This window comes from Leptosomus discolor, chromosome 1 (assembly GCF_034619465.1).
Source record: "Leptosomus discolor isolate bLepDis1 chromosome 1, bLepDis1.hap2, whole genome shotgun sequence".
NCBI classification, from domain to species: domain Eukaryota; kingdom Metazoa; phylum Chordata; class Aves; order Leptosomiformes; family Leptosomidae; genus Leptosomus; species Leptosomus discolor.
In genome coordinates, this window is record NC_141391.1 from 179,375,931 (window position 1) to 179,508,394 (window position 132,464).

Here is a 132,464-nt window from a genome sequence, read left to right on the forward strand (position 1 = left end):
TAAATACTGGGAAGACCAGCAGTGCTGTGTTAGGGACAAAGCAAGGGAGGTGTCTGACCCAAGCACAACCCGGAGGGCACAAAATGGGAGCAAATGCACTGAGTTAAACTAGCTGCAGCTTACTTGTCTTCTGCTACTGCCCAGCAAGGTACTGGGAGGGTGGTGCTGGAGATAGCTCTCAGGAGCCAGAGGAGCCCAGGGAGATGTGGGTGGAGGAGGATTGAAGAAGGCTCTGATGGTCTGTGGGTGGGAAAAAAAGAGAGCAGGCCAGTCAGATATCCAGAGTGAACACCAAACACAGCTAGGTAAGTACCAATATTGTCATATTGCTTCCATTTTTAAAGGCACACAAAGAAGCTGAATGCCCCATATAGTACAAGGAGGTTTGTCGAAGCTAGAGAAGAGGGTATGGATCCTACCATGGGGAAAGTGAAGGCAGCATCTCCATGTTCAGTGAACTTGTCCAAGAAGAGTGGCTGAAGGGAATGGTTTAGATATTAGGCATTAGGCAAATTACTTCTAATACAATTCTTAACACTATAAACTAGGTAAATCTTAACTGCTGTGCTATTTCAGATGGACAAAATCCAAAACTAATCTCATAGCGAAGCTCAACATAAAACCAATTACCACTGACTGTGAAACATAAGCACGTCTTGGAGGCCTTTGATCTTTCAGAATGGGTGACAGAAGCTTCTCCTTGCAACGTGCTTCATACTGAAATGATCTGGCTACGGTGTCATGACTCTGAACACTGGCACACGCTACAGACAATCTGACTCCAAAAAAAAGCTTAACACCTTCACACTGGGTCACTGGTTTGAGCAGTGGAAACCACCATTTTGGTCTGTTTTCACAAACTCATGTCAGAAGCTCAAAAGGAATTAGTGAATGCCTTCTTTAAATTGCATGCAGACATCACTACCAGTAGCTCCTGCATGGCAGTGTTTGAGTCTCCCAAAGGTCCTTCTGGCATCTGCAATGCACATGTCAGTGGCAACCAGAACGAAACCAAATCCCCCCCGAGTGCTCTAAGATGAACAAGAGAAGAATGGGAAAGCATCCTAATATTCTTCCTGGCAAAACTCTACCAAGGCTTAATTTTTGTTACCATTGTGTAGATTATGTCTCCAAAAGATAGGAAAAAAAAAAAGGAACGAAAAATAAAAGGTTTCTCCAAGGGTATGCATATAATTTTCATAGCAGAATAAGTCCTTGAGTCATGCAAAGGACAAAACTGTGATAAAGCTAGAATAGTATCACCACATTTTTAAGCCCTACAAGCTCTAAACATTTCATATCTAGCAACATGTATGTGCATTTTAAAAGGTAAAAATAATGAATTTGTACAGAAATAAGAATTCATACACACATATAATATATGTTTGGTTCTTGGCTGGACAAGAAAGAGGTTTGTGCATTAAATTGGAAAGCCCTATAGCACAAAATATGGTTCCAGAATGAAAACAAAAAATAATAATAAAAAAAAACTCTCTTCCAATAGATTGTATTGTCATTGTTTGTCCTTAGCTGAAAGGGATTAATGATTAATTTTAAATATTTGTCATTTGGACAGATATATGTAGCAGTCTGAGCGAGACTGAAAAGGTGATTGGATTTTGTTACTTGTGCTGTTGTTTGTTTTCTTCATGATAGTTACTTCATCTATAAACTGAACCACTTATACAAAAGCTTTTGTAGACCTTAATGACTTTATGCTTTTGAAGACTATCCATTGTACAAAGAAAGGCATCCTGAAACTGCCAGTACTGCAGATCATTGTTTTGATGATGGCAATGGTGTTGAAAACCAGTGAGATAGCTATCCACCTTCCTGAAAAAGTACATCGCTTTTACGAGCATTTCTAGAAGCAAAATAACAATAGTAATGTGGGACTCCAGCACCAAAAGGGTGGATATATAAGAACAATGTGTTTTCTTACAGAGTAACACTAAAGGATTTGGGTTTGGGGAGAACAAAGAAAGTACTCAACTCCTGACAAGATAAACATGATGTCAGAACCCAGGACAGGATACATATGGGATTGATTTCACAACAGGACAAACATCTACAATCACTGATGTTGATGAAATACTATACATACAAATATATACCAAACATCTGCGCACTGCATCAGATACTATCTTTTTCTAAATCTGGCATGTGCTTTGTCACGCACATACAGTTTTCTAGGCTGGCTGTTACAAGGACAGAAGCCGTTTACTCAAGGTGACACTGCCAGCAAACCCCTCGGGATGGATGAGAAGCGGGAGCTCTCTGAGGCCTCCTTCCCAGAAGCCTTTGATCTCAGCCGCGTGTCCCCGCTTGGCAGCAGGCAGGTACAGCGCGTGATGGCCCTGTGCCAGCCACACTGTGCGTCCGTGGCTCCTGGCAGAGAAAGCGTGTAACTCCTGGGGAGGAAAATCTGCTCTGGATGCCAGGGGAACAAAACTAAATGACTCCTGGCAGGATGTGGAGCAAGAATTTTTCACGCACAAGCAGATCTAGGTTTGCAGAGTCAGAGATTGAACAGCTGACAAGGCAAACACAACCGGGAAGAGGAGGAGGGACAGACAGACATCGAGAGATCTCCCCCCTTGCAAGCCAAACGTACTGCTTTTGGCAAAAACATGATTAAAATTTAATTACTAGGTAAGAACAATTTTAGAATCCCCAAAGGAAATTCTTGTGTTGTTCATGGCAGGAATAAAACACCAAATTAATTTTTTTCAGCATGTATATAATCCAGGCTGAGGCAGAACTAACATCTGACTTAAAATTGCTTGTAGAGCAAATCTTTGTCTTATCCTGACAGGGATCAAATATCCATGAACACACTCAGTTGTGGTATCACAAACCAACAGGATTTCTAGCAAAATAAACATAGAGAAGAGGTTTTACAGAGCTCTTTCATAAACCCGACAAGGCAGCAAACACAGAAGGGCTGCCAGTGAAGCCAACTTTGCAGCTTCACTCCAAGATGGACAGGGGGACACAATGAATTCTGAGTGGGAACATTTGGTTGCCATGATCAGCAAGCTGTTCTCCCCCACAGCCTCAGTTTCTCCTCCAGGAAGACCCAACGTAGTGTGTTTTCCATATTTTCACAGAGGACAGAACATCAGAGTAAGGCAAGTTTGCCAGCTGAGCATCTGCTTGGATAGCATCACCCAACAATCACTGCATGCTCAATAAGCCCTGGGGTGCGAGCCCTTGGGCCAAGTGCTACCACCAGCTGATTGCAAGCTCTGCACTGCTTGAATCTTCAATACCGAGCTGAATGACTAGTCAGACATCTGTTGTAACATCCTTGGTGGGTTTCCAAGCAGCGCATAGCTGAACACATCAAACACGGTAGACTAAGTGGAAGGAAGACAATCCCATCTCCCTTTTTTTTTTCTCAACCTCCACTCTTCTACTGCAAACTCAGAAATTATTGCTAGCTTACAGACTGATTTTGAGAAATATGGATGCTTTCATGCAATACTCATGAACTACAAAAAGACTAGTGAAAACTTTTGCTTCAGTCCAGTTAAAATATTATTATGAATATAGGCCGGCCTGTTGTCAATGCTAACATACTTTCTCAACACATGGGGTGGAGGGCTGGTTTTTAATGTCTTTCTTTCCCTTATCAAGAGAAACTCAAGTCTGTATAGGAGTAGTAAGCTCATCACTTTGGTGAAAACCAATGTGTGAAGGATCCAAAGAAACTAATATCTGTTATGGGTTGGGAAATTGATTGCAGCAAATTTCCATTATTGAGTTAGAGAAGAGGGTGCTTGGGAACTCTAGAAGTCTAGGAAATTAGTGCTAGTCAACTCCTCTGAAAAATGTTTTCTTCCATAATAGCACAACAAGCTTTGGTGATCTTCGTGCTGGCACCTTGAGGTGTTCAGAGATTTCAGTTCTTCATTAATGAGAACTCCCAGTCAGGACTCAGCAGAATAACAAATAAAGTAGTAGGTATTAGAAAGCAGGATATGAAAAGGCTTCTTCCACCAACTGATCATAATGGCAGCTGGTTCAAACCAAAAAACCTCCAATGCTCTTAAAAGGCACACAGACTCCCAGTAGAGCTGTACGTGCCTTCCAAACTCAGGCAAACAGGAACAAAATGTCCAGTGGCTTGATATTTCAGTAGGACGTTTCTGTAGCCTCTGTCCATTGTGGTTGAAATTTCCTAGTGAGTCTGTGATAAAATTCATAAAATTATTTTTAAAAAAATGAAAGACGGAGCCCTTTTGTTCTCCTAAGACCTTAAAAACAGACTGGAATTAATCATGCAATTACAGAATAGTTTGGGTTGGAAGACACCTTTAAAAGTCACCTAGTTTAACCCCCCATGCAGTGAGCAGGGACAGCTTTAGCTAGATCAGGGTGCTCAGAGCCCCGTCCAACCTGGCCTTGAATGCCTCAGGATGGGGCTTCTACCACCTCTCTGGGCAGCTTGTTCCAGTGTTTTGCCACCCTTATCATAAAAAATGTCTTCCTTATAGCTAGTCTAAATCTACCCTCTTTTAGTTTAAAACCATTACCCCTTGTCCTACAGCTACAGGCCTTACTAAAAAGTCTGTCCCCATCTTTCCTGTAGGCCCCCTTTAAGTACTGGAAGGCCACTGTAAGGTCTCCCTGGAGCCTTCTCCAGGCTGAACAACTCCAACTCTCTCAGCCTGTCCTCACAGGGGAGGTGCTCCATCTCCCTCATCATTTTTACAGCCTCATCTGGACCCTTTCCAACAGGTCCATGTCATTCTGTTGTCCTGGTTTGAGTTAGAACAGAACTAATTCTGTTCAGTGATTTTGTTTTCCAACTAAGCCTCATCTAAGTAACTGCACTTTCTGAAATCAACAGCATATTTTGCCAGACAGTGTCTGCTTCTAGTAGTGATAGCACTTGATATTTATAGTTAATACCAAGGAATGGTATGCAGAAAGGCTCTTGCTTATACTTGCTCCTATAGCAACCAAGGTCACTTGTACCCGAGGTTGAAGTGCTGTAAGTAAAAAGGTCATACCTGTGGGGAGCAGCAGACAGGACAGGTGACCCAAATCTGACTGACAAATTCGTCCATTCCATATACATCATACTTGGTATAAATCTAAGGGATCACAAGGGTTAAGCCCTATTCTTCAATGGCCTGTGTCCAAGGAGGACTCCACCTGTTCTTTTGTCTTCAATCCCGATCCATGTGTTCCTGAATCCAGGTCCTGAATCTGGTTCCCATCCAGCCTGGGACTTCCTCAGCGCCAACCCTGCAGCATCTGTGGCGTATTGTCATCAGGGGCATTGGGTTCAGTAGTGGTTTTGTATATATTTGCATGTATCTCATTGTTTTCTTATTTGTATTATTATCTTATCTTTTCATTTTTATTATTTTTTTAAAGGTGTTTTAGTTTTCTTTTCCAAACCTGTAAGTCTCTCTCCCTTATTCCCTCTCTCTTCCCCTTCTGGGAGGGGAGAGGGCTTAATGGAGAGCATCTGTCATTCATTAGTGGCCAGCCCAGCCTCAACCCATGATACCTGTGCTGAGGACTACAGAGCTGGATGCAGTATTGCAGGTGGGGTCTCAGCAGAACAGTGTAGAGGGGCAGAATCACCTCCCTCAACCTCCTGGCCACGCTTCTTTTGATGCAGCCCAGGATGCGATTTGCTTTCCGGGCTGCGAGCGCACATTGCCGGCTCATGTCCAGCTTTTCATTCACCAGCACCCCCAAGTCCGTCTCCACAGGGCTGCTCTCAATCCCTCCATCCCCCAGCCTGTATTGAAACTGGGGTAGTCATGGCAGTCAAATAAATCCAGGCAGCAAAGAATGGAGAAATTTTACAAGATGCTGCACACAGACGTAAGCAGGAGGGGACCAAGAAACGGAGGAGACCTCATAGTACAAAGCTACAAATATTTCACCAGGTAATGCAAGTGAAGCTGCACAACTTTGAGTTGCTTAACAGCAAAACTGGCTGCTACTGCTTCAGGCCTGAAAAAAGACTTGTGGGTCCAAACCCACATCTGTCAGATCAGTTGATACAGCTGGAAAACACAGATGATAGCTGCTCTAGCCTCCAAGCTTCACCTTGTTCACGTTTGCAGTGACCAAGCCCAACGCAGCTCTGAGAACCAGGCACGTATGCCTGCCAGAACTCCTCGGGGAGCCATAGGCCCCAGGCAATCCACACACCCCACAGCCCTGTGCCACAGATATCCCACTCCAGAGCCAAAATAGCTGCGCCAGCCCAAGGGCAGCTCTGGACCAAAGCACCGTAGCTATTTCTGAGGACCAGGCTCGAACAGCGTGCATTGGCACACCCTTCCCCAGGCGGACACCAGGCTGCTCAGCAGCAGCTCGTCTAGCTCAACCCTGCCGTCTGCGTCCTGTGCACATAAATATGCCCTTTGCAGCTGTGCAGCCCCTCCGGATGTTTCGCTGATGTATATTCCCAGGTGTACACCTCACAGAGCAGCACTGGTGCTGTGCAAGCACCATTTCTTCTGCTCATTGCAGCAGTTTTCCATTGCGCCCGCTGACCACATTGCACACTGCAAAAAAGACCACTCCCAGCACATCCTCAAGCCTCAGACGAAAGCACAGATCTTTGCCTGAGTACTTTGGCATCACCCCAGCTCCAACATGCTCGTCGAAGGGGTGCAAGAGATGGAGTGGTGCAGCTCAGATCACCAGATGTACAACTGTGTCTGAACAGCAGCGGGCCAGTATGTCAGACGTGGCAGGAGCTCACTAAACAGTCCCATTAGCCAGAAAACTAGGGCGCTCTGCCAATTAAATTATTAACCTCCAGGCATACTTAAACGCATTGAACACATTCAGCTTTTCCAGTTTTACTCCTTTTGCTACACTCAGTAACACATATGTGTCACAGCGCTATTCATTTCTAAATAGCAAAGGGCTTTATGTGGCTAAGAAAACATCTTTATATCATTTTGTAAGTGAAAAGTAGAGACTAAGTCCTGCAGAAGGTCATACAGCAAGTCAAGGGAAGAGCCAGTAGATATGGCTCCTGACACCATCCAGTGCTCTATCCATCACATCACATTTCAGCGTAGGGACATTACTGTACCTGCCATATGTCAATAAAGTTGTAGAAGTTCAAACAAAGATGCTGAGTGCGCAGGCTAAAGCATGTGGGATTTTTACCTAAGAGAACAGTGTCTTTGTTTGCAGTTCAACTACTTACATGGATGAAGTTATATGCACCTTAAAGTCTCTGTAGGCCATGCTCTTGTAAGTGTAAAGATCTTGCATTCAAAATCTGTAGGTATAAAAATAAAAAAAAGAAGAATTGTTCAGATTCCACAGTACCATTTCCCCTTCCTCTCTGCTCTGAAGCAAATGCACACTTCCATCCAATGGCACTCTGGGCTCTGTTGTGTGAGGTACGCTGCCCTGAAGGACCCCTCAAAAAGCACAGCAGGAGCACAGGACCTGCAGCTGGCCAGGCCCCAGAGGGACTGGGTCCTCCAAATACATTTATGGTCACATGTTTTTTTTGAGTTAAAGCTGAAAGAGTGACATTCTTTCATTCTTTTGGTCAAACTAATTCATTTTTATGCAAGTCAAAACTTCCGAAAGTCTCTTAATCATTTAAATCACAACCAAGGGTGTATTTTCCTGAATCTGAACAGGGAAAGTACCAATGTAAGCACGCCAGGGTAAGTTCTGCAGCATAGGAAACTCTGAAGTACACCTTCCACTAGTTTTCAATGCCCTTTGGTCCCACAAATGCTTTTGAACACTTACTCCATTAATGCACATCTTTCTTTGCAAACTCTGCGCCAAGCGGTGCTGCCTTTTGGTGTTGGGGCATGTCTGACTGCTCTCCTGATGTAATGCAAACAGAGGAGTGAAGGAGAGACAAAACTGACCTGACTTCAAACCGCGGAGCAGGGTCATTTGTATTAATCACTTCAATGTAAGAATATCAAGGAGAGGCTTATATTTTGAGAGGCTGGGGGAAGCAGAAACTACTTTTACACAGTCAGATCAAAAGCAGCAAGTAACACCAAATGTTAAAAAGCCTCTAATGCTGAAGAGATTCCCTTAATATAGTGTCTTTTGACCATCATATTTTAATTTCACACAGCTGTTAGGTGAACATCGTCTTACTCGTATGCTCTAGCACCATCTAGCTTGTGCTTAAGGTAACTAAGCTCCATTATTTTCTCCTCAAGTATGCAAATCCTTAATCTCGTCATTTCCTTTGCTTATGACTGTCTGTACTTTGGTATTGTAGTTACTTTGACATTATAATCCAAATGAAAAGTAAAAATAGCAAGTACAAAGCAGCTTCACAGGTTAAAGAGGCTTCTTCACGGAGCAATTCCTTCAGCTGCATCCTTCTCCGTCTGTTGGTTTCTCTGTTCCATCTTTTCTGGGCTTGAATCTTGTCAAAGATACATATGCGTGTTAAATATTTCTAAAGTTTACCCTTCAAATTTTGTTTGCTTAAATAAGGTTCCTTAGAGGAAGTCACTAAGAAAAACAACAAATAATGGGACAAAATAACACAACATCAATTCTTGTTCCAAAGGAAAAAACACCGAACAATATGAAAACCAGAGAAGAGTTGCTGCTCATCACGGGCAAGGCTAACGGTCCGTATTGGGAATGGGTTTGCTCACGAAGGATTGCAGTGGCACCCAGTGGCCTTCATGCCCCACAGAAGCCACCTTGCTGCACCCTCTGGCTCTCCATCTTGCAGCTGCAACCAGCAGCCAGGGCTGAGATACAGGCAAGGCAGGTGAGAAGAAAAACCTCCAGTGAACCGCTCAGAAATGTGGAAGCTGATGTTTAGTCTGGATCACCCAGGAAATTATGCAACGCGAATCCATTCAATACTTCAGCTGACATAAACTCTCCTGCCCAGATTCCCAAAAGTGAAATTCACAGTCAGCACAAATATCTGCAATTATGCAAACTGTGATAAGAACCACCCGTGGCAGATGTCAGAGGGCATCTCCTGAGGAATGAAGAGGAATGTTCCTTTTTCCCTGATACCTGACACAAATGCCAGGAGAGCCTTTGCAAGTTGGGAAGGCTCTTTAGTGATGCCTCTGCAGGGCTCATCAGCAATATTTGTGGAGACCTTGTTTACATTTTGGGGTGGGTTTCTAGGTGGCTTGCCCACTTCTCCCTGAAAAGCACCACACAGATGAACCCTCACTTATACAGCACTGGCTTACCCAGCAGCACCAAGCAGCCGAGGAAGCCAAGTTAAAAAGTCAAATTCTCCTTCTCCAGGCCACTAATGGACACACATGAATGGCAGCACCTCAGCCTCAAAGTACCCACTGCAGAGCTCCAGGAACTGCATCACTTGCTCGTGATAGTTAATGTGTATTTCTCGCACATGGAACAGCCACAGGCTTTCTGTTTGACCGGCTTAGTTATGTCCGCTGAAACAATTAAGAACAAATAAGACAAAAAGCAAGGCCTCCAGGATGAAGCAGAGCACATGTTTTGCCTGCAACACATCGCACCAGCTCTGTTATACAAATGGCCATCTCTCTGCTCAGATATGCAGCATGATTCCTGCAAATGTGAGCTTGGAAAGAGGGTAACATTTGCTCCAGAGACATGAAGAGGTGGATGTCTGACCCCCATCTGGAGTCCCATCTGGACCAGAGCAGCTTAGCACAATGCAGCATTCAGTAGAAGCAAATTCACACAGTTTTGCTCCATACGGGCTCCTGCATTTGTTGCCAAAAACACAGGCTTATCTATTGAAGAGAAAGAATTAATATTCCAGGATATGTTGAATGAGACATTTTAAAAACAAAATCTGACATGTCTACACTGAAACAGAGCAGTGCACTGACCCTGTGTCCTGGGAGTCTCCAGAGCCTGGGGATGGAGCTCTGTTGGCACTGTTAAAGAAGATGTGGGAAATGTGCTTTTCAGCACATTTTGAAATGTAAAATCTTCCCAGCGGGGAGGCAGTAATTGAGAAGAGATCTGCACAGGAGCCTCTGGAGGCATTCTCAAAATCCAGCTGAGCATGTATCTGGAGAAGAAAATTGACACAGGTCTGAATTAAACCTGTAGGAAGAGGAAGCAAAGACAAGACATGCAGGTGCCAGGATTTTATAACTCCACAATCCAGAGAAATGCTGTTAATCCAAGACGAATCATAAGGGAAGCGACCTTGGTTCTCTCTTTCCATCCTGCATAGAGCTTGTGCTTCCAGATACTCTATGCCTATACTTTGTACAGTGGCCACTATTCCTCCCTCCCCAGAAGATGAGCCAATGACTCCATGCACACAAGGGAGAACTTCACTTCTGAGATAAGCCCATTTTTGTACTAGCCTTTTTGGAGAAACATGAATTTAATCCACAGTCAGTGAGATTTCACCCAACATGTAACTGTGCCACACCACCAGCATGATGCCTGTTGTTTTGAAAAACGTTATTGGACTACAAAACTCCTTGTGAGCTTACCTGAGCTGGCTCTTTGCCACCTACTGAAAAGGTAGGCACACAGCAGAGCTTATGAAGAGGGGTTAGGAGACATCCGTAAGAGAGCAAAGGCGAGCCACTGGCTTGGAGGCTGTTTTGCAATTTGGAAGATGAAGTTTCTGTTCCTTGCTCTGCTAGGGCCCTCCTGGGTAACCTCGGGTATAGTTGACTCAGCCTCTGCTGTCACTAGCTCAGCTTGACAATTTATCACCTTGTCCCTAGTCATGGACATCTGAGCTGCCTGTCAGTCTAATTGCCATTGATGTATTGATATTTTAAGGTACACCACCACCAGTACTGGTTTGCCTTAGACATTATTCTGTTCAGGGCTGAGGCACTTTCATGTTCTGGGTATTTACCTCTTTACAACCACTGTGAGTGAAAGCTTGCAATTGCCTCAAAGGCGTAAATAATTACAACCTTTGTTGGCAAGCGTAATGTCTTTCCAGTAAGCAAAGATTATGTTGCTGTCCTCTCTGCTGTGATGCACAGGTGAATGTGCGCAACTCATTTGTTTCAGGCTTGATGCTGTTCAGTTCATCTGAGGCAAGAGCTCAAATACAAAAAATTCTTGATCTAACACTTAAGTTTAAAAGCTTCATTTTAAGGTTCCGCAAACATCCTTGGCCTTCACAAGGCAATCAAGCCCCACAAATGACTTCTGGAAATTGCCCATGCTGGGAAAATGCACAACGCTAGACACAGTTGAAATGAGTGGACTCATAAGCAGCAGCAACTGAGCAAAGTTCCACTATTTTCTAAGGAATTTGCTAAAACCCTAAATATCATATAATTTATCGATGGTGACAGTGCCTCTCACAAGTTGCTTGAATTACATTTGTAATCCAGATCATCACCAAAATGCATCAGGTATCTCTGAGGCAATGACACCACCACTTCACCACAGCTTTAGGACACCAGAGACAGGACATCAGAACTTTAGGTTTCCTTTGTCTCCTTTGCTAGTGCAGTGCGAACAGCTCTCTTCCATACACGAGGCAGAGAATGAGGCTTGCAGACCAACTGTGTGTAATGTCACTGGTGTAGGTCACATTGAACTAGTGCTCGAGTTATCTCCCTCCTGAATGAGAGCAGACAGGCCCCAAGGCCGCAGTGTCTGCCACGCAGCTCTGGCAGCCCTGGGGAAAAGCCTCAGCTCCTCTGTTACAAAGGTCCTTGGCAAAAAGGAGCTGGAGCAGGCATTGATTTGGGGATCATTCCCATTTTTGCTGTGCCAAAGCTTCAGGGAAGGACTCAACCAGTTTGGTTTGCTCGTGAATTACAAAGTGGTGACGCCACAAGTGCAGCAATGTAGGGAGCCTGGTCACAAGCAGGTGTATCTGTCTCAGCTGCAGTATAGCTTTATATTTATAGGAAAAGCCTTTAAGGCTGTCAGTCAGAAGCTTTCAACTTAATTTTGCAAACACAGTTAGTCTCCAAGGCTTGAGTCTTTTTCACAGAAGGTGATGAAAAACACAGGAACCAGGCTCAGCAGGGACAGTGTCCTTCAGAGCAATTTAGAGATCCCTGGCTAAGCGCTATGCCAGGACAAACCATTTTCAAAAACTGCATTTTCCTGCCTGCAGGTTATGATACGCTCACAGAGGCAGAAGGCTCATTACTGGCCCTAATCTAAAGCCCGTCCTTCCTAACCCAGTGTTCGCACGCCATGCCCACGCCAGCGTTTTCCTGCCCAGGGGGCCAGGTCCCTCCGAGCACTCCCACCCCTGGGCAGGGAGCTCACAGGGCCCGTGGCCAGAGCATGTGCACGGTGACAGACAGCTCGTCTACCGGCGGCGTTTGGCAACGCAGAATGATTTCACAGAGGACACTCCATCTGTCACTATGTTCTGCGGCAGAGCCTGACCTCACTATCACTAAGGAAGCCCCAGCAGATTAACATTTAATGATGCTTTCAGTTTCAGCCCTTGTAATTTTTCATCTTTTGGAGGGCAGACATAGAAGAGGAAGAAAGTCATATATTATGTACAGCATATGGGTCTTCTTCTTGCAACCATCTCCTTTAATATGCTTGACTTTGACAGGTTCAGATTTTTTTATTCTTTCTGCACTGAAAAAAAAATTCTCTACATATATTTGACTCCAGAAACAGAACATCAGCTGCTTCTTGTACAAACAGACTGCTTTTGTTTTGGTTTGTGTAACCAAGATACCTAATTCAGTTTAAATAAGTAAACACAGGGGGTATGGTTCTTGGTAGCTGTCTGAACAGAAGCAAGGAAACTAAACCTCGCCAAGACAGACGGATTCAGTGAGATCCTTCAGGTCGCTTCTTATTGTCTTGAAAAATAGATTTAACCATGTAACTTAATGCAAAAAGAAATCCTTAAGGGACAGTGAAGTGACTCAGAAAGGCAGTGTTTGCATTCTTTTTGTTAAGCAGTTTGTTCATTTTTGTATTTTCTGCTTGTGAAGCGTTCAGCTTATGCCCTGTGCTGAGGAACGTGCATGGACAAAGTGCCCCGAGGTCTGGTCTCTACGAGACCTCCTTCCTTCGTCCACGAGTAAGGACCACCAGTGCTATGTGGAGCACCAGCTGAAGTCAGTAAGACCATCGACAAGCACAGAAGCCCATTGAAGAAACGACACTACAGTATGAAATGCATGAAATATATATTTGGTGGAATGGCTGAGCCTCTGATCATTTAGGTTAGTATTTGGAGGAAACAGTGAACTGGAAGAGTGACTTGCATGAGAAAGCACAGGGGCAAAAGTGATGGCCCAGAAGGAGGGAGAAACACAAAAGTCAGCAGAGAAATCCCAAGATGCTGAACATTTCTGGAAGTTAAGGGCATGAATTTCGAACTTCGCATGCTATTTACCAAGAGATGAGGCAAATGACTGAACCTTAAAGCAGGTAGATCACAAAAGAAAGTGGTAAGACAAATGCCAAGAGGGTAATTTGAGCTGCTTTGGCCATGATGCTCTAGGGGGGAGCAAGATGGGAACACAGGAGGCTACAAGGGAAGAGCATCAACTGAATGTCACCACCAGTCAGTTCTGCAGCCAGAGCCCAGCAGCTATGTGCACAATATTAAAGAAAATGCCGGTCATGGCAAAGTCCAGTGAAAGTAAGAACTGTGCAGTCGTGAGAAGAAAAACAAGGCGATGAACCTGCCCCACCCAGTAGCCTTTTGGGGTTTGTTTTTTTGAGTAGTGCCCATAAACCTTCAGTAGCCAGCCAAGCAATGCTTACCAGCACCCTATCAGCAATGAGGTTACCACAGCAAGCTGCTAGTGCTAGTTTCTATGCCTGAAGAAATCAGAGCTTCAAAAACCATTATCAATACCTGGGAAACTGACAAAAGTAAATTGGGAAGAGGGGAAGTCAGAACTGACTTTTTTGCAACAAAGACCCTCCAAAGCAAGAAAAAGGAATTGCTTTTTGAAGATTAAAAATACAAAATCATAAAGTTGCAGAAGACTCCAAACCAGCCTAGAAACTGAGAAATGTGACTTCAAGGAAAGGGCACCCTACAAAGACTTAAGACACCCGCAAGAAGATAGAGAAAGAACAGATCCATTCACAAATGACTAATTCCCAAATAGTCAGAGCTTGTGTTCAACAGTGCAAGTCATAGCAGAGCTGGCTCATAGGAAACTTCCTTCTTCTTGGTGTCATGCAAGGCCATGGTTTTAACGCTGCAGGTACTGCACATCTTCATGGCCCATCTCTGTCCTACTCTGCTGTAGGAAAGATACCCCTGCAATGGTGAGAGACACATTGAGCTGAGGCATATCATTCCTCAGAGTGAGAGAAAAGCTTCTAGAAAACTTTGGGGCCCTGACTCTTCAACCTGCAAATCTTACAGCCCCTTGCTAAAGCTCAAAGCAGATAGCAACAGCACAGAATTCGAAAGGCAATTTATTTTGAATAGTAAAAAAGGGTGTTTGTAGCTAAGTGCAACTATGGAAATAAAACAGTAAAGCCTAAGACCAAACCAGACTCCCTGTAGCAAAATTCTGAGCTATTAGTATGCATTATTTATAATCATCCACCATCATTTTGTGCTCTCTCTGCCCCAAGTGTATGCACTGACACAGTCCCCAACAGCAACATACAATAGGAGTTCAGCGAAGACCTGTAGGCAGATCTTTCTACCAATGTAATATTTTCACTGACTACCATCCTTAAACGTAGGATCTTGGACAAAGTATAGGAGGCATAACTATAGGATATAACCACTTTAACCATCCCTAGATGCAAACATATCCAAACCCCTCAGCAAGAAAATCTGGAGTCTTAATGAACCTTGTGAGAAATCAGGAAAAGATAGATTACGCTTATTTACTGCCTCATTTTGTTAAGGAGAGATAATTGAAAAAAAAACCAAATGCTAAAGTGATTGCCTAATCATCACATCAAATTAGTTTAAAAAAATCCAATTCATCGTGATCAAATAGTTATTTGCCAAAAAAAAAAAGCAGCAACACACTGAGCACATTACTTGTTTGGAGTGAATCTCATCTAATCTGGACAAATGGCCTTTGTGCAAGAAGCTTTGCAGAACAAGAAAGATTGAGGCTGTGCCTGAGCAGCCTTTGGATCAGTTTCGGGAATCAGAGCATCCTTCCCACTGTTCAGTCACCATCCATTTGAGAACATTTCCCATCCCTTTGCTGTGCATCCCAAGGAACCTCTGACTCCTGGATCAGTGCTCCCCCTTGCAGCAATACCCTGACCCTGTCCGTTCTCCCTCTGCAACCAAGGTAAAGGCAATGAGCGTCCACATGAAGATCTTTCATGACTATGCCTCCGAAAGGCAGGATTAGGCCTATTGTCAGCAAAAGTCCTCTGTCACCCCTACCCCCTAATGACATTCTCTTTAATCTAGGTTTTCAGTGAGGAAATGTGTCAGCCAAATGCATAATGAATTATTTGTAAGTAATTTAATCTGAACAGCTTTGTTCCAAACTCATGTAAGGCTCTGTGGATATAACAAAGCATTCAGGACACAACTTATTTTAGGCATCAGCAATACGCTTTAGGCAGAAATCTCGATTTGTAAATACTGCATTCTGGCCCAGCAGATTTCCTTCCTGATAGACCATGACCACTTCTTAATTCTAGGGCAAAACCATGAAGATTAATAAAAAGCAGAAAGAGGATTTTAATCAACACAGCCAGCTGGTCTGTGGTTTAGATTATGTTGTGGAAGGCAAAGTGTAACATTAAGATTGAATGAAACATGCAAAGCACTGATTACCCCACAGAGTATCTCTACCAGCTGAATTAACATTAAACTCAGATTTGCAAATCCTGCGCTTATATTACTGCATGTAGGCAATTGCGATATATTTAATATCAACTAGAAATTAAACATCTGCCTTTAAAATAATGAGTTTTGTTTTAAATCCAGTTCATAAAAGTCACTTTCCTTTCTACCCATTACTAAGATGACCCATTTTAAATGTCATCCTTTAAAAGTATTGTAACGAGTTCCTTTTTTGGAGAGAATAAAGCAGGGCACAGGACGGCTGGAAAGCAACTAGTGAGGGAAGAGGAGAGGGAGCCTGGTCAAAGCCCAGCAGCAGAAAGATGAAGGTTTGTCCAAAACAGGGGCATGCAGTCAAAGGACGGGAGCTGTGGTCTGCAGGGGAACAGCTCTGGATGTGTGGGAGAAGGTGGATCCTCTGGGAGACCCGACCCAGGGAGGTGGCAGAGGCTGCAGCCTGGCTGCTGCTCCTGGCCGGCAGATGTAGGCTGCTGCCAGCTGTGCGGGGTGGAGGGAGAAGGGGGGAAACAAGCTGGCTGGACCCAGGCCAAGGAGCAACAAAAGGCTTGTGTGCCATCGCCACATCGCCCTGCCCCGCCGACCGCCCAGCCTGCAGAGTGTCATAGCAACCGGGGTTAAAATTGGGTCAGGATTGCCGGTGTGAAACCTGTTATGTTGAATATAGGCCTTGGGCTTGTGCTGAAAATGTTCGTCCATGTGCTATTTTGACAGAAAACATACTATTTGGGAAGCTGGAGGTGGAAGAGGAGACTATATTTATGAAGACGTCAGTGCTGTGAGTGCATGAATTTTTCTTTTTTCAACCTACACTGGACCTGGACCAGACACACTAGGACTAACTAAAGTGCCTTAACATGCCTCAAACCTCACTGCTGCTCTGGCTGTGCTCAGGAAGTCCCATGTCTGCTGAGGCTGGGCCAGGCGGGTGCCCCTCTGGGCAGCACCCACGGTGCCCCGGGCACATCAGCCAGGCTCCTGGTGCCTGCTACCGGGATGTGACCACAGCTCAGCACTCCCCAAAGCTCACATGGTAGCAAGGGGTCAAGTAAGTCAGTAGACAAAATATATGGGGACATGCTTATGCCTTGGCCTTTCCTTAGAAAGCACTGTTCTTTCAGCCAAATAATTTCGAGAGAACGGGACACCGCCGGCAGCTGCCACTCCTGGTATTATTTAGTGGTTTGCAGATGTTAATTAAAATTCCACAGGGAGCAAACACACCCATATCATATTAGAAAAGTTTAACAAATGCTACACATGCTTAAGAGCAAGGGAGGGGGTGTGGAAATGTAACAGTGAAAACTGTTTCTTCCAATCACTTAATCACCATTGTCCAGAAAAAAAAAAAATGTTCATGCTTTTTCCAGAGAAACATTTCTATAGCCTAACAAGGATTTTGAGTTGACATGCTAAGATCAAAGCATTCAAACTGAAAAGCTAAAGTTAGGTCTATACACGCCTCACTGGGCCCGGTCTTTCAAAAGTGCTGAGCACATCGTTTTCCTAAAACAAGGTCTGTTTGATTAGTCCCAAACATACGTAATCCTGACATACACGAGCGTTTCAGTGTGTTTAATACATTTACCCTTACACCACTGCTCCACTTCCAGTTCCTCTTCCCATTCAAAAAGGGAAAATACTATTAGCAAAGTTTTATTAGCGAGCAATGGAGGCATGAAGGCCTTCACCAGTGGCCCCAGGTCTACAGAGGAGTGAGACTGAATCCTAGCCTCCTTGGGTTAAAGACATTGTCCAAATCTCTGGATCTACAACTAAAACTTCTCAAGCATTCTGTTTCAAAAAGCACCAGCTCCCCTAAGAAACCTGAGAGGCATCACTCAAAATTCTTCTGTCTGGAATGAACTAAATCCTGGCTTTAAATAGAACATCAAATTTCCAAGCTGATATGATCAACCTCCTTGTTCTGCTGACTGATGATTTTTAATGTGTTGACCAATTACAATCAAATTTGATAGAGGCTCAACCATATTTTCTACAAGATTCAAGAAAATCTGAAATCAGGAAGAGAAAAAGACCCAAACTGGTGCCCATACAAAGAAACACAGGAACAATTTAATATTTCCAAGGCAGGCAAGAATCCCCTGAGTGAGGGAGCAGCCAGCTTTTCCCCATCAGTATGAGAACAGCTCAAATCAGAGCTGGTCCTGCTTTTTGCCTTGTCCAACAGGTAGGGAACATGAAAGGAAGAAAACACCATGTCGAAGAGGGATCCAGGGAAGCCAGCAGAGCAGGTGGGCTTTTTGCAGTGGCAGACTGTCAGCAACACAGGACACAAATCTGTAGGAAATTGCTTCTCTGTAACACAGTTTAGCTGGGACATTAAGTAGAATTATTCCAAGATAAAGGTAAGATCAGTAAATGATTCCTATAATGAGTCTCTGTAAGTTGTGTTCAATGCTTTTAAGTGTACTATAATGTCATATATAAAAGCATGTCTTCATATAAAGCAACGTCATAAAAAAGTTTTAAAGCACTGCAACTAGTTTATCAATTATGATTAATTTTCTGTGTATCTTGAAACTAGTTTCTATACCTACAATGAACCAATTTATTTTAAACATACTCTAGCACTCAGATCAACGAAAAGAGTAAACCTGATGTAAATCAGGTTTTCATTTTGCAGCTGGATTGTCTCAGGTTCTATGCAATGGATTTGTAATTTAAGAAGATAATGACTCCTGAGTGAGCAACTTCTCACACTGTGGGCAGAATTTAACCCACTCACAATTCTCAATGGAAGTATTTTTCTGATTCTAGAAAGCAAGTTGGGATCCTAGAAAAGTGTAGATAAGCAGGACTTGATCAAAAGCTCACCTCCATGTCTCCCTTAAGACCTGTGCCACGCAGGACACCAGACTCAGCTCAAGGATTACTAGCTTCTCATGATAGGCTCACATCATCCACCAGGTCAACACGAATAGCCTCCTCACTACCTACCAGGCCCCGTCTGAACTAAGGAGTCGCTTGAACTGACCTGCAGCCAGAGCAAAATGCCCCTTTGCTCACAGCTGTCTACAGCTTCAGCTGGGGTTGTGCCTGAAGGCTATCGGCTGTTCCAGCTGCGGGCTCACTCCCCAGAACCACTCGTTCTGCTCTTCTGCCTTGTACTTGGTTTCCATGGGGTGACCATGCAGGATTTTCCCTTTACAGCCTCTCCACTTAGTGCGCCGGGCTTTCAAGTGATCTCAGGTCCTCACTTAAAATGCTGCTGCCGCTGCTAGATCAAATTTGCTGAAAGCAGGGCTAGGTAGTTTGTGTTACAGTCAAATAAAAATGTGAATGGCCATATCCTATTCTTGGTATGAACAGCAAGGTTGAAACCCAGATCAGGTGGTACCAGATAGCCCTATTCTAACTCTAGCTCTGCCTCCTGCAATCTACAGATGTGTCTGTCACCCAGATTGGAAGTTTGCTTTGCTTCTGCTCCCTTTCAAGTTAGGGGGAAATATTCCAGTGGTGGATGTCTGGTAGTCTCTACAATTCATCCACATTGTGTCAAAAATAGGTAAGGGAAAGGGATTTTCCTGTTCCAGTTAGAATGTACATAAAACAATAATTTGTTATTCAGTATCACAAAAATTTCTTCAAATTACATTGTAACTAACACTACAAAAAAAATTGTTGCAACTTTATCACTGAGCACACAGAAATGGCAAAAAAAAAAAATCAACTGAGATGCTTGAACTTTTTAGAACTATGTTTTTCATTTGGAAAAAGTCAATTCCTTTAGTTGTTCAGACGGATAATGCTGCCAGCCATGTTTTCCCTGTGGTATTCTTCTATGGTATTCCTAGCTCAGTTGTACAGAGGAGAAGGACTGCACAAGGTAGAGAATGTCACCAATCCAGTCGTGTCAAGATGAGTTCCATCTCCCCAAACACAGGAAAGTGCAGGCTCAGTAGATACGGGAGGGAGAATCACTCCTAGAGCTTCCGTACTTCCACAACAAAATGGACCAAAACCTGGGCATGTACATCACCCACCGTGTATCTGGTGGGGCTGCGTCACGGTTTAACCCCAGTAGGCAGCTAAACACCACCAGCCACTCAATCACTCTCCCCAGTGGGTGGGAGAGAGAATCAAAAGTGAGAAAACTTGTGGGTTGAGATAAAGACCGTTTAATAGGTAAAGCAAAAGCCGCGCACGCAGGCAAAGCAAACCAAGGAATTCATTCACCCCTTCCCATTGGCAGGCAGGTGTTCAGCCATCTCCAGGACAGCAGGGCTCCATCATGCGTAACAGTTACTTGGGAAGACAAAATGCCATCACTCCAAATGTTGTCCCCTTCCTTCTTCTTCCCCCAGGTTTATATGCTGAGCATGACGCCACATGGTATGGGGTACGGAATATCCCTTTGGTCAGCTGGGGTCAGCCGTCCCAGCTGTGTTCCCTCCCAACTTCTTGTGCACCCCCAGCCTCCTCACTGGTGTGAAAGCAGAAAAGGCCTCGATGCTGTGCAGGCACCCTTCAGCAGTAACTGAATCATCTCTGTATTGTCAGCACTGTTTCCAGCACAAATCCAAAACATACCCCCATACAAGCTACTATGAAGAAAATTAACTCTATCCCAGCCAAAACCAGCACAGGCTGGCGCTCCTTGGGCTTGCTGAACCCACTGTACATGCACAGTACAGCCAGCCAGCACATGCCTGGCAATTCAAAGTATTCAGAAAAGGTTATCCAGGTTGAAGGAGAATTGAAACATTTTCTGGGATTTCCAGGTGACCAAGCACCTGGCTGACTCTCAGACAAAAGAGTCATTATGCAAACATAGGCTGAATCATTATATCGGGTATCTTCTCTTGCGCTTCGGTGAAATCCCAGGCAAATAGCAAAGTTTTTCTCTTCTAAGTAGATTAAATTTCTAGAAGGAAAACCAAGGCATGCTCAGGGATGCTCAGGGTTCTGTTACACTACTAGTATTTTCTCCTGGCCCCAAGATCCACTAACTCATTCGGTGGTAACTCCAATATAATTAGTGTCACAAAGGGACAGAAGTCACCTGATCCCCATTTAAAATGGTCAAAACACTACTGTTAATATGTCATTCCATTTAAAAAACTCTTTCAGCTCACCATCATTCGCAGCAGGAGCCTGAAGACTGTCACAGTTTTTTCAGTGCTAAGTATTTCATGTCTGCCAGGTCCTCCCTAGCTTTTGCCAAGGTGGAATTTTGTTAGCTAAAACATGTTAGAACACGGCCTTCGTACAGCAATTTGTCACCTTAAATCTGAATAAAATCTTCAAAAGTACCTTACTAAAAATGTATGACAGGAGTAAAGAATTAGTTGAAAATTCTTGAATGGGCAAAGTAACGTGTAATAAAATCACCACAAGCTTTTTCATAATGAAAATAGTTGCTATCCCACATACATCTCACCCCAGACTCTAATCACAGGAAGTGTTTCAATGACAGGAAACACTGGAGCTTACATTCTCCTACTGCAGTGCTCTGCGCCACTGAGAAGAATATTTCAACGCAGAACAGTGTGATGAAAACCAGGTGGGTCTAGAAAGGTACAATTTTTGTTCAAAATGCACATGCATTCTCATCTGTGACCAGGTGGCACTTCTTAGGAATTACCCTGAAGTACAGACCATAAGAAACTAAAGGCACAAACTTCTGATGCTTTTGGATCCAAAGTTCCAAGTCCAGTTAATCTCTGGAATATTAAAGAACATGTGGTCTACACCATAAATACTTCCCAGGAAAAAACAAAACAAAATGAAACAAAACAAACCCCTTATATGTTTAAGGTCAAAGTAGTTAGTCATTTAAGGCAAAAAAATCCACGGACATTGCAGTTTACCCCAGCTGAAGCACATTCAGCTAAAAAAAAAATCTGTGAGAAGGTCATCCTTAAAGAAATCCCAAAATAATGAAACTGCTTTCTACAAAGGCATAGAAACAAATTAAACTCTCCCATCACATCGTCAGGCAATAAATATACAATTAAGATACATCGGTGTTCACAACGACTGTAGTCAGCTTTTTTTGAGAGATTAATTTTTCTTCCTAATGTTTCCCTTTCACTGCTAAATAAAGAATTTCATTCAGACCAAGGTTGTACAAATGTAACTTTTACATTATAAATCTTTAAAAGCCTACAGTCTCTCCATTATATTTACTTCCTCTTCTCTACACAAAAAGAATGATTGTTCTAAACATACCCCGCAACACTATTTATACTGTACTTGGTTATTACATCTGTTTTTCTTCTGTCTGAGCAACTAACATGAAATTTCATTCAAATAGCTTTACCTTAAAAATGCATTTCCTACATATAAACAGAAAGATTTCTCCCATGCAAGTGTGTATCTTCATCCATCTTAGAAAGCCATGCAGGCAAGACATTATTCTTCTCAAATATTTTTGTTCTTTCATCACACTAGCACAAATCACAAACACCAAACAAAAAATGTGAATTTAGGAGTAAATAGTTCACTCCTGCTGTACAGTTTAAAAAAAAAAAAAAAGGTAGCTGAAACATATCTCATTCAAACAGCCGCAGTGTCGTTAAATCACACAATTGTAACGGTAATGATTGTTTTGCTTTCTGAAATGGAAATACTTACACCGACTGCAGAATTGACCTGTTGTTCCCTAACGTACAACACTTATTTTAGAGGGTGTTTGCACAATGCTACTTTTCTCTCTCGAAGTTTTGTTTGCTTTTGGTTTTGTTGGTGAAAAAAACCCCATAATTATATATAAATAAAGGGCAGCAGATACTAAAAGAAGGTATATGCCTGTAGGACAGAAGCAGGTCTCCTGACTGCAAATAACATTTTATTACCTTACCATCTTCTGAGGACTGGAGTGTATCCCAGCTCAGCAGAGATCCTACCCATTTGTTCTTGTCTGCTATATGTACAATATCATATAACTTCACTATGATCAATGGGATTATCTGTTTACATATCATATACTCCATTGCCTCACGTCCTTTTAGAAACAGTTCGTGGAAACGCAGAGCTATGGTTGTTGTCAAACACTTGATTTTTCTCCTTTTTTTTTTTAATTTAAAATTGAAACAAAAAAGAAAGTGCCATATAACTCAGCAAGAGGCTTAAAAAAATATCTGGGGCCATTCACGAGTCTCTTTTTCATATCAAGAGCTTCCTTGTCTTTTCCCCAAAAAACAGACTGATCAGCAACATTTTAATTACACTGCCGATAAAAATAGAAGTAGTAATCAGTAAAAAACATTCCACCAAAATAAGGATCTGTCGAGCAGCCTGCAAAACCCTGCAGAAGAAAAATAAAGGATATTCATATAGGATCTTCTCTCAGTTCAAATGCTATTTGCCTTTTGCTGTGTTGCCATTTGAAAAGGCTTACCGGTACAGCTACACGGAAATAGTATGCGCTGTCATACAATGTAGCTACAGGGAGAGTCCAAATATGCTGACGTCCCTAGATGGTAAACAAGAGAGAGAGAGATTAGATAACCCTATTTCGCATTAAATTGGAGAGAAGGATAGGCTCTGGAAATATTTCATTGACAAATGCAGTGCAAAGTAATTATGATTACAGGACTTGATAGCTATAGCCAGAGTATTTAAAGACAAAGTGCTGACTTTAAACCCTGCAAATGTGCGTTTGCTCTGATCAGCTCTGCCCAGGAACCGACAGACATCTGGCTCCCAGAAACACTCAGCTGGCTCTGAATAACTGAACTCCCTCTCTAGTTTTCCAAGCAAATCCCCCAATAAATAGGGATTGTTCTTGATGCACCCAGCGGCCTGAGAGCTTTAAGGTGTAATAGTAGCAAATGGCAATTCTGCTGATTTTGAAACAGCAACTTCAGTAGTCCTCAGAAGGCAGTGAAAGTTCCTCTATATATTCTAAAGACGTGAGTAGCACCTTCACTCAATATTTCAAAAACAGACACAGACAAGATTTCATGCTATTTTTGATTGCAGTGTCCTGCCATGTACAAACAAAATAATATATTTTGTATCTGAAATGTTTATACTACAATGAATAAAATAAAATTCAATCCTCACCTCTTTCTAATCTAATGACATGGTAACTTTTGTTTCATCAGCTTCTAGTGTCTCAACTCCTTCATCTTTCCCTCCTCCCTGCACTTTCTGACACATTCTCTCTGTTGGATATGATATGTTCACATGATACAACTTATGTGAGACTGCTGAGTCCAAATGATTGCTGTCCTGCCCTTTGGTAGGGAATAAGCCTTCCAGTCCCTAGGAAAATCCTCTTGAAAAAAACCTCTTCAACTAGGCAGCATTTCTATTCTGAGTCACATCAAACCTGAATGCTCACTGCTGCTGGACGCTAGTTAGCTTTAGTCTTTTGATGTGGACTTCAGGTTGATACAGGAAATCTCTTTGACCAGTATTGGCAGTAAGATTCAAGCGTATTTCTTCATTGAGAAACTCTCTGGGTCTGACTTAATTTCAATTCTGTTGGAATTACAGCAGACAGGTCAAAACTTGGACAATTTTGGCTTTGACAGCTTTGCAGCAGTTGCAGAGAACCCTGTAACTTTTTGCAAAGGCATTTGAAAAGTTGATCAGAAAGTCAGCTTAAGGGTGGGGGTATCCCAACTGCTCTAATTTGACAAATCACCAAAAAAGTAATTTAAAATCAATTAAGAACATATCATGTATGGCACATAGATCAGAAATCTAAAGCTAACGTTTTAACAGCTTTTATTCCCATTGAGGCAATCCAGAGAATGACATGTAAACAACTCTTGCTTTTACAATGAAGAATTTTCCCTAGAGAGATTTATTGGTAAGCTCCTGTTCACACAGAAATAAAGAGGAATACTACCACTGTTTCCAGTGAATTCAAGACTTGAAAACTGGAATTCACTACCCACAAGACAACAATGGAAAGAGTAGAGTAGATAAGAGTTTGGAGGACTGTCTCCTAAGACCCTGGGTGAAAAGTACTCCTATTCCTTAAGTATCTCTGCAGATATATAGAGTAATAGCGGTGAGTTAGGCTGAAGTAGACTCAAAACTGTCCTGGTAGAGAGTCACTAGAGAAGAATTTTATAAAATTCAGCAGAAAACTGACTCCTACAAAAACGCTGCATCTCATTATGGTCACGCCAAAGCCAGCTATGACTGGCAGACTCGAAAGCACCACTTGGATTTCTACTACCTTAATCAAGATCAGAATTGTGCAGCCATTAATTTTCTAAGACAGGTTCTAATAGACTATTTCTTTTTTCCAAGTGCCCATAAATACACTATTAACAAGGTGACTAGCTGGCATGACCTACCCTCCTTTCCACACTCCGGAGCTGAAGATCTTCATGATCTCTTTTATCTCTTCATTCATTCCTTACAAACAGTGGTATATAAGGCTACCCAGCAGAACTAGGTATTATAACCTTCAATATCTCCCTATACTCCAGAATGCATCCACACAACACTGCGTGAATTAAGAGTATTATTCAAGGGATCATGATGTCTTATCTATGAGACTCTGAAGCTTTTATGAAAAGTAAACAGACCTAATAGAAGGGAATTCTGGAGAGCAAGGGGAGGTTAAAGATAATCACAAATTATTTCAGCACTGTATGTCTTCAACCACCAAAAGGAGCAGAAAAACGAATGTTTTTTTCCTACATACAGCTCAATTTTATTTTCAGTTTTGCACGGTACCTTTAATGCAAGAGATGAAAAAACTGCCATGTGTGGGCAGTATATAAAAATGATCCCCACAAGCCAGAGTATTGCTGCAAAAATCTTACCTGTGTGGTTTCTAGGAAATCCTTCTTACTGTTTTGGCTTGAAGAATAGTGGGAGCAATAATTTCCAAATGTGACTTTGCAGAGAAATACAATTAATGGTTCTGTGGTGCTTCAAGAAGTAGAGAAAAATAAGGGTCTATCCAATTGCTCTTAAATAGGAGAATCATATATATATAAATACAAAATACATACAAGGCAAACAAATCCAAATAATTGAAATGTGGCAAAATAAAGCAGAGGAGCTTACTTCACTAGTTGAAATGAAGGAGGTAAACCTAAGCCATCAACCTCTGACCTTGCCCCATTCCCTCCCACAAATGGAGGGTGTTTTGCATTTGGAAACCTGGATGATCTTTACAGTTACTAAGAGAAATCTAAAAATGCGTATTAAACTCCCTCAAACCTCAAGCATATTCATACCAGAAGCTATTGTATATGACTTTTTAGACAAATTAATGGTCATGACACGCTTGAGTTGCATGGCTTACACCACGCATAGGCATAATATACCTGTGCCAGAGGGTACCTGGGCATCTAAACACAACATCAATTTTATGGAAGACAAACCCACAATAAGCCTTAAAACAGGGATGTATCTAAGTAACTCCCATTTGCCACTGTTCACATCCAAATATATCATTAAAAAGAAGTAAAAAATATCCTAGACTTTGTCTGGGAGAGAAGTGGTGAACAGAATTTCATTGAGAATTCTCCAACAGCAAGGACCTCATGGTCATATCTTCTCCAAACTATCCCTAGAGGGAGTTTCCAGCACTTCCTAGCTCACCAGATGGCTTTTCTCAGAAGAATATAAATAAACAAAAATGCCTGGGAAATCCAAAGGAATATGGCAATTGTTAGCAGAAAAAATGAAAACAGAAGGTGGGGAAGAAGTGGCATGAATATTTACAGTTTAGGCTGTGGGGAACAATGAAGCAACCCCCAACAAAATGTGCTTTCACAATTTTAACAAGATATTATAAGAAACATCAATTTTAAAGCATATAATTAATATACAGCAGATTCTCTGTCCTAGAGGGGCTGTTAGTAGCATGTGTTGGTTTCATTTGATTTTATTCAGCAGGCATAAAGGTTTTCCAAATTTTTGAAGTATTTACAGTATCTTACAGGAGTAATCCAAATATGTTTGGGCTTTGTTAAATGTTTTCATTTTTTTAAATTTTGTGGCTTTGTTTAGTGAAAGTATATAGAAAAGGTATATATTGAAACTTCCCCGCCCCTCAAACCACAAACCAATACCCAAAATAAATTCAGTAACTGCTTCAGTGAAAGTCTGAGTATGATGTATTAATCCCTACATAGGAGGGCTGTATTATCAGATTATAATGGCATGACCTAGAAGACAAATTTCTGTGGCTGTAGAAACAAACAGGCACTTCAGGAGTACTGTTATATTTCCTCTTATCTGATAAAGGCAGGTATTTACAAGGATAACACTGACGATCAAAAGACTGGACCTAAAGACAGTCCATAACTTCGCAGAGCCCTTTCTTGAAGAGGCTGGAGTCACAAAATGTCATCAAGCAGTGTTTGGCAGCTGTCCTGGCTATCGCTGGCCTTTCTCAGAGAAGCATCCAGAAAGAAAGGACTTGTTACTTCTAGGGGAACACAATGGATCTAGGCTTTTATTTGAGGAGAAAATATCTGCTAAGAAGAAGTCTGCTGCTTATTCCTGCTCTAAGTCACAATCTTATCCATTCCCAGAGGTTCCTGCACAAGAATCCCCTTTTACAGGCTTGGCACAACAGGCCAAAAAAAGGTGTTCTCTGGAGTTATTTATGTATGTTCCTACTAATACTTCTCTACTCAAAAAAAAAAAATCAAATCCCTAGGCCAAAGGCCACAATCTTGCTAATATATGCATACAAGTCTGCTCAAATCATTATTAGACTGAACCTTAAGATGGCTGGATTTTAATATCTGCATCAATAGGTGAAATTGTCATTGGGCTGAGACCAGTATTGGGCCTATGCTACAGCAAAGGATCTACTCAAATGAATACATTAAGAACTTAGTTGTGCATAGATTTGTCCCACTCCTCTGAATAGGGACAAATTAATGTCACAATAGAAATCAGGCAAGAATTACTATCCAAAAAATGAACCACTGTCTTATATGTATATTATCTTTAATTGTACCTACTTTATTTCCAGTGAGAGTTCTACATTCAGGGGTGTGTATTTGTTAACAGGAATAACATAGCTGTAATTTCCAGACCTGAAAAAGGTGGCATTAATACACGTAAGATTTCGAGGTAGATGGTATCTTTGCAAAAACATGGAAATTGCATCTAAAGTTAAAAAGAAAAAAATATGAAAAGGTAGAAAATACTCTTGCATGCTACAGGAAATAACTGTGAGAAGGAGCCAGCCAAGCAGCCATGCCACATTAATGGTATTTTATTCTGCCATAATAAAGAATAATAAAACAATTTACCTACTTGCACTGTAGATTTTTACTACAATAGCGATTGTCAATGGTTTGCTGAGTTTCCAAAATCTGTATGGAACTGATTGTTGTATCAATCCCTAAAAATATTAAGAATAATGTTTTATTCTTGATTATGTCCGAAATCTTAGATAAGAGCATAACAAAATTGCAGCTAACATAGCGGCATCTACACCCTTGCTTGCCACTATAGGAGTTTCTGTGGGTCTAAATTAGTGCTCAGTAAAAAGCCTCTGCTTGATTACCTTCATTCTGCCATTACAGGGGAGATAAGACTCCTGTTCAATTTACAAGGACAAATATCCTGGGCACTTAATATTGTAACATTTTCTTTTGGGCAGACATTGAAGGCTATTTTCACGGCAGTCCAAGTAGAATACATTTGTGTCAATGTTCATTCTAATGTACGAGAAGCCATGCTCATGCAAGTAACAATTAACTTCAAAAACATTATCTTTGTTGAGAGAAATAATTTGGAATGCAACAAAACTTGTTTCTAAACCTATGCGCAGGAAAACTACCTAACTAATGAATATTATAATTTCTTTATAAAGTGTTGCCAAGAACTGAAAGAGTTTTCTAATGTTCTACGTATACAATGAAGAGTATGGCCACAGTGGCGTGGCTCTTCCCCAAGGCAGATTAAACTCATGGAGAGTTAGGTGTCAAGAACCAGCATGCTAACACAGCAGCACTGCTTCTGCTTCCACGGCTGGCCTAGGAATCACTGCACTGAGCTGCATCCAGGAAAACTTATTTCTTCTGGGTACATCTACAGCATCCGATCAGTGCAGGTCCATAGCTAGGACCTGCCGCACCTCAGACCTCTAAACCAGCCTGCTTCAGTCTGAACTGCTGAGGGACCACAAACAGAAGTGGCTGAACAGGTTTAATCGCCCTGAGTGGCCCTAGGCTCACACGGCCAATGGTTTGGGAAAGGCCCAGGTGTGGAGGGGGAGTATGAGCCATCAGCAGATAGCCAGAATCCAACTGTTGCCTACAGTACCAAGCTGCTGATATTTTTAAGTCTTGCAACATGGTGTAGAAAGCACAAGGAGGTCTTGGTTCATGAGGCCCAAGCCTGCTCTTCACATCGCACTGTGAACACTGGGTTTGTGTTTCTGCTCCTCTGTTCTACAGCAACAGTTCCCTACTTTGCAGAGAAACTTGATGACTGTAGGCTGACCTGTGCTCTGATTATAAAACCTCTGTGTGGTAGTATACACTTAACTTCCAGCATGCAAATATCTACACATATGCTTAAGTGACAGAGGGAAATTTAGAATATTCGTCTCAAAGAACTAGCACAGAAGAACACTTCCCTATGACACAGCATCTCATTAGAACACATATCATAGTAATGTCTCAGAGGCCCTTTTCTGAGGTGTGTAGCCATGTAAAAAAAATCAGAAGGGGAATGATTTTTCCCAGATCATCCCACTGGGCCATACCCAGGCAACAAGCAGAACCTGTGTTCTATTCCTCACATGGCCCCAGGTAGCAACCTGCTTTAAGTGCATGCCAGTGTATAGATGTTTCATCATGCAAATATTGCCTAATCTGTAATCAAATTTTAATTAAAAACCCCCAAACCTTAAAACAGAGCATCCCCATAAACAGAAAAGACAAGGCATAATCCTGCTCATAATGAACAAATGCCAGAGCATGCCATTATAACATAAGTAATCAGCAGATACCCATCTTCATGGAAAAGAATTGATATTTTGAGTCCAGACTGGCTCTAACAGCAGTGCACAGTCATTAAAAGGGGAGTCTGAAATCAGGCCAGAAGTCTTGTGTCGAAGAACATAATTTCATCTCCACTCAGGCAGGCAGTGTCAGGATCTTAGGGCACAGATGGCCCCTTTCAGCAGCTGATGTTTTTAATCCATTAGGTCAACTAAGCCAAACCCCAAACACTTCCTTGACACTGTATCATGCATTTCCTGCACACAAATACTACACTGCTTAAGAATTTTGCTGTATAAGGGTTAGCAGTGCTGAACACCTTGTAAGATCCTGTCAAGGAAAATACCACTTGTCATTTTATTGCATTTGAAGCCAAGTCTAAGAACTCTCTAGAGAGGGCATACAGAATATCTATAAAAATCTAATGAAGGTGTAAGAATAATTTGGAATGACAAGAAAATTATAGTGAATCACAGGTATTTAATAGATTCCTAAGTGCTAATTCTCCATAATGACCATTTATAAATGAAACTTCTTTAAATTCCAGCAGCAGAATTCCAAGCCTAAAGACAGGTCTTCCAAGTTATATAAGGATACATTTCAGCAGTTTTTTAAAAAAAATATGGGACTTACAGTCATTTCCAAGATCAGGTCTTCCGTTAGATTTTTTGACTGGATCTCCTTCAGGTAGCATGTCGCTTTTGATTCCTGTGAAAGGATGTATGTACAAACGTCCCCGAGTTAGCCTGGCACAGTTGTAACAGCAAAACATTAATACAACACCAGGAGATGTTTTGTTAATGATCTCTTGGATACAGGTATGCATGACCACAAAAGAAACCTTTAAAATACAAAGCACCTCTATTCAGAAGAAGATACATACAGTCAAAAGCAGTTTGTAGATAAAAAGAAACAAGCTTTTCAAATTCTACAGGATATCTAAAACTTTTTTTTTTTAAAGTAGAGTAATAGAAAAGATTTCATCCCACACAGAATATCACCAATTGTTATAATAGAGAGACAAAGCAAAAGTCAACATCCAGTCAGGCACTTCAGCACAAATCTGATCATAAAGCTGCATCCTTCTTACCAGTGAGAAAATGGCATTAGTAAGAATAGGCATCTGCCACGCAAACATAGGCCAGAGGAATAACTTAGCTCTTTGAATGTGAGATGTAAGACACCGAGGACTGACTCAAGTGAGACACAGTACTTCAAAGAAAGAAGGATGAATCACCAAACTAAGGAAACTAATACACAGCTCTAACAGCACAATCACCATGTTCACTGGTGTCACCTCTGTAATTTCAAACATAGAACGAGGCTGGGAAATATAAGCTATCATTATCAATATTTTTTATTATTATTGTTGTTGTTATTATTATTATATTAATTTTCTCAGCACTTCTCTAGAGAAGTGAACTTTAATAGATCTTTAGAATAATCATCACATAGTACAACCTGGGGAAGGCGAAAGGCCCTTCAAGCTGATGGGAAATGGTTTAAAGCTACTCCTCTGCTTTTACACTAATTGCCAGCCAAGAATCTGTCTGGAGACACGTTACCAATAAACTGGCACCGAGAAATGTTGATCTTGCCTAAACCAACATGCTTCATCAAATACCATTTCATCTGTGAAAAAAAGGAACCATGTATTTCGAGAATTCCAAAATGCTCCATTCCTGTGTTTTCCAAAGGAAACATTCTGATTTCAAAATGACTGTTTAGAACAGAAGGCACTGTTTCATTATATAAAAAATTATTTTACAAAAGGAAGGATCAAAATGCATTATTGCACAGAGATTAAAACAAGACTGCTGGATTGACCTTACTGTATTCTTATTCATTCCAGATTTTTATTTTCATTTCAGTATTGGGAAATAAGAAAATCCAGACTTTTCTCATGCTAGCAGGTGACTGAGAGCATGGAACATCATCAATTGGAATCTAAGGGCCCAGAAGCAATGTAGTACAAAATGATCTTTGGAATTTCTATCATTTGTGTGTTTTGTTATGAATCTGTGATACTGATGCCAGTTATTCCTTGAATCCGTTTTCTATTCACTTGCTCATCACACAAATCTACCAGTTCTGCCAACTTAGGTGGTAACTGTTGCATTTAGTAGTCATCTGCTTTCCCATTTCTTTATACTGTTCCACACACCTAGAAAAGCGGCTACTGAACACAAGCAATCAGTTATACATGTACAGTAGGTCTTGAGGCAGATCTAGAGAAAAGCCTATTTGTTCCCTCATTCTTCCTTTTCATTTACAAACCAGTTGCATCTTCCTTTCACTTTGCTCTGTTTCCTCTTAATAGTCTAGATACGTTAGCAATGCATTAAGCATTCCCTGTCATTTTCACTAACAGAGCACTATTCTGTAGGAAAGCCTATGTCCCCTGGTAAAGGTAAAAGATTGCTCACTGAAAGAAAGATGTTCTCCCCATAGATAAAATACCTCAGCCATGCAAGTCTTGGCAGGAATATATATTAAATACTTTGAATTACTAACATTTAATAGATTTTTCTGCAGATGATGGAAGAATGCATTAAGCAGGTATCAGAATTCTGTATAAAAACTAGGATGGAGACAGATTTATTTCACTAAGATTTCAACTATTTAAACCGAGTCAGTAACCAGTAAAGAAATCTATTTTTACTTGGTTTTTCACTCATCATAATATTACTATTCCATTGTCCTTTAAGATGATGCAATCCAAATGAAGTGTAGAAAACTGGACCCTGATGTTATTTTCATTCATTGAGAACACCAGGAACCACCAAAAAACACCACAGCAGCCTTCAAGAAATTGTAGTGAACTTCCATTCTGTCACATACAGCAACTCTGAGGGCTTTCTCAAAGACCCACATGGGGTGTGATGATCCAATTCAGTAACAAATATATAAAAGAACAAACATGACCAGAATGTAATGAGGAAAACCATTATGTTCAGGCAAGACTCAGATAAACTCCAATAAATGTGGTATCTTTTTTTTTTCCCCTCAAGCACTTTCTGGTTTTAATTCCTCTGAGTTGTAATATTTTATAAGCAGTAAGGAAAAAAACTGCTGATGATTTCTTGTGGTGGTGGTACTTTGCTATCAATCCATTAACTACCATCTGAAGGCAATAAATGCAAATGCATGAAGTTGACCAAAATCCAGCAGCAACCCTTACCAAGCTTTTATTGTGAGAGGAGAGACACCAGGAAGAAACAACACTCTAAGAGAAAGTAAGGACAGCCCCTGGTTACCAGTGACACTTAACATGAAGGGGTGAGCAATGAGCACTAACGGCATAGAAGCAGAGAGCAGAAAAGGCCCAGATGCTGAAGGGTATTCACTCTCCTCAGTTCCACTGAAATCAATAGGCGTTCAAAGGTCCAAATCCTTCAGAGAAATCCGTTCTTAACTCAAAGAAAGGATGAGGAAAAAAAGCCACACTAGCTAGACTACATAAATGTGTGCTGAATTTTTGTTTAATAAATTTTGTCTTGCTTGCGAATGTTTTTGTTTCTACTTGAATGCTCCTAACACCCTCCTCCTCAACAAATCTGAGATGCAAGGGTTAGGAGCTACAAGGATGCACTCAGTAGCAGCCTGCACCCACAGAATTCAAGTATTGCACAGTGAAACAGTAAAAGGTCTGTTAAATATGAACTCCTAAATTAGCATTTAATTCAACTGTAATTTCAAATAGCTTTATCTTTCCACGGATCAGACTAATCAGCTGATTCTAAAATATCCACTGCTTATCTTGATTATTCCCCATATTTAACTCTTAGCTTTTTGCTCTGAAAACATTTTCCTTTTCATTTATCTTGGCTACTGCTACATTAAGCAGCTTGCTGGTTTTCCTTCTGTTTGGATTTCATATTGACATTGTTACCTTCCATCTGGGGATACATTCAGCTTCATTAAACTTGTGCAGATCTGAAATCTTTCAGTAGCTTGTGTACTGTGCTGATTTTTCACTCTTGGATCCACACTTTAATGCTATTTGGAGCATAAGACCTTGAGAAGGTAATGCTTTGTGTTTATTCTTATCTTCTCTTTCCACCTAATATCAAAAGCAGCCAGCTGGGGACAGGTTTTCATATTTCATTTTCATCCATCTACTCATTTGTAAATGAAATTAATGTCTTTTTAATTAATCAACACTCTTTCAAGCTTCAGAGCAATACAAGTCACTCAGGTATGACCTCTTGTAAGCACTGTATTGAGCTATATATGCTGCAGGGCTTATTGTAGCACTAATCACAGGAATCACAAGGACCACTCACAATGCAGCTTGCCTGCAGACAACAGCACTTTGCAGTATAAAGAATGGCCAGTGGGTGAATCCCACTGAAACAGTTCATGTGATAAGTGCCACAGCAGCTGGCAATGCCTGCCCTAGCAGAGATTTGTACTTCAGGGGCTGAACTGCATCTATCCCCAATTTCACCTCAACTTGCTAGCTGTGGCTGGTGCAAGAATTCTTCCCAAGACCAAGAAAGGAACGGTACGAATGCTGGGGTTAGTAATACTAACACTGTACTAACAAAGAAATAGTGTGGCCAGCAGGAGTAGGAAAGTGATTTTGTCCCTGTGCTCAGCACTGGTGAGACTGCACCTCGAATGCTGTGTGCAGTTTTGGGCCCCTCACTACAAGGAAGACATTGAGGTGCTGGAGTGTGTCCAGAGAAGGGCAACGAAGCTGGCGAAGGGCCTGGAGAACAGGTCTTATGAGGAATGTCTGAGGGAACTGGGGTTGTTTAGCCTGGAGAAAAGGAGGCTGAGGGGGGACCTTATCGCTCCCTACAACTACCTGAAAGGAGGCTGGTGTTGGTCTCTTCTCCCAAGTAACTACAGATAAGACAATAGTAAAGTTGCACATGGGGAGGTTTAGATTAGACATTAGGAAAATTTTCTTCACCGAAAGGGTTGTCAAGCATTGGAACAGGCTGCCCAGGGAAGTGGTTGAGTCACCATCCCTAGAGGTATTTAAAAGACGTTGTAGATGTGGTGCTTAGGGACATGGTTTAGTGGTGGGCTTGGCAGTGCTGGGTTAACAGTTGGACTCAGTGATCTTAAAGGTCTTTTCCAACCTAAACAATTCTATGACTCTAATGTTAAGGTCTGGGAAGAGGAATAAAGATTCCAACAACTCTTGTATACCTTTATGCATAAACTCTTTCTTACAAATTTTATAAAAGTTGTAAACAATACACCTACTCATATATTACACATATAACTTCTGGCAGACAATATCTGAAAGAGAATTCACTCCAGTAAAAGTAATTTATTTCATAAAGCTCTGCCTTCAAATAACATTCCTCTATGCAAAAACCCTGCCTGAATGAGCAGAGTTTAAATTCTAACTTTTATGCTTTCTGGCAGCTGAATTTCTGTCTCTGTCCACAGAAAAGATGTAGTATCACCACACTGTGACACCATTAAGCGTTTTGGGTTTTTTTACATCTGTTAATTCACCCTCCACTACCCTCAATCAACTCCTGTCCAACTGTAGCCAAAGGTTAATTAAAGGAATTAGTGACTTTCTGGTTCACATGAAATCGTATACCGTGAATGGCCAGGAAGAACAGTGACACCTGGCAAAACATCTTAGGACCAAAAATTCTTAAAGGTAACCAGGCCAGTTTTTTCAAAAACATACTGACTGCAGTGATGATTAGTTACATCACGATTTTTTAAATCCTCTGGACTAGGCTCTTTTGTAGGAAGCTAACTACCTTTAAAGATTTATGCCCTTTCCTCCCCATTCTTCATATAGTCTTTACTCAAATGGTAAATAATAGAAATTAATGTTTCAACTTACGTTTCTCCTTTGCATTGGTTTCCTCATAACTTAGAGATTTGACTTTTGTTTGATGAATTGGACAACAATAGACTTTGTCACAAGGCAAAATGTCACAGAAATTCACTTCAGGGATCCTGCTGATGGGTTGTGTGCTCTGAGAAATTATGCTTTCCCCCTGCAATGCTAAAGGAAAAAAAAAACCCACACAATCCTTACTAGTGCTGTGAATCTATTGGCATTTTATAATAGCACAGAAATTGAAAGGCTGTAATGTGTATGCAGACCAGCAGAGATACAGTACCTGCTGTAGTGGTAGAGGGAGAGAGTAGAACAGAACTTGAGGTACTGCTGATGAAGAAAAAGAAAAACAATTCCTTAAGAAATGGACATCAGAGTTGTGGACCAAAACAGATTGGTCCACAATCTATTACTAATTCCAATTCACTAACACTAATTTAACTACTTGCCTGTAAATCAGATGTTTTTCAAAATGTCCATCATGAATGCTAAGTAAATATAGGGTCGATATTGTCAAAGCACTGTAGAAAGAGAATTATTCTGTAGATTTACATCCATCTCTTATGTAACATAATATGAATAATACCTTGACAGCACCTTGTCCAAATGTAGTAATGTAAGACTTAACTACCTGATCACTTTCCCTTTAATGGGAAAAATTTTGACTGAATTTAATGGGGTTTAGATCAGATACTTGTATACAGTATTGTATTCATATACTTGTATAATTATGTATATATATATATAAATATACACTTGTATTCAACACAAAATGTGGCCAGTTTTCCATTGTAAATAGAACAACAACACCAGTTCAAAGTACTCAGCTCACAGAGAGATTGTAAGCCATAGATTTTTGGACTGGAAACAGAAAAAGGCAATCTCAAAAGTCCAGAGGATACTTTCCTTTCCACAAGTCGAAAGTCACAAGTTAAACTTTCAGAGTCACAGGACTGCCCGCCACATTGGGAACAAGTCCAGCTTCATTTCACAGAAGAGAATCACTCTGTATATCAGAAACTATACTTTGGCACAGAATGATTGCATAAAAGATGCAGAATCTCCAAGTCCAGTTTTGCACCTGCAGCATGAGCCACCACAATATATTCAAGGTGCACCATACATTGTGACATGGACGGAGATTAGTTGTGTGTGCACCACATGAGTATCTCACTTTTCTAAAACAATTGTAACTTTACAATATTACCAGGTATATTAATTTTTAATTTTAATACATTATGCTTCTTGAGTAGGAAAGGTCAGAAGAAGAAAAAAAAATTGCCATCTTCTTTCTAATGACATAAGTAGAAAGGAGAAGGGAGAAACAAGCCAACTTGTTGACAATTAACTGTTACCATAGTGCCATAATAGCAATCAAAGCTACTATGGTCACCCGGAAAATCTTCACGGAGCAAGACTCTTTCGTCTTTGACAAACAAACCTAGGAAAAAAAAATGTTTGGTTGATTTAAGTGGCTTAAGCTACTACTAGTAGATTAAGAAATACTACACTAGTCTGACTTTAAGTTAGCCTTGCTTCTTTCAGAGGAATCATACAAGTCATCCTTATATAGGTGTCATTGTCTAAAGAGAAAAACTTAAGTAATGAAAGGCTACCTAAAACTGTGAGTGCACTGCACACTGTTGGGAAGTCTGGAAACACAAACATTACACAGGAAGAAAGGATGAATAAAAATAACAGCTTCTCTTTCCTTCCTCTCATTTTTCATACTCTTGAAGTATTTCAAGATCAAATTAAGAACTCAGTAAGCAGTGGCCAGAACTAAAAGATGAGCAGCTTTCAGTATATGCTCAGACCATGTTAAACGAGGGCTGGTGTAAATACACGAGAAAGGCACGTTATAAACAATTAGGATGATCTTAGATGATGTAGCATTTGATTGTTATTATGGAATTATGGAACATTTGACCTATTATTGCCTCTTGCTCTTTGGCACTTGCAAAAGCAAGGTAAGCAAATGAGTTCATCTTAAAGAACAGGACTTAGTAGCCTAAGAAGAATGTCTTGAAAAATGTCAACATATATTCCCTAACTTCTTCAATCCCTGTGAAAAGAGGTCTCCTCTTTCTACATGGGCAAGAGGAAGTCATGCAGCAATAGCAACAACATCCTATCCAGGTCTCAACCACCTGAAAGACAGCATTATCCAGTACAAAACAGGAGATGGTAACTGCAAACCGCAATGAAGGACTCATCCAAGGAAGAAAGCTGAGGAAGAATTGCCACTGTGCAGACTTCCAAACTGAAACAATTGTTTCCGTGTAAGGCTGCACTGCACCCATGTGAGCACACCTACAGGCTCTACAATTATGTCCTCTTGGTCACTTCCTTCACACCATTACACAGCATGGATCTACTATCACACATGCAGTGTATAGGCAAGAAGTAGAAGAGTCTCAGACATATTTTCTATGTCAGTACAGCTAGTTTTAAAGCTTCTAGCATGACATTAAATAATTCTGGCTAAGGAATTTGGTTCTATATTTAGAACATGAAAAGCCTTCGCCAATATTTCAGCACTTAGAAAAACTCATTCATAGGCATATTTAATATATTTAATTTCACTCACCTTGCTGGATTTTAGGAGGACTGATTTTTTTGATGGTAAAAGACTAGTAGCTCGACTATACCTGCTGTGAGAGACAAGATCTCTTTAACACACAAATGCTTCAGCAACTAATAAATGAAAAAGAGACACTTTCAATAGGGCATTAATGTCACTTGCTTTTGCAATTTTAACATTTACAAAGAGAAAGGCAGAAGTGTCATCAGATTCATTTTCAAGAACAAAGGCCTCCAGTTAATTCATTCAGGTGAACGCTATTAAACGCTACATTTGATTTCAAAGAAAACTTGGGGAGATGGTTTAGAAACAGGAAATGCTCATCACTCCCACTGAAGCACTAATGAAGATTCTTTCTTGCAGACAAAGCGCTGCAGATTTCCCTTAGCAGCAATTCCCAAGTTCCAGGGCTGTAACTAGATGTGATATACCCGTGCTTTATGCAACTGAAGGAATTACAAAAATTACTGCAATTTAACAGCATTTCAAATATTAATTTTGTGAGTTCAAAAAATATGAGAAACTTGCAATGTTTGCACAACTTAAATTCTGGAAATGAGCTGAACTCCACTGCCAAGCAAAATCAGTTTTCACTTCTACCACAGATACCACTTTACCGATTTCTGTGCTATCAGAGAACGTCCCAGACAGAGGTACCTGACTTTGCTCTCGTTGCTGACTGTTGACTTTAAACTGCTCAACCGTTTCAGCCTGGCCAGTTTCCTATTCCACTGTTCCAATTCTTCTATTCTGACTTCAAGATTATTTGTTAGTTTACAAAGCTGCTTTACAGCACCAACGTTCTCCATAAAGATCTGATCCTGAGAAGCAAAACAACAACAAAAGCAGATACAGTATATTCATCAATCAGATGTAACAAGCAGTAATGAGCACACAATTCACGTATGTAAGGATACATTGAACAATTAAAATGCAAACACAAGTTATCTCAGTGTAAATGGAATGCACTTATGACTATAGAACCCTTTTGCTAGAGTGCAAAAATTGCTTATGTTCAATTTGCAGCAAATTGAAAATGAGGACTCGCAGAAAAATTTGAAGAATTTAAAGGGCCTTGTGGACCAAGAATTTAAATTATATTTTACCTTAATACTGTGTTGAATTTTAAACCTTAACACTGTCACAACAGGCGCCTACTGTTTGATTTGTAGTGCTGCAGCTGAACACAGATTTCAGAATCCCTTAACAAAATGTACATCTAACCATCTACCTACAGGACTGACTAACCTGGCTCAGACAAGCCAGAGTTCCTATCCATGTTGTACACAAAACATGAATCACTCAGGAATCAGTGAGACAGGGAAAGATCCAAACCAAAGGTTGAGCTGTGATGGCATAATATTTTATTCTCCGTTTCAGCCTCTGTGGCTTCTTACAGGAGTCCTATAAGTTCTAACACCATGATCAGCTCCACAACTAACACAGTTCAGACACCCTCCATTTATTCCTTATGAATATTTTACCCAGGAAAAGCTTTCTATTCTTCTACTACCTGCTTAACATCCAGGTATCAATCTGCTGCTAGAGAAGCCCTCAGTACAACCACCCAAGTAATATGTATTTTATCTATTTCTGAGCCAAAAATTATTACTGATCCACTGCAGGAGCACGGTAACAGCATATTTTCTTTGCTGTGTTTGAAAGAACAGCACTAATGTACAGCCAGACCGATGCCATTAAATCTTGGATGAAGCTATTACTGCAGTTAATGTTGCTAAGTGTTCCAGTCTCGTCAAGCCATGCAGAAGTAAGGCAAAAGCAGTTTTGTCTTTGACATAAATGCTATGCACACCTTTCTTTGAAAGGTGACTGCATTCCACAAAAACAGGCAGTATTTTGTATAAACAGAACCAGAGCACAGGTATTGGTGGTAAGTTGCAAACTTCTCCACTGCCAGAAGACCAACAGCCTGTTTAACTAAAAAGTGACTTCAGAATAACCTCCTGTGCCTAGAACGGTGAAATTATTTATACGGTCACTTGTCCTTGTATCAATGATATGTAGCAGCTGCCCTTTCCATTCTCTTCCAATCATGCATGAATCTCTTCTAGGTGACTTCAACTAGCTGAGAAAATGGCTCATCTGACAAAATGAAGGAATACTTTCTTTGAGAAAAAAAGACTGATTAGAGTTTTACTGCCTCATTGACGACAAAGTACTGAGCACAGTGCAACTGAGAAGAGAAGAAAGATTCTTGTCCCAAAATCCCAAATTTCCACACAGTTGAGACATTCCTCTAGAAAGTAGCAGAGCCTGGTTCAAATGTGTAACGCAATCCGTTAATTTTACAGAGTTTGACAGCTCCAAACAGGTAACTGACAAAGAGACACAACCAAACCAGCCAATATCCTGTTTATCTGGAACTAAACTTGGAATGTGAGATTGTAACAAAGTTCAAGGCCTCATCACCTGCCTAACTGAAAGCAAAGATATGAAGCACTGTCCATTTACTACTCAAGGTGCTGAGCTATTCTGGTGTCAGGAGCTTCTAACATTTAAAGCAGATGTTCCACCTGGACATCAGATGTTCCAAATCTCTGAATTCAATATACATCTTAAACTGTTAGACACAGATCTCACCCCAGAGGTCACAGAATTGACATCCACATGCTGTGCCATAGGTGTTAGGAGAAAGAGGAGAAAGCACAGGTTTACCTAGCCATATTAAAACAATGTCAAAGTGTTTGTGAAGTGATCCCAGACCTAGCCAAGCAGTCAAGAAAACACTAAGCAACACATAAGCCATTGCTGTAATGACTCATTCCTGCTTGGGTCACATCCACAGCAGAATCACAACCCGCAGGGTGCAGTAGGCTTTCTCCATTTGCTAGGTCACTCCCCTGGAAGACATCCTGGCAAGTGTTGTCCAGAGACCCAAGCTACAGAGGAGACAGGGAACACAACAGGCCCAAACAGCACTGCTGTGAGGCACTGTTACAGATGGTATTTTGTGTGATATTTCAGCAAAGAGAGATATAAATTAAAAGCTCAATTGTCCAACCTAAAAGTTTTGTCAGAAAAAAAAGTGACTACCCCAAAGCAGTTTTGTGGGGACTCAAAAATGCAAATGCTGCTGCAGCTGCCACACAATGTAACAGAAAGGGCTAAAGGGCAAAATGAACCTAGTGTCTCTATCTAACACTACTGCTCTTCTATGAGCATCTAGAAATCAGCTACAGGCTGGAACCCTGACGAAATACAGAAAATTTTCTAGAAGTCTCCTTTTCAACAGTATCTCTAGAAGGTGCTCTTTCCACAGCTTTATTCAAGGTCGCCAATTCATGCTTCCTTTATATGGAATACAGCCTAGCAGATTTAACCTATGAATTTAACTTACTTGTAGCCTATCAAAAGAAGACAAGTGAAACGCAATACTTTTTATAGATATTTTCTCCAAGTTTAGTGGTGTAAACTTGTGTTTTTAGAATAATGAAAGAATGTATGATTATAATGAATACAGGATTGTGTTCAAGACATCATCCAGACAAGACAGGGTTACCATTCTGTAAAACTTCCCTCTTCCCACCATTGGCTATAAGCTGCAAAAAGCTGGGAAATGGTCCTTGACCTGCAGTGAACTAGTGCACAGCAGAGGTGCCACTCTGAGCAATGGTCTGGCCAAGTGCTGTCTGCAGTCATGTGTGACTGGACTCTGAGACCAACAGTCCCTTGGAGTCCTACTTCTACAGGAAAAGGAGGAGTAGAGAGCACAGGACAATAGACTAAGGCATTGTTTCCAACCTGAGTATTGTAATTACTTCGTGTGCCATAAACATTTAAGAGTATACGACTTTGGAGCTATAAAAAGGATTTCAGATGGCCCAAAATACCTTCCCACAGAGCACACAGAGGCAGCATTTGTATTTGGTATGAAGTGATTACATCAGGATTAGAGTAAGGAAGTTTTTATTTAACAAATAGAATGCCATCATTGCTCAATTCACTTCTGGAACACTTAATTAACTTAAGCTCTTAAACATAAAAGAATGCTTTGGAGTCCCACTTGTTGGACCAATGCTATGAAATCACTATTCACCTTTATTCAGCAAAGTTAGGTTTTTCCTTTTCTCTTTTATGGTATGTAAATACTTTTTGTCATTAAAAGATTCAGCCATTTACTAATACCTGGTGGTTCACTTTTTCTCAACGATTTGCCAAACGCTATTTTTGTGAATACATGCGGAGGCCTACAGCTTTGTATAAAGCACAGCATATGTTTATAGCTCCATATACAAAAGGAACAGTCTAAATACACACCTCCACTTTCCCTCTCAAGACCATACCTTGTCAACCATGAGGAAGTTTTCTATTTTTTCTCCATCATTACAAGCAACATCTCCAACTTCTCTAACAGCTTGAGGTAAAAGTTCCTTCACTTCCTGGGCTATTATTCCTGTTCATAAGATAACAGAAACTAAAGTCAGGAAACGTAGTGGCATACCATTGACCAGGGTTGTGTGCTTTGAGTTGCCCACCCTAAAAGCTACAGGTAGGGCCAAACATGATCTAGAATTTCTCTGTGGTAGACGGATTTCTAAGATTTCGCTTTTTTTCCATTCCACAGAAAACAAACAGAAACCTTTAGAATTCCCATTTCTCTGCAATAACAGAATTGTCTGTGATCACATACTTAAACCTCTGGAAAAATAACGTCATATCTTTAAAAACTGAAACAGAAGTTGGAAAATTACCAGAAAAACTTAATTTTGGCATTTTTATATCACAAGAGAAACACAGCAAAGTGTGCAATTGTAGTATCCTAAGAAATAAGGATCAAATAGCAGGGCATTAAAAGGCACTATGGCACAATGAATAACAGTGGAACGTAATGAAAAATGGGAACAGAACTGACTGAATACCTGTTTCATGGGTATTTTTTATTCCCATAACAGTTGCAAATTCAGGCTTGTAGTCATACTCCACCAGTCTCATTTGTGTTATTCTTTTCAACTGCTCATTCGTATCGACCTAGTTGGACAAATACCAAGATTCACATGTTGAAACACTACAACCGTCGTGGCATCTAGGACATCACTGAGATAGCAACAACGGCCACTTGGCCAACCTTCACATCGAAAAATATGGACAATCTTCCCGTTCCCCATTAGCAGAGTGCTATCTATATTTGTATTGCCAGTTACCCTTCAGTCTGACAAGTCCCATTTACACAAATATTCCCAGATTCTAAGGTCAGCCTCTTCCAAAGTCCATAGGCGACGGCTTTACAGAAAACAGTGGTATACCCAATTTCTTTAAGCCAGCATTTCAGCACACCCAGGATAAATAAGCTGCTTCATGTGTCAGAACAATGATCCACACATGTGCTGTGGTGCAAACATAAATGCCCTGAATACTCCACAGGCCTCACCTCCCGGATATTCTGTTTTGCTCGGCTGTCAGATGGATGCATGACTCTGCCCATAACTTTTGCATTTCCGCAGACAACCAGTGCTTCGTCTGGTGCGTCTGTGTTAATTCCTACTCGACCATGATAGACTATCGTCTCTGGAACATGTCCTCGCTGCCACAGTACATCACTGTCATTCTCAAACTGCCCTGGGTTAGATGCCTGGAAGAAAAAAATATGTTTAAAGATACAGTATAGCATAGATGTACTATTGCTTATCCATTAGAAATTCAGGGAAAATGAAATGCCAAATCTTTAATATTTAAATTGTATCCAAGAGCTTTTCTAACACATCAACATAAAAAAAAACAGAGTGGAGTCACTTCTAAGTGTTTCTGCTCACACAGCATTGGCCTCATTACTTTTTTTCTTGAATTCTACTTTATTATCACCTTAAGCTAAATTGCCAATGTCCAAGGCTTTCCAAAATTTAACTTCAACATTATGCCATGCAGAAACGGCATTCTTTATTTACCAGCAAATTTTGGCTGAGGCTGGAAATCAGAGAAGAGCAAACAAAGCAGAGACTAAACACATGTGGTTCATAAAATCCTCTGCAATGTTTTAAATTAACACATATTAGAAATTTCATATCAAGGAAACGGGATCTTTCAAACACCACCAATAAAACAATGGAGTGGGTCTAATTAGAAAAGGCATTTTATTTCAATAATTAATTTTGGGTTTTAAACTTTTAATTCAAGCTTTAAAATTTGAGTCTGAACAAAAGTATGATCACAATAAAAAGTTCACACTCATTTAAAGAAGACAGGCTTTCACAAGGCTTCACCATCTGCAACGTGTGGTGCTGTGCATTTGCACTGTTTATCACAACTAGAGCATGATCTGATATGCCTGATAACCACTATCCAGCTGGTAGTTTTGTTACATTATGTTTAGGGGCCAGAACATGAGTTGCTTTCTCTCACAGTGCATTTGCACAGCTTTGCCACTTTAACCAGTGGCTGGCTCACTGTACCCTGACACTGAAGCCCTGTCAGACATCTGGAAAATTACTTCTTTTTTCTTTCCAGCTTTGCTGTTGACATTTTCACCACTTCAGATCACAGCCTCTTGATCCTGCTTTTCTGCCTTCTTTTGACTTTGTCTGGAACAGTGGCCAGGTTTGCAAAATCTCATTCCCTGGATTCCTATTAAAAAAACTGTCTCACACACATCAAAGGAGCTCTCTTCATTGAAATTTCAAAAGAATCTAACATTAAAAATGGTAGGAAAATGTAAATTGCTAAATCTTACATAAAAATACATATCTTATAAGGTAGCAATTATCCCAAAGGTGAGTCAAATGTGAAAATTCAACAGCTTTCACAAACCAGTAAAGAGATGATATTTCTAACAGTGCTAGATGCAGAAAGAGAAATTGAGACAAAAGCAGCATTGTGGAAATCAATAGACAAAAAAAGGAAAAGAACTAAATATGCAGGAATGATACAAACATAATGCTTCAGTGTCCTGAAATAAAAGAACCCACAGCAACAGCCAGGATGATAAAACTTCTCAGCGGAGCAGAAAACCACTGAACTCCAAACACTGCTTTCAAAGCTCTGTCGCAGCTCCACCCAGAAAGGAGCTCTCAGGGCCACAGAGCCCTCCAAAAACCCAACTGTAACTGCAGGAAGAGGGTTTACAGCACAAGAGGACACAAAGTTGAGGCCCAGACAAAAAGGAAGCCAGGACTGAAATCATTTGAAAGCCCTCATCTTCCTTTGGCAGCCCTTGTGCAACACCACACATACTGGATTTGCACTTTTGCTCTCTCCAAACCCTAATGCTAAACTAGGCTGTAATCATAAGCCTCGGCAGTCAATGTGCCACCAAAAAGGGCCCAGACAATGGCCTGCAAGGACTAAAACCTGTTGACAGTCCTCACCTTTCTTTAGGGGCCCCTTCCCAGCCTCACTTATTACACTAGAACTCTTGATCTTATTTGACTCTAGAACAAAATGCTAAGCCTATTATAAGCCAAGGACTAGAGAGACTTCACGCAAACAAGAGGCAGCTCCTTGATTGGCCCCCACAAAAAAAGTTCGCTGGACTGCAGTCTTCCAGAGGGCCTCACCATCCTTTGCAGCCCCACCACATGGCACCTGTGCATTTCCTATCTTTCTAAGTCCTAAATATAATCTTCACCCTAGAAATAACCATAACCTTAGGCTATGGTCAGTACAAATGTTAACCACCAGCTATTAGTCACAGAAAAAAAGAGGCCAGGACTGAAAGCTTTTGGCAGCCCCCACCTTCCCTTAGCAGTCCCCTTGCAACCCCACTCATGCTGGGGCTCTGCACTTTCTCTCTCTCCTAACTCTAATACCTCCATTACAATAGAGCTCTGAGTTTTTTTCCTCTCTTCCAAGTCTAACTCTAACTGTAGGCTAAAGCTGAGTACTAAAATGAAAAATTTATGTTGATCAGGGGACTGAAAAGTAATGGTCATGAGGAAGAGAGATCAATTTTTCCTTTTTCTGTTTTGAAACCTATATTATAACCACCAAACTAAGAGCTGGGACACTCTGGAAACACACTGGAAAGGGGCAGCTACGGGTCTTAATCTTCCTAGAGCTGCTTGACCTTCTTTCCTTGAATTTATTTGTCATTCTCATCCTCCTTTGAAAATCAAGCATCCAGCCAATGAAAGCATTTACCAAATTCCTGGCAAGTGCAGGACATTGTTTCATCTCAAAGAAAAAACAACCTGGAAAAAATCAACATATTTGTTATTGGAATTCACAACAAGCTTTCTTTTTAAATTCTTCTATAGTTCTACTTTTAACATTTTAAAATCATGGTAATTAAAAGATAACAGCATACTCATACAACATGCAACTGCAATTTTTTTTTCTACCTACCCTCACAATGATCTTTTCAGAGACATTTGCAGACAGTAGGTAGAATTGCTCCTGAGAGACAGCATACAGTCCGACTACCAGCATGAAGTATCTAGTTTGAAATTGATTGAATCAAAACAATAATTGAAGTAATGTCTTCTCACAGAAAAAAAAAATAAAATGTTTTAAATACAACTGCTATTATTAATACACAAAAAGATAGCCAGAACTTTTTTTTAAATCCATATACATCACAATATGAAAGAAAAAATATTTCCTTCAGTCTCAAGGAATATGTGCTTTGAATCCCCACAATCACTGAAAATGAACAAAGGTTACAGCAATTTTGACTAATTTAAGTAATGAAGACTTAAAGATGAAGACCCTTCCTTCTCCAAATGAAAATTATCATTATTTGGTTTTTTGGCTTCCTGATTTCGTCAGTCATCATTCTGGCCATGATTTCCTGAAATAGTCTCTAACCATGAGGATGAGATATTTTCTTTTATTCTCATATCATTCTGTGACTCTAGAAAAGAGGCCTTTAAGCTGATACCAAGCATCACAGAATTTGAAATAAAATCACAGATTTGGCAACGCTGAGGTTTTTCACAAACATCAGCTCCATTCTAAAGCAGACCTTCTCTTTTCCACTTCACATACTCAGGCCAACTAGCTACAGCAATACCTCTGGTCAGGATTAGGTTTCCCCTTTTTTCTCATATTATTTGCTGTTGTTTCACTGAAATGCAACCTTCCCAGTGTTACTTTAGTTATCTGGTCCCCTGGCAGATCAACTCTAAAATAGAAAAGGAAACAAGATCAGGGAAATAAGCATTTGATCTACCTGGCTTAAGCCGGATTTCCTCAACTTAAAACAGTTTTGAGAAAAACTGACAAATGAAAAATACAGAGAAACCCCAGTAAAAACACAGTAACCCTGGTTTATAATAATGCATTAAAAACACAGTGACTCTGTCAAGGAGATAAACAGGATAAAGCACCAGCAGTGGGAAATTGTTCTTCGTAATAGAAGTCTTGGTTTTTCTTGGTCTGTTTGTAGACAGTCTTGAACATAATAAAACTGTACGTGTTCCATATGATGGGTATTTGCTGCTTGCCAAGGTTAACATTGCTTATTATTGGATCTGAATTTCCACATTAAAACTAATTATTTTACTGCCTGTCTTTTTTTCACCTGCATCTAGTTTGTACATCTGGAACTATAAAATATATACCACCTATGTCTCAAACACGTATTGGCACTGCTCCTGTAAGTGATAAATAATATGAATAGAGAGTTTGCATGGAGAAAACCACAGTCCACCAGTCACCCATGAAACAACTTATGCACACCCGGAATCTATTTGTCAGTATGCAAAAGGAAGAAAAATGACATGATAGGAGTAATTTAGTGAAAATCAAGCTCTTCTCTCAAGCTCAAAGTTCTTTTTTGCAAATTATATATTGCAGCCTTTATCCCAGCACTGTCCTGTCAAATTTGACACTATCTCATCTTTTCCTGTTTTAAGGCTTATTTCATTATTTATAGAGAACAGAACAGCTCCAACAGAAGACACTTATGCCAGAAAAACAAACATTGATTCTGCCAGTGAGTGAAGATGCGTAAGAATGGCAGAGAGTCCAAGGGAGAAGCTGCATGTGTGTTTCTAGCAAAGGCACTCCCCCTTAAAAGCACTGCAAATACATCTCGTGCCCATGTACAACAGGAACACTACTGACATTTTTTAAGATGGTAAATGCATCTGCCCTACAGCTCTAAACACCATACAATAGTGTTGCTAGCTGAATAGAAGTATTTTGGATAGGCACACTTCACACATTTGTAAAGCTGCTGAAAATTTTCCTTAATGAAGAGAGACCAGGTATATACTACTACTGTGATTCTATGTATGCACCCAGAATGGAATTTGGATAAAGATCATAAAACTGGCTTAGACCTACTAGAAGTTTCCAAGAAACAACTACTTCACATTTCAGACCAACCACATATTGAAATAAAAGAGAATAAATTTCTCAAAATTCTTACTTGACAGGATGGAAAGTTTTTTTGCTTCGATCTGACTGAGACTGTTCAATAGTAATTGTTTGGTTTGGAGCTTCCACCTATAAAGAAAAAGAAGAATTTTCAAAAATTACACGAATATTAAATTTTCAAACACATAAAATCTGAAATAGAAATTAATAGGCAAACTGTGTTTGAAACAGTGAAATCTCTCTTATTTCTCATGGAACTACACAGAAATTAACACAGGAAATGCCTCCTGCCCAGTTGGCACCTGACAGCTAGTCTGAAGACCCAAGTCCTTCTGTGGACGTCATTTGAAAGAAAGAGAAAAAAAAAAAAAAAAAGGAAAAGTCATGCATCCATTTGCAAAAGAAAAATTGCTTTCTGAATCTAGACTGTTCAGACTGTTATTAGCTCTTTCTATCCCAAAGCATAAATGTAGATATTTAACATGAGAACTGAAACTATGCAAGGCAGTTCCAAAAGTTATTTTAATGTAAATTTCTGTGCCTTTCCAGAACGGTACCAAGCAGCACTTTGCTTCAGATGTGAACAGATGACAGTAATATTCACTAATTTCTTCTGCATTAGAATGCATTAATCAAAACTGGTAGTATTTGCCTTCTAAAATAGCTACCTGGATTTTTTAAATCACTGAATTTTGGTAGTAAGTAAAAAACCTGGCAATATTTTAGAAAGATTAAAATTTCTTACTACTACTGTATATGCAAGCTTGTAGACCCATATTGGCCAGGAATAATTTAGTTCTTGAAATGAAAATGGAAAGCCTGACAAGAACGTGCTTTGGCGGGGGAGTTGGACCAGATGATCTCCAGAGGTCCCTTCCAACTCCTACCATTCTGTGATTCTGTGAAGAAATGTGGGAATTTTCTTGGTTTTCTACACCTGAACTGTTCAGGGAAAACAGATTTGATTCTTTTTGACCAATTGGTAGACTGGCCACCTACACACCAGCTGACCCCCCTGCACTGCCCACAGAGGGAACAAAATTTCAGCCAAAGAGAGGGACATCAGTGAAACCACAGCAAACAGGCAATCATGACATCTTTATGCATATATCAGCATAAGAATCCCTAAACCATTACTTTTTTTGCAGAGAGTTCCACACGGAAGTCACTAGTAACCTAAAAGTGTTCTCTTTTGTCAGTTCTTGGTCAAAAATGACTAAGAAAAGAGTGCATTTTAATGATTTACCTCATTATATGGATAATCACATACTAATTTACTAAAAGTAATAATCACAAAGAGGAGAAACACTTGCCTTTATTCCAAAAGCTTTCAAGAAAAACTTTTCTATTGGTTTCCCCCCCAGCTGAGTTTTGACATATTTTGGATGTCCAGTGATTCCAATATGGACTGTGATTTGGAAATGATTCTTCTTCTGGCACACAAAGGCATCATCTGTTGTTGAAAAATTAAATCCTTTATCTGTGACAATGTGATATCCTACAGCAGGTCTGCAAAAACAAGAAGAAAGAACAGCAACTTTAAGCACAGGCATATTTGAGTGACATCTTGAGTTCCTATATTTTATATGGGCTGAAAATCCAACGGATTTTTATGGGCAAAATGTGAGCCAAAATACATCTTTACAATCATCAGTTCTACCAGTATTTTTTTCTTAGCCTCTTAGAGGTGTAAAACTGAAAATGCGTACAAAATGTACTCTAACTCTAGTCTGACACATGAAATGTTTGAAAACCAGAGGCAGAGAAGCTTACATAACCCTCACTTATAAATCAGGTATAAAGGAACTCTGTGCACCTAAAAGCACAACCAGACCTTTTAGCATATTCAAGCGCTCATTATAACACTGCTATAAAAACCAGAGCTGAATGAGTGCTGCAGACAACAACGTGCTAATGAGCCAGCAAGACTCCCTAGTTTGTTCCTGAATTCTCACAGCAAGTGCCTCTGCAGGAGCTGCTAGGATTCAAATAAAGCTTTACTCAAGCTAGAAGAAAAGCTATCAATACTGACCCTCCAGCCAGACGACTACAAAACTCTCCTTTACAATGTTGTCCATCCCTCCCTAACTAAGGAGACCTTACTCTATTTATTCAAAGGGCTAATTTGTTACCCAAAGAGGAAGAGTATTCTGTCCTTATGATTCACAACAAACAAGAAAAAAGTATCAAGAGATCTTTCTAAAAGAGCCAGTGAACTCACCATCCCAACAATGTTTCCAGTCCTCTGATTTAAGTGATGGATAATTCTGAATTAACAGGACTTCATGGCAAGGCTCTCTTATATGGGCATTGGCTTTTCTTGCTAATGAAAGTTTGATAATGATGATCTCGTCTGATGCTACTGAGAACCTCTCATTAACACAATTACTGAAGATAGCTTTTCAGAACTCATCCATTCATTTGCACATTATTAGTTGGAAAAATCAAAACGTACAGACTTTACAAGAAACGTACAGACTTTATTATCTTTTTATAAATTATTAACAAAAGGTCCCTCTCAAACAATCACTGACTATCTGGGAGAGGGAATAAAGAGAAAACTACTTTGTAACTACTTCAAAACTACTAAGTCATATGTTAATTTGTGTTTAAAATTATAATGAAGTGCCTAGCATCTCCTCAAACCATCATTATTAAAGAAGCAAAACTTCTTCAGTTTCTTCCTACAACTGGTAATCCTTTTTACTTAGGTAGGCAAAGTGTGTATTTCATAGTAGAGAAAGGAGTCATTTTTCAGATTTAGATGTGAAGGAAGTTCACTAGCTGACATTCTCAAAGCAATTGCAGAGTATTTGCTTACACAGAGGCAAGCGGATTGAGAAGTAAAAGTACAAATTTCCATTTCTCCAAGTTGAATTGTTTGGAACAATGACTCCCAAAGAGGATTTTCGTCTTTATCATTTTCTGAGTATGCCAATTACAGTAAATAAGAGCAAAAACATATTTTGATCTGATTGCACAAAGAACGGCCAGTCTTACCAAGCAGTACAGTAAAACTTGGAAGAACTTTTAGGTAGCAAGGGATATCACACAAGCATCCCTACTAGAAATACACTTCAAATTCCACTTTCTATTCAGAATTTGAGACTTCAGACAATGTCTTTGGAAGAGAGTCCCACCAGTCACAATGGTAATGAGGCAAGGAGCTAAGTAAGTGCCAAGCAGACACAATGTAGTGCATAATTGATGGTAGAGTAACTTTTTCTAATAAATCTACCTCAGCTAACAGCATTTTGTTGCAAAAACGAAATAATCAAAAGGTTAAAATACTGGATGAACAAAATGGAAAACAATAATTAACCTAAGAAACATCCTTAAAGTGGGCACAGCAATTTAGAGGTACAGGACCAATCCATCTACACTGAGCAGTGATAAGCACATGAGTCTTTTGAGGCTAACAGAATACAGGATCACTACTCAGAACATCTGTGTGCTGTGCCATAATTACAGTGCATCTTGGAACTGAGGCACTGCCATTGACCTCACTTAAAAGTAACACTGACTTCCTCTGCAAATAATATCTCAACCCCCTTCCACAGTAATGGCCACAGTATGTGTATTTGGATGCTTTAATGCTCAGCATCACGTTACCTTTGTTGGCACAAGCCACCAAGAAATGAGAGTCTGGAACTTCAAATTCAAGTGTATGGGAACCAACAAGCAATTGAGTAGAGGCAGGAGAGCAACCTCCCACCATCAGCTCACAGCTGTCATGTAGCCATTGACTGAAAGAGTAACAGGAGTTGGGAGCCACTTCCATCTAGAGTGACAATTCACATGACAAACACAGCTGGAGGTTTCTTGGCCCATCCAGCCCCCAAGGAGTAGAAAGGTGTGGGCACTGAGCTGTCTGCTCTTTTGCATGTCAGCACCTTAGCAGAAGGGTTGTGTGGGACACAGCAAGATGTGTATTGCCCCTGTCACACTGCGCACAAACAGGGAATGTCAGTGTTCAGCAATGACAATGATACACTCTAAACTCCCATGAGTGCTTTTAGCAGGTTGGACTAGAGGAAAAATAAAATTTAGTGTGCTATTTAAGTCCTGTGGAGACAGTGACCAATTGTTTGCACCAATCCTGGGGAATAAACCAGACAGGGTTTTGGTTAAAAGGGATCATTCACTAAGGTCTAGAATGAAGAAAACAAAAAAAAAATTATTTACAGTTCTGATTTATTCAGGAAAACACTACATCTTGGACTAAAGAGCTGCACATCATATATATATGTTCATAGTTATTAAGCCTTAGGTTATATGAGCCCAGAAATACTACAGGTATCTTTAATGATTTAGGCCATTAGAGGGAAAGGTGCCATGTGCTCAGTAATTACTTGCCCCAATGTGTTTGACAAAAGAAACAAAAAATTAACAGGTATTTTAATTTGAACTCATTTTTCTTTTGCCCCCAAATCCCTGAAATCAGAAAGCCTGGCACAATTTCAACCAGTGTTTAAAGTTCTGCTTATCTAGTACATCTGCAGATTCATATTCCATCATGCCTGCTATACCTTGTTCTCCAGTCTTCTTTTCAGTACGAACAAGGGATGTCAAATGTATCTTTTATTCCTACAAAACTACAAGACCAGCAAAAAAAAAAACCCAGGAAACCACTTTTTCCAAGTGCAAACATCAGTGCTTACAGTTTTTCATAATTAGAGTTAAATAAGCTGTTCCACTGAGAAGTTTGATACGGTTGCCATGTTAGAGCCTGACAGCATCTTTCCAAAGCGGCGTTTTGTCCATCACTGTCATATTCTTGCACTTCAGCTGCACAGTCCTTAACAGTTGCTGTAGAGAGATAGTGACAATTCAGTTATTGCTTTTGTGAGTAGCCAAAAATCCTGCATAAATATTTTTATAAATATATTTACATATATATACATACATATAGAGCACCAATATATTGCATATACAGTTAAAACTGCTTGTCCTTTGCAGTTATTCCAGAAAATTGCGTTATATTCTCCTGCCCTAGAAAATAAATTTTTCAGCTTTTCTGATTTGTAAAATATTACACAAGTAGCACTTTCTAATTTTATTTTCTCCAAAAAGAGGGATAGTTTTCTTTGGGGGGTGGAGGGGAGGAAAGCTAAGCATTTTACTGATTTTAATGTAAATCTGCAGCACTGCAAGAAGTAATTAAGCAAAATAATTACATATGTTCTCCATTCTCTCTACTACAGGTTTAAACTGAATATACTCCAGCTCACTGCAACAGGTACTTCGTTCCAGAGCAGGAGGCATAGTTTTTCAACAGCAAGTACGTTCATCATTACATCTGTTTGACTGCTTAATGCTTTCTGAGATATTATATGTTTTATGAAGACAAAAGAGAACGTGATAAGAGACAGATAAATGGAGTACAGTAAGGACAGGAGAAAATATGTCATTGAGCATTTAAAGGTAAGATCCATCCGCAGTCAGTGGCAGCACAGTTAAGACAGAGCCTACAGAATCATTTCAGGCCCAAGCTTGATTTGCAATTTCCCACTTCTGACATACAGCAGAGTGAAAATATAAGACAAAACCTACCCTGAAGAAATTCACACCTCATTTCCAAATGATCCCTATTCCATTTTAACCAACGGCTGTGTTCTTTTTCCAATAGCACGTGTGTCAGTGCAATTCTATTTGCAGTGACTCCCAAGGAAAACATATTTCAAGGCCGTGTCTTTATGTATTAAAAACAGCAATAGCAATTTTAAATACAGAAGCATCTACTCATCCTCTTTCCATCAGTGGTATACTTAGAGGACTAGTCATAATCAAGAAACATTGATCAAATAAAAGATAGCAAAGGAAAAGTAACCTACTAAATCCAGCTGCTAATCATTAAAAGTGTTCTAAAAGATTGCTTTAGTGCTGAAAAATAACCTACTTCGAAGAAATAATGAGCAACTCTCAGATTTTCCACTAATAGACGAGGGTGAAATTCCTCAGATAAGCTGTTCATTACAACTGTTCATTCACAGAGAGCCTCACACTTCACAGAAGCTGATCCATTTCTGTACATGCCTGATAAGCTTTTTTGTATTAATTGGTATAAGCTTAGCATTTTTATCTTGATAAAACAATGAACCAAATTAATTTGAGGAAGGCATGAGGAAAAATACACAGCTTTTACCAAGCTTGCGCATGAATACTCTTTGTAGAAAAAATACAGAGTTGAGATGATAAAGGGAAACTCCAATCTGTTTGCTCATCAACCACATTAATTCCCTGTTAAGCTGACCCAAGATGGTTTCTTTGCCCGGTCAATTTTAGTGCCTACCAAAGTCATCAGAATATGGTGACTCCTATCATCTGCATACTGCAGGCTCACACATGGAGAAGGGCAGAATATTCTGTCCAGAGAGTCCTCAGGAAAAATGAACGCCTAATGCTTCTTCTCTCTCCACCAAATATAAATAGGTCCTGGTTTTCAAAACCCTGAAAAGGTAAGTTCCTTCAAACCTGGTAGTGGAGTACAGAACTGTTAATACCACTACCTTTTCAGAGCCAGCAGGAGCTGTGCTTTTAAAATATTTACTTGTCTATGGCATGAAGCATTACATTTCATCTTCACATGGTTGCTTACCTTGTCTGGAGCCCTGAGACCGGACTGGAGAATCAGTGGCATCTCCCAGTAATTGTGAGAGCTTCCTTTTTTTCCCTGATGCTGCAGAAACACTTTTTTAAAAACACACGTTGCATTACTTATTTATAAGTGTAAATACAGATATTAGAGAATCATAACAAGAGAACACTCAGGTATCTCATTCTAACTGTATTGTCATCCAAATTCTGATTTTCCAGGGGCAGGAGATTGTTGCTGGCTTTTTAAAACTACGCAATTTTTATTTCCAAAACATAAATTAGTTTTTTATTTCACATGAATAGAGAAGTTGATATCTCTTTAAAAATTTGCACAGTGCATAAGCAGCAGGGTCTTACAGTTTCCTGACATTTGCACTAAAATCACAGCTATATATTGAAAAACTGTACTGCACTGAGCATGAACTCACTTTCCTTCTTATACAGAAAACACTAGCAGCAGTTAAACTAATGCGTTAATGAAGAGATCTCAAGGGGCAACTGCTGGATGACAGTTTTCCCCTCCATTATGCAAAGGGGAAAGCAACTTATTCCAAAGTTTTGATATTATAAAATGTAAATTAGAATATCCTGACAGATGGCCACCGCTTCTGGATGGGGGTAAAAAATCAAGCCAAACTCCAGGTCTCAGTCAGGCCCAGTAGGTATTCAAACTAAGGTTTCTCCATGAGTAAAAGAAAAGCCTGCCTGCCACACTAATTGTTATCCTTTTTCTCTGTTGTCCTGAAGTTCCACATTTGGTCAAGAAGTATTTTGTCCCAATAACCAAAGTATTCCCTCAAAAAATAATATGATTTTGACTAACTGGCACCTTCTACTGGAACACAAACAAACAAAGAACACAAATGGCTCCAAGCAGAAACCCAGGCCCAGCTTCCTTCCCCCACATCACATGTAACACGTAACTGAGCTCTGTACAGGAGCCAGAGCATCCACAAGCCCAGGACTAACAGTGATGAATTCACATTTCTCTCCCCATAGTCAAGCGGGTCCCCCTCTGGCATGCATCGGTCAATTCATTCTTACTAGGTACCACGGTTGGATGCTTGCACTGGCCAGTGTATTTTACAGAACATTTACAAGATCCTTATGGACAAACCCCTACAATAGGTACCACAAAACACCTGAATATTTTTATAATCCAGTAATGAAGCACCTGTTGATCCCTCTGAAATCCATTCATACTTCAAATCTGAGCTTCAATCAAGACGTTTAAAGAACCCTCAACCACAAGTGTCTCAAAAAATGTCTAAACACTGCCATCCTGTGGAAAACCCTACACCCACGGGGATTTTACACGAGTCTTAAATCATGTCTTCTACCAGCTCTGCTTTTTTTGTATATCTGCCTTGTCCTTTGCATAAAAGCTTTATCATTTACCCAGAAATCTGAGATGCATTTGGCTGAAAGTATGAATAATTAAAACTCAAACAGCTGGAGGATGTAGAATGATTCCAAGGAGTCACAGCATTTTCTGTCTTCAGGCAGCAGCCTTGGGGGATGGTGCAAGGATGCCCAGTGGCACTGGGGTCAGGGTAGGTCTCCATGAACATACAGGGAAGCCTGCTGGGTGCCACAGCAGATGGGCATGGGAGCGGAGGCTGCAGCCCACTGGGCCATGTCGTGTCATACCATGGGGCTGAAAGAAGTAAACAGACAAGAAAGTAAGGACAACGAAGAAGAGCTGGAGACTTTCCTACAAGCTTGGGAGAGGCTGAATTCATGTGACCTACTCTGGAGCTGTGGTGGAGAACATGGTTCTGATCCAGAGTCTGGTGGGGAGTCTGGCAACTGGCTTTGCCTACGGATGAAAAAGAGATTTTAATTTCTACTGGGAGGAGTCATGGAGGATGATGTGGAGGATGACCATAAAGCAACGCTGAAAGCAGCTGGAAGGGTACCACCAAGCTACTGACAAGGGTCTTCAGGAAGCATTGCTCACCATGGTTACTGCCCTTTCTCACAGGAGCAACATCACTTACACTTCATCAGACCACCTCCTGCGGCTCTTCACCTCCCCCTCACTGCAGGGAGGCCCCATCCCTAGCAGCAGTTGCCCAAAGCCCCCTCCATGACCCGCTGATTTCAATCGTCCTTCTTTCCCACGACCAATTCTTCCATTACCTCCAGGCATGTCAGCAACTCTGAATACACGGAGCTCACAAGGGCTTTAAGCCCATTCTCTCTAGACTACAGATTAAAGATGTGCAGCACCTTCATCCACTAGCTGATTTCTTAAGACCTGAGTTTGGCTGAAGCGCTCTTGGTCTCTATCAGATGCTGGCAGGTTCCATTTTGGCACCTTGCTCACCAAGAGAGGCAGCCCAGGTACAGAGGGAAGCAGGGGCTGCCACACAGGTGGGAAGTGCATTTGCCCAGTTTGAAACAAGTGCTTTTACAAGCTCACCAAAAAGATCCAGAGGCTTAACGTGGGGTTTCCATGGGTGATAAGCTACCTTCCCCCTCTTCAACCCCACACAATCTTCCAGTTCCGTTTGGATGAACATAGTAGGGGACAAAGAATTAGTACCTTCTATGCTTAAATCACAAAAGAACTGAAAGAGTACTAACAGGTCCGTCCCAACAGCCTCCTCAGAGAAAAGTTTTGAAAACAAAACAAATAGACAAACAAACCCCTCATTCCTCACAGAAGGAAAGCCATTAAATCGTGTTTTAACCCAAACACCATTGCTGACCGATTATTTCCACCACCTGAGTTTATCACCGGGGAGAATCTCCCCGCATGGCTGAAACCTGCCTACAGAATAACCTGTACGGGGGCGCCGGGCAGGGCCTGGGCAGGGCCTGGGCAGGGCCTGGGCAGGGCCTGGGCAGGGCCTGGGCAGGGCCTGGGCAGGGCCTGGGCAGGGCCTGGGCAGGGGTGGCCGCAGGCCGCGGTGCGGGGAGGCGGCCATGAGCCGGCCGCAGCCGCTCCCGGCCGGCCCCGCCCCCGCGGGCAGCCCCTGGCCCGCCAAGGCCTCGGCCAGCCCATCGGGGGCGCCCAGGCCCCGCAGCCCCGAGCGCCAGCGGCCGCTGCGGGGGCGAGCGGCGGCGGGTGTACTCCGGCCCGGAGGGGTCCGCTCCGGCCGAGGCTGCGGCCCCGGGCTGCGCCACGCTGGAGCCGGGTGTCCCCCCCGAGGGGACTGCGGGCCGTGAGCCACCCGTGCCGGAGCCGAGGAGAACGGGCAAGGAGCGAGGAGGGGAAGCCGTTACGCACCGCCCCAGCCCCGCTCACCGGCGGCGGTGGGAGGGACCGGGTGCGAGGAGCGGCGGCCACGGGGGTGGGAGATTCACTCAGTTTAAGTTTGGCCTCGAAAAGGCAGGAGGGGGAGAATGTTTCCCTAAGTGTTTAATTGTTTATATTCTCTTTTTCTTACTGGCACGAGTCAGTGATCAAAATTTTGTGTTAATTGCTAACAAAGTAGAAATTTCGTGAGTCTAGGCACTTTTGGCACGACAAAGGGTGCTCACGAAGTGCAGATCCATGCAGTGCCCCATGTAGTGCCCTTGTCCAACAGCTGCCGTGTCACCTGCCATGAAAACCTTGACAGGTTGAGGGACCTGGACAGGCTGGAGAGGTGGGGCCGTGCAAACCTCATGAGGTTCAACAAGGCCAAGTGCAAGGTCCTGCTCCTGGGTCGAGGTGATCCCATGCACAGATACAGGCTGGGCAATGAGTGGATGGAGAGTCGTCCTGGGGAGAAGGGCTTGGGGGTGCTGGTGGATGAAAAACTGAACACAAGCCAGCAATGTGTGCTTGCAGCCTGGAAAACCAACAGCATCCTGGGCTACATCAAAAGAAACATGGCCAGCAGCTCAAGGGAGGTGATTCTCCCCCTCTACACCACTCTGGTGAGACCCCAGCTGGAGTACTGTGCTCAGCTCTGGGGCCCCCAGCACAATAAAGACATGGACCTGCTCAAGTGGGTCCAGAGGAGGGTCATGAAGATGATCAGGGGGCTGGAGCACCTCCCCTATGAGGACAGGCTGAGAGAGTTGGGGTTGTTCAGCCTGGAGAAGAGAAGGCTCTGGGGAGACCTTATAGCGGCCTGCCAGTACCTGAGGGGGGCCTGCAGGAGAGGTGGGGAGGGACTCTTGATTAGGGGATGTAGTGAGAGGACGAGGGGTAACGGTTTCAAACTCAAAGAAGGGAGATTTTGTTTAGATATAAGGAAAAAATTCTTTACTGTGAGGGTGGTGAGACACTGGAACAGGTTGCCCAGAGAAGCTGTGGCTGCCCCCTCCCTGGCAGTGTTCAAGGCCAGGTTGGATGGGGCTTGGAGCAACCTGGTCTAGTGGGAGGTGTCCCTGTCCATGGCAGGGGGTTGGAACTGGGTGGTCTTTAAGGTGCCTTCAAACCCAAACCATTCTGTGATCCAATGAACCTGATCTCCTTCTGTGGCCAGGTGACCCACCTTGTTGATGAGGGGAAGGCTGTGGATGTCATCTACCTGGACTTTAGTAAAGCCTTTGACACCGTCTCCCACAGCATTCTCCTAAGAAAGCTGGCGGCTCACGGCCTAGACAGGTGCACACCAAGCTGGGTTAAAAAATGGCTGGACGGGCGAGCACAGAGTGGTGGTGAATGGAGTTCAGTCCAGCTGGTGGCCGGTCACAAGCGGCGTCCCCCAGGGCTCAGTGTTGGGGCCAGTCTTGTTTCACCTTTACAATGACCTGGGTGAGGGGATCGAGTGCTCCCTCAGTAAGTTTGCAGATGACACTAAATTGGGTGGGAGTGTTGATCTGCTCGAGGGTAGGGAGGCTCTGCAGAGGGATCTGGACAGGCGGGATCAATGGGCTGAGGTCAATTGTATGAGGTTTAACAAGGACAAGTGCCGGGTCCTGCACTTGGGTCACAACCACCCCATGCAGCGCTACAGGCTTGGGGATGAGTGGCTGGAAAGCTGCCCGGCGGAAAAGGACCTGGGGGTGCTGGTTGACAGCCGGCTGAACATGAGCCGGCAGTGTGCCCAGGTGGCCAAGGCGGCCAACAGCATCCTGGCCTGTATCAGAAGTAGTGTGGCCAGCAGGAGTAGGGAGGTGATCGTGCCCCTGTACTCGGCACTGGTGAGGCCGCACCTTGAATGCTGTGTGCAGTTTTGGGCCCCTCACTACAAGAAAGACATTGAGGTGCTGGAGCATGTCCAGAGAAGGGCAACAAAGCTGGTGAAGGGCCTGGAGAACAGGTCTTATGAGGAGCATCTGAGGGAACTGGAGTTGTTTAGCCTGGAGAAGAGGAGGCTGAGGGGGGACCTTATCGCTCTCTACAGCTACCTGAAAGGAGGCTGTAGTGAGGTGGGGGTCAGCCTCTTCTCCCAAGTAACAAGTGACAGGACAAGAGGAAATGGCCTCAAGCTGTGCCAGGGTAGGTTTAGATTGGGCATTAGGAAAAATTTCTCACCAAAAGGGTTGTCAAACATTGGAACAGGCTGCCCAGGGAAGTGGTGGAGTCACCATCCCTGGAGGTGTTCGAAAAATGTGTTGATGTAGCGCTTCTAGACATAGTTTAATGGGCATGGTGGTGCTGGGTTATCAGTTGGACTTGATGATCTTAGAAGTCTTTTCCAACCTAATGATTCTATGAAAACACCTGCACCGTGACAAATTCAGGCAGGACTGGGCTTCTTTCCTCTGTGCAGAGCTGCATAAGCAAGAGGCTCATCTCCCAGTTCACATCCTATAAATTGGAAGGCAGGGCCACCTCCACAGCAGCTCAGGGTGGTTGGCAGTCAGCATAGCACAGGAGGAACACCCTGGTGTGAGGGGCAATGTCCCTGCATGGCACAGCACCTGCTTAGGAAAGGACATGCCACCTTTTTCCTCCTTGCACTGCTCAAGAGTAAGCTATTACTGTAGGAAAAGATAAGGAAATCACATGGTGCTTCACATATATAAGAGGAGAATGAATGTAATATATATTATTATTATATATATAAAATATATATATAATTATAATACAATAAATTATATATAATAAATATAATGCTGATGGCCGGCTGAGACAAGGCGATTTTAATGGACACTTCGAGATGCACCCAAGACCTTGGTGGTAACAGCACCCTTTTCATTGCATTCCGCATTCAGTATTGCACATGCCATTGTGTTGATCTGCATTTTCTGTATATAAATGGAGGCTTTTAATATCTTTCTCCTTTAACACATTTTGGCAAGTTCATTTGTGAGATTTTTTTCTGTTTATGCACAAATAGTCTGCAATACCTCATAATTTTACTTTTAGACATCTAATGATTCAGTAGATGTTCTTCTTAGTCCCATAATTAATGAAGTATGACTGTAGTATCAGTGTCAAATCCTGTTGAGCCTCCAAACCCATAGTGGCCTTACAGATTATTTCCTTGCATGTAAATACTTTGTAGCACTGCAACTGTAATATCTGACAGACCTAAGCTACATAATAGCATATATATGTATATACACGTTTATATTTCTGCTACGTTTTGTGTATAAAAGCAAAAGAATATTTTAAAGTTGTCATACAGGAGTTCAATAATCTGTTTAACCTGATACATGTTTAGTTACTCTAAAAATAAAGGTTATGTATATTTATCTACAACAACCTCTTCATTCTTTTTTGCTTTTATAGCGTGGGCAGAGAGAGAATCAATTCATTATTCATGATTTAGAGCAGGTAGAAGCCTATTTAGCCCACTGTAAATAAATATGTATTCTGCTGAGTGTGCCTGGAATGAAAAATCCTGTCTTTAATTATATTTAAAACATCCCCTCTTGCTCTGCTTCTTGCCAAGTGCAAGTGTCAGCCCATTAATAATATTTTGCATTGAACAACAGTCATCTGACAGTTGTCTATATGATAGATTTGGGTTTGAAGTCTTTGATAGATCTATGCTGCATAACTTTCCACCCTTGACCATGACCCTTTGCATTATGCATCCTTTCTATCTCTTGAAGTTAGTCTCAGAAGAGATTAATGGACAGTTTCTGAGTTCTGAATGAATCATTAGGATGAAAACAGTATCTCTGCTTCCCTCAAACTGGGAGGTTTACATTCTCTCAATTTATTATACATTAGTCTTACTTATATCACTTATTCTGTACATAAACACTAAACTGGCACTTACAGGAATGTTAAAATAACAGCTTTGCATCTAACGCCACAGTTAGCATAACAGTTGTGAATTATCCCAGACTTCATTACCATTCATTCCTTTGAACAACAAGACAATCATATTTCCATTACTGTCTGTAATGCGTTTTTCCAAGTCTTCTTATACAGCTTCAAGTAAGTAACAATATCAAGAGAGCCACAATCCTCTTGAAACTCAGGTTTCGGGTCTGACTGTTGCGTTCAGATTTTATCATGGCGCTAATGAAAACAATTTAAGAGATGTTGCTAAGGAGGGGAAGTACATGTTGCTGTAATACTTACAAATTTCCAAACTCTGTGTCACTACTGATGAATTCTTCCAACATACTTGTATCCACCATGGGATTCTCCAAGGCTCCATGGACGTCTTGCCCTAAAATTAAAAATGTGAAAGAGACAGATATTATGAGAGTGGAATTCAGAGGCAATCATTGGTACTTCAGACTAAGTAACACTGCCCGCTTTCCTACGCAAAGGAAAACCAAATCTGCCCTGTCTCTGTATAACAGGTCGGTTATGCTTCTGATTCAGTCACTCTGGAAGAAAGGATGATGGGAAATGCAGAGTAAACGAGGATGTGCAGGGGAAGAAGAAGATGGCAGAGCAGCACTGGGCAAACAGCAGTTCATGCATGGCACTAAGGCTTCACCACAGCAAGAGGATGAGGGGCCCCAGTCTGCAACTGGAAAAAGGGGGTTTGAAGATAACTTTGTACTCTTTTACACTGGGATCACAACAGGTGATGGGCTCAAAGCTTAGACATTGTCTCACACAGATCCACTTGCTGCATTAGTCCTGCAAGTGAGTTTCTGAAACACTCAGTTTAAAAATCCGCCATCCTGACCTTACAGAAAGCACAAATAAAGCTTCAGCAATGTTTGATTGGTGGCTTCCTTTTATTCTCCCCAAAAAACCAGCCCACTAAGATGTTAAATGTATTAATGAATAGAAAGGTTCAGTACTTTGTCCTTTGTTGCTTGGTAACTGAAGGCTATAAACAGATTTTATGATTATAAAGTCTCTTGAATTCATGACAACTTTTGTAGAAAGTCAGCCAGAACTCTCTAAAAAAAGCCAAACAAACAGAACTGCTTTGTAGGCTCCCCACCTCTCCAGCAAGCCTTCCACAAATACAGGTGTGGCCAGAAAGCAAACAAGATAAGGACATTGAAGTTCCTGCTCTCTCCAGTGAGGCCCGGGAGCTGTGCGTGGCTCTGTCGCACTGCTACACCAGGTACAATGGACGAGCCTGTACACCCAGAGCTGCGCGGCTCAGCCCTGAGCGGCTGACACCGACCATTTCCCCTCAGCTCTGCAGCAGAGTGGGAGAACACAAAAGGTTCATCACTGTCATCGAGCACAGGAGCAGTGCTTTGGTGCTTTCACTGTCTTCTCAGTGTACTGGCATCAGAGGTGTGCGTGGTAAGAACTCATACCTTAAAATTTCTTCTGTTCTTTTCCTGACGTCTCTGTGTGACATGGTTCCTTCCTGACCCAGTGTTTAGACATTACTTAACTGCAAGCAGCATCTAAAAATCCACTTCCACCATCTTGCACAGGAATTCCCTCAAGTGTCCGTCTTACTACATAAATTCACATTACTAATAAACATCTCCTGAATTGCTTGGTGATCACAGATTCATCTAGGCATCATTTGCTTTTTGCTGCTGCAGACTTAATTTGGCTGCCTTTCATGGTAACAACGTGAAGGTGTGCTACTGATAGATTATTGCAGCCCAACATACGGGCATTGTATACAAACCTGTCCTCCACACGTCAGAGAAGAACAGATTCAGTAGGTGCAGCATACTTAACTTGCCTCAGCAAAATTGTAACGTGGAAAGCATTGCAGTAGCAGCAAAGCACTTTGTAAAACCAGCTTGAGAGTACAAAAGAGCCTGGCTTTGCTCAGCAGCCTTCCTCAAACTTGTTGGATTCTCATCTTTCCACTCTTCATGTCTGAATTTAGGATATCCCCCCCTGAATCTCAAACACTTCTCCTTTTGCTAATGTAGTCCACAGGAAAATGATTCAATCACCTTCTCCTCCTTTCACCCGCCTCCTGTTCAAATTGCCTAGCCCTCATGCAGAATGATATAATTTTGGTATTAACATTAGACCAGAAGTCAAAGTGTTTTTCCTGTACCACAAAACCAAGAATTCCTCATTTTGACCAAGGTCAGAGACAAGCTCTTTTGAAGTACAGCAATGAATCGGACAAGGACAGGGCCTTTAATATGGGCTTCCCACAGTCCGGAGATTGGCTGTGTTGCTGAGTGATGACAACAGCAATATGTATCATCCTCTCCTAATCTCTCCACTTTGTATAAACAGTTAAATGAGTAGGAGGAGAAGGAAGGAATAAGTAATTCTGTGCCAGGAGAGAAAGGAAGCACACGAGGAAGAAGATCAGCCACCGCTAATGAAAGTTTTCAATACAGGCGCACAGAAGAGCCGGTAGAACTTCGCTGCCCTGTAGAACTTTATTCTTTCTTTCTGAATGTACTTTCCAGGTCAGTGGCATCACGTGCTTGCACTGGCATCTGCTTCAGCAGAGGAGGAGCTGTTGGATCAGATGCAAATTTACTTAAAATGGTGGCATCCATTTCACAGGCATTTGATCACAGTGAGTACTGAATAGATACAGGTAGTAAGCAAGCCCGTCGCTCACCTGGACGTTAGGCAGCTGCAAGAGCAGAGAACTGCGTATATGTCACAGGACAAGCCCTGCTGAGGCCCCTTGAACACGCAGCTTCCTACGCAGAACTGTGTGCCTGGCCAAGAGCTGCCGGAGGATGTGCAGAGTCAGCAGCCTTGATTATCAGCTTGTGCTCGGGGATCTCTGCTCCCAGTCCACACTCCACCCCACAACATGCCCAGACATCTTTGGGAAGAGTCTGCACTGGGTGACACATTCCACTTCAGTGTCACTGTGTGAAGGATTGCCAGCTACCCAAGACACTGAGGAAGATGGAAGGCCAAGACAGTACTGTGCTCGGGGTTTCATACACAGTTGTTTGCAGAACAGAGGCTGAACTCACAGGCAGCATATGACTGTATTTTTCCCATTTCTTCATAAGCTTGATATTCTGTTGTTCTGTCCCCTTCAATCTGAAGTCTAAAACCTGTCAGTTATACCACTGGCTTCTGCTTCCCTGTCCATTCTTGCCTAGCCTGTCCCTATTCCCAGCCCCAGGCCCCCAAGGAGCAGCCTTAACTCCAGCTTCCTAATCTGGCAGTTGCTTGCTTCATAGACCTCTCTTTAGCAGGCATCCCCTCCTTTCCTCCAGCCATGAGGCTCTCGTCACCTGGCTCCTGAGTTTCACTCTATAGTCCTGCAGCCAACAGGCTCAATCCCTGCATAACCAGCCTTCATTAAGTCTCCCAGCGCTTCCATGTAGTGCCTTACATATGTCTGCATTTAAATACTTTTCAGTAGTATCTAAATGCAAAGTGAAGGATGGGGGACAGAGAACCAGAAATTCCTTGCAGTAAGTTTTACATCTTTAATAGAGCAGCTGTTTCAGAGAAAGTCACACGTTGTTGTGAATTTGTCTTGAATCACAGCCATTCACTTCCCAAAGGAGCACCTAAATAACCAGGCTACTGGGCTCTTTCTGCAAATATAAATTCAATCCACAACCAATAAAATATTCTGTCAAACTTCTAGTATTGACTAAAAATCAATACTAAACTGATCATTGCCTGACATTAAAAGAGGATGTCAGGAAATTCCCAGCCAAGTTCAGCTATTTGTAGTAAGATTCGTGTTAAAACATCAGCTACTCTGTACAGGGAACAATCCTTAAATATAGCTTGAGATGCAAAAAATGGACACTGAACACAGTCAGTGCTCAGTGATACCTGTGTGCTGAAAGGACAAATTCATAGTGTTTGCTACAAACTCTTGCAACTTGAGGGAAATGTTCCTGCTTGAAAATTATTAACCAATTTTTCGTCTGAAGATACTTTACCACTAAAACAGGCCTCGGCACTTTATAGGCTGATAGTTCCTTCTTTGATGCTAAAGGACTCCCAAGTACTGGTCACTATTTAAATTGTTCAGGAGAGTACAATTCATTTTGACTGGAACAGACCTGGAGTTGCTGGGCCAGCAGAGCTACGGCCATGAACCTCGGGCACACGGCAGCAATAAACAGGAAAGGGTTAAGGACAAAACAGCTGTAGCTGGCAGAACTGCAGACAGCCAGGACATACCACGGTCTAGATTATTGAACCTCAGCAAGACCTGTAACTCCGAGTGGTAAGGAGTGACCTCGTGCCAAGATAGTTGTTTTTTCCTCAAAGTAACATTTGCCAAAGAAGCAAATCTGACCATTGATATTTTAAATTTCCCATTTCACCTTTTAGTCCTGTTTCAATCTCTCATCTTTAAAATGATATGAGACACCTTTGGGTATTAAGTGCTTTGTGTTTAATGGCATGTTTGTTCTGTGGCTTAATTTATTTACCAAGAGCTCTGAAGTATATTCTGTGTTATCCCTGCAGGAGCAGTTATCCCTGCAGTATACAGAGAGGTAGTGATTCCACTAAGAGACCTCTTTAGATCACAGAGAGCACTGAGACCAAACACACACATTTCAGACACCTCAAAGCACCTTTCAACAACAACAGCAAAGAGAAAACTGAATTTATCAGTGTAATTAGGCTGGCCTTCATTCAGCTTCTCAATCCATTGATAACATCAGCAAAAGTAGATTGCTCTGCTGCATACGGACAGGCAGAAGAGCTCACCAGGAGCTCTGACTGTCCCTTGGCAAATAAGAAGTTATCGATTCAAAAATACAAATGTTTTAATTTAAAATATTAATTTCAACAGAAATCATAGGAAAAAACATACAAAGATGAAATCTCTAGTGTTGGAGGACTGAAATGAGACAAGAAAAAAAAGACAAGAACTTCCCACAACAGCCAGGCCACAAGAGAAAAGCCATTTACTTGAGTGAGAAAAAGCCAAGGTTAAATCCCAGTCAAAGTCATATCTAATCTAAGAGGTCTATTAACTATTGAAAGAAGTGATCAGCAGGAAAACAAACATCATCTCATTTTCCTTGGGAAAAAAAACCCTCCTTTTTCAGACTGTCCCCTCTCAATATTGCAAATATGAGTTTATCTTACTAATGACTGTCAAAAAAAATATGCACTGTAAGGAACTAAAGCAATGGGGAAAATCCGATCCTTTTTGCTCATGAATTTCAAACAATCTTACAAAACAGATCTATAAATGCGCTTAGGTGCCAGCTGATGCATTTGGAAGTCAGTACTGAACTACTGACAAAGCAAAGAGACTTCCTTGGTGGCAGCATTCTCCATTTGATATTGCAAGACTCAGCTTCTTTGTAGCCTTGAAAGACAATGTTCTAATGCTGCTACAACTAATCTTGGATGCCAAGTTAGTACTAGCAGTTTATTGCTCTTGCCTTGTGAGGTGGCCTTATAAAGCCAAGCCACAAGCCATAGTGCTAAGCTGGAAAGGCCATCAGTTAAAGCTGTCCTTATACTCAGTGATATACTTACCCTGCTTGAAAAAGAGTGCAAACCCTGCTCTACATCAGCTTGCTCCCTTTTGAGGTTTAACTATGATTTAACAGCAAGAGGAGCCACGCTACTGCGTGCTGAATGAAAGAACTTAGCCTTGACACGTACCTAATCTCAGTGTCCAGATAGTGAAATTCAGCTAACAGCATCCCTGCACGCTGCATGGCGTTAGCAGACCTTTGCCGTATCCTAGTGCTACAAGCAGAACCACACACCATTACCGAAGGCACATAACCTCCCAAGATGCTTCATTTTGCCTGCAAGTAAATGGAGTCAACAGGGCTTCTCCCCCTCACGCTGGCCCAGACAGATGTTCTACAAAACTGCCTTCTGAAAAGAGTTAAATTAATAATTCTAGAACTACAATTAGTAATTCTAGTTAAAGAGCTCGTACAGGTAAAATCTCTGAGACACCTTCTACCATCAGAGTATCATTGTCACAAAAGCCAACAGAACCAAGCCCACACTCCCTAGGAAGTCCTGTTTTCCAGGTCAGGTCCTAAAATTTTCTGATGATGACTTTTTTTGTAATATATAATTTATGTCCAACACTATTCTGAGAATTTAACAGCTATGCAATGCAGTACTTGAACAAACAGCTCGATAAAAACAAACGTCATGTTGCTGAAAGCAAAGCCAGGAAAGCTTGTTAGCTTTTCATCTCCGTGACTTAAAGTGAACTTAAGAAACATGGTATGAATTTCCTAACATCTATAAACACCACATTTACTGGCTCGCTGCCCTAGATTGTGGTTCACAGATTTAAATTTCTTAGCTTAAATAAGTTTTCTTGACCAATGCTGGAGAATCCTTCATTTCCTAGTTTGAAATTAAAACTTAAAAGTTAGAGTTGCCAGCTCTCACCAAGACCAACAGTGCCAGGAAAAAAAAAAAGAAAAAAAAAGAAAAAATCACTTCTTTAGCACAAAGGAAATTAGATGTAGGGAAACAAAAATCATTCACATTATCCAAAACAGAAAAGGTAGTTTTCCAAGTTATTTTGAGATCAGTACCACATAAATACCTGCACAAGTAATAGAAGGAAGACAAATACAGAAAGAGAAGCTTGGAATAGAAAGGTTAATATTTTAAAAAAAAAAAAAAAAAAAAAGAAAAATTGTAAACTGGAGGAAGGGAAAGAAAAGGTTTAGTAAAAAAAAAAAAAGTAAGCCATACTTAAGCCTTTGAACAGCCATTTTGAATAACATTATGGCAGGGCCTGAAAAATGCAGTTTTATTATGGAATGCATTTGAAAAGTAAATTCTGTGGTAAGAGAAAGGCAGGAGACTAATGGGACTTGCTTGAATATAAAATGTCTTTGGGAAAAATGCAAAAGGACAGATCCCAGCCAAAAGGCAAAAAAATGAGTGTAAATTCTCAGAAGGATCCCGAGGTTATTGCCACAATTACCGGTTTACCCATTATAATCAGGCCTTTTCAGAAGAGTATTAGCAGAAAGAAAACCCTCTTTAACCTGCCATGGTACGACAGAGCAGGGAGGGAGCTCTCTAACCTCACGAAAATTGCTAAGATTTCAGAAGTGATAAATTGCAAGGAGACCTCAGCCACTTCCTAGTTTTTCTTCCTGGCAATTGCCACAGCGGTACTGGAGGCTCTGCTGGGTCCACCTTCCCGCTCGTCTTCTGGCCAAAGCACAACGAAAAAGGCACTGCAGCACATCTGTACCATTTGTACCATTTCATTCCGGTATCGCCTTGCATGACAGCTTTCTGTAAACAGAGCTTTGGGTGTCGGGGCTCTTTGCCTTTCTCAATTAACCCCAAACAATTACTGTGTTTTTGCTGCCACCAAACATTGTTACAACTCTCTCAAAACTAAACCCTTACCTTCAAAGAACTGCTGCAAGGCCTCATTTTCTCCCACCACATCCATGAGAAGCCTGAAGTGTTTTGCTTTCCTACTGCTTGAAGAGTCCCACCGTCTCTTTTCCAGAGGATTATGAATGTGCCAAGGAACACATCATGTTTTTCTCAGAGGTTTCAGTGACTCCGTCCCGGCTGATTTCATTCCTCTGTAACTACAGCCAGGGCTATACTTAAACTCTGCTACACACAAAGGAGAATCTGACAAGGCTTTTGAGGCAAGATGAAGGTGATACGTTCTTCTGTTCAGAGTGTCTCTTGTTCTTGTTTTAAGGACCTTTGGTCCCAGTACTAACCATGATTACACATGCGCAAAAAATGCAGCAATAAATTACTTATCTTGTCCCTGTACTTTCACACAGGTGGTGTAATTAATAGTACTGATGAAAGCAATAGCAATCCCATTTGAGCAGCTGACTGTCAGACTATCCAACTGCTCTAAAACAATTCTATCTCCCAGCAGTTTGATTACAGGGAAGCAGAACTTCTACATTATTATCATTAACAAAACTAACTTACAGATTAACTTGTTTGTCTAAGGTAACGCTGAAAAACATACGGGAAAGCTCAAGATTGAATAAAAGTCTTTTCAGACTAGTAGCAAACCCAATTTCACTTTCTTTAAATTGATCTTTGTACACTGAAGATTGCCCCTGTTCTGCCACCCCTAAGCAAAGAGCAGGAAACATTCAGATATTTTGTAGGCATGCATAAGAGGCATTTGGTTGTGAACAAAAGCTTCGCTAAAGTCAAGTCGTCTGGAATAAGGCCATTTTCTGAAGTAGCTGTATTCACCAGACACCTAATGTGCAATTTTCACATGCCCCAAACACTCACAGTGACACAGGTTTCTCATGAGAGGCAGCTTATATTAAAAATATAGAAAAGACTTTCGGGGAAAGGAAAGTCTTTGAAGACAGAAGCAAGCCGATCGGGATTTGCACGATGGTGATGTAATCAAGCCAAACAGTCACCATCACTGAGATACGCTGGGTACATCTGTGCAGTCCCTATCACAAGAAAATCACCTCAGCATAATAAACTTTGGATACCATTTATGTCTTGACACTACCATGTACAGAAAGGACCCTTCTCTCTGCTTGAATGAGCAACACTTGTAAAGGATTATAAAGTCAGAACAGGAGCAGCTCCCAGCTATCATTTCACTACTGTTAGCTAACCGTGGGAAGAGTTTGATTTCGTTACATAAACTAATGACTAACAATCATTTAGGAAGCATTTATGAGCCTAACACAAAACACAATACCAACAAATACAGTTAGTTTTCTAAGAGTGAGTAAAACCAGACTTCCTTAGCATTACTGAATTAATAAACAACCTTCTAACAATTGAAGGTAGAATTCTTCTAGGCTTCTGCAGTACAAACCAGTACCCAGTGACAGGAGATTGGTAAAAGTATTTCATCAGTTCTGAAATAGCCCAGGCTGGACATACTCCACTACTAGCAAAATATTTAGGTTCACTTGTTTGGTTTAATCCTAACATTGAAATGCCTGGTCAAAGGCAATGCTTGCAAACTGTTTTCAGGCACATACACGTTCAAGCAACACACGTATGGCATCAAATTTCACTGTTCATTCTATTTACTTTTGTAAAAACGGAGAACACTCCAGCAAGACAGTGATGAATAGTGCCATTTTTGTTCTGCATTAAAGAAATCTGTATCCACCAAGATGTTTCTTGTTAAAGAACCAAACATATATGTAAACTTGCCTTTTCTTCTAATGTTCATCAGTTTACCTGCCAACGCTTTAAGCGCTTTCCTGCAACTGATAAATGGCTGTTATGATCAAGTCCTAGTGCTTTTCCAAAAAGGCTTTTACACAGCAAGTCTACCACGTACACACAACTGCTTTCCTTGAAACCTCATCAACTGCCTGCTTTCAGCTTAGACTACGCCCAGGGAGAAAAAAAGACCATGCGAACTTGAAATGCAAAAGTAGCACTTGAACAGAAAAGGCATCTTCCTTAAGAAGCCATGATCCCTTTTTTGGGTTCTCTCTGTGGCACATAAGAAACTCATAGCATTATAAGTAACTTATCATCAGCATGTTAAAGAAATCACATAATGGATATTTTCCAGTTTTAGGGACGGCTGTGGGAAAGTGATGTATAAAACACTGGAAACTGGAAATCCCAAAACAGCAGGAGAAAAAAAAAAAAAAAAAAAGGCTTTTTGGGAAACAAACAGGAGGAACTGCAGCTCCGTTCCCAGTCAGAAAGTTAGGATATCATAGGAATAACTGAAACATGGGGCAACTCACATGACTGGGGTACTGTGGTTGACAGCTATAGGCTCTATCATAAAGACAGGCAGGGTAGAAAAGGAGGAGGAGTTGCACTCTACATTAAGGAGAACCTTGAATGTATAGAACTCAACTGTGATAATTGTGGAAGCCCTATCGAATGCCTCTGGGTCAAAATCAGAGGGGTCATCTCCAAAGGAGACCTTACAGTAGGCATCTGTTACCGACCCCCAAACCAAGAAAAACGAGACCAATGAAGCGACACTTGGGTCAATCAAGCAAGCTTCAGGTCAACAAAACCTGGTTCTTCTGGGAGACTTTTAACTACCCAGACATCTGCTGGAAGAACAACACAGCAGTTCACCTGTCATCCATCTAGTTCCTGGAATGCTTAGAGGACTCCTTCCTCATACAAATATTAGATGTGCCAACCAGGAATGAGGTGCTGCTGGACTTGCTGCTCACTAACCAAGAAAACATGCTCTGCAATATCTCAGGTTAGTGACTGCCTTGGCTACAGTGATCGCAACATTGTGGAATTTGGGGTAAAGCCAAACACGCTGAAGGTTAGTTCCAAGACAAAGGTTTTCGACTTTAGAAGAGCAAACTTCAGCTTGCTCAGGGCTCAGTTGGAAGGGATCCTGTGGGAAGCTTCCATGGCAGATAAAGGAGCTAGTGAGTGCTGGGACTTTTTCAAGAACACTCTCCTAGATGCACAAAACCAGTTCATCCCGCTAAAGGCAAGGGAAGTAGCGGAGTAAGAGACCTCCTTGGCTTAACCACGAGCTTCTGGGTCTGCTCAGAACCAAAAGGGAAATATACCAGTGATGGAAAAGTGGAACATTTGAACCTGTTGAAAATTGCAAGGGCATTGCCAGGGTATGCAGAAATGCAGCTAGGAAAGAAAAAGCTCAGCTTGAACTGAAATTGGCCAGAGATCTCAGAAACTTCAAGAAACAGTTCTTCAGATACGGCAACAAGCAGGAACAGAAGGAGAGTACTGGCCTACTATTAAATAGGAAAGGTGAACTAGTCACCAACAACGATGAAAAGGCAGAGGTCCTCGAGACCTTCTTCACCTCTGTCTTTATCAGTGCTGTTGGGTCCCAGGCCACAGGAACAAGAATCCAGATTGATGCAGACACAGACCCGCCGTCAGTGAAGGAAGAGTTGGTGTGTCAACTGTTACAGGAGCTTGACCCGTACAAATCGGTGGGCCCAGATGCCAGCCACCCAAGGATGTTAAGAGAGCGGGCTGATATTGCCACGAGGCTGCTCTCCATAATCTTTGAAAAGTTGTGGAGATCAGGAGACATGCCTGAAGACTGGAGGAGGGCTAATGTCACCTGTATCGACAAGAAGGGTTCTAGGTAGGACCTGGGTAATTATAGACCCATTAGCCTCATATCAATCCCTGGGAAAGTTATGGAGCAAATCCTCCTGGGGACTATCACAAGTAAACTGAAGCATGTGTTTGGGAAAAGACAACATGGATTCACCAGGGGCAAATTGTGCTTAACCAACCTGATCGCTTTCTACGATAAAGTAACCCACTTGGTTGATGCAGGGTGAGCAGTGGACATGGTCTACCTGGACTTCTCTAAGGCTTTTGACACGGTCCCCTACAACCTCCTCCTTGAAAAACTGACACATTACAACCTAGACAAGTGGTCTGTGCAGTGGGTGAGGAACTGGCTGAGTGGCCATACCCAGAGGGTGGCAGTGAATAGTTCATTCTCAAACTGGCAACCAGTCATAAGCAGGGTCCCCCAGGGATCAGTATTGGGCCCATAGCTGTTTAGTATCTTCCTAAGTCATTCGGATGCTGGGATCAAGAGCACCCTGATGAAGTTTGTGGGCGACACAAAAATGAGTGGGGTAGTTGACACTCCAGAAGTAAGACTCACCCTCCAGGAAGACCTGGACAGGCTAGAGGAGTGGGCTATCAGGAACCTTATGAAGTTCAACAGGGACAAGTCTAAGGTCTTGCACCTGGGAATACATAACCCAGGAACACAGCTCAGACTGGGATCCAGCTGGCTGGAGAGTAGCCCTATGGAAAGGGACCTGAGGGTCTTGGTGGATGACAAGCTCAACATGAGTGAATAGTGAGCTGCAGAGGCAAAGAAAGCCAACAGGATGCTGGGTTGCATTAAGAAGGGCATCACCAGCAGCAATAAAGAAATCTTATCCCACTCAGCTCTGCATTCACTTTTGATCCCTGCTGTATGAAAAAGATGTGGAGATGCTGGAAAGGGTCCAGGAAAAGGCCATGAGAATGATCAGAGGACTGGAAGATCTGCCATATGAAGAAAGGCTGAGAAAACTGGGTTTGTTCAGCCTTGAGAAAAGAAAGCTTAGAGGAGACCTTATCACCATGTTCCAGTATTTAAAGGGTGGCTACAAGGAAGATGGAGACTCCCTTTTTACAAGGAGTCACCTGGAAAAGATGAGGGGTAATGGATACAAGTCAGTCCTAGGGAGATCCTGATTGGACTCCAGAAGAAACTTTTTTGCTATGGGGACAATTAGACATTGGAATAATCTCCCAAGGGATTCCCCTACGTTGGGCAGTTTTAAGACTCAGTTTGACAGGGTGCCGGGCCATATCATTTAAACTACATTTTTGCCTTGAAAGGTTGAACTAGATGATCCTTGAGGTCCCTTCCAACCTGGTATTCTATGATTCTATTTAAAGTAATGAAAAAATCTAATGAAAGAAAATTACAAAGTGGAAAAAGTTTTTAGCAGTCAGACAGAGGTCAGGACAGATTTCTAACCAGAGTGACCAAGGTAGTTTTATTGTTCCTTGCTGTTTGAAAAGCACCCTACTTTAGAGAGAAGATACCCAGATTTACTGTGCTGTTGACTCTCCACTATATAGGTTTCTCTTCTTACATTGTTTTAAAAGTGAAAAATACAGAAAAGCAGCACTTCAAAAAATTCCAAGTTCTCCTGCTTGTCTGTTAACTGTATTGGCATACGTGCAGAGAGAGATATATACGGGTAACTGAGCACCTCAATGAAGAAAACACCAGGCATTTATTCTCTCTTCATAAAGTCATCTCAATTTTACCTTTTGGAACAACTTATCAGGGAGGTTCACATCATTCTGCATCGCAAAGAACAGAAGACAGACAGTGCATCAGACTAACACTTTAATCAGAAGTTTTGTTTTTAAATGTAAATTACAATCACTAATACACCTGCAAGTGCTTACCACATTTGTTCAACTAAAAGTATTCGATGTACGCAAAGACAGCATAGGTCAGTTTAAAACAATCACAGTACTTCTTAGTGCAATCTGCAAGAGGAGAAAGATCTTGGACCCACTTTGTGGAAATAAATATCAAGTGACAAAAAAAGATTCAGCGATTTTAATTATGCATATTCAATGAAGTTCATGCATGCGCAAGAGTAAAAAGATTTAGAGCTCTTCCTTGTAATAGCCAAGTTTTGCTAGTGACATCTCTCTTCTCAGCTGCATAACTTCCCAGAACATCTGATCCACTAAAAGAAAAAAAAAAGACAGAAATATCATTAAACATACTGAATTCGTATTTTATTTCAACTGATGTACACAGGCTGCCTCCCTGTACATCCGGTAACTTCAGAAGTAACAAACACGTAGTAAAAGCAGAATTGTTTGTACTTGGTTGTGACAAAAGTTGTTAAATTATTTTAAAAATTCTAAATGATGGTCCTATAAAATATTCCCCAAATTCTAGATGATTTATTTTTAAATTGGGGAACAAAAATACATCCGTACTTCTTGTCAGCTTCAATTAATTGCAGTTTCTCATTTTAATTGCCTTGCTCCCTTGACTCATTTTCTGTAAAATTAAAATACTACAAGAAGAAAAAAGTAGAACTTGTTGGGTAAGAACTGTTTCATCACAGAATCTGTAATTTTGTTAAAATTTTCTCATTTGTAATCCTTCTTCCTCTTTTTTCTACCAGTAATCTGCTAGCAACAATAAATTGGGGAAGAAAAAAGTGGGTTTTTTTAAAATTTCATCTGTGTTTTGCTAAACTTGATGAGCCTAGTGCACACCTTAAGCTTCTAGACACCACAGCAATACGAATCAAAATTATTGAGTATACAATTATTCAAATTATTGAGTATATAATTATTCAAGACAAGAATAATTTCCATGCAGTGAAGATCATGATGTAGAATGACTACAAAGATTATTAACATAAGCAACACAGTACAAGGTCTTCCTTACCATATCTCAAACTCCACTTTTGTAAGTGACCTCTGTCTCAAAGTATATGGCGCACGAGTAGAAATACAAGCAACGCGCTATGCAGACAATTACCATGAGTGTAAAGGTATTGCTGAAATATTTACATAAAGCTACAAATGCAAATTCTATGTTTTTAATGGTAAAGACGACAACTGAGCTGAAACGTCAAACTCAAGTTTGAAAAAACTTCTTGTGAAGAATAAGTAATTCTGATAATGCTAAAAATATTTCATTATTTGATGGAAAAAACAGTAACTTAATTTCTTTATTTCAATAGCAAAGTAAATTTTTAGCTGAAGCTATATAGGTCCTTTTGGTCAAAGTAAAAGCCTTTTAACTATAAATCAAATTAAAACTTAACATATTTACAAGATCTTCTGCAACGCTAGTAAATCAGCAAAAGTTACCATCATCTGAAGGTTTTATTAAACATAATTTAGTGTATGGAATAGGTGAATTTCTATGGAATTCCATGAAAATAATTCCCTTTGACAAGGAAAGTTAACAGCATTATTTTTTGTAAGGAACAGTCTATCACCTCAGGAGTAATTCAGGTTACAAATGGAAACAAAAGAGTTCGGCGTAGTTAAAATACTGAGATCTTGAAACTGGGAAACATCAGAAGAGATTATTATAGGTGAGGTAGGTCAAAGTGGGACTAATTCTAGCCAAATTCTAGATAAAGCAAATCCACACAGACTTGAAGACTGGCAGAATAAAAAGCACAGACATCTATAAACATTACAATGCTTTAGTCTACTTTCAAAATACAACCAAACTAAAAAGAAATAATTAAATTTTAAAAGTGAACACAGTTATTTTTAATTAACTATTGACACAGAGCTAATGACACAGCATATACACTTTCATAACCATCGTCTTTTATACAGACATACTGAAACTGAATAGCACAGGTCAGCAAACTTCCAAATTACTGCGCAGAGTTTAAACAGGCAGTTGTTGGATATGCTACTCTGACAGGAGCAAAGCACCTGGTTAACAACCGTGGGGAGGAAAAAAAAAAACCAACCAACCAGCAGCCTGAAGCAGTGGCAGTAAAAAACACATTTACCCTTTGGGCTGGGGGGGAATCAAGCCTTACATTTATAACCAGAGCCCTAATCAAGAGACTGCGCCACGCCATAGCAATGAGCAAGACCTCATTTCTCAGCTGTACTCAGATGAATGGTTACAGTATGCTTTCCTGTTTGTTTTTTACAATTTAACCCAAAATATTGTCATCCTTGCCAGTTCTTCCTGAAGGACAGTCTAACAAGAACATCTGTCTGAATTCTCAATGCACAAAATGAGAAGATGCACCAAAACACCACGTGAAAAGAAAAAATGGCCCAGATCAAACCAAACTCAAGTTTTTCTGGTCTAAAATATCTCCATATTTTGTGAATGAGACTTGATTTTTGAATACTATGTGGAAAAACTGGGATTAACTCTTCTCATTACAGAATTTTTCATAATATTTCTTACTGAATAATGTGAGGGGCTTTCAGATGGACTAAAAATCACTGCCTTTTAATTTGTTGCTGTTAAACAACTTTATCGGACAGTAGAATATCACCAAATTCTTCTCATTACAACGATGACTAATAACAAATGCTTTCCTTAATTTCAGGTCACTGCTATGCTACTGTGCAGACAGCAAGTTTTAGGCACATGCACTATGTAAATTCCTATTTATACATGTCAAATTCAATTTCTTACTCACCATCTTGCTGCTTCAACAGTCCTTGCTGGATGTATCGAATATACGTAAAGAAGTTACACACCGAAGTGATCTGAACCCATATAAAAATAATGATGGTTAATATCATTTTGTATAATGGTATGGAAAAAATAACTAAATAACTGCTACTCAAAATGACATCACAGTGAATCTACTTACCCTGTAACGACAGAAAGGAGAAATGTAGTAATAACTGCTTGAATCTCCTAATTTGATTCTATGCTTGCATGACTTACTTTGTCCACTGAGAGCACATTTCCTACAAAAGAGAGATTTGGCTGATTTAATAAACAAATCTGACATTAATGTCCAAACACCTGTATGCGTTTAAGGTGTTAATGTAATTGCTTCATACTGGCACAAATACCCAAGTCTCTGCCTTCCTTTTACAAGCTGCAACTACTACATTTAGTTGTCAATTACTTTAGTTCCACAAGGACTAATTTTGTTTCAATACCAGTGCATCACTTTTAGAACTTTCTTCAGCTCTGGTCATGTACTTGCAAATTCACTAATTCAAGTTGGCTAGACAACTCTGCATTTCTTTTAATTAACTCATCCTATGTGAAATAAACATGGTTTAAATTTTCACTTGATGCCAACATTTAAATAGATTTTTTTAAAGAAAATTCTGTTTGATGTTGCATTTCATCATAAAAAATAGCAGCCCTACAGAACAGCGGCCAATTCTCTGAAGCCTCTCAGACGTGTTCTAGGACCAGCTTTGCATTTATGCCCAAATTGAAATCACATTTACAGTCAGAGTATAAAATAATTTGGGACAAAGGAAAACAGTCTGTCTGGCAATGATTCTTTCCATTATCATTATAAAAAGTGATGATAAAACAAATCACAGTTACTTCTGGTGTATTGCAAGTATGTCGTATTGACGAACAAAGAAAGGCAGTCACCACGAATTTTTCCCAAAAAAAACAATTCAGGGAAAGGCAAAGAATTAAAAAAAATGTCCTCCAACATCCTTAGAAAAAGCAGCTTTGAATCTCTTGAAGAAACTGCTATTAACACAATGTTGATAAATGTAAATAAAAAGGAAATTTGATTTATTTGGAATTTCTATATTGCAGTATCTCAGATGAACTGGGTTGTCATGGCATCCACTGTTTCATTGATTTTAAAAGCTGCTGGCTCTTCTCCCCTCCATTTCTACCTCACGGAATTAGGGAGTCTAAGAACAAGCAGCCGTTCAAAAGCGAAACAAAAATTACTAAGCTTCTGCAGTTCTAAAGAGTGGTTCAGAGGCCCTTTTAAATAGCCTGCAGCTGGTCCGCAGAACCATGTAAGAGAGGAGAAAATTGAAGAGTGTATATGATTTTCCATAGCAATTTATGAGGACTGACAGCAGTCCATTGATCCAAGAAATCCTATAGTAGCTGAAGCAAGCTGATTGCAATTTCAGTCAAGCTTTTGTGAGAAGACAGACAGACTTTCAATGCTAGGGAAATAAAGCCATTTTTTCCTTCTGGCTATAGAATTACCTGCTATACGTTTTCTTCCATCACACCAGGTTAAATGCTGGCATGACAGTTACTGCTAATGACTCAGTTCTGTGCCGTACAGCACACACGCAGCTTAGCGCTTTGTTCCCCATGGGGACAATTACTCAAATCCTGTGGGGAAAACCCAGCTGTCTTTAAGGCAGCACTTACTACACACCATCACAAGCACGATTCAACAACTTCCATATATCAAGAACCTTTCTTCACTGTCATCACAGCTCTCCACCCTCCACTCCTTATTTTGCTGTTGGGCTGTTACCTGCTATTTTATGCATCTGTTCCCCCATCCCTCAGGCAATAATATAATTCCTTTAAAAGCATTACTCTAGTTTCTGTTATTATTTAGCTACAGTTTGTCTATATTACGTTACCTATTTAAGAACATGGTTTCAATAAAAATAGCCCTTTGCACCATATAAAAATAAAAAATGTGAAACTGCTACTCCAACTCAGTGAAAACTGGAACACGTGTTTCCCATCCAGTGCCAGTAATCATGTATAAGGCAAAGCACATTTCTTGTCAAATTACACTTAAATACTGCATATTTCTTACCTATTACTTATCTACAAGCAATACCACGAAAGTTTTTGTCACTACAGGGCAGTGGGAAAAGGGAGAAAAGAGTAAGCCTGGCCTTTTGATACACCTGAAATAACTAAATGACAATTTCTGCATTGTCATCTCAAAACGTTAATCTATGCCTAGCCAACTATTTAAGGATTACATAAGTTATAATTAATAATCTTATCTTACACTGCAGAAAATAGGTTAAAAATCTCATGAAACTTCTGAATGATGCAACTGAGTTTCCTGGGTTTAGGTATTTCACCATGCCAAGATGCAGGGAAGTTGCTTGAACCACAATGATTTTAAATCGATTTGCCAATTCGCCAATTGCTCTTTAATGACACATGACTTGTTTCAGTAGCTTCTGGCTGTCCAGATTCTCTATCACATTCATGGAAGGCAGCTCACAGTGGTGTATCTTGGACTCGAAATCACAACCCCTTGAGCAGCTCCACTGTGGTTGGTGGGCCCTTCTGATGAGGGGCTCTACAGCTCAGAGCATGCTGTCTGGTGACAGGAATAAGCTGAAGAATATATGAATGCCTGAATGTTGTAGGCTAGAAAGGATCAAAGATTAAGTCATAAAATACAATTTTCATTTTATTCAGCTTCTTTAAAGAGAAAGTAAAAAAATCTTGATGTTAAGTGTATTTTCTCTTCCACTCAAAAAGAGGAAAAACAAGAACTAAAAAAACAATAGCAATGAGAAAAAAAAAGTCTTAACCAGATGAAAACATTTCGATGCAAGTTTTCTACCAGAAAATTGAGCTCTGTCGAAAGCATCACAGTGAGAACTGTCAACTTGTCCAAAAGGATCTCCAACAGAAAAATCAAGGCTTTCTCAAGATTTGGAAGGCTCCAGATTAACACTGACCCTGCTTGCTTAACCCTGACATACTAAAGCACACTACAAGTCCTTTCCTTCTCGTCCACATCCATCAAAGCCCCAGTGCCTCAGACAAGTCCCTCCCACCTAACTTTAATGTCTAGATCAGTACCCGACAACAAGTCTTGCTTCGGATTCCTCTAGGGCCATTCCAAAATTTCTAAAACAACCTTCCTGTCATTCAAGCATACTTCGTGCTTTAGGTTCAAACTCACCTTCACCTTCATTCCCACTTCACTACATTCCTCCTGCTCAAATTCAGAGGATTTACTCTACATACCTCCTCTCAAATCCTTCAGCTACCTTTGTCAGTGTGTTGTGTATGTCCTAAATCTCTTTATGTCACAAATATTCTAGGTGTGCAATATTCAGCCTGTACTACTTCAATACCTTTCCTTTAAATACGCTTTCCAGGTGATAGCCCCTCATTCAAAATCTGTTTTAAGTACCAGGACGGTCTTCTCCAAGGAAGTGAATATTTCTTTTGTAGTCAATGCATCGTAAGTGAAGTGATTCCCAAAAGGGAATTTGTCTTAAATGTTTGTTCTATACTAGTCTTTTTTAAAGTTTAATTTATTAGTTGCTTACTTTCCCCATAAAATGCTGTAACAGCAACCTTGAATTCTCAGATTTTAGGAAATAAAGTTTAAGATACACAAATTTGACTGAGGTATCAGCTGATAGCAGTTTTCTCAATCCAACAGATCTCAAATGAGTCAAGATTCCCCCTCTGTTAGCTTAACATACTTTGGTCCCCCACATTCAACTGCAGAAGCTTTCACAAATCGAACAGGTTGCAAGCCAACAGGTTCAATGCTCAGAGTGTTGTTTTCAACAGCTTCCAGAACAGCTGAGGCCAACTGCAAGAGAAATTTAGAAAGCAGTTAAAAACAGCTCTGTGTTATCCATTGCCTTAAAGCAGTGACATATTTCTTCTTCTGTAAAGTTAAGAACACCGAAAAAAATTCATCTCAAACAAACTCAATTATAAATGAGAATTTGCTTCATCATGAGCAAGATGTCCCATTCCAGGTTCCTGTTTAAATTCTGCCCTCCAAATAACCCTGGCCTCCCTGAGGCAAGGTAACTGCCTTTACAGCCAGGAACGTGGTCAAGCATGTTCAAAATGCTAACTGTATTTTCAGCCCAAACAGCACATCCACTTGTACACACAGTGTTCCTGACAGAGACTGGAAATGGCACAAATTTCATTTATTTTAAAAAATCACTCCAATTTTATCGTGCTCTGTGGAAACACAAAATGATGCAGCATGCTTCCTTATCTTGCAAAACCTAAGTAAATACTATATCACTGCTTTTCAGCCAAAGAGAGCTTTAGAACAGTGTTCAAACAAGTAAGACTAAACAACATATAGAAAATTATGTTGGTACATAATATATAGAAAAGCCAGCTGCAACTTTCCAACACTAGTCTGGTTAAAACATCTTCATGAAATAAAGTGCAACTTTCCTCAGGCTTTTTATTATGTTAATTCTTTATAAGCACACAATCATAAGACACTCGAAATATGCTCTTTTTGCCTGACTGGACTCAACACTTGCCCAAGACTACTGTTTTAAGTATAGACAAGTAATAGCTATTACTTGATTTAAAAGACAGTGCAATTTGTGTTATTAGTGAAATAATTCTCTGCCAAAAGTTCCTTCCTACTAAGTAATAAATATATTTTTCTATTGTACTTTGAGTATTTTAAAAACAGAATGTTACTATTGAAGTAGTTCATCTGAAATACTCTTTCTCTGCCATCTCCCAGAAGCAAAACAAAACACTACACATATACACAAGAGGCTAATGAGAGTTAATGCAATACTTCAACCGTTCAGCTAACTGCATTTCTAATTATTCAAAAAAGATAATACATGCAAGACAATATTTTTTGGTTTAACTGCACATTAGTTTATTAATATTCCAGTGAAATCAGAAGTTGGTCACTGGGCAGAGCATCTGGAAACAATAACTGATATAACTGACAAGTGCTAGAAGCCTCATTCTTTCCTTAAGAGGAAATACAAGTCTACAGTAATTATATCACCACTGAAGCAGGAAAAAAAAACCAACCAAACAAAATTAAGTTGCTGGGAAAGACAACAGGATGGCCTACTTACACATGCTGCAGAAGCAATTTAATTCCCATAGTAACCAAGTAAACTTTATAGTGAGATAGGTTCATATGATGCTGTACACCAACCGTAATGAACCGTATACAATTAACTAGAAGATCACACATGCTTATTGCCAGCAAGTAACAGCAGATAAAAAGCATGGGAAAAAAACATAACATCACATGAAAACAACAGATAAACATGAAGAAAACGCAGCATTTTTGATGTGATGTGTTTAATTTTATTGGGGAAAAAAAATTCAAGTCTGAGGGCTTTAAAGTTTGTTATTCTTATTTGGTCCCTTTCCCCTAGGGACTGGTATCACACCTACAGCCTGTAAACAGTGCTTAAGAACAAAAAATAAGTAAAGCAGTTGCAGTTGGAATCAGTTCCACATTATTCCCAGGATGGGTAAAACTCCAGTCTTTCCTCCGTATGGGAGTGTGTGGGAATAACACAAGGAAAAAAAGTCTCATAATTCATTTAATCTAAAACCATATTCCCAAACCGCCCCTGTGGAATCACATCAAATCCCAAAGTCTAATTCTTGTAACCTCCCAGACTGTGCTTGCAGCTTGCTCTGATACGAGAGAAAACTGGTCCACAAAATTAAATATATTGGTCTCTGCTGCCCCCTATACAAACAAGAGACAGTGACAGGACACTATTTCTACAAAACAGTATCTTCGAAATATCAGTGGAAAAAACCCACCATTCATTCCTACAAACATCAGATTCTGCCAGAGAGCAGTAACATCTGAAGGAGCAGACCTAAAAAGGCCGTATCTGGAATAGCATAACGGTGAAGAAAAAACATAATTTCAGTACTCCAGACTAAACGTCAGCACTTCACTGTAAACTGTCACACTAATGAAACAAAAATGGTTAAACTTCCTATGAAAACGTTTTTAATACAGTCTATTGGCTTTGTGTAAAATATTTAAGTGAAAAGTGTCAGTGACCACATTTAGATTATTTCCATTACCTCACTTTTTGAGAAGGTTAAACATGGAAAAATATCTTCCCGGTAAATTTTGTCCAAGAAAGGACATGTTCTGTCCATAGTAGGCTCATCCTTCCAAGATCTGAATTCATTGTACAAAGACAGGTCAGCCTAGAATATACACACACAGAGTTACATATTTTAGTACCGCAACTATCACACTAGAGTCTATCATTTCCAAATTCCAAATTCCCACAGGATAATGAGCATTAAAACTAAATGCTTTCCCTTGCGCTGTGAACAAATGCTGTCATGCCCCAGCTATGAACACCTTCTTCAATCCAACTTTCCTAAGAGTGTAAATATAAGCAAATCAAAACATAACATTTTCAAGACACAGAAGTAATGCATTCACTGGTCACCACAACACCAGGAACAAGATAGTTACCTCTCCCCCATTTCCTAAGCTTTCAGGATAGTTTTGAAACACTTCACTGATTGTTTAACAGAAAAAAGAAAAAAAAATTTCTTCTTGATGTATCTCCATTACAATATTTTAGTCCATCTGCATTTCTGCAAGTTACAGAAAAGCAGAGAAATCTAAAGAAAATAACTGCAATCCTAGACACCTCTTATGTTCACCCTGCATCTGAATATAACACACTGCTATTTGAATGTTATAATAAAACAGACATTTAGCACACTAAATACACTAACACAGGAATTCAATATAAAAATCAATTAAAACTATACTCTTACTCTTAATTTTTCATCTTTATGTCCAAACTCTCTCCTACACCATGCTACAACAGGAAGGCAAGGATATTCACTGTGCAGGATTTATGAGCCTGCTCCCTCACAGCTCCTCTAATCAACAGAGAAATACTAAAACAACCCATGAAGACACCCTAGGAGTAAGCATGCTCTGTGTTAGGAAGAGATGGATTTATCTGCTTTGAAAACACCTTGTCACCTCCATATTGAGATCAGTTCAACAGTGGGAAGGCACCTATCCAGTCTGGTGTTCAGGAGACGGGTGCTAGGTCACCATTAAAATCCATGTTTGTAAGATGGGGCAGCCTGTCCCATGGGCTGGCAACCCACTAACAGCTGGAGCACACTGAGGTGCTCCCAGAGCACGTCATCTGATTCAGGGTTACTTGAGCAGGATCCTGTTCACGGGCACCAAGACGAGAACCAAGCAGAGTGGGGATGGCTGCTTCTGACACGTACCCCTAGTCCAACGTTCCCAATGGGATATGCAGCACCATCCTCAGACTGGTTTTGACATGCTGCTGACGCAGACTTCAGCACCTGCCCCTCCACCTGGTTGTTAAATCCCTTTCTTGTACTATAGCAGACTCCTACTCCTAAAACCCAAAGGAAGGGATGTATGCTGCAGACCAAAGATAACCCAGGATATGATTTTAAAATTTTCCAATATTAAAAACAAATAATACAGATGAGATAATGAAAGAGGGAAAATGACACATGCTGAGAATTAAAATAATTTATTTTTAATCCTATTAAAAAGATCAGTACACCGCTTTGAACCAACCTCTCTCAGTCTTTCATTCTTTCACCATGCATTACCCCTTCTCTGAGCTCCCAGCACTTCACCATTTGGGGGGGGGGGGGGGAGTTCTTTTGTCATTTTTGTTCTGTTTTGTTTTGTTTTCCTTGAGAAAGAACCTACAAAAATTAGGCTGGCAAATTTGTTTTCCATTAGAGCTACTTGCCTTACACTCAGGTACAATCAGGAATAACCATCTTAATTAAGCTAGTCCATAAATGTTCTGGTTGCTAAGCCACCAACCTCACTGTACAAACGAAATTCAATAGGTGTAACTTGCTCCCTAAAGGAACATTTCACATACCTTAAAACCCATCTCAGGTCTGGTTTTAAAATGAATATGACCAAGAGATATCAGCAGGAAAAAAAAGCCATTTTTCATTTGTACTATATGATTCTAAAAATTAAGATGCATTTATTATTAACTTGGTTATTTTCTAGATTTAACTCAATTTCCCCCAAAACCTGCAATTTATAAAGAAGCTGCCTTGAAAAAACTGCTCAGTGAGTATAGCTTCATGCTCTTCCTTTTCAATCTACATGGTTACACATGTATCTCCTCCCTGCTTTGACTTGTGCTTTCACTAGATTAAAGTTTTGATTACCTGCAATTAAATACACAGCCAATTCTAACAATCATTCTAGGGGGTTTTTAACATTTTAATTTTACAGTAAAACACAACATCAGAGAAACATTTCAGCTCTTTGAACAACACCGATTAATTTATCGGCATTTACGCTGAGTGGATGCTACCTGCCTGCCTAAGATCCAGGCAGCTATTCAGCTTGCCTAAATCCTGTTAATACCTAAATTAGACATGTCTACTTATGTTAGCGATTACTCCCACATGCTAAGAAGTATTTCTCTGGGATGGTGGCACCCTTCTGGCTCCACTGCCATTTAGGGTGCGCAGAGAGCCACTCTAACTCTGTCTACATTCCACAAAGAAACTGAAAGTTGACATGTATTTACCCCCAGCTCCATCCACCATCTCAAAATGCAAAGCTCTGGGCGGTAGACTCTCCGCAAGGGTCCAAAGCTACATTCCCCACACCACAAGGCCACTAGGTACCCCTGAGCAAGGGTAGTCTCAGCTCCCCTTTTGAAGCAAAGTCACTCAAAATCAGAAGAACGACATGCAAAGGGTAACCTAAGTCTGTGGCAAGAAAATTTAGCAAGAAGGGGGCAGAACTGGGGTTTCAGATCCAGCTCCAAGAAATGCAAAAACGTTGACCTTAGACCAACAATAAAAAAAAGCAGTAAACAAAGCCACAAAGCACTGGACAACAAAAGCACTAGGGAAGGCACGTCTCCGCTGCTTAAAACAATGTCCTAACCGCCATGCCAGAGGCAGTCGTGCCTCCTTCACCCCACATTGCACTCCACTGAATACTCCTGCTCAGGAGAGACACAGAAAGACTCAAGTCCCAGTGGGTGGAAAAATCTGTGTTTTCCTTACAGATACCTTGGGCTGTCACTGGAAGAAACAGTCACCTGTTTTGTGCAGCCTCAAAGTGTCTCCTTAAGCAGCCAACAAAAGGGAGACTAAAGAAAAATGTCAGGCAGACTGGACCTTCTGCGGCATGTCCTTCACATTCACCACTTTCTCTCCAAGTGAAATTGAGGCAAAACAGATTTCTCCCCTCTCTCACTCTTGCGTGACACTCAAAAATTTCACTGAGTCACGACCTCACTGATGTTTACAAAGTAATTGGATTCCATCCCCTTTTCTGAAGAGTAACAAGGATTCAGTTTTAATAAGGAAAACACCCTGGATACCACTGAAAGTTAAGTAACCGTTTTTTTTTTTCCTTGAAGCCTAAGTATGAAACAGAAACTGGAAAATGTCTTTATTTTCTAAATTTATAGTAAAAAGGTATATAGTATAAATGCAGTTAACAATGACTGGCAAAACAAAGTATGTAAATGGCCACTGTGAATCACATTAAAGATCCAGTTAGCCTGTTACCCCTCTGACAACGGCCAGCAGTCAGAGCTGGCTGCAAAGCAGTACAAGAGGACAGACAGTGACGTGTCTTCATTTTACAGCCTCACAACTTCTAGCAAGCTGTAGTTAAAGAACCTTCCTAAGGCAAATGTCATCTCTATATCCTATATAACTTGACAGGCTTTTCTTTTGTCACTTTGCATGACTGCATTTTGAACACATTTATATTTTTAATCTTTCTACCTCGTAACAATGAGTTGTAAAGTTTCATTATGTACTGACTGAAAATGATTTTCCTTCTAGCTTCCAGAGTTCTCTTATTACAAGAATTCATTAATATTTGTTCGCCACTCATCTTCCCCACATCACCTGTGATTGTATAGATCTTTGTTCTACCTCACCCGTTTGCTTCTACACAGAAATACTTCCAAAGGTTTGACCATCTATGTCACACTTCCTCATCTCTTCATTATGCCCCTTCTGAGATGAAGGTATCATAGCTGCATGCGTAGACACGCATGTGTACCACACATTTATACAGAAGCACAATGCTTTTTCTTTTGCTATTTATTCCTTTCCTAACAAATCCTAAGGCTCTGTGGGTCTCTGACCATCACTGAGCACTAAGATGTGTTTTCAAAGAATCATCTTTTTTCCCCAGCACAACGTAACTATTTCTAAGTCCACAACTGCACATCTGCTAGAGTTGCATTTTTTCCCCAGATGCCTCATTTCTCATTCATTGATTTTGAATTTCATCTGCTGTTCTATTAACCACTCAGTATCATAAGATCTTTCTCAGCTCTTTGGTCACTTTTTGCTACTACCATTCCCAGGACTCAAGCATCAACCTGTCACCTCATTATTTCCCCATTTTCAATTGAATAAGTACATTTAAAAAAAAAAAAATAAACAAACAAAACCACACAAAACAAAACAAACACAGGCCTCTCCAGGACTCTAATGGTAACTCTCCTCCTGTTCTCTAATAAATCATTGATTCCATCTTTTCCCTGGCCTCTTTCACCAATTATTGATCTATAAAATGACTCTTCCTCTTTTCTATGACAGTTTATGAAACATTTATGAAAGTTTATGAACTTCCTATGATGGACTTTGTAAAAAGCCACCAGGACTTATCACTCAGTTATACTGCATTTTTTTTTCATTCCTATCTTTAAATTATTAATTCCATTATTTAAAAATCTTCTCTCATCTTCCCTCAATGATTTAAAGGTAAATAAGACTTGGAAAAATCACCATCTATTGGTATGCAAGAAGAATTTTCTTTCATTAATGAAAAATATTTCTAAAATAGTCAGTATTACATGAAGATTGAATATATACTAGATTTACTGTGAGTAAACTATAAAGCCAACTTATCAGCAAAAAAGAGGACAATCCTTGTACTGTTACCTCTTTACAGTCCTTTACAATTGGCTGCATCATGGTGAGGTCCTGATGACTGCCACCCATAGCACTGCTTGTACTCTTGTTTCTTGCATGGCCTTTCTTAAAAGGAGTTTTTCCACTAGACTGAAACTCCTTAGTTGGAGATGTCGGTGAAGTAGACAGTACTAGTGTTTTCAATGCTGCTACTTCAGCCTGGAGGACATCAATCTTGGAGGGGGAAAAAAAAAATAGTCATTAACAAACAACAATATCGTATTAGGCTGTATGTTAAACCATTTAACAATATTTCCAGTTATCTTGGTTCAAATCAAGACTTCATCTTCCAACAGCACTAACACCAGATGCTTATGCAACTGCAGTAACACTGGCTTCCTACGCACCTTGCTAGCTATCTGATACGATGCTGGAACACCAGCTCTGGCCATGGGCGCTAGCTAAGAATATGTCAATGGAACACAAAACAACTTAGTATATATTTTAATAACTTATACAGGTAATGCTCTATTTACATCTTTATGATTCACACTTTAGATTTTTAACCACGGGAAGACAAAGCAAGAAAGTTGGAAAAAACTCACTTTTCCTTGTGCTTCTTTTAACTGTTTTTCTGCTGCAGCTTGTTTGACATTAGCTTCTTTAACCATTTTGTGTGCTTCCTATAAGAAATGTTTAGCTAGTGTAAATGCTTCACACAAATTTACAAGAGCCAGTAAAAAAAACAAACACCTAAGGACACACTTTTGCTTCACAGAGACTACTTGTGAACAATAAGTTGTGCAACGGTTTGAAATTAAATAGTTACAGACCAAAAAATACCTACAAATCTATCATTTGGACTCATTGCTGGCCCACCAAGTTTCTTCTTGGTCCTGAGCCCAGACTCAAATTCAGCAACTCCCCCCACCCCCCCTCCAGCAGGAACAATACCTGTCACGAACACCAGGTTCCAGTCACGCTTTAGTGGCTGACAAGTCAAGTTCCTTGACCCCCAAGAGAAAGACTCAACAAGTAGCAACAAAAGCAATATGAGCACAGTAGCACGTTCAAAAGAACTTCTACCCAGAATAACCAGTTTCAGTCAACTGTAAATTTCTGCATGAAGGAACTGGTCAAACAACTACCAAGTCTAAATTCTTGCCATCAATAAAACAGACAAAGCAACAGCTTAAAAATAGTTTGTGGAATAATAAACATTTCCTAAGTAGAACAGAAAAAGCACTAAAAACCAATCCCAGTAAAGAAACAAGGCTAAGCCAATAAAGAAGAAAGCATAAAAGGAATGGGGATTTTTTTAAACATCCTTTTACCTCATACCTCTAAGCCTTTTGTCTGCATAATGTATTTGTTTAGGCTCTGATCCAGCAATTTGCGCTTGTGATCAAATTACTGTTCTTGGTACTTACTGACGGTAACAAAGATTGAAAGATCAGGGCCACCAACTAAATTACTTGGGATAGAATCCTTCTCATATCTGTAAAGCGCCTAGCACGTATCTGGACGCTATATAAATAAAACAAAAAAGTTCATACATCATCATACCAAAAAGACCTGGCTCCCACTGGCATACACCACAGCTGTATATCATGGGTTTGTAAAATTCTCTTAAGTAACAACAGACACATGCAGGAATGGGAACATACACATTTATACAATGTGTACAGATACATTTAACATTGACCATGCAGTTTCTGCTTAGTGATGCACCTTTGAAAGCAAAGCATGTTACAGTGCTATTACAGTGTAATAATGTAACATATACACCCAGCTGTGCAAAACAAGTCTCCATCCTCCACTGGGATGGCATTAATATAAGCTGTAGCATATCCACCTCTATGGTCACTGAAATTAGTGGGATTCAGAACAGAATGTGAATTCAAGGGCTGTAGATCCCAGTGCAAAAATCAAGAAACCTTAATACTGTGTTTTGTTAGGGCCTCCTAGTGAAATCAAATCACAAAATACAATTCAGGTGACATGCCCACAACAGTTCTGAATAATTAAAATTCAAATAATTATTACTAATACGCTATATATCAAACATAGCTTCAAATTGATACATTGTTCTAAGTTATGAAGTGTCATTAATATAAAATTTCAGTGATAATTTTATTTTTATTCCAACACCTGCCCAACATTTTCCTCCCCTCCGCCCCCCAACATACACAAGTATTTATGCTAAAATGTACCTTTCCAGTCTCCCATTTATTCTCTACACACAGGAACTGCTTAATATTTTAAGCAACTTTGCCCTACTGAGATGATGAAATAAAATGCGTTGCCAACCCACAGAGCACTTTGTAATTTGAGTTTTGAATGTCAGTATTTTCAAGGTTGTAATAGCACTTTTATACAAATACAACAGCATAGGTTTAGATACTGCTTCTAAAACGTACCTAATGTTATGTTATATCTTTACGCACATGCTGAAAACCAATACTTAACGATTTAGTAAACAAATAAATCATCTCCAGATTATGAAATATATTCTGACAGTTATAGGTACCACAATTTAGCCTCTAGGCATTCCTATATATATTCCTATGACAAAATGAGAACTGATCCTACTTCAAGTATGGATTTAAGATTTTTCTTCTGTGTAATACAAGCTCACAATCTTTCCTGGCACTACTGCCTTTTTCTCAAATGAAAAGGTCCCACTTAAAGTTCAGGCTTCTCACTTGGTAATCAGGTTCCACCCTGGTACATCACTCAGTATTAATGCTTCTTTTCAAGTTTGTGGGAGTAGCATGCTGCCAGACCCAAAATTCGAAAGCTGAAAGCATAGTTATGTACTTGCTACCTCCATTAATCTGAAACCACATTTGTTTTTTTATTCAGTCACCATGACAACCGCAAATTTAGCTCTTAGCTAGATAGCCTTGTTGTCAGACAGAGAAGCTGTCTCAAAACAGTTATGACAAAAAATAAGCCTAAATAGTTTTAAGCTTTCTGGTATATTTTCCTCATTTTCTTCATTTTGTGTCTAGGCAGATTGACAAGCTCAACAAGGTCTCTTTCATCTAAGTGAGAAGTCTACTGCTTGCTCTTAAGCATCTACTTCAACACACCCGGGTCTTCAGAAATCTTCACAAATCCCTCTATAAGCTTATTGCAGAAAAATTCAGCATACAATATACTGATTCTACATAAAACATCTGACTCAGCTTCCTTTAAGTATATCACATCGAAGACTCCAACAAACCTCAAACAGACTAGCTGTAAGTTCTTCCAACTCCTGTCCAAGTTGATCTCGCACTTTAGAAAGCCTTTCACATTCTTCATCTTTTAACTTCAGCTCCTATGGAAAATTGAAAGTTATTTATTCTGACTTAGAGTAGTAATTTGGCCTTTTAAAGCTAATACCACAGAGAGGGGGTAGAAAAAGAAAAAATAATCAGAGGAACATAAAACCTTTACTAAACAAAGCCTTCAAAATATTAATCTTAACACTAGAAGCAATTAAATGAATGCTGTACATATATAGCTATTTCTTCCTGCTATACAGACATGTACCAGGCCAATCTAAAGTATCTCTAAGCTAGACATAAGCATTTCCAAAATACTCTGAAGCAAAAAAAAAAAAGCTTTTTTCCTAGAAGTATAGAAGACTAAAGTCACTTAAAATACACATAAAATTAATTAATTGGGACAGACAGAATACCAGTTCTGTTTACCCATACCTTAACAGACACTTAGAAGTAAAGCTTTAAAAAAAAAAAAAGGTTTGTCTCAAGAGAATCCTCAATTCTAAAAGGAATCTTAAAACATATTTTACTATCAATAGTCTCCTGCATATCTCCTTACAACTAATACAATTCCAAAATCATACTGTAATTATATCCTTGCTCTTTACGCAGATATATAAAACAAATTAAAGCAGCTCGATGAAATTCAAAATGTTGTCTACACCACTAAAATTTGAGTGAAGAAGGCCTGGCCATACCACTTTTACAGTAAGATTTTAACACAGATTTGGCAGTATAAGGGTTACACGTACCCAATCTCATCTGTACTGTCCCAAGTCTGACAGAAAAGTGGGGTAATTTGCAGAGAAAAAGGGAAGTTTGACAAGGAATTTGAAAGAAGGGTTCCCATCCCCTTCCCCAACCATTAAACCCTGGAATCTCTTGCAAGAAAGAGATGGATGGAGAGAAAAGGGGAAAGAAAAGCACCAGACAGCCCATTCTGACCTTTCAAGCATTTTTTTTTTGTTTTGGCCATAACTCCCCTCCCATCCCCATCTAGCTCTTCCTCCTCTTCTTTTCCCCCTGCCAAGGTAGCTAGTACACTACCATCACTCCTGAACTGCAGGACCCAAGCCTGTCACTGGCATGTTAAAGACTCCAAATAAAAATCTAGCAATGATTTTGCTTTGAAAACCTCCAGAAACCAAAGAATAGCTGCCTTCAGAAAACTGTGAGGCCAGTCACTACAGAGTCATAAAAAGGCCCGAACGGCAGCTTCCCTTGTGTTTCTGGGAGGTGGTCAGCATTTCTCCCAAAGCCTTCATGACTGAGTAATGCAGTACAGAATGATGCAGGAAACTACCCCTTGCCTTGTTGCATACTGGTACTAGGTCTTGCACTCAATTTCTGCAGTGAAACTGGCAATGGATTTTCATCTAAAATGAAGGGTCCTGTTTGACCTCAGCTCCTAAATTCAACAAGTGTTTAAGGACTGTTCTAGACTCATGTAGTATCAAAGGCACTACCTTCTCCTTTCTTTTATTTCATTTTAACTTCTGACACTTTGATTGTTTTGGGTTTTGGTTTTTTGGTTTTTTTTTTTAGTCTAGTTTGTTTGCTATTTTGATTTTTTGCTTTCCATATGCAACCTTTTAACTATTTTGAAAGGTACTACTTAAATGATGTGGGGTTTTTTCCCAAACGTAGTATTTCTCAAATAGTACTCAACTCTTTCTTACTAGCTACTGTTCTGCACACAGTGACCTAAATATCAAACAAACAAAAGGCAGGAAAATAGCTACAGATGGAGGGAATAGAAGGAAAAAGGAATACAAAAAGCCAAAGAGAAAAAAATACAGGAAAAATGAAGAACAAAAGAAAGGGGAAATAAAATTTAATTAATTAATTTTGTGTTGGTTTAAAGTATTTCCCATATAAAATATGGTTCTTAAGGAAATGAAAGATTCTGATGCAAAATGCTTAAAGCTCAAGTTCCATGTGTTCCTGCAAGTGCGGAGAAACATGAATACATTTCCTTTGGCTTACTTCCCTGATTTGTAAGGAAAATGCTACATACACATCAATACATCTTAAAAGGAGGTTATACGAATATTCAGGTCAAGAGTTATGAAACTCACAATGAAGGTGGAACTACCCCAGGTTCACTTTTGGGCTACCACTATCAACACACTATTTTAAGTAAGACTGTTACAGTTTTGCCTGCAACTGGAAAGATTAGGGGGTTTAGATTAAAATTAAGGCAGACAAGTAAAGCTACTTAATGAAAACAAAAAGGACACACCACCAGGCAGTCTACTACGCATGGCTGCTTAGCTAGATTTGTCAAACACCGGGCAAGTTTCCATGACATGATTCAGAAGAAGCATAATATGACATATTATTTTGCCAAGCAAGTTTAATAGCTCAGGTTTTTTAAGCAGGGCAGAAATAAAGAGTGACCAAAGCAAAAAGCTTAGCAGCTATTAGGAACATTACCACTGCCTGTCTCAAAGGCACTACTGGAGACTTCCCAGCCATACACAAGGTAAAGGCAGAAAAGACAACTGCATGGGCTAGACTAACCATCCATGCTGCAGTCCTTCCCACACTACTGTGCTGGAAAAGTAACTACATGAAGAAGATGAGCTATTACAAAGCACACCACACACAATTACCCAAGTAGACAATAAAAAAATTTAACTTGGATGGAAAAAAAACTTAAAGTAAAAAAAAAAAACAAACAACTACACAACCCAAACCCCCCAAACCCCTGTATCAAAGAGTCATGTTATTTCACTTTGATCTTCACAGACTACAAGGTGAGTCTTTAGAAAGAACTAGTGAGATAAGGAATGCAAATTACGGCTTCAAAACCGTATTCTCAAACCAAAATTTTAAATTCTAGAAAGAAAAATCATCCTGCATCACGTTCAGCCATTTAACCAAATGAGAACTAGATGCAGAAGACCAAGGAAAGAAGGAAGATTTTTCTACAGGTATCACCTAAAATCAGAACCATCAGATACTGCTGAATTCCGAAGTTGCCAAAAAAAGTTTGTATTCATACTAGAATACACTTCTATTTGACTGGTCTTCACTCAGCATCCAAGCTAAACAAGCTACATAAAAATTAGTCCATTGCAACCACATTTACAAGGGGGTTTAAGTGAGAGAAGGCCCAGAATATCTTTTCAGAGATAAGAGCATTTCACAAACTACAGAATTATCTTATGGTGTGGGTGAAGATGCTTTTGTTTGGCTTGCGTGTAGTCTTCTACTCACCTGAGAAAATTTCTATGCCTAAGATACAGTACAGCAGCATCAGAGAAACCAAAAGCTTTCAACACTCAAAAGACAGCACGGAACTGCTAAAACACCTCATCTTTAACAATCACAACTCAGTGGCCTTCCAATTCAACTGCAATTCAGTTTTAGAAAAAACTTTTTGAAAGCATACTCTTCAGTGGAGTTATGGGATTATATTATTCTAGACCATCCTCATTGTTATTGTTTGTTAAGTTATAAGCAAATGACAACAGAAATTTAAAAATGCTGAATGTACTGTATCACAGTACTGGAACTCCTGCATATCTATTGTGAATCTCTCTATTCATTCATCCATGCAGAGTTTTAAAATGTCATGTTTTACTGTGGAAAAATAAAGAGATTTAACTGCCAGTGTCAGCCTGTGCAGAAACACTGTAATAAAGGCAATAGCCTGTTACATTGGATGCTTTGACGATACAGGCAGAACAATGGAAAAAATCTGCATCAACACACCAGATCTGAAGACAAGAAATCAAATTGTAACACTCAAGTTTGTTTCTGAGATGAAGAATGCATACAGAATTTGAAGCCTTTGAAAGAAAAACCTAGATCTGAGGATCAGGTTCTTAAATTCTGTTGAAATTTACAATACCACATTCTGCACTGTCACCTCTTTCGCAAGAATCACTGTATCACTGTGGAAAAGCATCTCAAACTAGGGAAATAATAGTAACTCAGATTTCTGCTACAAAAAGTCAAACACAGCTTTACTTGTTACCAACAAGCCTACAGATCTTACTCTACAGACTGTGGGACCATGGAACTCATTCTCAAACCAAATACAGTATTTGCAACCAACATCTCTGGTAGACTGCTCTTTCTTCATCAGAGAAGGGGGCTAACCATCAGCAACAGCCAATAATTTCAACACTCCAAGAGAAAACATATCAACACAGAAACTTAATTTTCTCTCCGCAGTCACGGATGACATCATTATATTGACAGTCTGATTGACGAGGAAATAACTTCAGGGCCAAGTCACAAAAAAAAAAAAATCAAGGAAAACATGACTCTGAAGTACCACAGCTCAGAAACTACAAGCAAGCTATCCAAAACACATGCAAAGTGCTGGTTAATTAAGATAAAAAGTAAACAAAAGGTATTCCTTTGCAAGGACTCCAGTCAACCCACACATCAAGAAATACCATATATCAAAATACCACCACTATTCTCTCAGATGTTATCTACACGTGGTTGATCTACCTTCAGTAACCACGGTGACACAGCTCAATCCAAACATGTCAGGAAAAATGCAAATGCAGAGAGACATGAGGAGATAAGCACTGAATCACTAAGCCTTTTAACACCTTGTCAGTTTTCCTGATGCTGCTTTAAAAGGGTAACAAAACAAGGAGAAAGGTTCAGATCATCTACAGCAAGGGCTCTTCAGCTCCTCCTTACAGAATATAGCCAGAAATTAAGTCTTCAGTGAAAAAATAAGCAAAAAATTACCTGAATGGTCTCACAGAGTGAAAACTCTATGTCATTTTAATTAAGGGGGCCTTTTAAGGCAAAGGTATATCCAATCTTATATGCTCCAGGATGCTGCCCTGCTGTTACCTCTGACACAACCTTTCTCCCAATCTTATGACACGATTTGGTGCTGCAACCAATCTGGACTGAAGTAAAAAGTGTATTTCCTCTCATCAAGAAATAAGTTTTTGAAAGACTTGGTTTTTATTTAACAATTTTGCCAGCAATACTGTTCATTTTGAGAGGGGAAGTCTGCAGTCTTAAGAAATACAAGGCATACAGGAACAAGAAAAAAAAGAATAAATCTTTACTCGTGAATAATTTCTTCAAGAACCATATTAAATGTCTTAACAATTCCACATAGAGAATATGTATATTCTCTAATACATAAAACAGCATATTAAGAAAAAAATTTGCACTCCAAGCACAGACATGAAAAAAAAAAATTAGATAGCAGATCCCTAAGCTTCAAAATTCCTATTTCCTTTCTAGTTCCTTTTCTGATCACAACCGCAACAAATTCTAGTAAGTCTTTAATGCATACTACAATAGCATACTGTTTGGGTAAGAAATTTGGAACAAAGGAAAAATGCAAGACAGCAAATTTGTGTTTACTTTGTTCACTCCTGGGAAGTCTGTAGTCTGTAAGGTTTCCAGACTCAAGGAGCTCATAAAACTCAAGCACAAATTGTAATTTTCATTTTTCTCACTGTTCCTAATAAACAGCACAGAGACTTACAAAGAATTTAAAATCATTATGCAAAACACAACCAGCTATACTCAAGCACTACCTATTAATTATATACCTACAGATTTTTAAACCAAGTACTCATTGGCAAAAGTAAACATACTTGGAAATAAAAGTTGGACTGCATGACATACTGAATATCGCAGAGTGGGCAAAGCCGTTTGCGAACAGCCATGACTTTTGGAAGAAAGCAATCAAGAGATTAATTAGGGATAGAAAAAACTAGTCTTCATACAGGAAGTGGAAGAAAGGAGATCGTACAGAAGGAATAGGGTTTGTTGTTGTACAGACTGTAAAGACTCCTGCCATGACTCCTGTGTTACTGAGCAACTCGGAAACAGTGCAAGTTTAGGAAGACAAGTGGACAAAATAAGCTACCCATCCAGCACAACACCGGCAAGAATCAACCCGATGGGTTGAGAATTAGCAAGAACTTTGGACACCAACAGTCTCAAGTTAGTGCTGAATTGCTTTTGTCAAGACGATACAAAGGGTTTGAAAGTATTTAATATGCAGCTAGTATGTCCTAGCAGCCTTTATGCCATTTCCTCAAAAACAACCTTAAATTTCAGAGTGAAATAGGAAACATTTCAAATAGAGACAAAGTGGTATACACTGGAATAAGATCTGCAGATAATTCCAAGATAACAGTAGCAGATCTGAGTTGCGGTTTTCAAGTACATTGGCTGAACTTTGGTATCCTGTCAGGAGCTGGAAGAGCTTTTCTAAAGTTTAAACTTCAATCTGTTCTTACTTTCTAGAGATTCCAAGTTTAACTGCTAGGATTATATATTCACATGCAAAATCCTCAAACTTCGCTCAGGTTAATGTTTTCTTTCAGTGGTCAAATGCTAAGCAAACAAACACATTAGCAAAGCAAGCAACTACTCAGCAATAGAACAATCAACAAAAGCAGTGATGTCAGAATCCACATTTAAGATTTACATTAACAAGGGCAAATGCAACAATGACAGAAACGGTGACTACATTCAACAAGATGAGGTAACAAACAGAGGAAAACAAGTTCAAACACAAGATAAGATGATCTCAAATCTAAACAAGAATGGAATCATGTAGAGGAGAGGAAAGGGCACAGACACAAATAGCACAAAATCTACTCAAAAGTTTAAGCACAGAGGGATGTTAAAATGATAAATAATGGCTTTGCATTTATATAGCACCATCCATCCAAACAAGACAAAGCGCTTTACAAATATTAATGAATTGAGCCACGGTATCTTCAAAGGTATCCATATTCAATTTGAAGTGTGGTGTAACAGTACTCCAAAGAACACCAGTGACATCTTTATTGCTTCTTTCCTGTGCAGGCATTCCCCTATGAAACATCACAAGTACCCCTGTTCTAAAGTATTTCTATATTCCATGACACATGCTACACTTTTAAACTCTAGGAGAAAGATGACTCGAGAGGTATATAATCAGCATCTATAAATACTTATACAGTAACAATAGAATGACAGAAAATTACTCCTGTTCTGAAATGTCAGAAATAAGGAATGGTCTACATTTCAAAAAGCCTGTTTAACCAGATATTGCAGCAAAAGCTTTCCATGGTTAAGCAGCAGCAGCACTAGAAAAAAACCAACACTACCAAAGAATAATTCTAAGACATTAGCACTGCACACATTCAGAAACTTTACATGAAACAATTACATCCTAATAATTCTATAAGAAATGAGTAGACTCAGACTGCATCTTCTGGTCCATCTATCATTGTGCAGTATTAGAACCACTTTGAAGAGAGAGAAAAAGCAGGAGGAGACAAGACAACAAGCCTTACCCTCTGAGCTTTTGCAAGTTCTTCTTTCAATCGTTCATAGCCCTTTTCTCTTACTTCCAGTACAGATGGGCTCCGTAAGTGAGATAAACTGTCTGTACTCAACCCAAAAATATCTTCATTTCCTTCAGCAACATCTGCTACTGTAGCACCCTGCAAAAACTCTCTCTCTACGTTATTGCTCTCCTTTCTGGAATTATTGTGATTGAATGACCCACCCTGGGGTCCAGAGGTAGAACAAAGTACTGCGTCGGTAACATTGATGCTGTAAAGAGAGTGATATATTTTTTTATTTATATAATACATTAAGAAGAAATACTTCAGAAACGGCAGTAGTGGTGTTGAATGTACCATTATGAACACAATTAAATATTACAACATTGTAAGTAATATTAAAATTATATCTTCAGTAAAGCAAACTGTTTAAATGCAACAAGCATCAGCAATTTAAATAAAAAGATCTACAGAACTTACCTGACACCTGATACGTCTCCACAATTCAGTTGTCTGGGAGATGAATAAACAGGTTGTGTGGGAAGGTCAGAGACATTTAACGCGTTGGGTTGGATTGGTGCAGAGGACACAACAGAAGGATGTGGTCGGTAGATAACACTGGGTGAGGTAGTTTGTTCCTGAGTCCCTGGCTCATTTACTCCAAGGAGATCTGGTGTAGTAGGCGAAGCGAGGTTCACTTCATGAAAGCCTTCCAAGGGGTCACTGGCCATAATAAAAGCCTCATCATATGAAACCCTGAATTAAATAATCACATTATCAGAATGCAAAAAAAAAAGTCTTTAATTATATCTGACAACTATTTGAATTTAAAAAAAAACATTCAGCTAAACATGTTCAGAATACTTCATGATATAATGGAAACTATGTACTAATCTTGCAAAAGTATGAACTTCAACCACCAAAAATGTTTTTTCCACATTTGATTGTTGAGTCCAGAAGATCTAATAGCAGACACCACATCTAAATGGGATCAAGTCAAAAACACACTCTATATCATAAAACAAAGTCATCTTTAATATAGCCTAGAACTGTTTTGTATCAAAACACAAATACATTACATTCACGAAAGAGAGGGAGACTTGGAAACCAGTAAGAAAAAAAAATTTAAACCTAAAGCTTCCACTTTTATTCTCAACAAAGCAAATAATCTAGAGACAGAAATCAGTGAACATTTAAATAAATTACAGTCGATAGCGGTTTTGGTTAAATTACAGATTGAACCTGTAATTTATAACTGTTACAGTGAACTGTAAAATTCACTGAAACAACAAAACTAGCCAATAAGCCTTCTCATGAAGTATGATGATATGTATCTAGTACATCACATAATTAAGTGATGATGACAATTGTGAATAAGTATCATAACAAAAATATATTACAGGTAAAAGAGGGCTATGAATTGTCAATTTAACTGACAGTATCTTAATTTTATGGTTTTTTAATTCCATGGTTTTCATAAGGTCAACAGAAACAAGTACAACACATGAATTTTACAAGCTCCAACAGAAAGCTATTTTCCAGCAGTTTATCAGAGATCACAAAAATCTTTGCATGATTCAAAACCACAAATTTGAAGCAGCATGGAGAAATTTGTGAATTTCAAATTTGTGATTATTCACGGCAAAAAAACATTTTCCATATTATATAAAGAGAGAAATTTAAGGCTTCACTAAGGTACTTAAAAAAAAAAGACTTGTAGCATCTAAATGAAATAATACATCACATTTTACAAAGAAATCTGCTTGGATCTTACAACTGAAAAGATAAGACAGAGAGAAGAGCTAGAAAGATGATGGTCATAACCATGAAGAAATGATGCCATCTACTTACAAGTATGTCCAGTTCATAGAATGGTTTGGGCTTGAAGGGACCTCAAAGACCATCTAGTTCCAACTCCCCTGCCATGGGCAGGGACACCTCCCACTAGACCAGGTTGCTCAAAGCCCCATCCAACCTGGCCTTGAACACTGCCAGGGAGGGGGCAGCCACAGCTTCTCTGGGCAACCTGCTCCAGTGCCTCACCACCCTCACAGGAAAGAGCTTCTTCCATTTATCTAATCTAATCTCCCCTCTTGCAGTTTGAAACCATTACCCCTCGTCCTATCACTACACTCCCTGATCAAGAGTCCCTCCCCACCTTTCCTGCAGGCCCCCTTTAAGACTGGAAGGCCGCTATAAGGTCTCCCCAGAGCCTTCTCTTCTCAAGCAGGTCCACATCTCTCTTGTATTGGGGACCCCGGATCTGGACACAGCCCTGCAGGTGGGGTCTCACCAGAGCACAAGGGGAAAATCACCTCCCTCGACCTGCTGGCCACACTTCTCTTGATGCAGCCCAGGATGCAATCGGCCTTCGAGGCTGCAAGCGCACATTGCCGGCTCATGTTCAGTTTTTCATCCACCAGCACCCCCAAGCCCTTCTCAGCAGGGCTGCTCTCCATCCACTCATTGCCCAGCCTGTATTTGGGCTTGGGATCACCTCAACCCAGCTGCAGGACATTGCACTTGGCCTTGTTGAACCTCATGAGGTTTGCACGAGCCCAAACTCCACTAGCTACTTCATAAAACACATGGAAAATACCAAGAATGGAACCCCCAAAATAGCATTTGCAGTAATGATTTAGTTACATCACTACTTTTCGGTCATCTTAAACTCAAAGAACGCTGTTCAAAACTGTTTTGTTTCAGTATTGTACTGAGTGTGTATGCACCCGTGTTAAACAAGTTGCTTTACCACATTATCAGGTACATGTGGAAGAAACTCATTTGTTCAGACACCAAAAACATGTTGTTAATTTTTCTGTCTGTTACTTGCTCCCACAAAAAAAAAAAAAATCAACCACCTCTAAGAAAGTGCCCAAACCCAAGGGACAAAAAAGACCTTACATAAATAAAAAGGGATGTTCTTTGGTTTTTCAGGTTTTTTTCCTGTTTGATGCATAAATTTGTTTTAAACTATCAACAGCAGTTGCACAAACATGATTTACACAGAAACACACTGTTGTAGTTTTGAGCTTTGGACCTTTTCTACCATAACACAGAGGTGAACACCTTATTTTTGAGTTTAAGTCTGAAAAATATTCTTGTTTGCTTTTCCCCTAGTTGTTCTTAACTACTGTAAGTATTCTAATTATATGCTCTACATGATGATAAAGCCTATTGAGTCAACAAATTAAAATGGAGGGACTGCCAGAGCTACAGGACATTTCTCCAAGGTTAAACTTCAAAAATGTTTTCAGCTCTACAGTGCAACTATTACATATCATCATTTTACATTTAATAAGCTAAAATACTGACATCTTGAAAAAACAAAACTGCAGAAACTGTCCTTTAAAGTTCATCGGCCTAGTTGAAAAATATCCAAGGCCTGGATGCCTTGCCTTTTCAATGCCTGCAGCACCTAGGAAAGTGCACTAAAACCCACGCAACAGAAGCAAAGATTGAGAATACAGCCAAGAGCAAAACAGGAACAACTATACTGCCACATCTTCCCCTCTGGTGACCAGTTTCTATTTCAAGTCTGAAAGACACATTCCTAGTTCCACTGAAAACTCACAATCCGACTCGAAGTTCAATAGCGGTACCACAGTGTTTCACATCACCAGGACAACTGGTAGTTTTCAGCTGCATACCCTACTGGGCTGAAATTTTCTATCAAAGTTTTTCTTCCCTGAACTGATTTTTAAAAAACACTACTTAGCCATTTCCAAGGAAAAAGGGCTCAGGAAAAACTTCTTTGTCAGTTTTTAATGTATCTTACTATTTCTGCACAAATCTTAGGGCTGTCTGTTTGAAGCAAATACTTTAAGATCATCAATTAACCAACAGGCTTGGAATGGACATGCCATTCCATATCTTTATGATAATTTACACAAATTCAGCTACATTATGAAGTGCACAAAGTCACGCTGGCTTACACATGAGAAAAGTTACTACAAGCCTGCTTATTATCTTCCAAATGTTCAAATGCATTTCTAGCTCCCCCTCCAGACCATCACATCAATCTACGATAAGCAAAGTAGTATATTTGTAAAAAAAAAAAAAAATTAAATCTATCCTACCTACATGCTCTTACTTCTACAAGAAATGTTCCACTTCACTCCTTTCCTACGGCTTTTTCACCTAACCTGCCCATAACCTGCCATGTTTTTCACAGTAAAAAAAAAAAAAAAATCAGAGAATTTTATTTATCACTCTGCTTATACATTAAATATCAATGTCAGCCTAATCAGATAAGAGATTTATAAGTAAATCCACATATAACGTCCCAGTTTAAAAAAAAAAAAAGGCTCCTTCTGATACAGTAAGGAAAGTTATACAAGTTATTCCTGGAAAAGCTGAAAATAAGGTCCCTCAGCTAAACTTTTCCCATAGCCTGTCAAATGGGCACTCGCAAGCACACCATCTGTGTAAAACACTTTCCATTCACAACTTCTTTCTTCCCTAGCGTTACTTCTCACTTCACAGCGAGCAGGCAGAAGCTGGGTACACCACCCATACAAGACAAAGAAGCCCACATTAAGTATCTGGCTTTCAAGACTCACCAACACCATTACATTGTCACCAAGCCATCAGCTGAACACGTTGTGCATTAATGAAACCAAACATACGTGCAAAAAGCTAGACAGTCCTAAAAATCAAAGCACTTTTTGGGAAAGTACTCTTCAAAGTAATAGGAAACAAAATAAGGGGGGGAAAGCACATTAAATGTCAGTGTCATGAAAGATTATAGGCTTGGTTAAGGCTTTGGGGGCGTTCATACTGTTGACTAAGGCAGCAACAAACAGCCTTGCTGTGAAGGCACATGAAGCACATGGCGAGCAGAGTGCTTTACTAGGAGCCATGCTGACATGTGTAAAAAGCCATAGTGTAGATGCAGCGCTCTTTAGTAGTAATTCTGCTACTGTGAACAAAAGCTGATACTCTGACATTTCAGTGGCAGCACATTTATCAAACAAAATCATTAATTTTCTCAATACTTTTTCTACCACATTAATGTATGGTGAAGCTTGGAATAGCATCAGTGCCTACCAAATACGTGATTGCTTTTGTCTTAGTTGACAGTACGCAGTTTTGATGACAGACAAAATTCAAGTACTGCGATAAATCAGGATGCAACAACAAAATAAATTGATTTCCTTATACTTTCATCTGGAAATAATGCAAATTTGGTGGAAGCTGTCAAAATGTTGCAGCTTTTTATTACCTCTCCACTGCCAAACTTGCATTGCTGACTACACACATAACTTCATGACAAAACTATGCTCAAATCTGTTATTTTATCTAATATTAAAAAAACCATACTACAAAGAAATCAGTTTAACAATGGTCACTTTAACATGCTTCTATAGTTTCTAATAGGAATCAAGAATTGTGAACATTTTCAACAGCTGTTGAAATCAAATCAAAGCACTTAATCTAATTTTCCTGTTAGTACTCTAAGAGGGGTTCAGCTGCTTGTCTGAATCAAAACAGTCAATAACCAAATACTAAAAGGCTCCCTGAAAAGCAGTCATTTATTGCTGCTTGTTTTCTTTTTGGGGGAAAAAAAAAAAAGTGCTGTTGAAAATCACCTACTGCAAACTCTGGAATTTGTCTTTCACAGATTGCTTTTAAATACAAGACAGGTTGAAGACTACAACTTTGAACAATCTCCTAACATTTAAAGCCCTTTTAAAAGCAATGCCAGCACCAGACATCTCACACATCAAAAACCCCATTTTTAGCTTCAACAGTAAAGAGCACCATCACAACAGAATGGCTACCTGCTCAAGTGGGGAAAAAAAAAAATTACATAAGGAAAAAAATTTACTGTTTCTAAACATTTTGATGAAAAGTAAATTCTAGGTAGCATTTACCAAAAAAAGGTGCCTATCAGCTATAGCGTTTTAATCTTCACACAGCAGGCCTTTCAAAATGTAATAAAGTTTCAAGGACTTCATTTATTAGACTCCAACATCTGCTTCAGTTACTTTGGGAGGGGATTGGAAAGCAGATTTCTTGTAGCAGTTCCTCAAAAGGACTGGCATTAGCCCACCACTGGGCCTGCATTCTTCTCAGTGGGTCTGCAAAAAAAAGTTTTTAAATATTTGGCATTATACAGTCTGGAATGTGATATGTTTTAAGCTCTAAAGAACTCAGTAGGGAATTAGAGTACTGGACTAATAAATACCTTTTAAAGAACCAGTTCAGTTCAGTACTGCTACTCCATACCTGCACTTATAATCAGATGCAAGCAGGGAGTTTAAAAAGCAAAACTGTTCTAAGGCATATATGGACATTAATTTAAAACCCAATTCAATTACATCCATCCGGTATGAGATATTCATCAGGTGTTGGCACAGAACAAAGAGGTTTGGGGTTGGTTTTTTTGTCCTAAACTGTTTTATATTTACTCTTAGTCACAGAATTCAAGCAAGTTATCGTTGCCAGTTCATTGCACAAACACAATTCAAGTTTTGGCATAGGAATTCCCTTAAGGTTTACAAAAAACAATTCCCACCTTTACAATTTTGCAACTATGATAGAAGCTGCTACTTCAGAAGCCCACATAGACAACAATTTTTTTTTGGAGCCAGTAAGATACAAGAGAGAAGAAATCATTGAACTACTCCAGCCTTTACATAGTCTACTTTTACTTGCAAGTGACCTTACATGACATATTTACTAACAGATGGTAAATTAGGCAAGATGGTAAATAGAAGGTAAATTGTAAGTTAGGCAAGTCTATGGAATTTAAGAGCTAGCAAAACCACACTTGGCTCAATATGAGAATACTTTCCTATTGCATTCCCACTAGTGTTGTCACATAATGCAATGATGTGGGGCTTTTTCTATTTACTCTCATGTTAGGCATTCAAAATACTATTTCACACTGGTTTAAAAGAAACACGTAGTCTATTTGACAGCAAGATTTTATAAAGCTAAAAAATTTTGTTTTGCTGAACTGATGATTAAAAAAATCTCTTTTGAAAACTTTATTATAGGGATACCTTCAAATAGAAAAATACAGATGCAGACAGCAAGTGTCTTTTACAGAAACAAGCAGCACACAAGATTCAATGACCTATATTTATGAAGTGCTTGTGAAACCTATAAATAAACACAGTTTAAAGTCTGGTAGATAGTACAGCTCTTACTAGAGAAACAAATCAGTGCTTTGCAAGGTAGAATACTGCAAACTTATTGTAAACAAACATTCAAAGAATGCTATTCAGTTCACAAAGACTCTCTAAACCAAATTAATTTAACTGCAAATATGATTCCTTTTGCAGACACTGTTTCTTTTTAAGACAGAGCATTGTTCTGCCTTACCGTAGAAACAACTTCACAATCCCATCTCACATTTAAACCTGATCACTGTGACCACAGTGTCATTCTTGCCAAGACTTGGACCTAAATAACCTCTCATTTCCTGTTAAGACCGAAAATATTGAATTAGTAAACTTAAGTAAAAATTATCACAATTTTCATACGTAAAGCTTTCTATATGTATCAGCAAATGCATTTAAAGAAACATTATCTGAATTTCTGAAAAAAAATGTTTAACATATTATTAAGCTTCCTTAAGGTGTTTAATACAAGTATTAGTCAAGTTACAGTAAAACAAGACTTCATATGTCATATTAAAAAGGGTCTTAAAAATAAAAATCCAAAGTACACATTTATTTTCTGGGAAAATCCATAAACGTAACTGGAACAGTGAGAGACCAGCTCATTTGGCATTCTATATGAATTTTAAATCAAGTCAATAAAAGCTATGAAGATAACTGCAGTCTATAATCAAAAGGCTTATTGTGACCATTCTCCTACAGAAAAAAAATCCCCCTTTAAATATAGTGTAACAAGACATATTTCAGTCGCAGCTGTGAGGTGCACTTCCATTTGTTATTTATTAAAAGCATAATGGGAATGGTAAATTATTTATCCTTCTTTGCTCACTAGGTAAGGTTAACCAAGCACAGCAGATGAATGACTGCCAAGACACAAACACAGAAGGCCTGACTTTAACCCCTCCTAGACCTCATTAAACACATCTATAATAAAAACAACAATAAAAATATTAAAGCAACAAGACCTCAGGTTTTGCCCTGGAATACAAATATTTGAACAGATGGTAGCTGCCAATACATGCTTCTAGACTGAATAACCTTACATCTGCTTCAGAAGAGAAGCTGGTAATTTCACAGTTATGGCAAGTCTGCAGAAGATTAATTATTTTAGCTATCTAGATCACCGGTTTTGAGACTTTCTAAGAATATGCTTACAAATGAACACGACGAACAAGCCAAGCAACACAAAGCTTAGTAAAAACAGGCAACACTCTGAAACCGATAAAAACACTTGCTATTTTGCTAGGAAGCCGAGCACTGAGGGTATCATTAAGGCTTTGGCGACTCGGTGTTCTCCTGCTTCCAGAGCCCTGCGACTCTGAGGGAACTCGCGGAGCATCAGCACTTCGGCAGCACAAATTTCTACACAGCTCATCATTTGCAATCAACTTGTAACCAGAATTTCCTTTCTGAGCCTTACTCTCTGACGTAAACGCGTTACGAAATTAAGGTTAACTGAAATCCCTGCTACTTAACTACTACAGCTGACAAGACTACTTATCGGCGACCGAGTATTAACCTCAATATTGCTCGAAGACCTCAAAGCAACCAGAAACGCCACAGGCGAGCGCAGCTCCACAGCCCTAAGAAACCCAACTCCCCAGCCGCGCTGCTCCTGGCACCCCTCGGCACCGCCGCCCCGGGCCTTTGCGGAGCGGGGGTGGGGAGCTTCGGGCGCCCACCGAGCGACCCTGCCCTCCCCTGGCCCCGCCGCCCTCCCGCCCCACCCGACCGAGAGGTTTGTGAGCGGAGGAGACGACCTCAGCACCAGCTTCACCTCTTCTCGCAACCCTCCCTCCTCAGTTCAGTCATGCCTGCCCGGACGCCCTTCCCCACCGGCCCGACGCCGCCTCGGACGGGCCGCCCCCGCGCAGGCAGCCCTGAGGGGAGGACGGCTCTTTGTCCACCGCCGACGGCTCTCCCGGGGTAGCTGCGGCCGACACTTTCCGGGGTGACCCCCGAGAACTACTTTTGCCCTGTTTTGCCTTCGAACGCGGCTGGATTCGGCGCCAGGCGCACCCCTGCCCCCGGCTGCCCTCTCCGCACCCACGCAAACCCCGACGGAGCCGGGGTCGCCCGGGTCAACGGCGCCTTCCCGCCGCAGACGGCCACAGCGGCACGGCTCGGGCCACCACTTGCCCCCGCGCTCTTCCAGTGGGGGGGAACCCCCAACCCTGGCCCTCACAAGCCGGAGCGGCCACATCGGGCGGGCGGCGGGTCCACGGCGGGGAAATCCCGCCCGCGCCCAGCCACCGCGCCCCGGCAAGGGGCAGCCCTCCCAGACGGCGCCGGCTCCGCCCGCCCGGGAACAGGCTCCCGGGAGCGCGGCGCCGGCAGGTGCTGCGGCGCTAGCGCGGAGCCGCTGCCCCACCGGCCCCCCGCCCCTCTCCGCCAGCGGGGCCGGGGCCGCGCAGCCCCGCCGCCACGTACCTGCCGAGCCCAGCGAGAGCGGCCGCCGCCGCCGCACCGCGTCCCCTCAGCCAACCTGGGGGGGGCGGGGCGTTGGGCAGCCGCCGCGCATGCGCCCCGCCGCCGCACCGCCCGCAGGGGGCAGGCGTGCGCGACCCCCGCCACCGCCCCCTAGCGGGGGGGGGGGGGGGGGGGGGGGGGCGTGGTGTCACCGGCCGTGGGATGAGTGAGGGGGAGGCGGGCGATGGCGGCGAGGGTCCCGCGCAGGGAGGCCTCCCGGGGCCGGGGCGGGAGCTGCGCCCCTCCGCAGGCCGGGTCCCAGCCCGAGAGCCGAGGTGCGAGGCGGGCCAGAGCGGCCTGTTGTCGCTGCTGGTGCCTGGGCCGCACCGCCCGCCCCTCAGTGACCCGAAGTGCTCCTGAGGGGCAGTCTCGGGGAGGCTTTTCCTTCACACCCCTCACAGCCAGCCACGCTGTCAACAGGCCAGAGGGGCTCCAGGGGCCAGAAGGTCTGGCAGGAGGAGGCCTCAGGCTGAGGGGAAGGGGAGGCGTTGCACAGCTGGGTTAGGTGGGCCAGGGGCAGCCCCATCCCTCTGCCCCGAGCAGCACCAGGGCCGCCCACGGCAGGCACTCTGACCACAAAATGCTGTTAGATGGTTGCCTCAGGGCCTGGCTGGAGAGGTACTGGAGACTCAGGGCCGACACAGTGCAGGGCACAAGTGCTGTCAGGCACCACATTTCATGAGAAGGGAGGCTAGAAACCCTCATGGCTTCAGGAGAGACAGGCGGACACTTCTGTGCCTCCACTCATCACCTGGAACAGAGGGTTGAAACATTGCTTCTGTTCAAGGGCAGGGGAGGACAGGGCTATTAAAGTCTGAATGTTTTGTTACCGTGAAAAACACAAGGAAGTTAATAATTCTGTATTTAATGGTGTACAGTAACAAAGGCACAGGATTACACAATTAAAAATGAGAAAATGAAACATGCCAGATAATTATCCAGTGATTTTCATTCAAAGGGCACGCACTGCTCCAGATCATGTTCTGAGCCTGCCTAATGTATGTAATAGTTAAAGACTGAACTGTAATTTGTATGTACAAGGCTTGTGAAATAAGGCCACATACAGAGCTAAAATAGGGCTCACCTGCTAAAAAGATGTGGTTTTCCAGCTCTACTAGTTTGTCCAATATAGAGATGTTACTACTACCTCTCATCTTGGCTTGACTGTATCCTTAAGCCGTCATAACTGCCACCCTGACACAAGCACAGTAGTTGGGGCAATTTCCCAGCTTTCCAAAGGTTAACATGCAGCCTTCACTTTTTTCCTTTTGAAGTCCTGGTCTGTACTGTTTTCCATTTCCCATGTCTTTAAAAGCAGTAGGCGAAATGTTGGAAAGTTGCTATAAACAAGACTCCATTTTACCAGTGGTCCGATTACAGTGCCAAAAAAAATACGCTTCGCATGACAGCAGCATTGGCTGGACAATGTGCCTTCCTTGTTGTTAGTGCAGCTGAACTGAAGCATGTGCTGCCACGGTGAGGAACTTTAGTAAAAAAACTAATGTAAACAAGATCTTGTCCCATTCATCAGTTAAGGAATCTAGGCCACATTCCAGTCAATAATTGAAACGTTAATTATCTTGACAGCTTTCCACTGAATGTGAAAGAATCCTGTTTGGCCAGTCCTGCAGGACATAGCCATAGTCAAGCAATGTTGTCTGTGGCACATTCACCGTGGCAGGCACCAAGCAATAAGTTCATTGAGGGCAAAAGAATATGACAAAGAGGATGTTGAAAGACAAATGTATCAATGCCATTTATCATAAAGTAAATATATTACCTATAAATAGTAATAACTTCTAAATTCCTTTTCAGTATGTAAACCTACACTGACTACAAGGGGGCTCAGACAGCAAAAATGGCTACTGAAAATCGTTGTCTACAGCTCTTCTGAAATTAATCTGAAAACCAAGAAACCAAGCAGTGCAAAAAGTGGACTATTCAAATAGCAGTATAATTTGAAGTTTGTTGAGAAAAGCCCCATAGAGCAAAGATATTCAGTTTGAAGAGCTCCGACTTCTAAAATTATTTAATTTACTAATATTGACGTGCAATGGAACACAGGCAGCGCTATCGGAATACAGGTTTGCCAAATTAGAAGATGCATCAGAAGGTTCATTAAAAACATGATTGCAAAAGAGACATGACAAGTGGAATCAGAAGTTGAAAACGATGTATTAAGACATAGTAAACTGACAAGAGTCTATAATTAGGATCTGTAATCCTATAGTCCTTAATCCTGTACAATGACTATACTTGGCATGACAATCTGCTGTCTTAACCAGATTAGACATCTTGCATTTCAAGAAATAAAAGCAATACAGTTCCAAAGACATTTGACTGTGCTAAAATTAATCACCAACAGATTTATTTTGTCAAAGTACTCCTGTATTTTGCTGTATGTAATACTTTAAAAAGTCAGGCAGCAACAAACCGCAGAAAATATAACTTACATGGTTAAAATTAAAAGTTGAAACAATTTGAATTAAATCCAGAGACATAAATAAGAGAAGTAAGCTGCTTTTTTTTAAAAAAAAAAAAACAACTATTTTAAAAGAGTACTTTTATCCAGCCCTTGGTTCCTTTCTGAGCCGCACATCAGTGTCAGAGCAGGGCTGCTGCTGCGGGCATCAGTGACGGCACAGTCAAGAGCAGGGCTAAGATGATGATAGCAACAGGCTTCATCGTATACCTAGTGACTATCACAAAACGTGAGATATTAAATTGAGTCCAGGATCCATCCAGGAAGTCTTGTCAGGAAGAGCAAGAGACAGAACTAGAGACCTATATGTAGACCTATACCTATAATGTAGATCTGAGACCCATCCAAGGAGGAAGCAACCAAGCCAGGCTCACCCAAGACAAAACACAAGCAAATGCTGGTGGACTGGGTCTGAGCTCAAATGGAACCCTGGAGTCCCTGACTGTTATGGGAAGAAAGTGGCTGAGTAGGGGCTCCAGTTGAGGCTGATCAGGGCAATTAAGGCCTTTTAGAGCCTTTAGGTCCCTGGCAATCAGGAAAACTTGGAAGTCCTTTTAGAAACAAACACATGCATCGCTATCATTCTAAATGAGCAAAGTCACTGTTGCCAGTGGAAAGTGATGTACAATTTGCAGCTTTGGTGGAATAACATATGTCATGGGTGCTGCCTCTGATTAAATAGATGTAATCTGACAGGACCATTCAACAAAACTGCACAATGTACAAAATATGGAGGATGGACCTTGCTGAAACTGCGTTGTTTTTAATGAACGCTAGTATTTGCGGCTCCCATCAAATCTATTCACTCTGATTGTTTAATCAGTTCATCTGTTCCTTTTGAACTCCTCGGTGCAGTTAAATGCCCCAAATCAGAACTTCCCTTTCTCCAGCTAGATAGAAAGCTGGATAGGTATCTTGGCACAGACTTGGCCACAGCAATCTGTGTACTAACAACTGACAGTCTCACTTGTGTAGCTTCTCTCCAGTCGTACTGGTGTAAAATGTGGTAAACATCATTGCAAACAGTTCCTGCGTTGCACAGAGTCCCCCTGAACTTCATCTCTGTCTGTTTAGGTCTTCTGTTGCATTTGAACCATCCGTCTGAGAGATGCCTTCAAATGTGGCTGTTTGCTTTGCTGGTAATTACAGTCCACTGAACCTAAGAAATCTGTTCCAGGGAGGAAAAAGCACCAGAGACAAAGGTGTTTCACAGAACGTGTGTCCTGGGTTACAGTGTAAAATGTGCCAAAAGAAAAAAATATATTCTATTACCATCTTCAGGAGCTGTTGAGACCAGGTGGGGCGGTGCTCCCTGCCTCCCCCCCTCTGGACTATCTCCTGTCAATGGGCACAACAATGCCTTATCGCCTGACCCATCGGTAACTCGCTCCTGGGCTATCTCCTGTTAATGGCCCATCAAGGAACTGCCTCACGACTCCCCACCCCATTGTGAGATGCTCCGCCCGGGGAGGGGGGGGGAAGGAGCCAAGCAGTCCATGCCAAATAAAAACGGAGATTTTGAACACGCTAGCCGCCTTTCTTCCACTGGATTCCCAGAGGAGCTTTCCCCCCCCCCACTGGAGTTCCAGAGGACGAGAGCTACCTGCCGACCACTGGACCTTCGGAGGAAGACCAGACTCTTTTACCTGATTGCTGCTTCCACAGAACTACACCCATCACTTCAGGAGGACTGCAGCCAGCATCTTATCGGACTGCTACTGCCACCCTAACAGGGTGTCAGGTTGTATTCCTGACTCTGTCAGTGTAAACCAGTGGGTTGTTTGTTTTTTCCCTGCCTTGTGTTATATATATATATATATTAGTAAAGAACTGTTATTCCTATTCCCCATATCTTTGCCTGAAGGCCCGTTAATTTCAAAATTATAATAGTTTGGAGGGAAGGGGGTTGCACTCTCCATTTCAAGGGAGGCTCCTGCCTTCCTCCACAGACACCTGTCTTTTTCAAACCAAGACAGATTTTGGCGCCCAACGTGGGGCTCGAGGGCATCGAGAGATAAAAGGAATAACGGTTCTTGTGCGTTGGATATAGATTCCTTGTTAAGTGGCATCATGTGGGCTAGCTTATCCCGATTCGTGTGGCATGTGGTGGTGGCTGTATTTCTCCCATTTGCAGTCCCTTATCTAAACATGGGTCCTATAACTAAGGCTACCGTGACTGTTATCCAGTTTGTTTTATGGATTAATAAGGTGAGGAATTCATGGCTTATTAACTTCCTCTGGAAGGCGGGCACATGGATTCGGAGCTATCAAACACTAAATGTATGCTTTTGGGGTTACTTTAATAATGGTACCTACTGTGAGGAAATGACACCGGGAGAAACTTTCTCCCAACCCCTAACCCAGCTCTTTGGGTCTACTCCACCAGTTTTCGAAGGATTCAGAGCTTTCCTAAGTGCTAATGATATCATACAGTGGCTGGTGTTGCTGATAATCCTGTTTTATTCAGTATTCAGAGATCAGGGGAGATTGGCTTGGATAACTACCCTGACTAGGAATGCTGCTCCAGAATCTGACCCTGCCTCACAGCTCACATCAGAAATGAACCACTCGGATTGGGTGAAGGAGATACGTGAGATGGGCCAGATGCTGAAGGAGTGCATTCTCTCAGCTGCTGGGAATCCCTCCTCCTGCCTTGAAGAGGGAGAGTCTAATGGTGCAGCAGTAGAACCCACAGACGTTACAACCGTCCAGGTTCCAGCTGAAACGCAAGGGCAGTCAGAGCCAGCAGCAGTCGCCCCTGTGGAAACGAGGAAATCTAAGATGAAATCAGACCACTCAGTTAAGAAAGGAGGGCCCTCAGAACCTGCAGGCGAGCCAGTGGTTGAGATAATCACAGAGTCCCTGACGTACGACAGTCTCCGTAATCTGCACAAAGACATCGTACGGCGGGGGCGTGAGGCTTTTACAACCTGGTTACTTCGGGTCTGGGATCTTATGGGTACGGGTGTGCAACTGGATGGCAGTGAGGCAAGGAATTTGGGACCCTTGACTCAGGACTCAGGTGTCAATCTGGTATTTGTAAGGGAGCCAGGGACCCTTTCCCTCTGGGAGCGGCTTTTAATGAGTGTGAGAGAGAGGTTTGTCCACAGAGAGAGAATGCAGGAGCACCATCATAGAATGCGCTGGAAGACCCTTGAGGAAGGGATCCAGCAGCTGAGAGAAGTGGCAGTATTGGAGGTACTCTTTGGGAGGGATGGACAGCATGGTAATGACCCTGACAAAGTCAGGTGCACAGGGCAAATGTTGTGGAATCTGGCAACTCTAGGGCCATCCGAATACTCCACCTTCATTGCAATGATTAATGCAGATAACGACCGAGAGACAGTGGGTTCTGTCACGAGCAAGCTTAGAAATTTTGAAAGCATGATCAATGGCCCAATGCAGGCTAACGTTTCTGCTGTGATTAAGAGCCTACAAGAGGAGATGAGGGAAATAAAGCAGGAGGTGAGGAGGAGCAGTTCCCATTTGGCACCGGTACAAGTCACAGGCCCCAAAGTCGGAGCCCAACGTCCCCCAGCTAGAGGGAGAGGGTACACCCCACGAGCTGAGCTATGGTACTTCCTGCGCGACCATGGGGAAGACATGGGAAGGTGGGATGGGAAACCCACTTCTGTCCTGGCAGCACGGGTGCGTCAACTCAAGGAGGGAAACACTAACCGGGGGAGTAACACTAAAGTGAAGGTAGCCTCAACCTCCCAGGACCGAGCTGCCAGATATTACAGAAGGGAGGATGATCTGACAGATCCCCTTGAAGGAACCTCTAGTATGTATGTCCAGGAAGGGAATGGTAACCAGTGCTAGAGGGGCCCTGCCTCTAGCCAGGGAGAGGCACGGGAAAACCGGATATTTTGGACGGTGTGGATCCGATGGCCTGGCACGTCAGAGCCACAAAAATACAAAGCGTTAGTTGATACTGGTGCGCAGTGTACCCTAATGCCATCGGGACATGTGGGGGCAGAACCTGTTTCCATTGCCGGGGTAACGGGGGGATCGCAGCAATTGACTCTGTTGGAAGCCGAGGTGAGCCTTACTGGGAAGGAGTGGCAGAAGCATCCGATTGTGACTGGCCCAGAGGCCCCGTGTATTCTGGGCATAGACTTCCTCTGGAATGGCTATTACAAGGACCCAAAAGGTCTCAGGTGGGCATTTGGGATAGCTGCTGTGGAGGCAGAGAGCATTAGGCAATTGAACACCTTGCCCGGACTATCAGAAAACCCATCTGCAGTAGGACTCTTGAAGGTGGAAGAGCAACAAGTGCCAATTGCCACCTCGACAGTGCACCGCCGGCAGTATCGGACGAATCGAGATGCCGTGATCCCCATCCACAAAATGATCCGCGAGCTGGAGAGTCAAGGGGTGGTCAGCAAGACCCACTCACCCTTCAACAGCCCCATTTGGCCTGTGCGCAAGTCTGACGGAGAATGGAGATTGACTGTGGACTATCGTGGCTTGAATGAAGTGACTCCACCGTTGAGCGCTGCCGTGCCGGACATGCTGGAACTCCAGTACGAGCTGGAGTCCAAGGCAGCAAAGTGGTATGCCACTATTGACATTGCCAATGCTTTTTTCTCCATTCCTCTGGCAGCAGAATGTAGGCCTCAGTTTGCCTTCACCTGGAGGGGCGTACAGTACACCTGGAACCGACTGCCCCAGGGGTGGAAGCACAGTCCCACCATCTGCCATGGACTGATCCAGGCTGCACTGGAAAAGGGTGAAGCTCCGGAACATCTGCAGTACATCGATGACATCATTGTGTGGGGGAACACAGCAAAGGAAGTATTTGGGAAAGGAGAGAAGATCATCCAGATTCTCCTGGAAGCTGGTTTTGCCATCAAGAAGAGCAAAGTCAAGGGACCTGCCCGAGAGATCCAGTTCCTGGGGGTAAAGTGGCAAGACGGACGGCGTCAGATCCCCACCGAGGTCATCAATAAGATCACTGCGATGTCTCCACCAACCAGCAAGAAGGAAACACAGGCTTTCCTAGGCGCCATAGGTTTTTGGAGAATGCACATTCCTGAGTACAGCCAGATCGTGAGCCCTCTGTACCTGGTTACCCGCAAGAAGAACAATTTCCACTGGGGCCCTGAACAGCAACAAGCTTTTGCCCAAATCAAGCGGGAGATCGCTCATGCGCTAGCCCTTGGCCCAGTCAGGACGGGACCAGAGGTGAGGAACGTGCTCTACTCTGCGGCCGGGAACAATGGTTTGTCCTGGAGCCTTTGGCAGAAGGTGCCTGGAGAGACTCGTGGCCGACCACTGGGATTCTGGAGTCGAAGTTATAGAGGGTCTGAGGCCAACTACACTCCCACAGAGAAGGAAATCCTAGCAGCCTATGAAGGAGTCCAAGCTGCCTCGGAAGTGATTGGCACCGAAGCACAACTCCTCCTGGCACCCCGACTACCGGTGCTGGGGTGGATGTTTAAAGGAAAGGTTCCCTCCACCCACCACGCCACTGACGCCACATGGAGCAAATGGATTGCCCTCATCACACAGCGCGCCCGTATTGGAAACCCAAATCGCCCTGGGATTTTGGAGATAATTACGAACTGGCCGGAAGGTGAAGACTTTGGCCTCACTGACGAAGAGGAGCAGGAACAAGTGATGCGGGCTGAAGAAGCTCCACCGTACAACCAACTACCAGCAGAGGAAACACGATATGCTCTTTTCACTGACGGTTCCTGTCGCATCGTAGGGATGAACCGGAAGTGGAAAGCAGCCGTATGGAGCCCCACACGACAGGTCGCACAAGCTACTGAAGGAGAAGGTGGATCAAGTCAACTTGCTGAACTCAAAGCCGTTCAACTGGCCCTGGACATTGCTGAAAGAGAGAAGTGGCCAAAGCTCTACCTTTATACTGATTCATGGATGGTAGCCAATGCTCTGTGGGGCTGGCTGGAAAGGTGGAAAAAGGCCAACTGGCAGCGTAGGGGAAAACCAATTTGGGCTGCTGATGAGTGGAAAGATATTGCCACTCGGGTAAAGAAGCTACCTGTGAGGGTCCGTCATGTAGATGCTCATGTCCCCAGGAGTCGGGCTAACGAAGAACATCGTAACAATGAACAGGTAGATCAGGCTGCAAAAATAGAGGTGTCCCAGATAGACTTAGATTGGCAACATAAAGGAGAGTTGTTCTTAGCTCGATGGGCCCATGATGCCTCAGGCCATCAAGGCAGAGAGGCCACTTATAAATGGGCACGGGACCGAGGGGTGGATCTAACCATGAACAGTATCTCCCAGGTTATCCAAGACTGTGAGACCTGCGCTGCAATCAAGCAGGCCAAGCGGGTGAAGCCTCTGTGGTACGGTGGACGATGGTCGAAGTACAGGTATGGGGAAGCCTGGCAAATTGACTACATCACTCTTCCCCAAACCCGTCAAGGCAAGCGATACGTGCTGACCATGGTGGAAGCAACCACTGGGTGGCTGGAGACCTACCCTGTGCCTCATGCTACTGCCCGGAACACCATCTTGGGCCTGGAAAAGCAAGTTCTTTGGAGACATGGCACCCCTGAGAGAATCGAGTCAGACAACGGGACACATTTCAAGAACAGCCTCATAAGCACTTGGGCCAGAGAACATGGAATCGAATGGATATATCATATCCCTTATCATGCACCAGCTGCCGGGAAAGTTGAACGGTGCAACGGGCTACTTAAGACTACCCTAAAAGCACTTGGAGGGGGGACTTTCAAAAATTGGGAACTGAACTTAGCAAAGGCCACCTGGATGGTCAATACCCGAGGGTCCATCAATCGAGCTGGTCCCGCCCAGTCTGGACCCTTGCACACAGTGGACGGAGATAAAGTCCCTGTGGTACACACGAGAGGTATGTTAGGAAAGACTGTTTGGATTAATCCCACATCAGGCAAAGGCACACCCCTCCGTGGGGTTGTTTTTGCTCAAGGACCTGGTTACACTTGGTGGGTAATGCAGAAAAATGGGGAAACCCGTTGTGTACCACAAGGAGACCTAATTTTAAGTGAGAACTCTGTGTAAGGTTTCATTGTGTATATATGTATATATGTATCTGTAAGGGGGCATTGGGTTGGGTATGGTGTAGATGGTAATAGAATAAGGGGTGGATTATGTCCTGGGTTACAGTGTAAAATGTGCCAAAAGAAAAAAATATATTCTATTACCATCTTCAGGAGCTGTTGAGACCAGGTGGGGCGGTGCTCCCTGCCTCCCCCCCTCTGGACTATCTCCTGTCAATGGGCACAACAATGCCTTATCGCCTGACCCATCGGTAACTCGCTCCTGGGCTATCTCCTGTTAATGGCCCATCAAGGAACTGCCTCACGACTCCCCACCCCATTGTGAGATGCTCCGCCCGGGGAGGGGGGGGGAAGGAGCCAAGCAGTCCATGCCAAATAAAAACGGAGATTTTGAACACGCTAGCCGCCTTTCTTCCACTGGATTCCCAGAGGAGCTTTCCCCCCCCCCACTGGAGTTCCAGAGGACGAGAGCTACCTGCCGACCACTGGACCTTCGGAGGAAGACCAGACTCTTTTACCTGATTGCTGCTTCCACAGAACTACACCCATCACTTCAGGAGGACTGCAGCCAGCATCTTATCGGACTGCTACTGCCACCCTAACAGGGTGTCAGGTTGTATTCCTGACTCTGTCAGTGTAAACCAGTGGGTTGTTTGTTTTTTCCCTGCCTTGTGTTATATATATATATATATTAGTAAAGAACTGTTATTCCTATTCCCCATATCTTTGCCTGAAGGCCCGTTAATTTCAAAATTATAATAGTTTGGAGGGAAGGGGGTTGCACTCTCCATTTCAAGGGAGGCTCCTGCCTTCCTCCACAGACACCTGTCTTTTTCAAACCAAGACAACGTGTCCCAGACCATGGCAGTCTTCTCTGTTGAAGTGAAGAATGGCCGCAGGACTTTAAAGAAACCAAGTACACCATTTTTCTTTGATCTGAATTTAATTAAAGTTTCTCATCTACACGCACAAACGCAAATGCCAGCTAATCAAATTTTTCCTCCTACAGGTTGGGAGGAATGAAAGAATGAGATGGTTCTTCCTTTTATAGAAGATGTTTAAGTGTGCAGTGAGGGAGGATGTCTCAACAATTTCATGGATAAGTAAAGCAGATAAACTTTGAAAACTTACTTTCTACTTGCCTGTGGTACTTCCTACTTGTTTCTTTTATTATTATTTTTAATATTGAATAAATTGTAATTATTACCTCCTGTTCAATGAAGATGTTGTAAAACATTAAACTCAAGCAAACCAAAGGATGAATCTATTTGTAGAAGTCACACATTCATTACAACCCCAAGCACAGTGAAAAGAAACAACGGATGATCCACTATGTACAAAAAAGGTACAGAGACTATAAATGTTATCTATTTTAGGGATTTTTTCTTTCCCCCTTCTACTAGCTCAGCTGAACCAGTGCTAGCAGGGAGCCATAGTATAGGCAAGAATTGCCCAGTGAGGCATATTTCTTTAATGTTTAGCTAAGCATTTGGATAGCAAATCTAGTTGGCACGTTGGGATAAATAAGCATCCAGTTTATGGGAGTCCTAAAACTACAGCCCTTACCTTTTGCTGCTTTCCCTGATTCAACAGATATTATGCTCAAACCAGTGAGATCTGTGTTTTTCTGCAAATCTACCCACTAAAATACCCCAAATAATAGCAAATAGGCAGGATTGATGTTAACTGCTCCTGAAGCTTTTTCTCAGAACTTCCAGTGGTGGAAGAAAGCACAGCCTCCCTAGGCTGTGCATTCCAGTGCCAAACTAACCTTGGAGTTAGAAATATTTTCCAAAGTCTAACCTAATCTCCTCTGCTGCAGTGTAGGACAAGAGGTAATGATCTTACCTCAGTGGATGGAGGAAGCAACAGTCTTCAGGGTATTTGATGGCATCATCTATCTCCTCCATTTTCGCAAAGAATAAACACAGGTACTTTAATCTTTCCTCATAGGTGATGGTTTTTAGACATCTAGTTGTTTTTATTATTTTCTCTGGGCTTCTTCCTGTGCATCCTCATCTTTGTAGAAGAACAGTGCTCAAGTCTAAGCACAGCACTCTAGCTAGTTTTAACTAGCACTAGTTTTAACATACCACACACCTGCTTATACATCCCAGCAAAGATCCCTTGCTTGTCTTCTTATGGCAGCAGAATGCTGCTTAACTAGGCTTTCTCCGACTTGTTTGTGACTTTGCTTGTGAAGTTTTTCCTGTGTCCATTGATTCTCACTGAATTCTAATCTTGTTCTGAAAAAAGTGTTTATGGCCCATAATATCCTGCAAAATTGGTAAATGCACTCCCTATTCCATTAGCAGAGTCATTAATTGCACGTTATCAAAACCAGAATGATCCACTGCAATGAGATGCTTTACTTTAACAATTAGCCGTCCAAAACCATGGTTTGAGCATGGTTTTCATCAGTCTTGTGGTGTCTTTGTGGTAGTTCATGCTAGACAGTGTGTCTCTCCCTATTTTATGAGATATCATAGGAGGGAATTTCAAAAGCCTTACCAAACTCTATCTGTATCACATATATTGATTCTTTCCTATTTGTCTTGGAATGACCCAAATTATGTGCTCGAATCACACAACAAATCTGTTGCAGCATCAAAGCCTCAAACCACTTCATAGTCCTCTCCTCTGTTAGACTTGTCAATGCACTAAATCAGCAACAGAAATAAGAGCTTAAAATTACGTCTGAAAAGTGAATGCCCATTAAATCTCTGTATTCCTTAGTTAAAAGGCTTAAATACCAAAACATACAAATCGGGGGAATAATTTCCTTTTATACACAGCATATATGTATACACAACCAGCAGAACTCATTGACACAGTATAACAAGAATGGCAAATACTTTACTGTGCTTGAAAAAAACAACCTTTATATGACTACACAGAACAGAGCTTAATCAGGGAAGTTGCAAATGAATAAAGAATGTAAGTTCTTTATTAACTGTTAAATGACAACTGTTAAATGACAAGGATTAAAAAGAAATTTCCCCTTTGAGCATGTTAATTTACAGTTGTCCACTTTGACTGTAAGACTTATTCTACAAACAAGCTGCCCGATTAGGCAGATTCTGCTGTTGCATGTAAAATAAATAATGCTTCTAGGTTTTTTGAAAGTGCTTATAAATGTAACTTAATACTAAGCGGAAGAAACAGAAAAACTGAAATGCCCTTACCAACTTATGTAAGGACTGACATGTGGTTTCATTTATCTTTAGAAGCAAGCCAGGGACGGATCCAGAGTGTGATTAAAAATAGTACAACATATTCATCCCTAGTTGGAAGATGGCAGAGATGCCAAACCCGAACTCAGAAATCAGAAAATAAAAATACAAAATACATTTTCACCTGAAAATTAATCTCCCAAAACCCAAACAAACTTTGTAGCCCTGACAAACCTATAGTTAAAACTCAAGAATCCTTTTACCTGATGACACTCCAAAAATAGCTCCGCCAAATACTCCAAATAATAACAGTGAAAAGAATAGGGTAAGGATTCAGGAATCCTATGTTTTATTCACAGTTCTGCTTTGGAGCTGGGTACCCTCCCTGTGCCTTAATTTATCCATCTTTAAACTGAAATTCGTGAAACTTCTTCCTCTTTCCCCATAATATATGGTCACGTGATAAAGTTTAAATAATGAATTTTTCAAAAATATCTTCATTCTTTCAGACCAAAGTTGCTATAAAAATGGAAGACGTAGCTCTAATGGGCTGATTTTTCTTTATTTTTGCTCAGTGACACAGAGATTCAAAACCAGACTTCAATCAAGCCTGCCAGCTATTGCTACATTCTGCTCTGCAAGGTCTTACAGGAAAGTTTTTGCAGGTACCAACCGGTTCCCTATGTGATAGAAATACTGTTTTATTCATTTTCTGTCCAGCATTACCTAGTTGGTATGGGCATCACTCCACTGGGCATAGGAATGTCTCCCAGTTTAGAGTGGCCTTTTCTTCTCTTTGTCTCCTCCTGTCTTCTCCAACTTGGCACACTCATGGTGGCAATGCTCTGCAAGTTCAGCGCAGCAGAGGGCTATTTCTGAAAAGTAATCCAAGTGCTTTACTTGGTTGCATAGGTGGTAAAAAATGCTGGAGTAGTATCAAAACCACAGCAGTTACAGTTCCAGAAAAGAAAGGGATTACTCTGTCACATCTCCCAAAGTGACCTCAAAAGTGCTAGGCCCCCCAGGAATCTTGTCTCCACTAGCTTTTACATCGGGGTTACCTTGATTGGAAATGTGCCCACACTCACCATGGCAGGAAAAGATTTTGGTCAATTCACTAAAATGGTCAAAGCATGGATTTACCCAGAGGAGTGTGAAGGATAAATTCCCTGGCTAGCACCATTCAACACCCATCTATGTACTGGCTCAGCAGCGACACGACAAGCATAACGTTTATTTCATCTGTTCTTTGCTCACAGATTAAACCTCGTGTCTGGGGGAGCACTGAAACTTTCAATTTTGAACCAAGGTAAGCAAACACGGCATGGTGCGTGTTTTGCAAATGTGACCCAGGCTGTTTATGCATTTTTTCTAAGTGAAAAGTTGCAGAAAGCAGAGAATGAGAGTGTTTGTTGCAGTACAGGTGGAAATTATTTGGCTTGTTGTCCATAGAAAAAGGAAAGGCTAGTTGTTTATTGGTTCACTAAACACGCTCTTCTTTTTCCTAGATGATACTTTCTCTTTTTATACTCTTTTTTGTTTTCCCCCTTTAATCATTATCTGCAAAGTGAACAAATGAAGTTCTGGGGGAAATGTTTAGCATTGAAGTATGCAAGGGACGAAAGCCGGAGCTAGCTTTAATACAGGACTGGCAGGACGACCTGGGTCACATAGGAAAGTCCTCAGTTTTGTCCTTTTCACGAGTGTATCGAGTACCATTTTTAATAGCAGTAAGTAATATTAGGTTTTTTGAACTAAAACTAGCTAAATAAGAAAAATAACTTGTGTGAGTTGTTCTCATTAAAAGAGAAATTGATGGTGGTCAGCCATCCTGATGTAATCCTTTTTTGTGCACAAATATCAATAATCCTATTCTCACAAATACAGCAACAACAGCTGTTGCAAGTCCTTTCCAGACAATAACTAACTCAAAAGAACTTGCCTTTTCAAACACTTTTCCCTGAAAATGCTTTTCTGTCCATTCTCAATCTCCATCTCGTTCTTTGAATCTCTTCTGTTTCATGTTTCCCTTTCTCTCTTGTACAATCAGATACTCCCACAAATCTCTCTGCCCAAGACACAACTCAAGAAAATTCTCCATTCTTACAGTCCCAGCTGCATTCAGAGGTAACATGGCTCTACATTTTGGTTTGAGGTCCTCTTTAATTTGAATACAAATAATGAAGGGTATAGTTTCTTCCATCTGTTGCAGCATGGCTTAATCACACCTCCAACAGTGTTGGATACAGTAAATTGCACCACAGCTTTGTATCAGTCATTACATACACAAATCAAAATACATTCGTACAGAGAATTTCTTCAAAGAATAAGCAAAACTGTCCCCATTAATTATTAAATGGGAGAAACTGAATGGTTTGGTTGTGCTGTTACGTGTATTGTCCATTGTTATACATTATTATTGTTGTTATTAACAAGGGAAAAAGAGTTATCGTTTGCTACTCTCAGAGATGTAACACCACTCACTGAAAACCTATCCCCTCAAGCTGTGAAGAACATGAGTTTATGATGCTTCCAGTGACACCTCAAAAATCTTGACTGAGAGCACATACGTGCCTGTTGTACAAACAAAGATGCATTATTAACTCTAATACAAATAAAACCTGTTAGTAATCTTATAAAAGAAACATTCACACCGAATCATGCACAGAATGACAGGGTTTGGAAGGGACCTCGAAAGTTCATCTAGTCCAACCCCCCTGCCAGAGCAGGTTCACCCAGAGCAGGTCACACAGGAACGCGTCCAGGCGGGTTTTGAATGTCTCCAGGGAAGGAGACTCCACAACCTCTCTAGGCAGCCCATTCCAGAGCTCTGTCACCCTTCATGTAAAGAAGTTCCTCCTCATGTTTAGATGGAAATTCCTATGTTCAAGTTGGTAACAACTACCTCTTGTCCTGTCACTTGGCACCACTGAAAAAAGACTGTCCCCACAACATTTCTCACATTCAGATGTGAGAAAAAAAATCCCTCTTTCTTGAATCTAACTCCCTAAAAAGTGTGGGAGACATTAATATACATTATAAACCACAGACTATTTATCAACCATCTATATTCTTCAATGTCCACAACAATACAAAATTCTGTTAAAATAACTTCTTTATTAAAAAAGAAAAGAAATTACAGTTTTGCAGCATCCTGCATGAACAAAAGGATGATTATGCAAATGGCTGTGCAATCAACTGCACTTTTAGGCAAGCAAGGAAATTATCTAATATCGAATGCTTGACATTGTGCAAGAAATTTCAAAACCCTGGTTGCCTTGTGAAGCAGAATGACACTGACTGCAGAAAAGCCATTCCATAGAGCAAAATCAAGCACCTCTCCTTCTGTGTTTGCCCTTTTGACCATTTTAGCTTTCACTTAAGCTGAAGCTACATTAGCATACATTAATTAAGCTACCCAGTGTGTTTCAGATGAACGGGATAAATAGCACTTTGGAGAGGTAGGTCTTAAGTCAAGAGAAAGATCCCGATCAATCCAGGCATTGGCTTTTGAGCCTAGTTCCTGAACACCTTATTCCTGGTTGCTTTTTTGATCCCATCTTCCATCTGACAAGTCCGACACCGTGACACGTTTCCTTTTGCATGTCTGTGCCTTCTGGCAGTAAAAGGATTGTTGAGGTTGATAACAGTCACAGTAATAATAATGTTTCTAGTACCTAACTCAGCAGTACCGCATAACAAATTATGTTTATTTCATTACAAGGAAGTTGCAAAGCAAAGTGTTTCTGAATATGGTTTTACAGTACTTGGAGAATTAATCTGCTGGGGCAGCAGGCTTTATCCTGCAGACAAATTCATTTGTAATCCTCTGAAGTATTTTACCATGTGACTTACAGAGATAAAAGAGCCTCCTTTAAAGTGTGTTTCCACAACCCACACTGAGTGATGCTAAGTACGGTGGTATCTCTCCCACTAGATTAACTTTTAATTATTGCAATTTCTCTCATGAAAGAGACTGTAAGATATCACAGCAGCTCTCTACATGTTCATTCTATGGGCAGAGAACATTTTATGTTAATTTACTCATTTGTTTAAGACAGGAATTCCAGCAGCAAGTGACAGTAAGTAGAAAAACAAAGCAAAACTCAATATATTCTTGTCTGAGAAAATCTGACAGCAGCTTCTTTAATACTGCCCTCTTCCCAACACTTTAATTATTCATTTTTTTTCAATAAGAAAGTTCTTTCATGTTATTCAGACCACATTTTAGCCTAGTTATTATGGCATTTCTTTGGATATTGGCGTTACGCGTTGTTGTTACAGATATTGACGTGTTTGCTTGAAGCTTCACTAACACACAGTATGAATTAATGTCTCTTCCAGAAACCTTCCAGTATAAATGGGCACAAAAATCAAGATGAAAGAGGAGCAGGAAGCACAAATAAATGAAATAACTTGTGTTTGATGGATTTCTACCATCTGTTGCACTGCGCAGTCTTGTTAAACACCCGTGGATTATATTAGCAGAAACCCGTCTAGTTACACAGCACTAAACTGTTTTTGTCTCTGTGTGATTTATATGTGTCCAAAGCACATCAAGAGAACATGAATGCAAAATACACCATTAGCAGTGATCATTAGCAGAGCTGCATATAGAGAGGAACTCCTGAAAACTATTTTTGTAGATGAGACCACTCAAATTCTTGTCTACCATATATACTTGTAAAAGAAAAGAACCTCTTTGGCAGCTATTTCATGATGATGCCACATTTGCTAAGGATGTCCATCAGGAAAGGTCAGAAAAAGGACAAGAAGTGATAAAATTAAATTATTCATTGCAAATGTGAAATACTGTTTTATACACTTCACAAATCCATTCTTTTTTGGTAACCTTTTAGAAACATAGTGTATACAAACAGAATTTCTGCATGCTATCTGCAATATGACACCTGCTAAAGATAATTGCATGTGATAGCAAAGGTGTGAATGTTTTAACAAAGTATTACTTGCTTATCATGGCTCGGAGATAGCTTCATTTGGATTAACAGTCTGTAATAAGGCTCCGTATAGATTTTAAATCATTTCCAAGATCTGCAAAACGATTTCTTAACTATGAAGGTGAAAAAAAATTAGTGGTTTATAGTATAAAGAGCACTGGAATTATGCAGCAGTTTGCAGGTCCTTGCTCATTATTATGAGATTTTAAGAATTTGCTATAAAACTTCATTTGCTGCAGTGGACTCAGTGGACTAATAAATGGTCATGACCATCCATATATCTTACAGTGGAAACAGTCACATAGCAGAGGGGAGACAATAAAAATATGAATCCTTATGGAAGTTTTTCTTCTTTTTTCCTTCAAATTCATATATTTATTAATTTCTTATATATGTTCTATGCATCAGCTGCCTATTAGCCAGCTGATCAGTTGGGACCCTATATGAATGTGCTTCTTTACTAAATAATGTATTAAAGTGATAGATCACTCAGATTGCCCAAGTGGGTCTTCGTAGCATAGATGTACTCATTCAAAAAAATTGGCAGAAAGACAGGGTCATGAGAAAATATGAGAGATGAGTTCCAATTCCTAATAACAGGTCACAGACTGCAGGTCTCTCTTCTTCAGAGTCTGTTCCCAAGCCCAGTGTTTGATGGAATAGTCTTTACCATATCAGCTTGGAAGAAATCATCAGAATTATTTTTAAAAATCCTTTCTCTTGAATCTCTGGGAACAAGTCCGGGCTCGTTCCTTGGTAACTCCAGGCAGATAGTGCTCCAGAAAACACGTGTCCCCTTTCCTGTCAAATTGCCCAAGGCTGCCTTGCCCACCTAATGCCTACTGGCCCAATACAGCATACCTACCCCAACCTTGTTGAAAGCGCGTCAGTGATGAGCAGCATGCAACAACAGGGATTTATTGCTAGGCAAGCTGCGGGAAGGCTCCATGAAAGCGCTCCTGGCTGCTCAGGAGTGTGATATGCCAAAAGGGGGCAACTCCACCCAGTCTTGACTGGTCACTGCTGCTACCTGGGAGGAGGTCAGGAGACCAGAAGTGTCGGTGAAACTGCTCCCTTCATCCCTTTGTCTGACAGCTCTCCCCAAAGAGGGTGTTGAGCACCCTGCTTCCACTGCCACCACAGCCATGTTATCTCTGGCCACTGGTATGTGGTAGCCAATAATGGGGGAGAAGAGGAGGAAGACATGGGACAGTTGTGCCCAGCATCTCTCCATTCCCATTGTTGTAACGACCCTGAGAGACTGCAGCCCAGCGGTGGAGGGGCAGAGGAACAGATGCCACAGGCTGCCCTTTGCCCTGACACCTCCCTAAGCTCTGCTCAGCTGTGCGCTCACTGCAGCAATGTCCTGTGCACGGCTTCCTTGCCAGCAGCCCTCTCAAAGTTCCAGCAGGCATTTCTTATAGAGTAGGACAGTCACGGCCATGTCAACATCACCCAGAAGCGAAGGACTGTGACTGTCATTAACCAATATTTTCTCAGTCGTTAACCTTAGCTGACACTTTTGTCAGAGACTGGGAAAAACATTCACTGCTATTTCCTTCCTCCCAGGTCCCCATCTTTATCCTCTGCCTCTAGAGCAGAAGGCAGCTTCTAATGTCTTGAAAAATAAGATTTTTGCAGAGCTCTGTAGCTAGTGCTTATTGAACCAAAGAAGTTATTGTGATGGCTTTCACAGCCCTTCTGTAATAAATGTGTTGTTAATGTTGTGAATTCAAAATATCAATATAAAGCTAAACTGAAGAGCTGAATCAAAATTTAAGACTGCCTTAAAATTTACAGCAAAGGTGTCCGCTCACTCATGCCAACATGGATATTAGCATCAGCTAGAAAAGGTATTAAGTTCATTAACTGGGAACTCTGCAGTAGCAGTTACAAGCTGTCACTCCCTCTCCCCTTCCTCCCACATTCAGGTGGGCCCAGGCAATCTATGGGGACTGGACCCTGAAATGTCCTCTAAAACAGGAGCACCGTTAGCTGGGAATGGATATGCCCAGCCAAGTCAGAGGGTGCAGTAAAGCCACGCAGCAGCCTCTGTTAGCAAGGGCTCTACACCAGCCAAGTATGCTTCTCCTGGGGAGAGGGGAAATGGAGAAGGAGAGATTAAAAACACCGCCTATCTTTGGGAAATATCCAGCAAGTACTTAGGGGCACCTTAGTGATAAAAAGAGGACTATTTCCTACAGAACTGGTCACAATGGGGCTACACAGATGGAAACCTGTATTTATTTCTGCTCTGAACACACAGGAGCTCTAAATCTCATGCCTCCTGCAAAACAGCTTAGAGCCAGTGGAGCAATCTCAGCCGCTCCAATCTGCAGGAAGACCGAAGAGCCGCCAGGAAAACCACCTGATTCCCACTCTCTGACACACAGAGGTGCTATTATTTACTGCTCAGAGAGATCAGTGAATGATTATACTCAGCAAAGAAAAATGTTTTAGGTCTAAGTAATTATTTTAACAGTGACCTTAAAATATCCCTGTTGTTAGGAGTTTTACTTGCAGAGGGCAGTCGCTGTAATAGGATCAGGCAGTATTTTTCTTCATGCCAAGTCACTGAATGCTAAAATGATTTGTCATCTTTCGCCACAGGCCACTGCCTGACACACACATGCCACAATCTAAGTCTCGCCTGCTTTGACATCAAAGTGTCTTCCTTCTGCCATTGGCAGTGAGAAGAAAGGCAAACAATGGCAGCAACTTATTTCTGTCCGAGAGAGTTTTAATTAAATAAGTGCTCTCAAATAGCTTAATGGCACTAACACAAGGGGGGAAAAACCTTTCCTCATAAAATGTATTAAATCTATAAATCTTGCTTACTCTCTCCCCCTGCAATTTTTTTTATTTACTTCACAGTCGCATTATTTCATTCTGCATAGAGATTTACGGCAACATTATATGACATCTCCTGGTCTTTCACAGTCTATCACCTTTTACAGCTCCCTTTTAATGCCATGGCTCATAAAAGACAGAGTTCATCTCATTTTACAAAGGGGAAGGGGGGACTTCTTAAGCCTTGTGCTGATCCTCCAGTCACATAAAGGCTTTCACATGTTGAAACGTACCATCACGAATAGGTTCACGGAGTCTTTTGGTGACAGCAGCTCTACGTATTTTGAGGGATGGGTGATTTCTACAGCATACCCCAGAGTCCTGATTTCCCCATTCAAATCAGCAAAGCAGCAAGGGTGTGCTCCAGGGTGGGATCTAGGTGCAGCTGGGGTCCATTCCCAAGTTTAGTGGGGTTATCTCTGGGCTTCCCATTTAGATGTAGTCAGTGCTATTCACTGATGTGTCTTTGCAGGGCTGGCTCAGAGATCACTCTTTTCAAAAGAAGTCTCAGAGAAAAATGCTCCATTTTTGTCCATCCCATTTTGAGGGTGGGAAATAAAATGTAGAAAACCGGAGGTGCCAGCCAAACCGTCGCAAGATCCTTCATTCAAATGAAAGAGGTCCTTCCGATGGCAAGTGTCGTTATAATTATAGACTAGAAAAGAGCAAGATCAGCAGCTGCTGCTGCTGCTGCTGCTTGCGTTTGTTCCCTCTGTAACTGACAGGACAGAGTACTTGGCAAAAACAGACTTCCAGAAGTGGAAAGACATTTTAACCCCTGTTCTTGTCAGTCCACTCCTCCTGGGGCTCAGCAGCAGCAACCCTTTGCTTCAGGTTAAGGGAAGATCAAGGTGACTATTGCAGACCTGAAGGGGACTTTGGGACGTCTGAGGAAGAGGAAGGGTCTGGGATTTACCTTTGGGCTTGGATTGCTGAATCAAAATAGCAGGTCAGTGGATACAGCATGAGCTTAATATGCTTTTGTAGGTGGCTTAACTCGAATCTCTCTCTCTCACTTTTTCTACTATGCCATAAACCAAGAAATAGGGTGATACAATGACAAGGGGTAGGTCTGCTCAGAGGCAATGTTTATTTTTACGTTCTGTAATGTGCCTTTCATGGTCAGTTAGGAAACATTGGTGGCTGTTATTTTTTACTGTGGTTTCTCTCTGAATCCTAATGCATCCTGAAATTCTCAGCCAGGCAAAAATCCCATATACAGTTTGGCTCAATATTAGTTTGGGGAAAAAAAATCTTTTATTTTCAGGTGTTTATGCCTAAATGCTTCTGGTGATATTAGCAAAAGTGGAGTAATATATAACTCATATTTCAGCCTGTGCTTGAGGAAGTTTCAAAGAGGGGACAAACACTGAGCAAAAGGAAAAGCAATGTCATAGGTATGAGCCAAAGTCTCTGTAGGCGTAAAATGGGCATAACTTGTGTTATATCTTCACAATTTGCAAATCCATTCCAGCAGAAAGCCTAACGCTATATCTGCTAATGAACTTAAGAGCAACACAATTAGTAGGAAAGTCTTTCATGACACCGGTGCCTGTGGTATCTAATCTAATTCTCTCTGTCCTTCTGTGGCCCCAGCCAAAACAACGCTCAGGCAGGAATGTGCTGGGGGCATCGTTGTACTTTGCTCTTCCTGTCCATCTCAGTTTTAGCTTTTTAATTTCCTGTATCCATGAGTAATGTTGGAAGGACTCTCAGTCAACATGCTGCCCGTGCGCCAAGAGCTTGGGACCACCATGCAAGAACCAGACTTAATACAAGGCTTTACGCCAAAAATTCCCATTGTGGGGGGTACTGTACCCAAGTGGTTGTAGTTGTTCCCAGAGAAAAAAACAACACAAGTGCAGATTTAAATCTGTTTGCTATGTTGTGAAGTCTAATCAGATAGACACATAGCTCTTTCATAGCTTCATATAGTCTAAACGGTTCTTAAATCACCTAATCTGACCTAATGTGTATTTTAGGATGTTACATTGTATTACCCTGAAGTCATTATATGAACTCAATGATAAATGCTCAATAAAGAATTTACTTAGCAGGAAGCTAAAACACAGTGCATGACAGGCAAGGCAGGGCAAGGAAACCAAGGCACCGAAGCCTGAAATTGCTGTAACAGTCTCAATTTTATTTGGCCCATTTCAGAGGACATCCAGTGCCTCCCAAGCTAATGTAAAGAGTTTCTATTCAGAGTCAAGGGCATCAAGAAAAGTGCTAAGAGAGATGGCTGGAATCTGTTTAAGTGAAATACAGTTGCTTGAATCAAGCAGGAAAATGGTACTTCATGGAGAAAACTCTCCTATCCCGGTCTAATGTAGGGGGAAATATTCTTAACCCTGAATCCTACTGTCATTACAGCTCTGTATTTGTGGCCAAAACCCACCCACTAGGCCTTGCAAGACAGGATTTTCTGCAGCTCTGTAGGGGAGGTGGACCCATTTTGTCCAGCTAAGCTTGGAAGGATGACTCCTTCCCGAACCCCATATGCAGAAACTGAGAGCCATGGATTTGACACTAATCACTGCCTTCCTGCAGAGCTGCAGATGCCATGAGGGTACTACAGGCGATCTTGTTCCCTCCATGGCCCAGGACAGAAGGGACTGAACAAAAATTTCCAGAGATGCCCAGATACCAGGGGAGACCAGCAGAGACACTCAGCCTCAACCTTCTATGTCCCAGCTGTGTGAATTCTTCCTGAAGGTCATCTTTTGTCACACTATATGCTCTCGTCTTAAAGATCCCGAACCACCGGACATCTATCCAGTCCCCTGTTTCGATGCTTGATTGCCCCCACAGCTAGCAATTTATACTTTACTTCAGACTGCATTTGTCTAACTTCATCTTCTAATTGTTGCACCGTGTTACGCTGGGCATCTGGGTTCCCACCAGGCTATAAGGCCTCACATTATCAAATATCTTTTCTATATCTAAGTCCTCATACAGAGGTAGTCCCACTGGAGGTTTCCATTGCAAATTGGGTATTAGTGGGGAGATGGACACTTCTTGATGACATGGCTTGAACACACATACTCCCTAGCATTAATGAGCAAGGGCTAAAGCCTTTTACAGCAATCCCAGGAAATTCAGTGTATCGTTAAGAGTATT

The 132,464-nt window shown here is 41.1% G+C and overlaps 2 protein-coding genes across 3 annotated transcripts; both read right to left on the reverse strand.

Moving 5' to 3' along the window:
- Nucleotides 1-22,916: 22,916 nt before the first annotated feature.
- MYRFL (myelin regulatory factor like) lies at nucleotides 22,917-69,520 on the reverse strand. 2 transcript variants are annotated; one of them, XM_086471813.1, is made up of 25 exons: nucleotides 69,475-69,520; nucleotides 62,350-62,440; nucleotides 56,675-56,742; nucleotides 56,322-56,580; nucleotides 54,925-55,016; nucleotides 52,988-53,135; nucleotides 49,640-49,835; nucleotides 48,379-48,455; nucleotides 47,017-47,127; nucleotides 46,350-46,440; nucleotides 43,444-43,644; nucleotides 42,935-43,043; nucleotides 42,359-42,468; nucleotides 38,712-38,875; nucleotides 38,061-38,124; nucleotides 36,826-36,911; nucleotides 35,920-35,991; nucleotides 35,754-35,800; nucleotides 35,471-35,635; nucleotides 30,280-30,354; nucleotides 27,950-28,037; nucleotides 27,652-27,726; nucleotides 25,489-25,597; nucleotides 23,097-23,171; nucleotides 22,917-23,003 (listed from the first exon to the last, which is right to left on the reverse strand). In XM_086471813.1, the coding sequence occupies exons 1-25, from the start codon at nucleotides 69,518-69,520 to the stop codon at nucleotides 22,917-22,919; spliced, it is 2,706 nt and encodes a 901-aa protein (XP_086327939.1). The 2 variants fall into 2 exon arrangements, with proteins under 2 accessions (XP_086327939.1, XP_086327950.1); XM_086471824.1 differs by lacking the exon at nucleotides 69,475-69,520 and having other exon boundaries at nucleotides 35,754-35,797; nucleotides 62,350-62,408.
- Nucleotides 69,521-75,204: 5,684 nt separating this feature from the next.
- Nucleotides 75,205-100,018, reverse strand: RAB3IP (RAB3A interacting protein). The gene is made up of 10 exons (XM_009960858.2): nucleotides 99,747-100,018; nucleotides 99,276-99,537; nucleotides 91,944-92,039; nucleotides 89,320-89,397; nucleotides 88,745-88,948; nucleotides 83,849-83,977; nucleotides 81,487-81,599; nucleotides 77,928-78,027; nucleotides 77,751-77,820; nucleotides 75,205-75,287 (listed from the first exon to the last, which is right to left on the reverse strand). The coding sequence occupies exons 1-10, from the start codon at nucleotides 99,995-99,997 to the stop codon at nucleotides 75,205-75,207; spliced, it is 1,386 nt and encodes a 461-aa protein (XP_009959160.1). The 5' UTR covers nucleotides 99,998-100,018.
- Between the last annotated feature and the right edge of the window lie 32,446 nt (nucleotides 100,019-132,464).

Excerpts from the sequence above, each read along its gene's own strand:
- MYRFL (XM_086471813.1), bottom strand. The coding sequence starts at position 69,520 with ATGGATGTGGTGGGAGAAAATGAGGCCTTGCAGCAGTTCTTTGAAG. Across the intron at positions 36,912-38,060 it reads TCCTCCTAAAATCCAGCAAG|GTTTGTTTGTCAAAGACGAA; the intron begins GTGAGTGAAATT and ends TTTTTTTCCTAG. Across the intron at positions 28,038-30,279 it reads ACCTGATCTTGGAAATGACT|GGATTGATACAACAATCAGT; the intron begins GTAAGTCCCATA and ends TAATATTTTTAG.
- RAB3IP (XM_009960858.2), bottom strand. The coding sequence starts at position 99,997 with ATGGCCAGTGACCCCTTGGAAGGCTTTCATGAAGTGAACCTCGCTTCG. Across the intron at positions 89,398-91,943 it reads TTACAGCTAGTCTGTTTGAG|GAAGCACACAAAATGGTTAA; the intron begins GTTTGTTGGAGT and ends CATTTCTTATAG. Across the intron at positions 88,949-89,319 it reads TAAAAGAAGCACAAGGAAAA|ATTGATGTCCTCCAGGCTGA; the intron begins GTGAGTTTTTTC and ends TCCCCCTCCAAG.